The sequence below is a fragment of the Poecilia mexicana genome, unplaced genomic scaffold (genome assembly GCF_051168715.1).
Source record: "Poecilia mexicana isolate PSO_F unplaced genomic scaffold, ASM5116871v1 scaffold_13, whole genome shotgun sequence".
Classification (NCBI taxonomy): Eukaryota; Metazoa; Chordata; class Actinopteri; order Cyprinodontiformes; family Poeciliidae; genus Poecilia; species Poecilia mexicana.
In genome coordinates, this window is record NW_028263382.1 from 10,056,341 (window position 1) to 10,200,519 (window position 144,179).

Below are 144,179 nucleotides of genomic sequence, written 5' to 3' on the forward strand. Positions count from 1 at the left end.
AGGGTCAAAAGTACACATAATCATTCCAACACTACTGACATTAGGTTACATTTCTCCAGTTAAGTTGTTTTTTATACAATTTCTGCAACCATCAATAAGTCAAACATCTGAATGGATATCTGGCCCCTCATTTAAATTGGTTGGTTTGCTACCATTGACCTACCTTTTAAAGGGGAAGTATTAAGTATTTTCCATGCACATAGTGCCAATTTATACCACAGACAAATAACTGTTGCCTTCAGTTATTATAAAACTCCAGGGTATACCAAATATGACTTAAAAGAAATTTGACTTTGGGCCTCTCTGTGTTTAAGAAACTCCTGCTACAGTCTCTGAAAAGCAAGACTGACTGACGAGAATTATGCCAGAAGATTGCTGATATGTTTATCAAAGTGTGCGGTTTACATAATTAGAGATTCATCTCAAAAAGTAAATTTAAACTGAAGCCTCCTAAATTACACATGCTATATGTAAAGTAACCGTTATTTTAAAGTAAGTGAGCAGAACTACCATCCAAATGAAACAGAGGAAATGCTGCTTCTTGTGAGCCATCAAGTTGTTAATGTATTTTCATTTGTGTGTGCTAGTTCTAGTCAAAGCTGCAACATCCATTTCTCTATTGAGACTTTTTTTTCTCTCTCTCTCATGATGACAAAGCCGCTTCCCCGTCCCCTCATTGCTGTAAAGCACCATAAGTCGAAAGAGTCATCCAAAAGACTTAGTGCCATTGGTGACAAAGCCTCTTGTTCATGCTTACACAAATTCTCATTGTAGTGCGACATTATTTCTGGGGCCTGTTCCTGCTGCAACAGGAAGATGTGAAAAATCCAGACTGCAATTATATTCTAGCTTAATTACTTCCATTTACCAAGGTATTAATTCAGATCTCTCTCCTCAAGCCCCTGCTGATTCTAACCTGACAGATTATTGCACACAGCTTCTGCACATAAGCCTACCTGGATTATTAACTGTTCAGGTCTTAAACTGTGGCAATACGATGAAATACAATCAATGAATTAAATGTAGACAAAATAATTTAGCATGTTGAGTTGAAATTTGAGACTGACGGGAATGGAAATTTTGTGCATGTGCTACAAAAATCAACTGCTTGTTCATTCATTTATGCTAGTTTCTTATCCAGCACAGATAGTTCAAACCCTTAGTAACAAAAAATTAAAACCGTCAAGAGTATTTATTTGTCTAAAATGCAGCTTATCTAGTTGGACATAAGTTGGGTTTATTACCACATTGGGAACAACAAAAGCTGAATTTTCTACAACCTATTGTAAGCAACGGTTTTCAAAAGATTTGTGGAAAACTGAGATATGGGATTTGTTTTCTGCTGGAATTTATTTGGTAATCATGTAATGTGCTTATTTTTTATTTTATCAAAGTACTTGAACCCGCACAAAATTGTACATTTTATTCACGTTGATTACATAATGTTCCCAAATTAAATCAGATTAAAGTGTTCCATTCAAGTACGCTGTACTAAAGTCGACATTTTACTAGTTTTTTTACTCTTACTTGAGGAATTGTTTTAATGACAACTTTTTACTTCTTAAGTAAAAGTACACCGAGGTATTACTAAGCTCACTTGAGTACATTGTTTGGCTCCTGTATCCATCTCTCCTTGATGGTCTAAATGCTAAACACAGAGTTATAACTTGCTAAACTGGGAGTGAGATTCATTCAACTCAGGACTTATTCATATTTTATTAAGGACTGTTAGTAGATTAGAACAAACACAGCAAATTGCATATTTATATTATGTGCAGATTATGATTTTATAGCTTTTGTAATGTTTTTATATTCATACAAACTGATCCATTGTATTTTCATTCAAGAAATGTTTAATTAAAACATTAAAAGTCATTTCCCTTTGCAGGCCAAAGTTACCAATAATGAATTTGCTATTAAACTGTTTTTGCCTGGTTAAATAAAGGTCATATATAATTAGTTCTAATTTTTTCTGCATTTATTTATCCTGTAAGAACATTGAAGTTCATAAGATTAGAAGATTATTACCGCATCTTCATTTTTTGAAGAAGCAACAATGACATAGGCAAGCCCGTTCAAACTTTATTGCAGGAAGTGGGCGATCCAGCTGTTGCTAAATATCTAGAACTAACCAGCAGGAGTCATGCGACCACTATTTCTAAGAAAAGGTAGCGGTAAAAAAAAAAAAAAAAAGCTGAGAAAATCCAAAGCGGAAGTAAAGGAAGAAGTGGGGCAGGAAAACCGCTTCGTAGAGAACTCTGAGAAGTTTGCATCCACATCTGAGCTGCGTGATGTGAACGGGGGGGTGGCGGAACTTTTATTCCTCGAGTTAGAAAGTTTGGAAAAGCCGGTGCCGTTACTGTGGGGAACGATGGGACTCCCGGCGCTGGAGTTCAGTGACTCTTTTCTGGACAGCCCGGACTTCAGGGAGCGCCTCAAATACCATGAAATAGAGCTGGAGCGAACCAATAAATTCATCAAGGAGCTCATCAAGGATGGAAATATGCTGATCACTGCCCTCAAGAGTAAGTTGTCCTACACGACATGATTTATTTTCCCTTTGTTTTCTTGAATCCAGAAATAAAGGTGTAACTACCTGAGCCACAGGCGCCTCGCAATCAGGGATGCATTTTCATTACAGCGAAGCCTGACTGGTCGCTCTCTGAAAAAGCTGCGGTCTCCCATTGAAAACAGTAATATTACCACTAAAGAGCTAAGATCAACACAAAACCCGCAAATAATTCATTATGCCAACGTTGTTTGATTCTGACTCTGTCTCCTTTGCATGTGTAAGCTGGATGTTTTTAGATCCTAAAATAAACTCCAGATTCAGAACGGAGTTACTGGTGAGATGAATTAATTTACTTTGCACGTATTTCCAGACAGAAGGCCATGGTCGGATATGGTTAGCACCGAGACAGACTTTTTGTTACATCAGTTTAATAACGGCCTACTTCTCTTTTCAGGGGTCACCCATCAGAGGTGGAGAAATTGCAAGCTTTAATCTGTGCATAAGCCGAAACTGTGAGGATGCTGTCACTTTCTATCACGGGTCATTGTCCTCTCTCTCTCTCTTTCTCTCCAAGCACAGTCCAGAACTCCATCCTACTAATGAGACTGGACTTCCTGTTCTGATGTACACACGTGGGAATCGCTGTCTAGTTTCCTAATATCAGACATGAGTCTGTAAAAGGAGAAGGATTTGAAATGTGGACGGCCTTTAAATATGGAAAACATCCACGTTGGAACTGAATATGTGGGGCACGGATAGGCATTCCCATACCGATAACTTTTTTTTTTTTCATTTCTTTGCAAGTTAACTATCATATTTTAATCCAGAAAAAAATATATATATGCTTTTACACTGTTTTATGAAGTATATGACGTCATCATGTAGCACAATAGCCCCACAACATGATGCTGTCACTCCCATTCTTCACAGTTAGGGTGTGACAAGCATCCCTGTTTTTATTCCAAATGTAATATTTGTGATAAAAGCCAAACAGTTCCACTTTAGTTTCATCCGTATGTTCAAAACGAAGGTCTTTGCTGCCGCAATCTGGCTTTTTATGTTTCTTTTGAAGTAAAGTCGTCTTCCTTGCTGAGTGGTCTTTCAGTAAATATCTCATTTTAAAGACAGTAAATAAATCTAACATTATTTTTCTCATTTAGCAATTTTTGTATATATATATATATAATATATAGTTTGATAAATTCTGACAAAACAAAGGAAATTTGGTCTGCTTTGATGTCACAGTCAGAAATAAAGATGCACTTGAGTTTTAGTCGGTGTTTGTACATATCTGATTTCAACTTTAGTAACTTCTGTAGGGAGTTGGAAAAGTTAGATTGGAGCAAAAACAACTTTGCTGTGAGCTTTACATTCTTTTGAATATTTCAGTATGTTTTTATCGTATGCAAATAGTTCAATGATTACACCTTTTGAAGTATATGTTATAACTGCTGCTAGAGTTTTATGTAAATCTTCAAACACAATGTTGGCCAGATGGATCTTTTGATGGAATTCAAAACATTCATTTTCCAAATGTATAATTTCAGTCTGTATAATCTGGTTGTGAGTTTGTTGTCCTCTGAGCATAATTTTGGTCCTTGGTGTTTTCAGTAAATAGAGATTATTGGAACAGTCAAAGGGAGAAGATTAAACCAATTTTTTGGTGTCTTGATAATCAAGCCAAGACATTGCTTATGTTTGCACATAAACATATAAAAGAAAAACAAAAATAAATCTGTTTCAACAGCTGTAAATACTCCAGAGTGGAACCTGCATGGGGAAAAAAATAAGTATGCTATGGAAAATGTAGTACTTAGTTTGCAGCATGTTGATGATGGCAGGTGAGGCTGTCGGCTTATTAATCACATTGTGTTTGCCTCATTGCTTCTTGTCTTTAAGGTATTACCAATATAACAAAAAAGGTCAACATCTGTCATGACTTTTTTTTAGTTGTGTTTAGGTTGAGTTTTCTGATTGGAACATTGTTTAGCTTATGGCTTAGTTTTAGGGCTGATATGTCATTAATTTGTCCTATTACTCATTTGTTTGTCAATTCACCTCCATTCCTTAGCCACTCTTCATAAATGTACTGTTGGTTTTCTTGTGTTACTTCCTCCATTCAGCTTCCGTCATCTTTGCTTTTACCGCCTATGTTTGCTTGCTTTGCTGCTTCAGGGTTTCGGAGTATGAAATCTTTATCGTCCATTGTCCATTATCCACTTACACTTGTATAGTCACAGCAGAGCTGGTTCCTATTTTCAGAGATCATTTGGAAAGATGTGCATCTTGGTCACCTACTCATTAATTATTTTCAGTTAATTATTAAACATTAAAGTTGGCATACATTCTGTCTACCTACTGTTACTGTGAAATACAAATTAGATAAATGTTCCGACTTTATCTTTCCAATGTCATGCCAGGGAACTGTTCAATCAATTGTTGACAAAATATTATAAAGAAGATTTCAGCACATGTGTCAAAAGCAGCAGCTCAGAAAAAATGTTGCCCAAAGCTGTCTGATAACGCAGCGCCACATGAGCAGAGCTTACACAGTGCTATCATTTTGGATCCATCAGCAAAGTTATTACCACCTTTATTTTTTTTAATGTTGGTCATTTGTCATTTGGGGCGTCTCATTTTTTCAGCATCATTTGCAACTAATGAACAGGAAATTAACACTTGTGCATTTAATCAGCAGAAAAGGTGAATTCTCATGCAGCCTCTTGAAAACCTGCGTGAAAATTCGGCTGAATGTTGCCTAAGTAGAAACTCTTTGAAAATGGCTAACCAGTGAGAGTGGGCGATAAGATGGTATTAGATTGGGAAGGATTAGAACATGTTGAAGAACCGCCAAAGCAAAGAGATTGTGATGCTGTTTGTATAGAAGATTCAGTCCGTTGCCTTTTAATTCTCTTATGCTGATGCATCAGCTTTATTTTCCTCCCTATGCTTTAGCAACATAAGCTCGATCGTACAGAGCAGGAGAGCACTTTGTATGTTGGTGGTGTATAACTTTTAAATGTAACTTCAGTTTTTGAGTTAAGCTGCAGAACTTGCTGGAAAATTTGCACAGATTGGTGAAAAATCTATGTTCCTTGGCATGAATACGTCTTTAATGGGAACATTGTGATCAGATGTTATTTACATTTTTAAAAATGTGAGATATTTCTGCCATAACTCTCACAATATCAGCTGACATTTCACAATATCATATTTTAAGTTTTCACAAAAATGCTCTTCTGATTGCTGCAGGTGATTTACTTACAGGACAGTCAATAGTAAACTTCAGAAATAGCAAATGGAAATTTGCAATTAATACAAAATATTTGTGAATACAATACAGAGACATATATCAGTGTGTAAATAAAGCAAACAAAAAAAAGAAACAGCTGTTCTTTTGTTTATGACACCATGTCTATGATTATATTAAAAAATTCTAACAAAATGCTGATATATAGGTGATAACATCAACAACATCAGCATTAACGACATGCTAAATTTAAAAAAGAGCACTGTGATCATGGCTGTTTAAGTAATTAATGTCTATTCATTGGAAACACTGGCAGATAACTTTTCAGTAATGGAAAAAGAAATCTGAAACTGCACCTATGCAGTCCACATTTCCAGCTAATTAAAGATGCACGTTTATCCATTTTCTACACGTTTCTGCCTGAACCAAATGAAAATATGTTAACTGTAATGAGGAAAATCAGGCTGTATTTCTTTTTTTTTTTTTTTGAAACCTGAAACATTTATTTACATCTCTATAGATTTTAGCAAGTCGATCATATTGCCCAGCAATCTTATTGGTTATATTTATGGAAACAAATCCATTTGTTTTACTCTCTCAACCTTTCCTATTTTTCCTATCTCTGTTGCATATAGCTGTGTGCTTAGGATTTGCATTTTCTGCGTGTCCTCTTGATGACTATTCCCAGATGTATATTGATATTTTTGTCACTGCCATATTGTATGACTGCAGTATTATAAGCTTGTCCCTAGTGTAAACAGAGCAAATGTGTAGTTGCTTGGCAACTGCGCTGGTCTATGATGGCTGAAGTAATAACATTGTTGAAAATAAAAAGGAAAACCAACTGAAGGGATGGCAGCGTTTGAAAAAGCCACCGGCGATTATCCAAACATTAGTTTAAAATGAAGTTGGGAAAAGTTGAAGAAAGAAAAAAAAATTGATTCTATTTAGATTTTTTTTAAATAGTCTTCAAAGAAGCATGTTTTGCTAAATAGTGAGGATAATAATAATATAGTGGAATGTTACTCACCCGCCTAAGGGCCACATCCTGAAAGGCTCTGATCTTTTCTTATCAGTACAGGAAGTAAAAGATATTATGATGTGAGAGAATGAGAAACTAAATGCTGATTTTCAACAGGAAGTCTGTGTACTTAGTGTACTTGGAAAACAGGAGTTATTGAATCATTCTTGCCAGAGACTATTTGTTTCAGACAACTTTTTACAAATGTTCTCAGTAGCAATTCTGAGAACATTTGCAGCAACTTAAAAGCCTCTTGAGCTCAAGCTGCCGAGGGTCCACAAGATTCAGTTAAAAGTTCACATCTTTATATTTCATAAATGTGCAAAACATGCAAGTAAATGAGTAAAGCTACAAAGAAAGACAATTTTCTATTGTGTAATTATCTAATATTGTGAAGCCCCAATACTAGGTTTATTTTGATTGCCACACTGCACAACATACAAAAGAGAATAAAAATAAAAAGAAGCTGCAGTCTAGTTTACCTTCTGGAGCTTTTAACCATTTGGGTCATCACGTCTTACTTCTGTGTGAATGATTTTGTATTTCCCAGGGAAGTATAGGGCCAATCCTATTTTATATCTGTCTAGCAGAGAAGCAGTTCAGGCAGTGAGCATTGCAGCTCTGCTGGACACCAATATCCTCCTAAATGTTTTATTAATGGGTGTGAGGATGGCTAGTATCAGGACATCAATATCCTGTGCAAAAGGTTTAATACCAAAGAGCACCTTAGCATTCAACTTTGTACTAAACTTTTAAACTTTTTTCTTTTAACTTGTGTATTTTTTTATATGCTTGCCAAACTTTGCTTATTTGGAATGTCAATACTGATGTATTCATCATCAGTATTGCCAAATTATTCTAAAAATATGGTAAATTAATTTGCTACATTTGTCAGAAATTATCACCGTGTATGTTTCCTTGTATCAACACTTAAAGCAAAGAAACTTTATTCAATTCTGAGCCATCCTTACAAAAGTTTCTGCAAGAGACCTGACTGGGGTGAAAATTCTTGCAGCATGACAGCAACGCCCAATGTACAGGAACAGTGAAGATGAAATATCTTTAGCCAGGAGCTGAACAAGAGGCAGTGCAACAGATGGCCTGGCTCCCACAGAGTCCTGACCTTAACACTGTGCAGTCACTTTGAGATTAGATGAACAGACAGTGGACACCTAGCAAGAAACACTGAGAGCTTGGAGCACGCTCTCTATGAGCCCCTTTAAAAGCTTCACTAAGAAGCAGGAATAGTTTTAAAGCCACACATTGAATGTATGAATGTATAGGTATGCACATGTTCGCTGTAATCAATGTCTCTTAAATAGTGTTGAAAAAAATTTCAAATCTACTTTATTACACATTCCAAATACAGTGCATTGAAATTATTTGTTGCGGTTTGATCAGGTGCAAGTAAGATCTCGCAGCAGCTGCTGTCATTAGTGGAGCCATGTCTGTGGTTGGCAGCTACTGTTCACACCTGGTGTAGATAACAACTGCTGACTTTTATTAATCCCTCTTGCTTGACTGCTATAATTCAGTACAATAAAGACACTAATTATCCCTTTGTGAGCTGAATGTGAACAGCCGCATAGACAAGGGAAATAATTAGTAGGTAGGCAAGTTTTCAGCTGAGCTCTATGGGCACCAAGCCACAAACCTAATTGTAACCATATGATAAACATAAAATAAATGTGGGAACATTTATAGTCCCTGTATCTGATGGGGGGGGGGGAAATAAAACGTCCTTATGATGATGTTCTTGGTATACATAGATTGTTTGACATTGTTAGTTCATGGAAACATTCAAACTTGGAATGTTTGTGACTTTGCTGATAAACTGGTGTATGTAGAACCAATAGATATTAGGCTTCAATAACAATTTGAGAGGCACATCCATCTGGAGAACTGCTTGGATCCAGCATTTGTTAAACTAAAATAAGTCAAATAGATTAGTGGTGGGCACCGCTAATTAAAAAGTTAGTTGAGCTATAATGCTAAAGCACTAATCGTAAACAGTAGAACTGTATGAGCTAAAGTGCTACATGTTGCTTAGTGGAGTGCTAAAGTGCTAAATTTAGCACTCCACTAATCAACTCTGTTGATTCTGTAGAAAGCACTAAGGACATATTGATTTGCATTCAAATCATATTTTAATACATGCAGATTATACAATATTTATATAGGAGAAACTTGAAAATATGTTCCATTGGTTTCACACAGATATTAGTATAAAAAATGAAAATTCTGGAAGGGCGGCAAATATTCAAAAGATTTTTGTAGACATTTTCCATCCGGCCCTCAGGTAAAATGTCTCGAGTTAGAGTGTGAGAAAATAGCAAACAAATTCTCTTTTTTTGTTTTCTTTGTTCTTCAGATATATTTTTTGCAGGTTCTTGTCCAAATGAATAAGCTGGATAAAAGCTGGTGCTTCACCCTTTATTCTGCTAACTCATATTTCTTTTCCCATTCCTGTTATTGAGGGTTGATAAATGGTTTAACAAATAAAACCAGTTCCATCAGACATCAGTTAGTTTTATCCACACGTTTTCAGTCAAAGATAAGAATTCCCATCAGACACTCTATTTAAATCCTTTTAAGCTATCAAACAGAGGGAAGGTTTTTCCCATGAGGTAAAGTTGGCTCTGTTGTGTAAGATCAGCTTTAAATTAGCTCATTTTTCATACATTTATATAATCCAGAAAAAACTCAAGAAAAGTGGTGTCAGCCCTTTTCATCAAATCTTTAGAAGAAAGAGAATAAACGCGGCTCCTATGACATAATATCCCATTTAACAGATTGACCTATTGGTGTTGCAGCAGATCTCATCATGTTGGATCAATCAAACAGACCACAGTGGTAATCATATTGTAATCTTCTGTGTAATCATTGTTGTAGGCCAATAATTCTTGGCCTATCAAACACAGTTTGGCTGACCTGCTTTCAATCTAAATATTTTATTGCTATTAAATGTGTGACTTTTTTAACAAAGCCTGTTATTTTTGGCTTCTTGTCATTTGGTCACCAAGGAGATCAGGAACGTGTTCAGATTTCATATTTACTGTATCTGCATAAAGTCAGGGTACATATGGGGAGGGGGGGGGGGGGGGCTAGAAATCATAATTGAAGTGATAATTATAACAACTTTTGTAATATTTATTTAAATTTTACCTGAGTTCTTCTTCCCTGGGATGTAAATATGTCAAATAGAGGCCAGTTTCTCCTGCCCACTCCAAAATGGGGAAGAAACAAGAGAGCTTTCTAAAGCAGATCTGTATGGATCATCTGAAGTTTTCAAAGAAAGGGACAATGAAATTAAAATGGAAGCATTTTTTTTTCTTTTTCAATTGCAGTGCAATTTATGGTCATTGTAGCATTTGGAGGAAAAAGAATTGGAGTCTAAGGCAATGAACATTTTGTTGACAACATCTAACCATCAGTTCTGACAGTAAGCTCACCAATAATGTTTTTATTTTTACTTTTGGCATAATAACTATCAGCACATTGCCGGCTAATTTTGTATTTTTCTTATGGGTTCTTTTAGAAAATCTAAATCTCTTGACATTTCTGTGATGTTGGTTTGGCAGAGACCTTACGAGAAATTGTTATTATGCCATCTGACACCGTGTGTCTGCCACCATCCCGGTGCCCACGCCTGTTCACCCCGCTACACATTGATGTTTCCTTCCTGGGACAGATGCAGTAATGAATGGCTGACACGCATGGGGTCGTTAGTGGAAAAACAACAGCGTTTAGCTAATCTGTAAACAGCGTTTCTCCCATTTGAAACGTGTTCTGATGTGGCTGTATAGGTTTGTTCAGCTGTAATTAGCAGCTTTTTAATTAAATAACCAATTAAAAGTGTAGATTTTCTATTTTTGTTTTTTCAACCTTACAAAGTGTTGGGCTTTGGGGACTCTTGTATTTGTTTGTCTGTGGACAGATGATGCTCCCAAGGCACAGCCACAGGAAATGTCCTGTAAACATGCTTGTATAACCATCCCCCATCCTCCCTCTGATAGCATTTGGCCTGACATCATTCTCCTTCCCTGTGTGGGTGTGTGTATGTGTTTTTCTCAGTGTCTGCGCCTGTTGGACTGTGACTAAGACTGAGTTTGTGTTGCAGGATTATAGCATTTATAATGTATTGCTGCAGCTTTGACTACTTATATGAATTTTAACTCGTGTAGTGGAAATGAAATACGGGGTCACATTATGTGACTCGTTTAGCAATAAAGCTGAGTGAGGCAGTAAGCTCGGCGAGGAGCTCGGATATTTTTTTGCGGCTAGATTTTGATAAAGGGATTAAAAGCTGCTTCCCCTCAGACTGGGCAGGAAAATGCGTTCGGATTCAGTCTGAGGTCTGTTTCGGAGAACTCTTTGTTTGCTCTGTCAGTCAGAGTGATTGTCACACTGAGTGGCACACTAGGGAGGATGTACAAAAAGGCACAACAGTTTGCATTTCGGAGGCGTCGAGGAAAAATGAAACATGTTACTTTCAGGCGAGAGACGGAAGTTTGTTTCATGGCGGAATAAAATTGCTGCACTTTAGTTTTACATTTGTAGCTTTCTGTCGCCGTTTACCAAGGGAAAGCGCTGTGTTTAAACAAAAACAGCCTTAGTCATCACCATTGTTTGGTTTGAAATCTAACGTTGGATATCACTGATCACGTTTTATGGAGCAAACAATCTTCGTCAGCAACAACTCATTTGTGTGAGATAGCAAGCCTCAAATTTTAGATTTTCTTTACTTTTGAAGAATAAAATGAACTTTTCATTTTAATTGGAGTGGAAGAATGTCAGTCAACATTTTGCTAAATGTTTTAGTGTTGATACTTTCCTGGTGACACTTCGTACAATACCTTTCTGCATATAGGACGACACAATTCTTGTAAAATTTCTGAAACTTTGAGTATACAGTGAATCCCTTGGTCATCCCTGTTTTTCTTTATGTTGTCCTGAGTCATTTTCAATACTCTCTAAGTTCATCCTATGGCTTTTCTACAGGATTAAGGCCTGGAGACTGAGGTGGTCGTCTGTGTTTATGAGCAAAACCCTAACCAGAAAGTAAGGACAAAAGCAAAGGTCACATTAATTTAAGTTGAAAAGACATTAAATTGGACAGAAGACAACCTCTTGGATGCCTTGTGTAACAAAAGAAAATATGTGAATAAAGTTAAGGACGATGTCCTTTGCTGGCTATTACTGCTAACGTACTGCTCCACTTAGTGTTTAAGTGTTTCTTTCCCCTAGCCATGAATGTCCCTGTCAGAAGTTTTGTTAAATGTGTTGTCTGTGCCTTTTAAAAGGAAATCTCCTAACTCAGTCCAAAGGCTGCACCCCCTGTGATTTATGGTGGAGGCTGGCACGTCTGGCTTTTTTCATTCCGGCAGACTTGCAGGGGTAATAACTCTGATCTTTTCTTTAGAGCTCTAAAATAGGCTGTGGCACTGTATCAGCCTCTTATCAAAGACCCCATGTCAAGAACTTCCAAGTAAACAAGCTGAAAATAATGCACATGTTAAACTATTAACCACCTCATGCCCTTTTTTGGTAAATGGTAACTAGCTTTGGGCTGGCATCAGATTTTCAGGATACAGTGTTACATTGTTATCACTGTGTTTACACAAAACAATGAAAGCAAAAATGCACCAACACAATTTAACTGCTTTAATTTGAACAGGAATTTGATTTCTTCTTGCCGTACTCCTCATTAAAGAGTCACAGAAGGTGCATAAACAGCTGATATTCCCTGGATTGTTCTGATATTATACTCATGGTGCAGTTGGCTGCATAATAGATGTCAGTCATTGCATGCCAACTATAGTTTATCAAATTTGGAAATGGAACTTTCCTTGTAGGGATGAGAAAGCGTACTTCTCGCAGCTAGCAGGCTGACGGGGCACAGCAACAGGTGCAGGAGGGGATGTGCTCTATTAGTCTCATCACTCTGTACAAGACATGGTAAATGTGGCACTTAATTTAAAAAGAATATACATGTCCTGACAATTTGATGGTGAATGTCATCATGCCAGGGCACCATATGCCTGGCATGGTGATTTTAGCATGTTGTCAAAATGCGCATGCTTTTCATCAGCTCCTTTGTTCCATCGGACAATGGAGTTCCTCACGTTATCTTAATGGTTGGGTCACATTACAGAAGAAGCTTATTGGGGGCAGGTTGGGTTTGGGATGATGGTCTTTTGGTCGTGATCGCTGTCTTTATGACCACAGATCAAGATCTGAACATTGACCAGAAAAACAGCAGCTTCACTTTTTGGCTCAGCTATTTCTGTAACAAGACAGACCACCAAGGCAGCTCAGCTGCTTTGCTTGAGGCAGAGACTGACCTCGAGTCAGAGGAAGCAGTTAACCTTTTTCTGGTTGGCAACCATGGGCTTGTATCTGATATTTGCAAAGTAAATTAAATATGTCTTTAATTTGAAGTTTAAAAACATAAGTAGTCTGAGGATTCCTTCTCCAGTAGCTGAAGCGTTTTTCTTGCCTTAAGTGTTTGATAAACTATAAAAAATGTGCTGAAAAATATGGTCAATGTATCTTTGCCACCCCATATTTAAGCATTCCTTTAATTTTTATCAATGCTTAATCTGGTGAAAAGGCTAACTCAGCAAACAGTTTATAGATTGATTAAACGCTTGCAACAAAACGGCAAATAGAGAGACAGAAGCCTTTTGTTTTTATCATTTGCAAGGTTCAGTCTGCAGGCTCCCCTCACACAGCAACACTTCTACCCCTGCTGGGCAGATGACAGGCGATTGTGATCGTACGCAGGTGAAAGAAGGCTTACCTGAAGGGCCGCTCCCCGGTTACAATCCTTCCAAATGGAATCAAAGTGGCACAATGCACCCTACTGTTGCATCAAAGAGATCTCCCCATCTCTCATTAAGCTGGGGGCATAGCAGCACACCCCTTTGAAGACCTTCTCATCTGAAATCACCAGAGTCTCCCTGACAAGATAAAGTAGCTTTAGTGTTCCTTAACACAGTGTTGATGTACAGGCTCACGGCGAGGGGTCTCATCCAAAGAGCCGCACTTTATTTTTTTAAATTCCTCACTAAATAACAAAGACGAATTCAAAGTGCAGGGATACGTTAATGCCGACGGATTCTCTGTGAGTCATCCGAGCAGAGCCCTAAATGTGGTTCACTTTCAAGCTGAAGATGAATCGTCAGAGTGTAACTTTTTAATGGAACACATTTATGCAGGTACACAAAGATGTTAAAATCTTTTGTGCACCAATCTGAGAAGAGAGTTCATTAAACCCGCTGAAAAATATGCAGATGAGTAAAAGCACAACAAATGTGTTGCTTGGTAATTAGTCTGCTGCTGAATTTTGTTAAAAGCGTACAATGGAGTGTTTTAAGGGCAGCAGATTGATTTTTAAGGGTTCCTTGTTAGATAGCTTTGTATGTCTTTTCTGCTTAATACTGGTGGGTGTTACACAAGCCCTTATATTTTAGCAAAAAACATCAAAGATCATTTATTTATTTGATAAAATTATATGCCTGTGTAGAAAAAGTAAAATTGAACTCAGTGGTGTCAGTAAATGGAAGAAATGTAGGTAGATTTATAAAAATGTTTTGTTATCATAGGTCAGAAAATTTCTTAAGGCCACAAACAGTGTCCTGTTGGAAAAAAGGGCTGCATCAGATACCTACAATTTTTCTTTTTTAAATATCTAAGGAATAAATGTTCTCCTGTAGGATGCATGCCGTCTAGTGTGCCTAATGCATTGCATTACTATGAATTTTGATTTCAATTGAGATGTTTTGTACTTGCTTTGTTTAATGCAAACATTAAGCTGCCCTCTTTCTTTCACACCATTTCATTCAGTGTGACAGTTGTGAGCTGCTTTACAATTATTTTGAATTTCATAAGGCATAACACTAACCTTATCTGAAATAAAATGATGTATTTTTTTGGAAAGAAAAACTGTGGTAGTAGGCTAAATGACATTAATGCTGATTTTGTGAATTAATTTAAGAGGAAGTTTGAGGCACGTGATATTAAATGTAACGATATCTCTCTGTCATGTGACAGAATGTCAGTGTGTGTTTTTATAAAGTGATATTATTGAGTTCCACATATTTTGGCATCCATTTTAGGCTTGAAGTCCTGTATTAGATTGAAACTAGAAATCTGATATTTACATACACTGTGTAGAGAATTCATAAAACACAAATCTGACATTAAATCTGACTACATTGTTCTCGTTTTGGACTTGTTAGGGTATCAAAAGTTACTTTTGTTTAGGAAATGCCAGAATACTTAGGAGAGAATAATTTCAACCACATTTTAGTTCTTTCTTGAAAGCTTGAGTAGGTAACTTTTATTTAAAAAAGTGACATCTGACTCTGAAGCTTAAACTAAAGTGGCAAAGTGTTATAATGGACAGAAAATATTCTTTCAACTCAGTAAAGTTAATTTGTCAGCCTAAAGTCATGAGACCTTGATTTAATATAAATGTTGTGGAGGGCCTTGAATCAGACAGTTCTTGTTTGGACACTAAAAAGCCGCCCAGAGATAAAGCTGTAGAGGGAGAGTGGACAAAAGACGAAACATTTTGTTTGATCCTTTCAAGAATAAGGAGTATTCTTATGTTTTCCGACTTTTCGTTCTCATTTTTAGTTTATTTAGAAATATAGAAAAATCTAAATCTCTGTGAACCAATTATTTCTTTATTTTGCATAATGTTGTACTTTGTAAACTTTCCTTCTGTGACATGAACTTTAAAATAATTTCCTTCCGTATGAACTCATGTTAGGAGGATTTAATAGTGTTATGACTTGTGTGCCTGCAATTTGGGTCCAAATGTTTTACTTGCCTTGCAGGCATCTCTCCTGTTACACTGAAACCTGAAGCAATTAAGTGTTACTAAATATAATTCAACTTTGCATAAGCCATCTCTCTATTTGTAGTGCACTTCTAGGATAATGAAACAATAATATTTGATGTACCCCTGGGAACACTTTTCTCTAGCTTTGAAATGGATTTTAAAAAGAACAAGGTTACTTTAGGTCAATGAAAAATACCACAGAAACAAAGTAACACGGAGCACAATGATTATGTTTTTGTCTGCTTCATATTTTTGTGAACAGTGCCAGGTGAAAGCTTGGGTAATCTCTGTTGCTAAGAAATGTTGAGCCAAGAAAATGGCAATCTATTTTTAGCTCCTAATTACCATGAAAAAAAAGGAATATAGAAGGTATGGAAATAAGAATATGGCTCTCATTCATTGGCATTCGTGTAGCTGATATATTTCAAACTCTTGTTTTAATGAAACCTATTTTTGATAGATTTGTACTGACTTTTCTTTTAAAATAATTTTTTTTTTAAATCAGTTTTTAAAGTAATTCATTATTTTGTTAGGTACTGATTTGACTTTCTAAATTCTTTTTGACGTGGATTTAAAACGGTGTTGGAAACATTCAGCTCCATATTGATATAATGGCATCGCGCAGCTTTATCAGCTGCACATCAACGACTCAAATCTCCCGTTCCTCCACAAACCTAAGGTTTTCTTTTAGTTTGAGATCTGGTGAATGTCATTGCCGTTGGAGACACCAGCTTGAGATGATTTGAACTTTGGAACATGGTGCATTGTCCAAATGGCCATCAGAAGGTAGGTACATTGTGGTCAATGTGGTCAAATGGATAACAATACTTACGAATGCTGTGACGTTAAAACAATTCCTGAATTGTACTAAGAGACAGGAAGTGTGCCCAGAAAATATCCACGCTCAACTATGCCAGCTCCACCAACTTGTAGCAAGGCTGTATGGATGTGATATTTATTATGTACTTTCCGGTGCCACATTCTCGTGCTTCACAGTTCCTCAAAATAAGGTTGCATATCAATAAACATGTGTTTGTTTATTTATTTATTTAAGCTGGTAAGTCTGGTAAATCTGGTAAGTTAAGAACAAATTATTATTTAGAAAAATGATCTGGCATTAACATTTTAGCTTTACCCAAGTTTTTGTTGATTGTGTCAGTTGTCGACCTCCATGTCCTGATGCATCAGAAAATAGATTATATCTTCAACCCTTCCAAAGTCAGACCATACCGTCTTAATGTCACAGCTTCCACTGAGGCTCAACGAACCAGGCACAGTTGTTCTGATCTTTTATTGTCCATTTCCTAAGCCTGTCTGAATTGTACCTACAGTTTCCTAATCCTTACTGACAAAGAGAGGCTTCTGGTATGTTCATCTAATGCTTTAGTCTATCAGCTTCAAGGTTCATCGAGTTGTTCGTTCAGAGATGGTATTCTGATACTATTCTGCACTCGTCTCCGGGTTGTGATGAGTGGTTATTTAGCTGCTGCTGCCTTTCTTCCATTTTTCACCTGGAATCAGTTTCCCCATTTTCATCCAACCCCCAACGCCAACAAGTCATCTATTAATGTCCAAACAGAAGGTGTATTTGCTTAAGAAGTCGATGTGGCTGCTTGGCAAAGGTTGTCTCTCACCCTGCATTGTGTCTCTGTGGTAACCAACTGTTATCTGAGGAAAATGTTCAAAGGTAGCCTCTCTACTTTAACCACAGCTTTGGGTTCTAACTCAGATGTGGACAACTTCATCATGATATATTTTTCTGCAGATCCACAACTTTGTCATATTGATCAAAGAGTCTATAGAGGTCCAGGATTTGTGGTTCAGTATTTGTGGATCCACCTATTTATAGATATTTGTGGAAAACTTACCTGTTTTATACGAATGACAGCATATCTAAAAGATTTGATTGAAGATGCAGTTTGGGAAGCTGAATAATCAATAATTTGATTAGACAGTTGAAAGAGAAGCTGGAAGATACTAGTGGTCATGCTATTGCCTGGTGTTTGCAAATCTAGGAGTGACATTTATTCTCAATGGTGCTGATTAGCCCTAGCTCCAACAATGTTGACATTAGCATCTGCTTTAGTGCTAAGACTGTGTGTATCAATACGTCTTTATGTACATTTTGTGTTTGAACTATTAAAATAGGTAATTATAAGTTCTTAGAGTGGGTCTCAAGTATGCATGGATATTTGCGGTGGGCTGTGATCTATAACCCTTGGAAATACAGCGGATCTTCTGTAAGCTGGGTGTTGATTGTAACCCCAGCTGAATTCAGAGATGGTCTCTAATTACTGTATGTGCTGCGTGTCTACTTGCAGCTGTAAATAATCTGTCCTGCTGTCAAAGAGATGAATATTAGTAAGAAAGCACAGTGGTGTAGGTGTTTCATGCTGGTCAGGTCTAAGACATTTCACACATTTCCATGGACACTGTTTTTCAAGCATTCTAGCTTGGTCAGCTGGCCGCCCTCTCAGCAGTTGGCCATGGAGCTACTCTGCCATAAGTAGCCACCTGTTATTTTTCATACATTGCCGAAGGTTATAAAAGTCTCAGTTAAAAGTGAATAAAAAAAAATAGAATCCCATATCGTAGCATATGGAGCATCAGTAGGAACTAAATGCACTCGATGCCGATGTTGAATATCGGCATCAAATATTCGGTTCGCAGTGATAAGGCGAACCGTTGTGAGGTAGAAACCGTGAGTCCTTGAGTTGACATCCCATAAATACATAAATAGTTTAACTTGTTTTGTTCAGAAACATAATTCTACCATTTGCTTTGTAGACTGTGGATATCCTAATGCTTGAATAAATACTTGTTTTTTTGCTTGCTTTTGGCTGACACTGCCCCAAAGCATCATCAATCCACCCCCATGCAGGTAAACAGCTGCAGAGCCGTTCCTGTCAAAAAAGTTTCATACCCTGTTTGTCTCATTGCTGCCAAAAAAGTTGAACCGATCAACCCACAATATCTCTTTGAAAAACATATCAGGGTTACACGGATATTAATTTGCAAACATTACATTTTATAGTGAAAATCCTATGAAAGAAAGTTTTTCTCTTCTATTTTTTTGTCGCTCATTTTTCATTGCAATATTGTCACAAACAGAAGTAGAGAAATTCCCCAATGAAGCAGTAAAAAAATTGTCACCTTGAGAGCTGGTGCCCTCCGGAGATGAGTGAATTAAGTTTCTGTTTGCATGCTCAGTTCGAAGCTTAAGCCTTCCCCCGCTGACGATTTCCCACACAGGGCACAGCAGAGAGGTCACTGATCCATCCAGGGCTAAAACAACATGACTGACAACTCTGTGTGCTCACACATGCTGCCAATTTAAAATCTGTAATTCACACGCTGGACTCTGGAAGTAAAACTGAAGGGAATACATGCACACTCTACACAGGAAGCCCCGCAGAATCCAGGGATCTGCTCTAATGGTGCATTTTACCACGGCTTCACTGTACTGCCTCGGGCAAAATGATGGATATTTTGCTAACTTTGCCCTTGCAAACTGTGGAAATGTATTAATTTGATTGTGTTACGGTGAATAATGCATGCGTCACGCGATATTATTCCAGTAATACGTTGCTGTATGAGAGTGCTAACTACCATCCATGTTACTAAAACTTGCAAGTTGCTGGTGACAGTGAAAGACAACAAAAAGCATTTTTAATGACCTGAAATTCACAGAATGACACCCAGCCGCTCTGTTTCCCCTTTTGTCTCTTTCTATCCTGGAAAGAACACGTTAGCCTTTTATTTACTTTTTAATTCATTTGAATGAATCCACACATATGCGATTATATATCCCACCCTGCCTCCTGTCCATGTCCTGATGTATACTGAAATATGGATGCAACTTATCATCTTGCAAGAAACCTGCAGATTCTTCTGCCGCCTTGTCTCGTGTTATGTCTGGGGCTGTCAGCAGATGGGATTTGGTAGTATGTGGTTGCCTTGGAGATAAGATAAAGGTTGTACCCAGGGGAGTTTGCTGTGTGGTGACTGACAGGTTTAGTCCTTTCTCATATCTCTCTCGCTGGGCACTAAGTGGGGTGGGCCCTCCAACCAGTCATGTGTTTCCTGGATGTTCAGAGCTCAACGCTGTAATGAAAACCTGCACAAAGGAATGGTGGAGCATTCTATAGGTGGTTTAGATACCTGTGACAACAGCCATTACTACGGGGCAAACACAGTAAGACAACATGCATGGTGAGGTGGAGAGTTTTGCTATTTCATTAATTAATGTCTTTTTGAATAATTGCCAAAAGAATGTACAATTATATATATATGATTATAAGAGTAAAAAAAATGGTTTTACCTTATGCAGTACTTTGATTATTTTGCTCTCAGCTAAGCAACGTCTGAAGAGTGAAAGCATCTCGAGCCTGAAGAGTGCCGCTCTTCTTCACACATGCTTCACATATTGAAAGTGATAGGTGCCAAATTCCTTCCCCTGCTGGATCTGAAAAGGCAGGCAACCATGGAGACTCTCATCCCTACGAAAGGCTCTTCTTTCTCTCCATAGTTTTTACCTTATTTTTGTCATTTGTCTTGACTTAAAGCAATTTTTTCATTGCTCTTGCATGTTTTTTTTACAAATTGTTGTCAGTCACTTGGCCTAATGAATATAAAATGTAATGACATAATAAAGAAAGTAGAAAGTACAGTAATTAGTTTTTAAATTCATTTATAGATCTGCTCTTTTTACTACTTGTTTTAATTTGCAATATTGCAGAATTGTTCCCTCATCTTTTCAATCCAAAGTTAAACATTGTTATGTCTAAAACCAGTGCAGTGGCTCTGCCCACGCGCATGATGCACTGTACGTTGGGCACCATAGAAATCTCAATAAGATTTTAAACATAAAAATATAAAAAGCATCGTCATCAATTCAATACAACTTCTGGTATTGAAGAAAACGATGGATTTCTTGTGCAGCCCTATCTCCAGTCTCGTGGTGGTGGCGGTTTCCCCCACCTCTTAGTGAACTTCAGTCTCACGTTTGGTCAGAACCTGAAGCTTCTTGTTCTGAGCGCTGAGAGCAGGAGCGTTGTTTCTGCGCTCTCTGACGGCGCGCAGAGCCAAGTAGGCATCTCAAGTTTGACAGGAGTCTGCCAGAGCAAGAGCACGTGCCAGAACACTATTGAGCAAGCGTGTGTGAGATTTATTGTTCGTTCAGCAATGCGCTGTATGCGCTCTGATCAGTCTCACTGCGTGCACTGGGAGATATTTAAATATTTATACTGAAATGTAATTAGGTATATGCCAAAATGTCAAGGTTATGTTATAACTCAAGGTTGTAAGTTCAGGCAAACTCGGTTAGAAACCACCTAAAAATTGCAATGACATATGATTTATAAGTTCATTTGAATTCATGCTTGACTAACTGCTCCAGTCGTTTTTTATTAAACGGAGGGAGGATAACGGGGCCAAATCGGAGATATTTATTTAGGAAACTGAGAACAGATACCAAAATAGGAACATGAATATCTCATAAAATTATCTTTAGAGCCATCATGATAATCAGAATGTCCTTAAAATTGTTGGAAGGGGAAAATCGGGTCAAAAATCAGCATAATCAATTCGCTGTGCGAATCAGCCATTTATTAGGTAAATAGATTGACCTAATTGTGTGGTTGGTTGCTTGTGATGGATGACCTGAAGACGTATCAGTGTGTACTTCACCTTTTGTCCAGGGACTCCATCTAAAGGCTGCAGCACCTTCAGGACCCTTGATAGGACAATACAAGGAGAGAAATTGGACGCAATTGGCAAAAATAGGAAGATAACCCTGTTTTTAAAGCTGTAACACCCAGTTCTCTTCTTTCAAAAATAAAAATATGCCTTTATTTGACAGGGGCATGAGTTTCTCTTGTGAATGTGCAGCTTGTCAGTACGCCAGAGCTAAAAGATCATCCATTATTGATGGTCCTTGGAGAACAGCCAGACAACTGCATATCTTTATTGATCTAAAATCTGCAGCTTATGATGGAAGCACATCAATGGCACAATACATCTTCTGGAAAAGTTCCTCTCAGTGGCACTCAGAGCAGACTCACTGTGCTACATTTTCCAGTAGCCAGACATAATCAAGAGAATATGTTTGACAAGTACAGTGTAAGTCCCTGGATTTATGTTCTAAGTATAAAGCTCAGTAAAATACATTTCTAAAATACATTCCTGATCTAAATCTGTTCATTTTAGTCAAGGCCTTTTCATACTAGGCAAAGATAAATTTGTTAATGTTGGTATTGAGAAAAAAAAAACAATGTTTGTTCTGAGCAGCACATTTAAAACCCTACGAAAAGATCAAGAGCAGAACTTCTAGAAAGTCTTGATAGGTTCCTCCCATTACATTTTGATCAATCAAAAAACACTGCTGTCAGATATCACACAAAAAGGTTACTCCCAGAGGATATCAAGAACAACCTGTGCAAACTCAGAAACCACAACAGTAAGAGAAATGATACAATGCTTTTTTTTTTATTTTTTCTTTTTTTATTTTTATTTTTTTTTTGCATTTCTGGAACAAAGCAAATTTGTGTTTTTGCATATGTATGGAGTTTGCAGGTGGTTGGAGTCTTTAACCCTAATGAATACCAGGGGTCCACTATAGCTAGAATCATCAATTACTTGAGTCCCCCTCTAACTATACCTATCTGTTTATTTTAATAGTTGAAACAGCAAATGTACCTTAATATCCATTAAAACCCAAAGTGGAATCTTTTGTGGCTCTATCCACTGTCGTCTTCATCTCCACTCTTGGCAGGACAGTCAATCAGCGCCAAGGAAAGTGAGTGGCACTCCTGTACTGACTGTTTTGCAGGAACCACCCAACAGCATATCAAATGGGTATTTCTGCTTTCCGAGCTGAATTTTGTTTCAAATATTTTAGCTATACTCCATGAGAAAATCTGCCAATAGGCAACTTTTTTCAGGAGAAATGATGTTTCAGAGAAAAATCTGTGAGTAGGTGAATTTGTGAAATCTGAACTGTGGATAGATGGGGCTCCACTGACCTTTATTGTTTCTTTATTGTATCTCAATCCTCCTCATAATTAGCAGTGATTCTGTCATCTCTCCACTCTCCTTGTTGTTGTGCCCTTTCACATTTAAGTTGATGAGTCTCACCTGTTCCCACTCCATTAATCACTCCTCCCAGCACATGTGCTCTTTCTACTGTATTAACTTATGTAACTGATGTCTGTTGGTTATGTTTCAGGCACATGAGTGACTCTATGAGTACACCAGGCTAACTCCAGAACTGCTTCTGTTACCTATTTCTATTCATGAAACAGACAGAAAAGACTGTAACACTTAAAGCCCTTATTTTAACATCAACGGCTAATAAGTTTAGTTATTTCACCAGAAAAAGTCACTCTGACACTGAGCATTACTTCATAAGAATTTACTGAGATGAGAAATCTTGTTTTAATATTGCAGTATTTCTGTGCCATGTACTCATTGTACCCCTATTTTTTTACTGTCAAAAGTAATTGCTTAAATTTTTCACTCCAGTTTCTGTTTGCCAACAGCAGATAACATACCCATTTTAACATTAATATTATGCCAATCCATTGTGCTTCATTCTTTTATATAGTATATATATATATATATATATATATATATATATATATATATATATATATATATATATATATTCTGGTAAAGACAGCTAGTGTGAGGCCTTGAAAGAGAGCTCAAGCACAAATTCTTAAGCAGAAACAAGTAGGATGAAAAGCATATAATTACACACATCCACGCTGCGCCAACATCTGTGAAACAACTTTTGCAGGTTTGATTCAGACTTGCAAATCACGAGTTAAAACAACCTCCGCCCCCGTTTTTCATAGATGGTAACTAATTAGTCTTCTGTCACATGAACAGTGACTACAGTTTACTCTGTAACACTGCATGCTTCTCCTACTGTGCAAGAAAGGGGTCTTTTAAGTTCTGCGCTGTTTGAAGTGAAGATATGGCCGCTGATGAGAGGAGAAAGCAGACGAGAAGCAATTAGTGAGTCACCGTGCAAGTGACAAAATGTACATTTAAACTGTGGTGGATGACAACGAAAATGTCAGAGTGTTTTTAGAGCCCCTATCTTGTTTTGCATTTAATTATAATTCTAAATGAATTATGAAATGTTAAAAGCACTTTGTGTGTTGTTCAGGGACTTGGGCTTCTCCTACACCAACAATCTAAACTGTACACTCACTTTATGTAACTGTGGCTTATAGCAATTCAGAATGAGATGTCTAGTGAAAAAAAAATTACAATTAAATGATTAAAACTCTCAGCTAGCATGGTTAATTCTGGGGCCTGCATTAATATAACTACTTTATTATTTTTCTCCTCGGACGTTAGATTTACAACCCATTATGTCTCCATGTGGAGGCGCTTTATCTGTATTTATGCAATGTGGAATACAATGAAATGTTGCAAATAACAAGTTTACAAGTTTAAAACATTACACAATTCTTGGGACTGAAGTACATTGTGGCTTAGATATAAAAAAGAATAATAGTAACTTTAAAAATCATGTAAAATTCAGTAGCTGAACCTGATGCTTGTTTCAGTGCAAATATATCATGTGTTTGGAAAACACTTCTCTAGAGTTTTTGTTAAATTTGCAGAAGGAGAACAGATTTTTGTCCCCTGGGGGAAAAGTTTTGCCAGTGGTCCATCCGGTGTCCTGAAAATTACCCAGTTTTGTCCACAACCTGAGAAACTCGTGTTGCTAGCTTTAGTTACCCTTTGATTTTTGTTTTGCTTCTGACCCCGACCACATCAGTGTGAATGTTTTTCCAAATGCAGATTTTCTATAATAGTTTCACCTCATGTCAACAAACGTTTGAACTGAATTTTTTATGGAGAAGCTGTAAATGTGTTTAGTCAGAGGTTTAAAAAGCACTGAATGTGGTATGTATATGTCAGCTAGACATCCTAAGGTTATCACAAACAATGAGAAAAGGCCAAGATAGGTGACACACATACTGTACATAGACTTAAATAAAAAATACACTTCATTCCCTCATGTTTAGATGCCTGTAGAATAAATGCAAACATACGTGTCAATATAAACAGCCATGTAACATCTTTAGTATTAAATGTATATTTAATGTTTTGTAACATTAAATATCTCTATAATATGGATGTTTATGCAAATATGTGCTGGGTTCTTAAAAGGCACCGTGAGGTGTTTTTCCGTGTCTGAATGAATGCTGTTTTTAATGTCTTGTTTCTTTTCCCACCAGGACTAAAATAAAAACAAAGTGGGAGGTTGTATTTTAGGCAGGCTGTGTGCAGGAAATGATAACCTAGTCATGTCTCTCCCCACAGAATATTAGACCGTTAAAGCTCCTCTAATTCTTAAGTGGTCATGTTGCTCTCCTCCCTCTGCAAACAGTGAAAAGTTGCTCGTGGCCACTGGTGAGTCAGTGCTGATAAGCTAAAGGTGTAAGACTGTGCTTATAAAATGGGCTTATAAGATAATTTGACGGTTTTTCCTGAGGACTTTTGTGCTTTGCAGAAACATAGCTCATGTTGTGTGGTTTTCACAGCAGGCGGAGGGCAAATCTTACTTTTGGAAGTTCTTAAATGAATTCAAATAACGTATTTAACAAGCTTATTTTGTGGTGCTGTGATTTGTTGGAGTAAAATGTTTAAACTTTTTTTTTAAATATTCGTTTAAATAAATGCATGTGGTTCAGTCTGTAATTGGCCAGAGGCAAAATACCCAAAATACTGCTTTTCCCCGTATGTTTTCCGCTGCAATGAGCAGTACTTTATTGATCTCTAATGATCAGCTGCTTATTTCACTTCTTGAAGAAGAGAAGCTGCCAACACCTGTGACCAGTGATGGAAATTGTTTGTTTTAATGGGCAGCCTCTGAATTAAAGCACAGAGAAATTGGCAGGTGTATGGAATCGGTCAATTTCTACGACTAGTTTGTTTCAGGCACTCAGGAAAATAAAATTCTGGCTTCTTTAAAGTCAGTGAACACACCACATGGTTCAATACTTTTTGGTGCATAAGCTGTTGTTGAGGGAAGTAGACTCAAAACAAGATGTTTTAGGGAGTGCAATGTGCTTTAATATGAAGTCTGAGAAAGCACACAAAAAATCGCTAAAATCTATTTAAAAGGTAACAATATTATTTACAACATATCGAAACATGCCTGTGTTTCATTCAGGCTGGGGGAGAGGGCAAGACTTTGTTGAGATAACAGGAAGGCTGAGTGGAGTACTGCAAAGTTGATATATTATCCCTTTGAACTTTCAATCTCAGTTTAGCATGTCATTTGGGATTCTTCTGTAACATTCACTTTTTGGTTTAAGACTTTTATTTTAGTTTTATGAGTTTTCCTTTGTTGGTAGGTCCTATTGTATTTTGGTTAACCTCCTCCTGTTTGTCTTCTCAGCCTTTTACCGTCTCCTCTCCCCACTCAGCTGCCATTAATTTTGTTTATTTGTATGTGCCTGGTTTCCAAGTCACCATCACACTTCCATTGTATGTAAGCTCCCTGGTTTCTTTGCTCATTACTGGATTCTTGTGTTGCTCTCGTCATTGCTCCGTGTTCTTATTTTTCTCATTTCAAGACTGTAAGTTTTTCATTTTATTTATTATACAATCCTCCTAACTGCATCTACCTGCTGATGTCCTGCCTGCATTTGAATGCTGCTAATCCAAAACACTTAATAAGACACCTTTTGGAAATAATAAACTCTGGTGAATGCACACTAATACACACTGCATTTTTAGTAAAATAATGAGTGGCGTGCTTGGGTTCTCTCTGAGTACTCTGGCTTACTCTCCCAATCCAAAGCTGCATATTAAGTCAATGTATCTCTCTAAAATTCTCAAGTGTTGTTATATCCTCACCCAATGAACGCTGAGGATACACACCAGCGCTCTCATGACTTGGCATGGTTAAGCGTGTGTAAATGATGAATAGAAGTTCCCAAATGTTCTCGTCTTATAATGCTTATCATCCTGTCAAAGTTTTACAAAAACCAGAGATGCACTGTGATTTGGACATCTGCATTTTATTTCAAAACCTTGCATATTTCAGCTTTTTTTTATTTAAAAAGTGATCTATCAACCAAAATATGTTGAATTTCTTTACACATGATTTATGTGCTACTTGGTCTTTTTGAAGGCTGTTGTTTATTCTTTAGTAATTTTCTTTTGTAAATACACAGCATGTATACAAACCGGCAGTAAACTCTAAGAAAATGACTAATTTCAAGAATCCCACAAATTACAGTAATTATCAATAAAATGTAGTTTCCCTCTTGAGTCAAGCAAACATTATATGTCTAAATGGCAGATAATATTATTGGTTCTGCTGGAAAAACAGTCTAAAATCTGTACACACATAAATATACACTTTATACCTGCTCTGTTAATAGAGCACTCATGTGTTATATAATTGGGTTTTAAAGAATATTGGAAGGTTTTTCCATTGACATCCCTCACCTAGAATAAAGACATTCCTCTAATGAGTAATGGTTTCTGTCTTTTCTCAGGATGTTTTGAAATATTCCACAGATGCAAAATAGGACATTAAATCACAGCTAAACGCCTGGAATGAAATAAACATCCAAAGTTCTTTGCGAGGAGAGATTTCCAAGATTGATTTCAACTCTAAGTGTTTATCAATTTTAGCACGAAGGTAGGAATTTTCCTTTAGGCCCAAATCTTACGGACAAAAGCAAGAATTCTAATCAATAAACTATCGTTAGTTATTATTCCAGTCACTATCACAGTTGCTGATGTGTGAATGTCAGTGAGCATGGAGTTTGACAGTCGGTCTTAAAAGGATATTATTTTACTCTGTTCCCAGACACTGTCAAGAACAACTTTTGCTTGAAACTATGTGAATTTGTCCCCTGCCTGCATTAAAGACAAGGTCTGGAAGGAAGGTTTTCTTGGCACCAGTCGCCACATGGTTCCCCCCACCCCTCCAAAAACAAAAAAAAACATACAGTTCCTGGCACTTGAGAGAAGAACAGTGAGTGCTCAAAGAGCTGTCACCCCTCACTGTGAATCATCCAGTGCTGCATTAACATATCCTGGGTCCTGAGACTTCTAACTTTTCACATATTTGACATTGGTGAACCGATCCAAGTTTTACTGAGGCCGAATGGTTTCATTGAGTAGGTATGTGGTAGGATTTAACTAGGTATAGAAGTTATACATTCTCATGGAGTTAACACACGACTGAAGGGGCAGTACTATGTGTTTTCCAGGCACGTAGTGGCATTTTAATAGCACAATGAACTGACTGTAACCTCCAGCTATTATAAATATACTGCATATATAAAATACTACTTGAGATATTTAACATTGATGCCTTAAAATTGGGCCTCTCTCTCATCCATGCATCCCCTACCCTCTGTTCCTCATTTCATATTGATTTCCAAAACACTGCATGATTAATATAATATAATATAATATAATATAATAAATTTCAAGGTACAGGTAAATTAATTCATCTGCATCATTTTAATGCAAAAATAAGTATTAATTGTTGGGCTGCTATTGCCTGACAAATAAAAGGGGGAACAAAGCCCCACATAGCCTCTCCAAAAGTGAAAAAAAAAAAATTATTTAACTAATGACACCACTTAAAGTTACCATTAAGTCTTTTACAAACTGCTGGAAGCTGCAGTCATTAAAGGATTCGTCAGGATTACGGAGCTCGGTGGTTGTTGACTCGGCCTGCTTGCGAAGCGTCTCTGTTTACCGTATGACTTTTGGTTCATAGAGAAGGGGCTTTGAGGCTCCCCATATCTGGCCTGAGAGCAGGTGGCAGACCGCTGGAGGACGTTTGTTTGATTTAGTCTGTGAATATAATTTGGCATAATTTTTATTTCCAAGCTTTGAGCCAGTGGCGTTCTCATGTCCCCATGGCTTGTGCTCCAGTTCCAGAAAGCGACACCAGTCCTTTTCATAAATAAAGGGAAAACAATTGGACCACAGTTTTGTTTTGTTTTGTTTTTTTAACGCAGTAGAAAAATAAAGAACATTTCATCTTAATTACTCAATGACTTTTCTGGAGCACAGGTTACTGGAAACAAGTTACAAGTTAAAAACAAATACAGTGGTTGTTTTTATTTAGTGACAGGTTCAGATGTGCTCCACTTTATCTTCTGCTCTGTTTTTTTTCCAGGTCTTTCTGCTGCTGTCCAGAAGTTCTCCCAGTCGTTGCAGGAGTTCCAGTTTGAGTGCATAGGTGATGCTGAGACAGATGATGAGGTCAACATCGGTAAGAGTCATTTGTCATAACTCTGTCGTTTGTCTCAGGTTCATTACTGAAACTTCTGTAAAGTCACTGGAGGGAAAACTGTTGCTTTATTGCAATTTGAAATGCAAATTACACCACTTTTGTAAATTATAAAACATAAAAGAGAGTCATGAGACTCAAATGCATGAGAGGAGGGCCAAGGAACAAACCCTCATGACCGGATATGTTTTTTTAACATTTGGTTTGTGATGCTCATTCTTTGCTTCCTTGAACTTCAAGATCGTCCATTATAGACTGTAATTCCACTTTTCATTATGATATTATGCCTTTCCTGTAATAATCCTGTTTTAATTGGCATTTGCAATTTTTTTCTCTCAAATCAGTTTAACTCTTAGACCCGCACCCTAAAAGCTTTAAACAATAGTTAACAGTTTATTTCCTCCTGCGATTTATGCATCATGCCCAATTCTCTTTCAGTGCCTTGCATTGTAGTCCTGTGACTTCATATCATTTTTAATGGTGTGAAACTAATACAGTATTCCATTTGATGCCCTTTAAAACATCTTCAATCAAACGATTATGTTGTCATTGTGAAGAAATGGATAAAAACCAGCCCCCTTTCCACTCATGGAAACCTCCATTTATTGCTTATTTTGAGCAGTTATTTGCTGCAGCGTCGTCTGGTCTGGTTTTATGTTGGGGCTTTTTCATAAATGTTCTTACTATTTGCAGCTATTTAGTATTTATGGTTATTATGTGCAAATGACCTTTTGCCTATAATTGCAAGCGTCTTTTGACCCTTCTGTTTTGAAAAGCTCTTTACCTTGTTTTTCCTCTTTGACCCATTTGCTCAAACATTCACACACCGGTCCAGCTGAGCTGCCATGCAGAGGTGCCTGTCTGCCACCACAAGCCAACTGTAGATCAGTATATTGCCTGAGGGTACAATAGTTTAAGGTGGGGGCAGGGATACAAATGCCAGCTGTGCTTTTTCAGTGCAATTATGCTTGTCTGCGAAAGGGAGAACACACAACCTTGGCCTTTCTCCAAAACTTGCAACATGCATGCTAATTGGCTGTTGGAATTTACTAAACAGATTAGCACATTTTGCCAGATTGGCATGCACATGCACACAGTCCAAAAAGAAAAAAAAAGAAAAAGAAAGAAGAGTACATGGTTGGAGCTATTGGGCCAGTGCAGATTTTATTCATCTCACAAATGTACTATTCACATTTGTATTGTGTTGCAACTACAAAATCCAGCCTTTTTGTGGTTTTATTTTCAGCAAAACTGTGAAAAAACTGTGTTCTAATTTGTTTTTTACAGTAGTATCTTAAAATGTCTGAGAACCAGTTCTCTAATTGAAAAATAGTATTTGGAAAAGGAATGTCCTATGGCTTAAGTGAACTTTTCAACGAGCTAGGAATAATTAGTTATCAGAATGCTAACTCTTAACTCTGGTTGGGCCAAGGCTCTGAAACCTGTAGCTCCGGCTATTTGGGCCCCCTAAAGAGACTCCTGATGACCTTGAGCAGTAATATTATAAAACCAAGCAGTGTTCTGATATTTAAAGGGAAGATGAAAGCCATTTATGTAAAATCTGCAATAATATGAACAGAATGACAATGATTTTTGTGCATGTCAGTCTACAAACCAATGAGCTCCTTAACTATTCTTTCATTACTATTTTTCTTTACGTAGTGATCATTCTATTATTTTAAATATTTTGTTGTGTGTTTTTTTTTTTATCAGAAAATGTAATAAATTATTTTAAGTGCCAACATTTTTAGATTTTATGTAGTAAAAGCACAATTTATCCTTACTGCATGATTGCAGCATGAAATATCAATACGGCAACAAAAAAAAAACTTCTTTTGTATGAAATAAAATAATGATAATAAAATATATGGATACATATAGATGGATACAACTTAAAAACAAACAAACAAACAAACAAACAAAAAAACAGATTGAGTTGAACATAATCTACTGAATTTATTTTCCAATAGCTGGATAGTCTGTCTGGGTTTTAGTATTAACGCTGTTTAGTTAAGTATTTGTTCACATATCATCATAGCTTTCACCTGATTTAATGCCTCTGGCAAGTTTTTAAAAATATGCAGCAGCCCCAATTAGCTAATACTTTAAAAATATGATAAGCTGATGTTTGTTTAGTTGTTTTTTTTTTTCATTTTGTGAAAGGTTGTGTAGATTTTGCGGTTCCAGGGAAAATTGTTTTTGGAAATCTGAGGGGAAAAATGTCTCTTTGGATTGTAAAGTTTGCAGACCCCTGGGCTTGACGTCTAGGTTTATATATATTTTTAATGCTAACAAATAGCCTATATTGCCTCTTTTTATTTTCACATGGATTCTTGTGCAGCTTCTTGTCAAGCCACCAGGACATCTGAAGGACTAATTGTGATCAGTGTCAGAGATTAATGGAGGTGGATATCGTCCAGCCTCCAACCGGTATATGAAAGCAGATGTGCAGGGGGATGCACCGACTCTAATGGGCAGGACTGTCAGTCTGGCTTCTTCCTTCGCCTCTTGTTTTGTATCCCACTCATTATCCCCAGCTTAAGTCCCCTGCTCCATGCCGTGGTCTGCTGAATTACTGACCATCTGTGAGGGCTGAACAGGATATTGACCTCCTCATCTTGAGACTTTAATGTTCATCAGAATGCTAAATGACCAGTGCCGTACAAAGCTGCGGTAACTGTATGGGGCGCGCTCGCTAATTATGTTAAATGGAAAAATCCACACCCAAAGTGAAGTCTCATTAGAATAAAGCACACTTTAATTTGAGGCAATGCTCACATTGCCAGCCCTGCAATAAGGATCTGTTGATCATAGATGGAGCAATAGCAATCATAATCTCTCACCTATAAATTGATTTTGGTCTTTATTAAGCAAACAATCAGCACACAGAAGTGACTTGACAATATGTCAGGAACAAATTTAAAATATAATATAAACTAGCCTGTGTTTTAATTTCGAATTCAATGCCTAGCCAGTTTCCCATTTCCACTCTTAGCCACACTGCTGTATTCACTCAGTGTCTCAGAGAGAAAAGGCCATGATAACCATTTGAGGGGAAAAATGAAACAGCCTGTTGAAATCAATCTTGTCATCAATGAAACCAAGTTTCTGACTGACATAGCCAGACCCTTGAGTGAATGCCACCAAGGATCTTGATGCAGTATTGGTGCAGTCCACTTTGATGCTCCGAGCCTCCCCGCGAAACATTGGGATGTTGTGTGTGCTGTCAGACGGGTTCACCTGACCTTTTATTGATTTCCCTCGATGACTTCCTGCAGTGACATTCACATGCCAGTCAGTTATCTAGGAATCAATGGGGCCAAGGGATTGATGTGGCCATAGAAATTTAAAATTTTTTCTTAAAAGTTGAAGGACCTTTTCTCAGAAGGTCATTCATTGAGACCTTAAGAGCTGTTAAAATCCTTTTTGGGGTGAAGAGAAATCTGATGTGAACGAGCCTAAATGAGCAATTAGATCTAGCATTAAAGGCCCACCTTATCCACAAAAAAAAAAAAAAAAAAAAAATAGCTGGTTTCCTGGCAGAAGTTATTAAAATGGGGTTAAGATGTAATTTCCAGGCATGTAGTGTGATTTTTATAGCACAGTAAATAAATGTGACTTTGTATCATAGCCATATCTGATGCCTTTAAATTGGCTTGCGTCTCTTTTAGAGGCTCCTGCCCCTTCCAACACTAGAGGCAACGTTGATGGTTGGTTTTGTAACCAGTGGGTTCAAATCCCTTCTCTGTCTGTCTCTGTTTTTGTGTTCTTGGCACTTCACCCACCTTACCTGTTGGTGAACCAGCAAACCAGGTTGTTTTCCTAACTTAAAAAACAAAAAAACTTTACCTCGGTTCTTTTTTAACATACAACTTGTCTTTTTCTCGACTAACAATCTTTTTGTCCTGATTTAAAATTTTTATTTTATGTTAGACTTGAGGCTTCTTGGACTGCGGTTTCTGATAAACAGCCTTTGCCAAAATTGTTTTAATGAAAACAACAAAATGTTATTTTCTTATGTTATGTGTAAATTTGAACCTTTACATATTTCTGTGTAGATGTGAGTTTCACAAACTAAATAACTTCAGATTTTTGCGCCCAGTTATTTTTTTTGGCTTATTTTTGTTATATATTTCCAGCTTGAAATAAGAAACTGGAAAACACAGATTAGTGCATGTCAACTATTCAGCATCGGTGTACAGCATTAATAGTATTATTGAAAAACTCACACAAGAAATTTCTGTTTTTCTAAACAGATCTCTTTTATTCTCCAAGTGATTCTTCACATTTATTGCCTTTCCTCCATTTACAAGTGAATTATATGCAAGCTGTAACCCCACTTTGATTCCCATTTCCTTCCTAATCTTGTCCCATCAGCGGCTCCCGCTGTGGCCTTTACCCCCTCGTAGCCTTGCTCTGTTGATAAAGGAGCTGGTAGCATTCAAAGAAGGCCAGCTGCCTGCAAGATTGTTGGCACAAAATCATTGCTCCCTGGTTTTTGAAAGCTTTAGTGTGCAAATAGACCCGAGTGTCGACAATGATGCATGGGTCCCCTTGCCAGGCTGTCGGGGCTGATAATGATATTACTGTGTTGGCAAGCAGCGCAGCTTGACCACTGCTAAATGCCTGGACATGCAGTGACATAGGGGCTCTCCAGCAGAGTCCAAATTGCATCAGGCCTTCTACTTAATGAAGCCGTGAAGCTATCAAGGCACAATTCTCCAGCAGATAAGGTGGAATACATTGTATTCTGAAATCATCTGGCCATGCAGGATGTAATCTAGGCTGCTGAAGTATATCCCAGATGGTGTGAACACATCGTCACCTCATCACTCTCTTTTACATTGGGGCAGTATATTGTGAAGCCTTGCAGGGGATGAAAGCAAAGAGAAGCGATCAGTGGAATCCATTGAATTGAGGTATTGTTTCTTACTGCTGGGTAAGGCTTGGGTTTAAATTGGACAGCTGCATGCTTTTATTACATTCTGAAATGCACTGCTCTGAAGGGTTTGAAGCTAGAAAGCAAATAAACATTTTGCACGATTCTGTCCTGTGGGAGGTGCCTGAAACATCACATCTTTAACGACTGCAGCACCGTGGTTTTTCTTTATGCTCTCGTCTCATCTTTCTGGTGCAAAGCTGCTGTCTGTTCGAGATATCTTGCATATCAAGACTTAAAACTATCAGTTTTTCCCTATTTGTTGTTTCTCAAGTTGTTTTTTTTCTTTTCTTTTTTGCAGCCCAGTCTTTCAAAGAGTTCTCCCAGCTGCTGAACACTGTTGAAGAGGAAAGAAGGCGCCTGGTAGGAGCACATTAGAAACATGACAGGACTACAACAAAACACTGCTACCCCTTTTACTGTGTCAGTTGATTGACTGTGCTATTTATAACTTGATGTACAGGAAAAATAAAACACACAAAACCCCACTTACAAAAACTACATTACCAGTAAAAAGCTAAATTTTTACTGTGTTTTATTGTCTGCGCTGTGAACAGGGATGCTTTTGAGCATTTTAGTTATTGAATGGAGGTGGAAATAAAGATTGTGTTGACTAGTATGCAACTTTTGAGTAGGAAAAAATTCCCCAAAGTATTAAACAAAACCCAGTTGTATTTTATAAAAATTGATGACTAAAATTATACAATTGTAGGACATTTTAGGGAGAATAAATTATTTTGGCACAGCAGAGCACTGGAAATGCCACACTGTTCATCCCAAAACACATGCACCATTCAAAACAAAAGGTCATGAAAAGCAACATATGCTCTAAAGAAATGAGAGGACTTGATGTGTGATTCGTTTTAACTCATAAATGTATTTATCTTAATAAGAAATTAAACGTGCATGAAAACCTCCATTTCCTCATGCTAAGACACATTATTTTTTTCCTGAAGTGGTACTTTATTTGCAATTCATACAGGAAAAAAAAATTGCTTTCTTCAGAAGGTTAAGAACTGATACTGCAAAGAACATCTATTATGTACATCGATTAAAAAAATGAGGCGTTGCTAATCAAAATATAATAAACACAATCCTCAATTAGAAGAAACATAATACTAAATCCTTAAAAAATACCCAGCTAAAATAACAATTATGTCTGAGTCTGTGTTATTTAGGAAAATCCTTGTTTTGGGCTTTTATTGGGGCGGGGGAGATGGGTGGTTCTGGTTCTGGATGGCTGGTCTAAAGGTCGGAAAACAAGCCTCCAACATGGCTGGATGTCTAAAGACAAACCAGGCATGACGTAAAGGCCAAGGGCAAAGGAGGTGGAGGAGATTTCTCAGTGGGTGTCTTAGTTATGCACAACTGCCCCCCACCCTGCATCAGTCTCCACACAACCCCAGACAATAACAAAATATGCAAACTAAACATGAATTTAGAACACTTATTGTCCTGGGCTTCATAAATGGGTAGCTTAATGAAAATGTTTAACTTTTCCAATAACTTTAAACATATAGTTTTTGCAACATTTTGGTATGTGCTCTAACAATAAGGTTTGCACGGTTTATTCACACCTACACACATGGTCTGAGTTAAACAGACCAGAGTTCTATTGGAGCAAGACCCCACTTTTTGAGGTGGTCTTGGCCCACTTCCAAACGGATTGCTTGGATACAGACTGGTCTCGATCCGAACCAACTGTGGGAAAGCTGCATCTTTCATGAGACACCACTGCAGGGCATCATGGTAAAAATGAGCCCTTCAGTTTTCCCAGCGCTATTACTGTATGTTCTGAAATTGAAACGTGATCCGTCAGTTTTTGCTTAGCAATCCTGTCGGCTTGTTGTGGGTCAGTTGCACAGAGCATCTCATCTCATTCACTTTGCAGCAAACTATGTGCACATGTAAAGAGAACACTGTCTTTGTATGTTACATTGATAACTGTTTCTCGTTATTGTAACTATGTTTGTAAATTCATAACTCTTTAAGAAGACAGTTGGTTGTAAAAGTAATTTGCTCAACCTACGCCTTCTTAAGTTTAGTTGACAAAGAAAAGCTGTGAATCTGATGGACCACATTTTATATTGATGAACTGAAATCATTTTTTACAATGATAATGTAATTTTAGCAATACTAAAACTCCTAAGTGTGAGGGACTGTGTAGACTGGTTCTGACTGGAGTTGCTGACATCTCAGGCCGAGCTTTTGTCTGTCAACATTCAATATTTTATGACGGAAAGCCTTACCCTTTGAAAATGAGGGCCACCTCAGTAAATTCAGTGTAGCTCTTTGCTGTGCAAATGTTGCAAGCAAAAATACTAAAATTTGTATAATCCATTAATCAATATTGTTCATTTTTGTTTCACTAAAAGCTTTGAGGCCGTTTTTACAAGCCACGCTTCACTCAGCCAGAGACTGAGTACTTCTGTCGATGGAGCATGGCCTTTAGCGCTTGTCTGAATCCACTGTATTGTAACCATGATTCAGAGCATCAGTATATTTAAATGGAAGATTACCAAACCACCATGTTACTTAGTTAATAACTGCATTTTTGTATTTATCTAACCCTTACACTTAACCAGAAAAATTATAGAACACTTTGCAGTGACTTTTCATGCATTATAACTACCATTTGCTCGTAGTTAAGTTTAATATTGCTTGGCAAACTGTTGAAAAATCACACTTCTGGGCCTTCAGGTTGGCTACATGGTGGTGCAGATGGTAGTGTTGTTGCCTTGCAGCAAGAAGGTCCTGGGTTTGAATCCTGGCCTAGGATCTTTTTGCATGGAGTTTGCATGCTCTCCCCATTAGGGGATAAATCATCTCTAATTTCCTTTAAATTTTGCCGACCAGTCAATAATGACCGGTCGGCACATACAGGTGTAACTTTCTGGCTTCAGACCTATTCAGACCTGTAATGGGTCCCTGATATTTGCCATCTTCACCCTGAAATTTGTGAATACTTGAGATCGTCTCTGAAAATAGTGAGAACTGCTTTTTTATTTTAATAGTTCAAACAAACTCATCCTAAACTGAGCCTGAATTAATACGCATGATGGGAACTGTCTTAGCATTACAGCAGAAGTTATTATCCTTGGTCCTCCTTCTGGTCACTTTTGGGGCAACAGCCAATTAGCACAAAGGAAAATGAATGACACTCCATGATTTGCTGATTTGATAATGCCTGCAAATCATGTCAAAAAGCACTTTACCTAAATATTTTAACTTCACAAGCTGCATGTTCTTTTGAATATCTTAAATGGGCTCAACGAAAAATTCACAAATTTTTTGCTAGTAATTTGAAGTTACGTTCCACAGAAAGATCTATGAATCTGCCAACACTAAACTGTGACTAGGTGTCACTGTATTTCAAAGTCTGTTCCATTTTTCCAAGACATTTGAGCTTTTTGCATGTTTCCTTTGGAAGATGCTTAGAATAACTTGGAAGTTTATGTAATATTTCTAATATTTGGATAACAAAATGTTTGTCTGCTAATTGGCAGGATTGTGTTTAAAGCCAGAGTCAAAATGTGCCTCTTAGAATTCATTATCAGCGCTTCGACTTCACTTAGTGGGATCTTGAATCAGGTATACAGAGTCGGAGAAAAAGCTTTTTGTTAAAGCTCTTAAGAGCGTTTAATAGATAAAAAATGTTCTGGATGCACTCCATTATTGCAAACAAAGTTATTTTTGTTCCACCGCGTACTCAGTTTGCAGACACTTTGTTATGCGGTGCCTATAAAAAGCTTTCATTTTGCTTTTTGTGTGTCTAATATAAGATCTGCTAAAGAAACAAAGAAGTTGCAAACCATTTGTTTAAATGTTTGCTGTTGTCTGTGCCTCATTTGATGCCTGTCACAAATAATCAGAGGAGATTTTTTTCTTTTGGCACGCCTAGTTTTTCTTGTTGTTGTTTTCATTGCGAGTGCATGTCACAAAGGAGAATTACAAAGCTAAGGCAGAAGTGCGGATGGCAGCAAGAGGCGACGGAGGTTTACAGGTTCATGCGTCTGGAGCTTATGTGTGCACAAGTCGTGGAAACAAAGCGAGAGGAGAGATGCACATTAATGCATTTTTGTGGGTTTTGTTTTTGTTCTAAATCCTCTCATTTCAAAGAGGGCCAGGAATCAAAAAGAAGCCGGTCTGATATGTGGAGAGAGGCTAACCTGAAGAGGATAAATTAAATGAAGCCACACTTGAGCGGGAAGGAGACTGTGTGACAACAAGAAGACTGCCTGATTGTAAAGTAATTGGAAAAAAAAAAGAAACTTAATACATCAAAGCAGCTACAGCTACTCTCAGAAGCTTATATGATGCAGTACTTTATCTGTAATAGATTTAAAAGTGTAAAATTCTATTCATAGCTCTCACTCTCCCCCTCATCTCTTCTGTTTCTTTCTTTAAAAGAATCCTCTTTGCATCATCCCGTTTCTCTCTCGCTTCACCTTGCAGTCTGCATCTCATCAGATGTCTGGAATATATGCAAGGCGCGCGCCTCTGATCTCTGCTCTGTGATCGTAATGTTGGTGACGCTGGGAGAGTTTTTTCTTTTCTCCGCTCGCACGCATTTTAAATCTCTGGGGATGTAAGTGCCAGCAATTTGTCATATGTAAACTTAGTATCTTTTAAATCTCTGTGATATGAAAACATTCATATAGTTCTCAGAGATGGTTATAATAGGAGGCTGCTTCACTTTGAACTGAAAGCAGCCCTATTCTCATCGCTGCCCCTATGCACACTGCGAGAGAATCGCATGTCTTGAGGGTGTTAAACTGTCAGTGATGTTGCTTGATCAGCTGCAGCAGGTCCTGCCCTCATTTTGAAGCTCATTTATACAGATACAAGCCGATGCTACCATCTCATTTATTGTCTGGCGCGTTGCCGGGACCATGAGTAGCAACAAACATCTTTACTGGCTTCTCTTGTCAAAGCAAATCCTTTTCTTCACAGTTTTTACAGCAGTGTCACTTTATCTTTATCTGAAGATATATTATAAATGATTCAAAATACTTACTTGTGTATCCAAAGCAAACATTTTATGGATCAAGGGCTGCTGTTGGGGGTTGCCATAGCAATGAATTCAGCTATCTCTTCTTCTACACTTAAAACTAAGCTGGACTATTTATGTATCTTTCTTCCATCTCCCTGAATGCAGTCAGGTGAACAAATCATCAAAATATAGAATTAGTAGCATTTGCTGTGTCGTCATAGCTGCACGTGAAAATGCCATTTAACTTTTATAGAGAAATGTGTGCATCTGTCCAGGAGTGAATACGTAAAGTTAAGGCGTGTGATTATTTTGAGAAAATAATTAAGACTAGAAATAATTTAACTGGTTTTAACATGATGTTCAGCAGTGATTTATCTGTATCAGGTTTATTTGACTTTAAAATAATAAAAGCATTAATTTATATATTTTAATATATTCATGTTCATATTCATTTTTTTTTCCTGCTTATTAGAAATATTCAAGATAATCACATAGTGCCAGGAGTCGGCATCAGAGACCTAAACACAATTTCCACACTTTATTATTTTCATGTCAATCAAATCCTGTTTGGAAAGGCAGAGTCAGTGTTGGAGAAATCTGCACAAGGTTTTGTAATCTATCTGTGATTCCCAACCTCAAAATAGATCCGGTGTTCCTTCAAAATTTAATATCATGGTTGTCTTCTAAAGACTAAAGATTAAAGTAGTAAAACATTGAAGGTGTTAACAAACCGAAAACCCCTATGACATTCTTAAGAAACATTTTTCAGCACAGTAAAATGAGCTAAATGTTTTCTCTCAAGAAAGAGACACTTGAACTGTTGTTAAACCGACCAGAAATTCAACCTATTCTCTGAAGCTCACAGGCATGGATAATGGCCCATTTGAGGCTGCAAATGATATTTTCTCAGCTGATAAATAATTCATTGCTTTTTATATATAAAAAACACATTGTTAGTAACAGTTTAATCATTTTAGTGCATGAGAAATAATAAAAAAAATAGCATTAATTGGATTACTTTTCACTAACAGCTAAATGGTTCTCCAAAACATTATTATAACATCTGTGTATTTCAAGATTTTATATAAAAAAAAACATATAAGGTTCAAACAGCAATGTATAAACAGAAAGAAAGACAGGGATTTCAATTTTAGTCAGTTTGAAAGCAAAGAGTGAAGTTCAAACAGGCTTTGAATGCTGGTTTCTGACAGGTGTATCACTGCAGCACATTATGACACTTCCAACCATCACGCATGGATTGTGTTGAGCTAAATATGCAAAATCATGGATGGCAGCTTAAAAGCTACAATCCACAGATGAGGCAGCACATATTTCACTTTCTCAAGATGTTGCACATGCATAATGATCCCTCTCAAATTAATCTGATTAATACAGATTAATGCAAAAACGTCACTACACCTGTTCTCAGTGAGCTTTGTCTGCAATGTGGAACAATAAATTGACCAAAATGGTTTCAAAATCCAAATTGTTACAATTTGCGCTGTTTGCATTAAAAATAAATTTGATAGCATTTCATCTTGGTCTGGTTTGTAATTTGACAGCAGGGCTGCAGAACTCAATTAGCGCAGCTCCAATCAACACATGTTTACCTAATCTAAGAAATCTCTCTTAAAGGGGAAGCTTACATGCTCAGAACATGAAATATTGTGAGAAAAACTAGTTGAGACCTGACTTTCTGATATATTTAAGTCATATTTTGCTGCCAGACGGTGTTAAGGATCTTTAATCCTAATGTATAAACACACTAGCTGCGACCACTCTCTGATAAAAGGAAATGTTCAGTCGCAGTGGGTGCAGACGTGCAAAAGCAGTTGCTCAAATAAAAATGCAGATTCTTGCAGTTTACCGTTTCTGGTCTGAATCTATTAAGAAGTTTAGAGGGAAACGCAAAAAAAAGCCGAAAATTACAACATTCCTATGCCTCACAGGAATGTTAATTATCAATTCCACAGTACAATGTGAGAACATAATATGCTGTGCCTTACGACGGTGTTCATACTCCCCACAAGCTTTCAGATTTTGTCATATTGCAAGCACAAAATGGAAAGTATTCTAATTGAACTTTATATAACAAATGCTCATTATGGGAAATGAAAAATGTGCATATTTAATTTTAGAAATATGAAAATCTGAAAGGTGTGGTAGGCATATCACGCCTTTTCAGTTACACCTCAACAACATGCAGTGCAACCATTTTCCCAGTAGGCCTACATTCTAGGTAGGGAGGGAGGGGAGATGAAGATGCTCCTTCCAGCAGAAGAATGCCTGTAAACACACAGCCAGAACTGAAATGTGGATCAAAGCATATTTATATGTTACAGCGGCCCAGTCAAAGTCTTGATCGAAACTGAATTGAGAAAGACTCTTATGCTGCTGCTCACAGATGCTTCATCCAATCAAACCAGGCCAGATTCCAGAAGTGCAGATAATTTATGTCAAAGGTTGTGGTTATAACAAGATAAATCTGCAAAATTCAATACTTCTCCAAGGTACCGGAGGAGAGAATTTTACTTTCAGCCAAATTTCTGCAGGCTTCTTATGCATGAAGTGTTTTGTTGTCTGCCAGCTTGGTGAGTAGCCAGACCTTAAATCTATCCGCAATCTCTTTTTGCTCCCCGGGATTGGCTTGCCAACTACCCAGGTGTGGCATTCCATCTGAAAATTTACAGAAGTTCTATCTTTTTTTAGAAAATGCTTACAATTCCCATGTTGATCACCCCTTCAGCATCATAAAGAGAGTGAAAGTGGTTCAAGTTCTGCATGGTTTGAGAAGGTTCAGCACCACTGAGCGTGGATGGCATTTAGGAATGGAAGGGCAGTGCCCTGATTCTGTGGCTTTTGGAGTGATGATCGTGAGAGAGAGAGAGAGAGAGAGAGAGAGGGGGAGAGAGAGAGAGAGAGAGAGGACCTTTTTATGGCCGCACTGAAAGTCAATTTGTGTTTTCCTGTTTTTGTTTCAAAAAGTAAACAAAAAGCCTGATGGCTCTTTGTATATTCTCTCTTTCAAATAGAAAGCATATAGGTTGGAAATTATTGCGATAAATAGCATTACTTGTTACTGATTATATTTCAAGGGTGATGGACGTACTCAACAACAAAAGGAGGTGGTACACGGCGATAGAAATAAAACTGAAAATATAAGCAAGTTGACTTTCACAGATGCATCATTCAGTACAAATCATCTAATATTTAAGCTGTTTGTTTCACTTTGCTTCTCTCTCAGTTATAAATGTGAACTAAAAGGATCCTACTTATATTTTTATTGCTTAATGTTTTGTTGTGCTCTAAGTGCGACTTAGCGTAATTTTGGGTGTTTGGCTCATGCAAGCAAATGCCTGAAAATTGGACAATATATTCAGGACAAAAGATGGAGCACTGCTTGTTAATGGGATGATGATTTCTGAGGATTTTCCAGCATTTTAGAATTTCACAAATAAAGTAAAGAGCTCAAATGAAAAATGTGTTTCAAAGAATCTGTCATCATTGTCTCTTCGTCTCTTAGATGACCCTAATGCCAAAAAAAGCTTTGTAAATGCAGCCTTTTGTACTTGAGAATTTATGAGGGTTCATTCATCTCAAGGTGTATTTTTAAGGGTTGAAGGCAGAATAATCCAGTTCAGGGTGTATGAGCCTAAGTAATGACATAACCCTCTACAAAATCTCTAATATTAAACTGCAAAAAGGCTGATACCAAGCTTAACATGGAGTGATTTTGTTTTTTTCTACAAGAGAAAAAATGATCTGAACTTTGTGGAACATCATGTTCTGTCCCATTTTTAAGCATGTGCTTTAGTATTAATTACATTTTAACATTTGTCTGAAAGCGGCCGATTAATGCTACAATCAATAAAGTAGTCTGTCTTCAGTTTTCCCTTTAATTTCAAGCATCCAGCATCCTGCAGTGAGTGTAATACCACTTCAGATTATCTACGTAATGTTTTATGATTAAGTAATGTTTTTATTGGGTCATTGCTGTGACACTAGAATACCACTTGTGCATATACTGTATCAGTGGGACACATTTGTGGTATATGTGGCATGTGAGAGCTGTGGTGTGCATGCTAAAAAAATGTTTCACAAGTTCTAAAAATTGTTGGCAGTCTGACTTGGCTGGTGATCAAATTAGAAATGTGTAGGTAGGCAATGCTGGTGTGCCATTTACGTAAGACGGTTTACTTTCTGTATCTTTACAAAACAAGGCAAATACATCGGTTAGACAGTCATGGTATTCTCACTGTTTGTCAGATTCATTTGTTTTTTGGACACCCAGTTGTTTTTTTTCACTATTGATGACCTAAAAGCCTGTCTGATAGATGACTTTGAAATTGGTGGAGGCTTCCTCAATGCGCTTGACGTCTTTGACTAAATTATATCAACACAGTGCAACAGCAAAGAAATACTTTGTAGACTATAGTTACATCCAACTCTTTGTTCCTCAAACATCCATGATAAATCTAACAAAGCAGGTCCAGTTAAATGTTTTTTGCACCTTTTCTTTGGGTTGTATTCCATGTTAAACACATTGTGTTTTCCACATAGCTGACACCAAAAGAGGCTGCGGTGCTCCTGTTTTCTCAGGATTTAATGGTACAGTAACTCCTGCTCTGTCTGTACCATGTGTGCTGCCCTGTGAACTGTGGAATGTCTCGCTGACCCTGAAACAGTTCAGTGAAATAAAGGCCCTCGTTGTTCACTGCCACATCCACGTTGCCTCGTTTAATGAAAGTCTGAGGAGTGTTTGGGCAAACATGATCGGATTTTACCCAAAGCTAAATTAAACTGCAGTTTTCACAAGCCAAGATGTACCAGAGTCTAGCATTACTGGTCAATCATTGATGCAAGTATGTGGTGTTTAAAGATATATAATTAGTCCTCAGACAACTCTTGTCAGCTGAGCCGACTTTGGTACTTTTTTCATAAATCCAATGAGCCCTGCATTGTTTAAACCAAAAATCGTTCTAGGCATAAATAATTTAACAGCTCTATTACAGATTTGCTCTGTTTTTCTTTTGTCACAGTTGCGTGCTTCAGATCATTAACTAGATTTTAATATCAAACAAGGACAACCAGAGAAAAAACATCAGCACGATTATTCTATGTTAAAAATTAATCACTTCTTTTGTTCAATCGCTAACTGTGCTTAACCATTTCACTGGCCACACCTGAACCAACAACTGCATGATTTGTAGAATTAAAAATGCCCTAAACCAACTTCAGGAACTACATGAGTTAGCTTAAACGAGCTCAAAATTAAACACTGTGCCGTCCATTTCAAGAAGTGTAAATATAATTCAAAAGTACCAGATTTTATTCACAAATGAAAACAAAAAACAAACAAACAAAATAAAAAGCATAGCATAATTGGGAACCTTTCGTATGATCGACTGGCCACTCAAAATTAAACCAAGATCTTTTAGCAACTCTTCCAAGAAGTTAGACAAGAATCTGAAACAAACTGCTAACATCATTTGCCTCAGTATAATTCAACTGTAAAAAAAAAACTAGAAAAAAAGACACCAACCAAAAATGGCATCTGTGGGCCAGTTCCAAGGCTTAAACCACTGCTGAACAGAAAAAGACACAAAGTTATCCTAATATTCCCACGGACGTTTTAGACCATATATGCAGTGGACTGACGAGAATAAAGTGAAATGTTTTGGAAGATGCCCTAGATCTTACATTTAGCACGGCATTTCAGAAAAATAACATTATATAACCAAGCATGTTGGTGTTGGTGTGATGGTTTTAGGCCGCTTTGCTTCTTCAGAACCCAAATAACCATGACCTGAACCTTCAAAACTAAATGAAGCCTTTGGAGTTGATGAATCAAAGTCTTTAATCCAGCTGCTGTGAAATGACCTTAAACAGGCTTATTTATGCTGGAAGACTGAATTAAAACACTTCTGCAAAGAAAATGGGCCAAATTTCCTTCACAGTGATGGGAAAGACTTATTGACAGCTACCCACAAACATGGCACACGCTTCTGCCAACTGATAACAAATCCAGTTGTTTTTGTCTACGTTGGTTTGGAAAGCTGTTTGGTTTGTTTTTGATGATGTGAAACAAAAGCAAATGTGACAAAAAGAACAATACTGTATCTACAAAAGAAACCTTTTCATACTAAGAAAAGAAATTGTTACGTTTAATTACCTTCTTGATTTTTGTTTTTAAGAGTCAATAGGAGGCCATTTTATTTTTTCAATTCTAACTGAACATTGATGGAGTTAGTCAGACTTTTACTTTTTAATTAGCTCTCTCAGGGTCATCTCAGAAACAAAAAAAGATCTGCACAATTTCCTCCAAGTACAGGCAATTTTCACTTCCACTTAATTATGTTCACTTTGCCCCCAGTTCTTACTGTGATACACCACTTCTTCTGAGGAAAAAGGAACTGAGCATTTGTACAAACACTACATCGATCGACTAAGTCCAGTTTGGAAATATCTGCTGTGAAACACAATGCAGGCATTGATTTTCCCTCCAAGAGCAAAGTTTATACATTGGATTTATGGATCTAACAGATTGTTTTGCAGACTTTATAAGAAAGTGGTGAAGAGTTTGGGGGAAAAAATCAAAAACATTTTGTGATTCACAGATTTACTTTCAACAAAACAGATGCATGGTCAGATTGCATAGAGGCAAACCTAAAAAAGTGACTTTTTTTTCTTTTTTGGATATAAAAATCCAAAGTAATTCCTCTCCTTGGAGCTGATCTTGATGTCTTAATGCTTTTGTCTTGTAATGTGTCACTTCAGTTAGAAGAGGTCACGTTTAATGGAAAGCTCTCTCACGGGTTTGAAACCTGTTTGTTGATGACGAAGGTGGGATTGAAATGTAGATATATTTATAGTTTGAGTTTAATCCCAATAAATGATGTTTATTCTCACTTTAAAAACCCCATTAGCTCGCTCAGAATTAGCGAAATCTCTCTACCTACAGCCAAGTTTTGTTTTTAATGTAAAAACTATGTAATGAATGTAGGAAAAGTGGGTAAATGCTTTGCTTTCGCTTTTGGGATTAAATTGTCACAAAGACACAAAGTTGTCAGTTTCTTGTAATTGTTTTTTTCCACAGCACTCTCTTATTATTTGCACAGGTGGCAAAATCAAATAGATTGTTTCCACGGACACCTTGTGACCTATAGATGCAAAGAGCAGTTCCAGATACTTTAAACCCTAATTGTTGCTCTGAATGTAGATTTGAGAAACTTTATGTGAGCATCTAATTTCTTGTAGTCATTTGCTGTTAGATCAACACAGAACTAAACGACCTGAATGAAATGTTCCCTTGTCTTTCCAGTTTGAAGAATGGCTAGAAGAAACAGTCCTCTTGTCACACCTTATTTGTACCCCAGAGAAAAAGGAAGTCATTTAAAAGATGTCTCCTTTAAATGCTGTTTTCTCTTGTCTACCCCATTTTGAAGACAGTTTTGTTACATGTATGGCATGTTTTCTTGTCTTTCTCACTTTGAAGAGCAGCTTAGAGAAATGGACCTGTGTCACACACTCAAGAAAACATAAATTCATAGAAGACAAACTGGACTACCCTGACGCTCTGGTAAAACTAAAGTTAGGTAAAAATTGAAGGAAAAAAAATATTCAATTTGTTTCTTTCAATAAAATTAAGATTCTCTTAATTCTTTTTAATATGAGATAATTGTACAACCATAGCCTGGCTACATATCTTCATAAGAGGTGCTGCTACTTTAGAAGGGTGCTTTCAGTCTGTTTTTAAATTATGCAGTTGGCTACTAATTTTGCTTCAGAATAATAGCAGGCACCACTTCCACGCTAAAATGTTAAAACAGATGGCTTTGTTGCACTGGCATGCAAAGCATTATAAAGGATTGCAGTCAATATGTTAGCAAGTTGTTTTTTCTGGGTATTGTGTCACCCTTCCGTTAAAGACTCAAATACAAATAAGACTTATTGTTTCACCACTGTTATAAAGATTATTTTTGGTAACTCCAACTCCTGGTGTGAAAACGCATTCATGCTTTGACTTTTTGCACCTCATTACATTTTATCACAGGTGATGTAACTGTACTTACAACAAACAGAGAAAATCCCCCTGGGATCCATAAACCAGCAACTTTACTCAACACCTTACAGTTTGATAAAACATGAAGGGCAATTATGTCACATCTGCCAACACGCTGTTGTACAATTTCACCTGCAGAAGGTTAGTTTACATTTCATAGGATGACAACTTCTCAGCTTGCTGCAGGTGACAGTTGTGCAGCAGAAACGACTTAGTCTGGGGAATGGGCCGTTACTTTCTGCTTTACACACACACGCACACACACATATGGATTGAATATTTATTGAACACATCAGCATCTTTTTTCATTAAATAGCTCATTAATTTGATTATTAACAGTATATTCACATAAGGTGTCAGTAACAACCCAAGTAATCTACACATGCAAAAAATTACAGGAAAGTCCTTAAAAGAAAAAGTTCATAAATTAGGGTATGTGTGATAAATATGAATAAAATTAGAAATTAACATTAAACACACGGCGGAGATGATGAGCGAAACAAAAAAAAGCTTATTAATGGGATTCATTAATTTAATGGAAATATCTCCTGATTTTTATCAGTATAAATGAATGTTAATTAGTTAAATCCTAGTTGACTGGTTTACAAAAGGGTTTTATAGTAAGAGCAAAATGTTCCCTCAAGATCTTTGGACCTTTTTTCCGGCAAAAAAAAAAAAAGGCACAAGTTACAGACATTTTTCAAAACGGTTGAATGTTCCAGTGAGCATCTTTAGGGCCACATAAATTCCCCATAAATCAGACATGACTCTCCTTGCAACATTCTTGATGGAGTAATAATAAAGAGCAATCAGAATAGTTGTTTTGAAAACCCACTAAGGGTGTGCTTTTGAAAGCCCTGGAAAAGAAGAAAATAAGCAGGAGAAGGAAAGAATCGCCCCAAAAACACCCTGCCAACAGTGAAGTTTGCAGGTGAGAACATCACGGCTTTTCAGCACACACTACTGCTGGACTTTAATTAACTGGACGAATACTGGATGGTGAAATGTACTTGGACACTTTTGATATCTCAGCTGGACATTAATCCCAAAAGCACAGTTAGGAAAACTCTTGGTTTTAGAGAGAGAGAAAAATAAATTAAAAAAAATCTCCTCGGATGGTGCAATCACATGACTTTACTTCAACTGAAAATCAGTGGAGTAAACTGAAGATTGGATCACATAAAGGAGGCAACCAGGACTTTCAAGGTTCAAAGACAGTTTGAGTTGAAAAATGCTTCAGAATCACACATTGGATCACACTTTAGCAGTGCATGAAATAGTTTCCCCAGACAGGAGACATTTTGATGGTATCCTTGCCAGCGAAGGAAAAGTTTTAATACAATTTAATAAGTGTGTTTAATATTTATTACCTGTGCAATTTTACTTTGTTTCACAAAAATGACAGTAAATTATATTAATTTGTGCTGCATTCTTAGTATGTGCTGAATACCAACACGGGCATGTTTAACACGTACTGTCCTTGCTTTACACACACCATAAATTACAATTGATTTAATTCTATCATGAAGCTCAAGACGAGATTTTTTTTTTTTTTTTTTTGCTTAACTCCCTTAGGTCTCGTGGTTTTGCTACCTTCTTTAATGAGTTGGGCTAATTCATTTAGCTTGTTCCGGCCGTTGCCATGGTTATAACTTTGGCTGTTGCTGGTATTTTCATTTGTGGCTCCTGGCTTTTACCAGCTGTTTTACAGCACTAACATAGAAGCTCTGACACCTTGCCCCCACAGCCTTTTTCATGTGAAGAAATGATTTCAATATGTTCTCATTTTCACTCAGAAGGCGTTCCAGCAGCACCTATTAACATTTCTTTAGCAACACTTGAAGAAAAACAGCTGGTGAATTTCACACTTAATAAATTGAAAGAACTGCAAATTTAATTCGGTTTCATTTCAGCCGTATAGGTTCTGCCTGATCATTCAGACATGACAGCTAAACCAGGATGAGGATTTAATGTAGCAAAAAATAATCACTTCTAACAATGGGTGAAACATTAAATTGATATTTATCAACGAGGGACCTCATTAGGCTACGAAACTGAAGCTTCATCTTTTGTAAGACTTTTCAAAACAACTAGAAAAAAAAGTGCAGAGGCTGATTTTCACTGCCCAGTTTGCTGAACATGTGACTCATACTGTTTAGAAGTTTTAGAAGCATCTCTTGTTCACAGTGTTGGAGTTTTGTCACCTCGAAGCTCTTCATCCCTTTATTCTCATCTGCCCTCCTTCTGCTAGACCACCAGACTGAGCAGCAAATCAATACTTGGCCAAAAGCCTATGTATCTTACACATGTTTTCACTGAGCTGACTGCATCCTGCAAACGAGGCAGTATATCTGAAACTGAGTCTCTCCTATAAATCACTTTTAAAATGCTTTTTTAATATTTTTCTCTTAAGGCGTTACGGTTCTGTCAGTTTCATTGTCAGATACAATTACTAAATATTCCTGCTTTGCAGATTTGAACTTGCAAGAGCAGAACAAATAAACGTTTTTTTGTTGTTGTTTTTAATGGTAGGGTGACCAACTTGGCTTTAATGCTGTGTTTCTATAAAGTAAAGCTTTTGTAAAACTGTTTACAGAGACAGGAAAACTTATTGGAAACCTTGGCAAAGATTTATAAAGACCTTTTAAAACTAATCCAACATTTTTTGCACCATCTTAATGCCACACAATTTTAGAAATATCAGTTCTTTAATATCAATGCATTGATTTAGGAGAGAAATATGTCAAGTAATGGTTGTGTTAAGAAAATAACTACTGGTACATTTGTGGGTTCCATCCTATAAAATAAATTCAACAACAACAAAAAAATGTAATATACTATTTAATGTCATGCCTGGGAATTTTTGATTAGTAATTTACACTTCCTGTTATTCAGGGTGCTGAACATCTGGCACATCTGCACAGAAAAATGCACATTACCCAAAAGGTGACTGACACTAATCACAGAATTGAAGCCAGTGAGAAAAACAGCATGACTGATTTTATTTATTTTTTTATTTTTTCTGTACTTATGGCTCAAATCCAACTGCATTTGATATAATCACCTCAAGGCCACTGTCCTTTTACCACTGCTCCAAATCGGGCCAGTAGCATTCCTAAAGTAGTTTTCTAAATTCTAGCTCTCTTTAAGCGTTTTAATATGTTGTGGCCTTGGTGGCTTTTTAATCTTCCTCTGCTAAATTAACCTCAGAGTTACACTTTTGATATTTGGGCTTTGGACAAACGGAAGCAGCGAAAACGTGGCGCGTTGACATCTCTCCCCACCTCCCTCTATCTAGTAATGAAATTGCTTAGTGCTACTGCATCCTTTCAAGCATCACACGGAGCTGGCTCATATGGATTTAATCCTGTTGTGAGGGGTTGTTGCTGAGGGCAGTGGGCGCAGTTCCAGCCTGAAAGTAATCCATTGAGTCTTGAATAAGTCGGCTGCTTTCATGTATAAATATATGTATGTCAAAGTGTGGCGATTACTATCTCAAATTCAAATCTTTCCATACCAATTACTGTTGAACCCACATTATATCATGCGCTGGTTTCTAATAATTATTTTTGAAATGAAATCTTTGTGTCAAAGAAATCCCAAGTCAACATATATTTAGAAACCAATCCTAGTAGAAGACATTTTTATAAACTTTATTAAATGTTAGATTAGAGTGCTTTGTGTATAACAGTTTCGGTGTTTTAATATTGGAAATCTACATTTGAAGCAGGATAATGCACTGTTTCAATTAAACTAAAAGCATTAGAGATAAGACAAAGGAAATAATATAATGGCAGGGTAATATTAAGCATTGCTGTTGACACACCAAATAATACAATTTCTACATGACTGGGGGATTAATATATCTAGATTAGATGACCTCCTCTATGTTTGCGCTGTTGCAGAGTGTCACTTTGCCTTGATTTTACCTTACATGAGCACCGCCTCATTTACTAATGGCTCACACAGGATGGGAGTGGCTGCACGGAAACATCTACTCAAATTTCTTAAAAGCAGCTGATTAGGAGAAAAATGAATTAATAAATTTAAAGAGAAAATCGTATCATGGGTATTTTACTTGTACATCATAAAACCCTCACTAGTTAAACCAAATGTGTGATCTTGTAGTGATTAAATTGTGGGTTTCATCTAAAAATGTAATCTTGTACAGTGGGAGCTGAGAGCGGAGTGTCAATCCAAGTGTGAAATCTGGTGGTTTATAGATTTGTTTTGCAGTTATCTCTCTTTCTGCCTTGGAAAATGTTGTGAATCTTTTCTGGGCAATTCTCCCCATTAGAAACACATTTATTTTGATTATTATTTGATATATAATAAATAATAACAGAATACACTAGTTGCTAAAAGTCTTTTCATCTGATGTTTACATTACGTATTCTTCTGGCAGGATTTCTCTTTTGTTTATGTGAAACATATATAAATATTTATTACGTTAAGGCAAAAACAACCAGTTCCTGGGTCAGATGTGGGCCGTTCCAGTCCTGAGGTAACTTAAAGGGGAGGAGTATTATGCAAAGTCAATTTTATTGAGCTTTATTTCATGTTGGACTGTTGCTTTGATTCTTTCATGCATATCTCCCATCATGGCAGCCATTCGTGATGCCTTAGCACTTGCTCATAAATTGCGGCGCCTATTTACCAACCGCATTGAAGCTTCAGCCCCCAGCTGAGTTTCCGCCCCACAGAGCAACCCTTTGCATGTGCCTCCTTCACTCAGCTCCACCCGACTAGCGGCAGCAGCAATTAGCCAACACCTGGTGGAACTGCAGAGCTGAGAATGGTTGTAAAGTGTATCAACGGACGCCATGGAGAATCATTGTGATTATGTGCTGGAGGGAGGGGTGTCGGAAATGGTGAGCAGAGCCCATTTCAAGGCATCCAATACGGCTGCAAAGTCAAATTTCTTTTAAAATATTTTTCATATATACATAATTTTCATAACAACTGAAGAAAGCACAGTTTCTTGATGGTGATATAAAATGGGTAATATGTAAAACCCTTTATTTAACACAACAGAATCGCTTTAGAGGTTTGAACAAGTAAACGGTGTTAGGTTCACGACCTAGAAATTGGGTTAAGTGACAAGATGTCAAATGTAATGTTCATTTTTGGGTTAAGATCAATTATTTATATACATCCATCCATTTTTCACAGCCCTAAATGATTAAAGTAAAATCAATACTTTAATTTTGCAGTATTGATTATTCAAACAAAACAGGAAAACAATCTGATGTCTAATAACAGTATAGAAATGGCCAATCTATATTGAGTTTGTGAAGAATTTCTCGTCAAAGTCTGAATGCTGAGCATATCTGGTTCTGGGTTATGTTGTCTTGAGTGAAGAAATATTTGTTCTAGTATCAATAAAGTCGTTAATTCTGAAAACTGACATAAACGTTATTTAAACTGGATAATTTCACTGTCCTACCATCACTATCCCACCTTGCTGAAGAGTTTCAGTGAAGTCTGGCAAACTGGGTCTTTATGTTTTGATTCTATGTTTGATTATAACACAATATATTTTTTATGTTTACGATGTTATGAAGAATTTGAGATAAACACATTTTTTCAGCATCGCTCACTTAGTCGCAAACTACTGAAACTTAAACTTAAATTGTTGTAGGCAACATTACACCGGCAAATCTTACTCCACGTTACTTTCTATCATAGAGTAAATTACTTTCTACCTTCCAGTAAAAAATGTCAAATCTCAAGATACTTGACAGGGTTATGCTTTAAGATCATCATGATCCCAGACAGAGCCGCACATATCCATCTTCATCAACAAAATTATCAAGTTCCAGCTTGCTAAGCAACACCAGGAGATTCCAGCACATCCCCCATCCGCCTGCTGCCACTTCATAGTTTGTCCTTGACATTTCTGAGACTCTCCCAGTGGTCTGGCAGTCACAGTTTGACCAGCCTGCCCACCTTTACGACATCCACATAAATCAAATGTTCACCGCTTGTCTGACGTGTCAGAACAGAATCGGTAAGAAGGTGATCCGCACTTGAATTGCGATACAGTGCAACTTACTTAATCTGAGAAAAAAATCCTGAGTAAAGTGCAAAATATGGAACCCTCAATCTGCAGCGTCACAGCAAAGCTAGACATTTACAAGCACAGTGGGATCTTACAGCAGTCCATAAAATCGCATATATTGTTGCAAAAGTCTTCTCATCTTATGAAACTGTTTGCTGTTACAACTATAACTTCAATGTGTTTAACATTTTTGCAATAGACAAACACAATGCAGCTAAAATTCTGTCTAAGCAAAACTAAGTCAAAATACAATTGCAACAAATTAGCCTAATTGTCAAACAGAGTCCACCTGCTAGTAGATCATATTCTGTGGAGAAATCGAGAAACGTGAGTAAGTTTGGTCAACCAACCAAACTTACTCCAGTTAGGCATCCATGATATATGAAGGGGTCAGAAAAGAACCCACACCTGAAGCACTGAAGACCTCACTTGTCTCAGTTAAGTTTAAGCACCCTTGGACTTTTTAAGTGGCATAGACATTAAAGAGTTAGTAATAGAAGTGGGTCTTGAATAATAATTTTTGTCAGATTAACCACATTTTAATTGAAAACTATATATCGACAAAATAAGCAACATCTTCAATCTAAAAACCCTTTTTGCTGCTAAATTATTGAATAAATACACACGTGAGCTCAACAACAAAGACATTTCTTGGTTTTAATCTGTTATGTATTCAACCATCAGACTCGTGCAAAGTTCTATGAAACCCATTCAGCTTTGAAGAGTTTCTGGAACCCCTGGTCATTCATGGAACTTCTTTCAACCTTCTTAGAAACGTTGATGCTGAAATTAACGTTGTGTGTGCTGCAACATGTTTTGCACTGAGATTCCATTTTAGGCTTGAATAACTTCAATTATAGACTAACTCCTGTTTGCATAACTTGCACACAACAATAATATTTTCCAGCGTTCCATCCGAATGATTTTCGAAACAAAAAGTCATCCCCACCAGACCAAGAATAGCAGTTTTGACGTTCATCTCTGTTGCAAATGTCGCTTATGCGTCAGATTTGCAGATGTACGACAAGCATTTTAAAAACAAAGGTTCCAGCCAGAAGACTTGCATGCAAAAACAAGATAGGATTAATTGTGTTCAAATTCTTAACACAATAAAATAATCAGGTAAACTTTAAATATGTAGCACTGTTACAGGTCAGAAACAATAAAGTGCTTTGCGATACAAACTAGCATTAAAAACACAAGGAGATAAAAACATTAAATATAAAACAGCATGAATAATATTTGTCTAAACAAATGAGTATTCAGCTGCCTCTTAAAATAAATGAACATAATCAAGACACTGCAAAGATGGAGGCTATACCCTCTGCAATCTGAGCGGCGCCGCTCTAAAGGATTCATCGCTTCTGGTCTTAAAATGTGTTCCAGGAACCATTAACAACCTTTCAGTGACAAACTGCAAGAAGAGATGTACCAGAAGGTCTAGAGATGTAGGCTGGGGCTTGACCATGCAGGGCTCTAAAACAACAGAGGAAGATTTTAAAATGAATTCTAAAATATGCCAGTAGCCGATGTATAGAGATTAAAACAGGAGTAACATGCCGTCTCTTCTGGGCGTTGTATTTTACAGATTTGTAAAAGACTCATTGCCAGTTATCACAAATGCTTGATTCAGTTGTTGCCACCAAGTGTTGCACAACTAGTTGCTACGTTTATTCAAACTGTTAATATATGACATTTTTGTCTGATACTAGATGTGGTTCATCACCCAAAACATTGAAATGTGACAAAAAAAGCTACAACAGAAGACACATGCGAGGGAAGAATTTTACTTTACATTGTTGTTTGTGGTTGCAACTTGACAAATGTGACAAAATTCAGAGTTTTGTTCAAAGCACTGTAAAAAGAGCAGCAAATAGATTTTGTTTGAGAGATTTTGATCCCATTCTTGAAGCCATCGACTGTATGTGTGAAAGGTCTGTGCATTTAGATTAATGGCTCAAAACAAAAACTCTATCTGCACAACGGTTGTGTCTGGTGGTTTACGGCTCAGGAGCTGATAGCCCATCTGAGCTGACAGCACTAAATTAGTGCTGGTATCATGGATGTATTAGACCTGGGTCTATAGTTTAGAACCACACCTTAAATCACCTTAAGAACCACGTCATTTGTGACAGACCCTGCCGTTGAGCGGCTCCACCAGTCTGATGTCATCCGATCCTGGCGGATGAAAACCCATCCGTAGGAAATTCAGAAGCACCTTAATGGCACCTTTTTGAACCGCTCACCCGCGAGGATTGAGCGTGAACTGTAATTGGCTCAATATATCTCGCCGTATCGCTTTCTGTCTGGGATAAAAAGGGAGAGGGCCACAGGAGAGACCTTTCTCTCTAGTGGTGACACTCCAGAGGTCGCCGACATGTGGAGGCGAGCGCTGCCTCAAAAATTAAAATGCATCGCAGGCTGCGCTTGCCTCATCTGCACAACTGTGTCATATTTCAGCGAGGTTTGACAATCCTGGTGCTTCAGAGCTCATATAAAGATGGTACTTTTTTCATACTTACTAAGGCCATTGTTGAAGGCATTTTTCCCCCCCTCTTATCTCTGCTATACTCATTTTGGTCCCTCACAGTAATACATTGGGTATTGTCGCTTGTTAAAGAGACACTAATGGATCTGATTGCTTACCCTTCGTATGTATTTGAACCTAATGCATCCTCTCAGCGCTTTTGATTTGAGATGGAGGATTCTCATTCGTAATTTCCTCTGTGACAAAACTGAATGACTTCTAAATTGGGTTTTGTGGTATATTTTTCCTAATGTTTTTTTTTTTTTTTTTTTTTTTGAATCAGTCGCAGGGTTGCGATGACTCGGATCCCATCTTTCAGTCAGGATGACACACTCTCTCAGCGTTTTCTTTTATTTTTGTCTGTTTCAGATTCAGAATGCAGATGATGTCTTGATTACTCCCTTGGAAAAATTTCGGAAGGAGCAAATTGGAGCAGCGAAGGTAAGAGACCCCCTACGTGCGCAATTAGCGACGAAGCAGCGCCAGAGATTTCATGCGGCCCGACACCCTCGCCCTTTCCCTTCAACCCCCTTCGTCTCTCCCACCGTCTGTAAATCATTAATTAAAACCAAAGCGTGACACTGCCAAGAAAAATGGCCTTTTCCTAATTAATCTGACTGGTACGGGTTACAGACAAAGATGTCGGTTTGTTATTTTGACATTAGAAGGCATTAACACCTGCTAGTTTTTTAAAGTTAACTTTTTAATGTTTATTAAATTAATAGTGGCATATTGACCCAAGCAATTTTTACTTTTTTTGGCTGCTATAGTCTCTAAGCTGCTGTTCTCTTTGCCAGAAGTTTTATAGTAATCTGTTTAATATTTTCGGACAGGTCACTAGGTAACGATGATTCAACGTTTTAGCGTGAAATATTAATAAGTGGAATTCTGTGCCCATTTGTTAAGGGAGAATAACCCAAACACGTGCAGTAATGTTCGAAATAAATAAATAAATAAATAAAAAGTAATGTCGCACTTATCTTCAATAGAGATGTACATTTTACGGTGTATTTACTGAGAGGAGATCCTGGCGCAGCGCCACAAGTATTTCTGGAGGGACTTAATGTACCTTCTGGCCTTGGAACACCTTGGGATATGAAATGTCCTGAAGGAACGTTCAGTGTCACTGCAGCCCATCCTGTAGTTGGATGGATAACCTTCTTACTAACCGGGGTTAGCAGCTGAAACGTTATGGCAGAGGTTGGCATTTACATATACTGCAACAAGACTCTACACAACTTTAACTAGTTTTACAAATCTACTGCTAACTTGCTTCATTGTCAGCTCTTTCAGGAAGTCAAGAAAACTGGCTTTCAAAATAAAAGCATGGTCTGAAATTGGGGTTTCAAAGTAAAAAAAAAAAAAAACTCTTGATTAGTTGTTATAACATAGAAAAATTTTCATTGATTTTTTTTTTTTTTTTTTTTTTTTTTTTTACTAATAATGAGTATTAAGAGGGAAAATGAACAGAGCTGGAAATGAAAATAAAGCAGAACAACCAATATGAAACAAAAAGTTCTTCCAATATACTTAAACCACAAAATCCAAGTTAGTTTTAGTGATTCTAACTGGCCATCATTATAGTTCAGCTATTTTATGTCAACAAAATTATAAGATGTTGTGAAGATAAGGGGAAGATGTGATTTAGATGCGAATCCCTTTTCCTTTACTGTATTTGATTAATTTTCTATGTATTTTTTTCACCTTAATTGCTTATTTTAGTATCAATAAATATTGCTGAGTCCACTGTTGATCTATTTTAAAGGTTAATTATGTTGTGTGAAATATAACATCTTACACAACTTTTGCATGTGTCCTCACAAATTCAACACTCAAAGTATTGGTGGATGGTCTGAAAGCTTACTTGGCATCTGTTCTTTTATTTCTGGAGTTTGTAAATACAGAATAAGTCAGAAAAATATGCATAACTCCAGATTATCAGGTTTTATTCTATACAGCATTTTACAGCATCATGTAGTATGTCTTGTAAGGTTTTACATGAATAAAGTTTTATATTTTGCTTGGCTAATTTAAAAATGCATTTAGTCCAGTTCATGTCATGTAGGTGCCATGCAGTTCAAAGCATCAGAACTGATGTTTCACAGATTGTGGCATCAGTAGATTTTTTTATTGATAAAATAAATAAATAAATACACTTCCCATTTCTCATTTTCTTAAAATAAAACTGGGCCATGTGAAGACCTCCAAAAATCACCTCTGCAGTATTTCCTTCCTCCTTCAATACACCTGCAGGAAGGACGCATTTAATGCATTTATCCCCTTTTTAATCGGATTGCTGTAATCCTGTTACATGTAGTGCAGTCTTCTCTAACGTATTGGATCTGGATGATTGATATCAGTTGGACTTGTGCACGGTGTTGCTTGAAGGCATCCTGAATTCACAGCGGACATGTTGCTAAGGATGGCGTTGACTCTAAAGAACAGTGTGGGTTTCTTGCTACAAGCCTCGCTTTCATTTCTGGCCAACTCAAAGGCACGATATGAAAGCGCAGCGGCTTGTCTGTGGTCAGTCCCTCGGTGAGTTCACACATGAGCACGATGGAAGAACTGGAGCTTTCATGCCGCTCTCCAACTACTCCACCACTAACTCAATACTGTACTATGAATCATTTGCACATCTTAACATCGCTTTTATCTTTTTGAGGGACTTCTCGGGCTCAAAGTCGGGCCGTCTCCCTCTCCCTTTCTCAGTGTCTCTCATTTTGATTTATTTTACATGCCTTGACAGCCACTGGTCTGCAGATATAGTCATCCTGCTGTACTTCATTGGTCTCTTCACAGGCCAACCTGCAGCATAATGACACCATTTCTCTTCCCTGTACCGAGGTGTGAGCATCATCGCTCTCTCTCTCTGCCCGGTCAGACTGAATAACCAATGCCGCTTCATGCCTCTGCCAAAATGAAACTCCACATTTTGCTGCCATTTGTGTCTCTTTCTCTCCTACATCAACATGCTCAGTGTTATTGCTCTCACTCTCAGTGTTTATAAAATGGTTTCTTAAAAGCCACAACCCCCCTCATTACTCCCACTACCTCTTATTTCCTCCGACCACTTCCTCCTAATGGCTCTGTCCTCCTGCAGTCTTTCCTCCGCTAAACATTAGCCCAACTAGAGTGAGATGAAACGCACACATCACGGGCGGCTGAGTAACTTTCCACGGTTCCGAGAATCTGGAGAGATCCTCGGGCCGTCTGACCCTTCCAGTTATTGCACTTGATGAAGTCCGAGAACATCAGTTGGACAGTCTGGGAGCATTTGCCATATTTGGGCATCCTGCGTGTAATCCCTCTGAGGTTGTATACCAGTGTATTAGCTTCCTAGGCACAAGCACAACACTTCCACAGCTGTGATGTACCAGCAGATTGACTGCAGCTCTGTGAGACATATTAGGGACAGCCTGCTTCACACAAGGCGGTACCAAATGTTTTGGACTTAAGCCCCTCAAACTTAGCAGTCTGCGGCCAACAAACACGGAGAGAAAATATCTGAGAAGGCAAAGATGTGTTGCCATATGTGCTGGAAGCCAAAGTGAGATGTAGGTCTGAAATCAATGTAACACTTCTTTTTTTCAGTTTCAGATACGCTTTTCTGTGATCTGAAATGTGTTCTCGAGCTTGCTGCAAAAGTTTCAAAGTTACGACACAGAATGAGAGGTTGTTCCTGTTTTTAGTTTGCAAGTCCTCCGTGCCAAAGCTGGAACATGTAACCGCCTCTGACAAATGTAAAGAATAACATACAACTTTTAATTTGAGTAAATTTGTTCATACACGGAAAATTATACAATAAATATGAATAGAAGATACATTTATGACACATAACTATTGCAAAATACATGCATCTAAATTAATTAAGCTGTTTAGTTTCTATTTCACACGAAGCAAAGTCCATTTATCTTGGCTACTTTTCAAAATGGAGAAGACAAGAAAACATGCTAAAATAACACAGAAGTGTGTTGAGATTCTTTGGCAGGAAATGGCCAGATGCAAAACAGTAGCTACTTATTTATTCTCCACCATTCAGTCAAGGCAGTAACTGAAGAGTTTGAAACTTGAGCTTAAAAGGTCAAATGAGTGACAGCATTTTGCATTTTAGACTCACAGATTAAATTTTTCTAGATTTCTGGAACTCTTTTTTTTTTTTTTTTTGTCCTGACTTGCGGATACTAATGCTGAACGATTACAATTTCTCTCTTAAAGTATTGTATTGTGATATACTAAATATTTTTTTCAATCTTCTTTTCTAAGTAGGCTTTTTTTTTTTACACACATTCATATCAGGAGGAGAGACTGTTTCATGATTGGATGAAAACCTCGTATAACAGGTTTCATTGTAGTTTTTTTTAAATAGAGGACACATCTTCACAAAGACATTTTCAGCTCTTTGGCTGCATTCTGCATGTGTAGTCATGGAACATGAATAACTTACCTTAACTCTAGGATTTCCAAGATGTCATAATATTTGCAAATACATGAAAGACAGGTTTAAAACTCAAGAGAATAAAACAGAACAATTTTGCTGCATTCTGATTAACCTTCCTCGTCTCTGTTAAAAGTTTCTGTCTCGCTTGTTCTTACTTCTATTGCAACTGTAGACGGATCTTGAAACCCCAAAGAAATTACAGTTTTGCTTTTTTTTTTTTTTTTTTTTTTTTTTGACATAATGTCAAACATCCATTTGGTACAAAAAAAATGTATAACTTAGAATCTCTGTTCTAGTGGTGGGCACAGTTTTGTTAACAACCTAACAGTAGAGCTGAATTTTTTTGTTTAGAGCGCTGGTATTTTTGTTAACTTTGAAACTATTTATGCACTTAGTGTTCCCTTTTCTGAAAAAGGCTAAACAAAACAAACAACTTCCTGAAACCCTGCAAACTATTCTAATACATGTTTAACATTTCAGCTCTTGGCACACAAGATTGCAAAGTCAAATCATCTTTATCTTATTATGCAAGATAAGGTTAAGATATCAAAATTTAAATGTATCAACTTTAATAATTCTTAATTGCTAGGATAATCATAACTATTTATTATTGAACCTAAAATATGACGCATAGTAAAATTAAATTATGCGTAAGTACAGCTAATTAGAGTATTATCATATTAATCACATTTCAAAGCTCCGTACCAAGCAAAAGTTAAACGCAATTAAAATTGTTTTGTAACCACAGTTTACCAGATGATTATTGGAGGACGTGTCTGGTTGTCAGGCAATGTGGTTCCAATTGGCATTACATAAAATAGTAGCAACCATAAATTAATTTAATATAAAACTGAATGTAATTTGAGTCAAGACACATTATACATTATTTTCCAATATAGACTATAGAAAAAAAAATATATTGAGTACATTTGTAATAGAAATATTTAATATTATTGCCATAATGTGTTGATATAAATAAACCTCTCTTTATTATGTTCTCTCATGACTTCCTAGAAATGTCCAACATAGGTTTAGTCTGGTTCATATATATATACCAGGGAAGATGCATAAAAGCAATATTCTCAGTAGAGAACAGCTGAATTGTCCCAGATTTAGCTTCTAACTAATTTCCATCTTCATTCCCTCTGATACAGAGGTGTAATAAAAAAAAAAAAAAAAAAAGTTTTCATGGATTTCTGTTTACCAAACTGAAAATATCATCTGCACAATGACTTCTCAGCATAACTTTGACTTGTAATATTTCCTCCCAGTGTTTTCACTCCACCTTTGACCTGGAAGTGACTCTTGATAAAGAACAGAGTGCTGTTGTTTCCTGTTAGTTCCCCTTGGTTATGAAGTTTTCCTCAAAGCCTCTGGATTTTAATAAAGCCAAATTGCTGTGAAAACACTCCTAATAGCAGAAAAACAAACTCACGGCTCGACAGCAGCCAAAGTTCACCTTATTGTGTTGTCTTTAACCTTCAGAGTTGGACTGAGCCGTCACAATTCAGCTTTAGGACACTGAAATGAAAAGAGGCCATTTTTAATGTCCTATAGAAAAATTGTCGGACTATTGGATGAATAACCTTGTGTTAGATTTGAAGGCAAGCTGGTTGTTCACTTCAGTTTTTCTGATTCTGGGTCTTTGTATTTTTTCCTACATGTTATCTCAAGGTTATGTAGCAAGAGGAATATACAGCCTGATCCTGTCAGGGGAAAGTTAAAGATTCCCTACAGGAGAAGATGTAGACCTACAGGCTAGCAGAGCTCGTCAAAAGGCTTTTTCAGATGCCGTAAGACCAAAAAAGGCTTATGAAGATTGATTTATGTAGTTACAAACAAGCAAATACAATAAGGAACAAATTGTATGTTCTGTTTTGCATTTGAGTGTTATTAAAGTTCGACTTGTTGCAAAAGCTTTTAGTGACAACTGATAAATGTTAAATTTTACCCAGAAGGTTTGCAGCTTGCCTCCTAAATGTGGCCTATTTAGAAGTCTGGATGTTTGTTTTTGAACTCTTCCAAAGCAGATGTTGGTAATTATTTCTTGCTAATTGCTCAGCCTCTTCCTGCCTGTTACAGGAATTAGTCTTTTTTTTATTATTACGTAAAAAGGAAAGCTTTTTTCTTAGCTTTGGCACAAAGTGGCAGAATTCAGCTGAAGGTTTGTGTTCCGTCTGTCTCCTTTGTTCATCTAAGACCAGCTCATGTGTGCAGCTATTGCGGTTTAATCGCCACTTCTGGACCCATGCTCCAATTAGCCAGCTCTAATGAGCTCATAGAGATAGGTTACGCTTTTCCCTTTCATGTCACTGCTCAGAGAATTCATTCAGAATGAAAATATGGTTAAATTTGCTCCAAATGATGCCTGACTGCTCATTGGTGTTTGCATTAGATGTTGACAAACAAATTAGAAATTGTTGTCTGAAAATGTGAACTCCAGTGCCTTTCGAAGGTATTCTTGAACTTTTACATTTTTTTTATGTTAATCCTGAAACTTCAACGTAGTTTATAGATCAGTGCAAAGTAATGCATAACTGTGAAGTACCAAAAATAGTAGCATGCATATTAATGCAGTTCCCTTTACTCCAATATCCCTAAAAATCTAATTCTGCTGCTCTCTAAAGTCCTGAGAGGTTCATTAGTTCACATCAGTGAACTAACAGTGCAATAACTAAAGTCAGATTGGATGATGAGCATCAGTACACGTACATTTTCTAAGCTTGGTGCAGATCCTCAATTGGAACTTATGGTATGCTGGCATGAAAACCATCCCACTTATTAAACAACTCTCTAGGATTTCCTTCTTTTACCTGAGTAATATTGACAAAATTAGAAATATCCTTATGCTGGAAAACTGGTCCATGCATTTGTTACTTTAAGAGTGGACTATTTTAACTCAGGAAATCCAGAAAGTACCGCTGAAAGCCTTCACTGCCGGAGAAGCTCTGATGGAAATTAAAAAGTGAGATCATGTTTCTCCTATTTTATCTTCCTCTCATTGGCTTACTGTTACTTCCACAATAGAATTTTAAATTCTCCTTCTCGCATATGAAGCCTATAATAATCAAGTTCCATTATACATCAGAAATCTGATTGTTCCATTTGTTCCTAACGCAGCACTTCACTCTCAGACTGCAGCTTTACTGGTGGTTCCTAGAATCCTGCCTCTGTCTCAAGTCTTTTGCAGCCTCTAAAAGGTTTTATTCCAAGATTACCCTGTATTTATCTCATCTATCTTCACATCTAATGAGCTTCCTTATCCCTAAATAGAGTCCACCTATAGGGACAGTATCAATCCATCTCTTCTGTTAGGGCCTTAGAGGTTTGTTAGAGAACAGCAGAAAAAAAACTGTAGAAAGATTAGGGATAAAGTTGTAGATAAGTTTAAAGTAGTTACTTTCTAAAACAATAATTATATTCTTTGAACATCAATCAGGACACTGCTCAGTTTATCTGAAAATGGAAGGAATGCAATTTTATGACCAGACAGTTGATTTTGAAAATGAAACATAAAGGAAGAATGTGCTCTGGTCAGATGAAACTAAAGTTGAACTTTTTGATGTTCATGCAAACATTGTGTGTGTGAAAGTTAACACCACCAAGCTGAAAAAAAACAATAAAGCATGGTTTTGACAGTACAATTATTAAAATATACATTAATCGCATTTAAGTCCTGGAAGAAAAGCTGGTGGAAAATACAAAAGACTGGATACTGGAGCAAGAGTCGACTTCCAGGAAGAGAGCACGTCAAACGGACAGCCAGGTCTGTCATAGAGTGGTTTAAACTCATCATGTGTTAGAATGTCCCAGTCAAAGACCAAGCCAAAATCCAATTGTGAATATCAGAAAATAATTTTATACTGTTTCATCCAGTTTAATTTGACTTGAGGTATTTTGTAGAAGTGGGGGAAATGTTTGTCTGGATGTTCAAAGCTCAAAGTTGCCTCTAAAATCTAAGTGCTGACTTAGCAGTGCTAAATGCTAATGCACATCACACTTCAACTTTGATCTACTCTTCATCTGTTTCTTTTTTTCCTTGCAGCATTATCCTTCCACTTTGCATTGTGTTGCTCTGTCTTTTAAAATGCCAAGATAATTCGAAAGAGATTGTTTTGATGTGATCAGTTCTGACAAAGTGAACAAGTTTAAAACCTTTTGTAAGGCGTCTGGTATTATTTTCTCTGTACATCTATACAGACACATTCAGTCTCCTTTACAGCTGACATCTGTTGCCATGGTGAAAGGATAGTCCTGGAGCTTGTTAGGTCACTGTCAAAACTTGCAAAGAACAACCGGTGTCCAAACACCCTCCCTACAGTCTTTCTATGATCTCCTAGTTTCTTGACTTGAAAGAAACTGACAAATAATGACAAGAAGAAATTCTCTCTGCACGCCATATTTTTCTCGCTAATGGTCCTGATTTTAGAAATTAGCAGACTTACTCATGCCGTTGCTGTCAGATCACCCCTGGCAGCAACACGAGGCCTCACCAGTTAGAAATCCCACTACAAAGCTATCTGCATCTGAGCATTTTCCTGTTGCATGTGATTTATTCATGAGTGAGTACAAAGCAATCAGATGAGAAAATCTCCCGAGTGATAGGTTCATGTGCGTTTTGTGCACCGGCAGAGTGTTGCCAAGTGCTTTGACGTTGTTCATTCCATTCAGCTAAATGAGCACTCTCAAACACTGGCATTGGTTTGTGTCAAAAGCCACTTCCTAATGTTCGCTTGAGGGTCTGCATCTCTTCACAGAGATGCCCGCTGTCCCTTCATATTTAGCTTCAGACTTTCCTTTGAGCTGCGCCTCCTTTCGCATCGTTCTCTCGGTCTTGCTTGCGTATATTCTGTGCTGTCTGCTCAAACATACAGTAAATGGAGACGGGGAGATACCATCAACGCACGGACAAGCAACCACACAGCCCCCGTGTTCTCCGAGGCTATGATTACAGGCATGCCGGTTTCTACATGTCCTGCTAGGATCAAAACAAAACATTTTAACACTTCGGATGATTCAATCAAGCTGAATCTGCCTCACATTTTCACTGCGGCTCTGGCTCGCTGCCTGCTGTCTGCGTGTGTGACGGAGTTGCTCCAAACCGTGTTTTCTGGGTATGCTCACACTACTCATCAGTTCTAGGACATTCCTCCTATGACTGTGGGACTCAGCTACAGCTCTTAATTTATTGTGGTCCCTGGTGTGTGTGCCTGTGTGTGTTTATGTTGAGCTATCCAAATTACCTCTTCTCACCAAGAGTCACAATGCCAGAGAAGACCGTAAACGTCCCTGTTCCCAGACAGAAGAGTCCTGGTCAGAAGTTTCCATCCGCTCACTAAGGACATTACTGTCACGTTTATTTTGGGCTTCTAATGATGCATTTGGACCATTCTGGATCCTAATTGATATCTCTATGTAACATCCCACTGGCGAGAAATTGGTGCACCAGTTTGTATTAATTTTTGAGTTTCTATGTTCATACAGCAGACAAACAGCAGAAGACTCAGTGACCTTAGAACATTGTACCAACTGTGAAGTGTGGTGGCGATCTGTGTCCGTTTGGATGTCTGAGACATTGGTTCATGTAAAAAGTGTTTGGAATTTGAAGAACTAGATCAGATTTTCTGAACCCCACCTTATCTTTAGCATCCTGATGATTGAAACTTTGATTTAGGTTCCTGTTGGACAAACTTTCCAGACATGCATCTAATTTGGGTTTACAAAGGATAAAGTTAATGTTCTGACATAGATTAATCCATTTGAAAATTGTTGGGCTATTTTAAAGTATTTGTCTGTTCCATAAAATTATTAAATAAAAAAAATGCACTTGGATGTCATTTCTTAGTGTATGTTCACTGGTGACCAAAACCGTTCAGACATGTTTAAGCATCTATTTATATTTTTGCTCTTTACCTAAATCATTCTCTTTGCTTCAAAAATAAAGGCACACTTTGAATTGATTTTCTCCACGTTGTTGAAAAGATCATTTCTTGGTCCGACATGCAGGACAGATGGAAATAAGATGCTGCTACATGAAATTATCTATTGATTTTCCCACCCCCGCCCTTTTTGCTGCACTACGGATTCTCATGTAGGGACATTTCTGTGTCCTGTGGGTGAATTCCTTCGCTTAGCTGCTTACAGAGTTGTTGAGACAAAACTCTCTTCTAGGTCAAATCAGTAGCTGGCAGATTAGACTTGCTAAATCTCAGGGCCATGGGAATAAAAACAAACAAGGAGGATCTGGCTCTAGTGGCCATTTCCTCACACTTTCTCCATCCTCCCTCCGGAGTGTATAATCTGTCCCCTACATCTGCATGTAGATGTAAGGGGCATTAAATAGGCGTAGCTCGGTTTGGAGGTCGCAGTTGCAGATGAGACACTTGGATGCCTCTCTGCTTGGGCAGAATTTCATTAAGGTTTGCAAGTTTAGTCTGTTTTCCTTTTTTTAAGACTGAGAAGAGAAAAAGTTTCAACCTCCTTGACTATGCGTGCTGAAACATCAAACGTAATAAATAAATCATTGAATATTATTATTTACAGATGAGATGATTGGCATAGAATTCAAAGTAGATATATCTAGTTTTCCCATATTTAAATGTGCCTGTAATTAAATACATGGTTATATAATAAAGTATTCAAATTTTAAGATCATATGCAATTATATCAAGATTTATTCAGTTATGTCAAGCTTTCTTTTCCACAGTGCACAATGGAATAATAAATTAACAAATTTAAGCTGTTGCCATCGATTCATCTCAGAGATTTTCCAAACATCTTGGCTAAAGCAATGTTAGTCACATCCATTGACTGTTTAGAAAAAACTCAGATAAAATAACTGTCCTGTGTCTTGCACTAAAATTAAAACAAAAAATTTATAAAAAGATAAATGGATTTTGTGAATCCAACCCCAAAAGATTATTTGAAATATATTTTTGAAGATGCTATTGGTATTAAATTCACAACAGATTTAAATCCACCACTTAAAAAAAACACGAGTTATTCCATAAAGTAAGAGAATTTCAATAAACTAAAATACCACAGGGAATGTTTATTTAAACGCATTATATAATTTGCACGTAAGCATTTTCAGGTAATGGTGACTTTAACATGTACCTGCATGCAGAAACTAGTCTAATCCATTGCTCGGGTGTCATTTTGACAGATTATCCCATAAAACCCGTCTTAAAATCTTGAGGGAGTCTTTTCTGTGCACTCTGGTTATCTGTTCTGTCCATAGATTTTCAGTCGGATAAAGGCTGGGTGGTTGTATGGGACATTCGATCAGCTTCATTTCCTTAGAAACAGATTCAGAATTTCCTTCGCTGGATTTCAGGGATCATTGTCTTGCTGAAAAAAATCCCCCTTGTTTCATTTTTATATTCTTAAGAAAATCCTTTCATCTTTCCTTTAATCAGTCTGAAGACTGTCGAAAGCCTCAGTGTTTCTGTTTCTGCTCATCACTGACATGTTGTTTTGGGGGTTACATTCAATGCAGTACTTCCTCCAAACATGACATAAGCAGTGAACTGTGAAAAGTTACATTTTGTTCTTCTCTGGCCAAACAATATTCTTTGTGTTTTATTGGCTCCCAACTTTTTCTTTTTTTCATAAAACTAATGTTTTTTTCTCCACCAGTGGAGTCATGTATGCAGAATTCTTCCCCATAATGAGAAACTTCTGTTTCTGTTTTGTTTAGATTTTTCTTAAATGTGTAGATTGTTTAAATTGTTGTGGACATCTAGAGTGAATTTCTTGTTGATATTCATTAGCTGCAACATAAATGCTATAAAATAAACATATTCATGACATTTTATTTATTAGGTATTTTATACATTATTCATTTATCTGTTTGACATTTAAATATTTTTTTTCCTTTATTTGTGGCACATTTGGATCTCTGTAGCAGAGATGAGCATCTGGCATAAAAAGCCTATTTCTTGAACATTTTCCTCAGCGCTGTCTGCATCTGGAGGCTTGTAGCTGTTGAGTTTGACATATCCCTGCAGGCTGGTGGATGGGAAGGAAAATGCAAACAGCTTTCAGCCACTCCTGCGTCTGACTACGCCAGATGCATAATGCTATTTGTGATTTACAGTGCTGTGTGTTTTGGTTTGAACCCCTGTCCCAAGCTGGGGGACTGTATTGATCAAACACAGACATGCTGACATTGTCGACTTGTCATTACATGCGTTTTATGCCACTTTTATGACCTACAATAATCCATTGACGGAATTTTAAATGGCAATTGACAAATAGCCTGTGAAACTGCACTGTAGTTAGACCTCCACCTAGTGGTGATTTTGACTCACAGCTCAGATAAAAGATTATGAAAGTATTTGTTTGTTTATTTATTTATTTTTTATTCCAAGTTGTGTGTAAGCCTTTCATGTGTGTTAGGAGGTAAAGAAGAAATTTGATAAGGAGACGGAAAAATACTACTCCACACTTGAGAGACATCTCAGCCTGTCATCTAAAAAGAAAGAGGCCTATCTACAGGAGGTAAAACCAAAGCAAATGTCATCTTCCTACATTTGAAATAATTCCTGTTTTTTTGTTACGGTCAGCTCGGTGTCCTTTGAAAATCAGAGTTTCAGGTTTGTGTGTGTATATGCATGATTGTTTTGATGTTTAATTCTCTCTGTGCACAGCGTTTCTGTGGAGTAATGAAGCGTTTCTCTATCTTGGCTGAATCGTTTCTGTCTCACGGCTCAAACCTGCTCTGTTTGCTCATTCTCAGGCAGACACGCAGATTGATAAGGAGAGGCAGCTCTTTTATGACACATCCCTTGAGTATGTTTTCAAAATTCAGGAAGTGCAAGAAAAGAAAAAATTTGAGTTTGTTGAGCCGGTAAGTGAAGTATTTAACTTTTTTTTTTTTTTTTTTGTAGTTTTGTTGCTGTCACTTTAGTTTAAGCAGAAAACAGCCTTTTTAAATTATTGTTCTTCTCTCTGAAATTAAGCCAGTTTTACTGCACAAATTTGTCTTCTTTATCTCATTTTTTCCCCTGTACACTCAAGGAGGCACAAGCAGGTAAAATTGAATCAAATTTCAGCTGTTAAATAAGACAAGTGCTTATCAAACTCACTTCACTACAGATGTGGGGAGCGAACTTTGAAAAGATTAAATTCTCTGCATGCAAATCCCTGAAAAAGTGAGTCAGGAATAGGGCTGTGTAATAATATTGATTTTGCGATATATATCGATATTTTCTTTCCTAGAAAATAATCGATATTCATCTGCAAGTATCGTAACATCCAACTGTCACCTTGCTCACTCACTGCTTGCTTCGCCGGGAGAGTGATTAGGTCATCAGGCTTAGAGTGATTCCTTCAGATGTTAAGTGTCAAGGTTAAAAAGGTATCAAACTATTCAGAGCAGGTACTTGGTGCACTTTATTTACTTTACAAATGCATGTAAGCTACAGTTTGTACTGCTTCAATTAAAAGAAACATGTTTTCTCACCACTTTGATTCATTTTGTCCAGCTGTCGACTTTAAGTCTGTGTCCATGTCCAACCAGAGCCAGGTATTGTGTAGTTGGTCCTTTTAATCAGTTTTCAGTTAAATTAATTCAATCCAACTCTGTAACAGTCACAAAATGTCACCAAAATCACTCTGTCCCTCTAAAATGTTTCAGAAAATCGCAAAAGTGTATTGAATTGTATTGTTTGCTTAATATTGCAATATATATTGTATCGTGAGCAGAATATTGTGTATCATATCGTGAGATTATTGTATCACTACAGCCCTAGTCAGAAGCAAACTTTTTTTTTTTGTTGTTGAAAAGCTTATTTTCCATTTATTTACATCCTCTGGCATCAGCCCATATCCCATGCCAGGAATGCAAATCTGCAGATAGTTGGTGAGGGGGGGAAAATGACAGGGCTCAACCTCAGCTGTGATGAATCCAGGCGCAGATAAGGTGCTTCATCCTTGTTCATTTGATATACAAAACCTCAGCCTAGAAATCAAATCAGCGGTTGTGTCTGAGGATTTGACTGAGTGCAGCTCCATGTTTGTGGGATCCTCTGTGCTCAAGATGAGATCTTTTTTTTTTTTTCACTCCTGCTACACTACTGAAGTATTTTTTTTTCCCTACAGTGGTCAAGGATGGTTGTGTGTAAAACAGAAACCAAGATCAATATCTGTCTGCTATAAAAAGCAAAAACTTTCAGAAACTTTTTTTTCTCCACCGTCATCTTACATGGAGTGTTTTAAATACGTAACTTTATGTAATATAATCATTTAGTAGCAGCAGTCCAGTTTTTGTCCAGTTCTTTAATGTTGTCAGCTTTATATTTAAAGGTTCCCTGACACATAATGAAGGTCCATAATGTTTATTACCAAAAACTAAACCATGTTTCCTTTTTCCAGCTCTTGGCCTTTCTTCAGGGTTTGTTTACATTTTACCATGAAGGATATGAGTTGGCTCATGAATTTGAGCCGTACAAACAGCAGCTCCAGTTCAACCTACAGAACGTAAGTCTCCGCACCTCAAAGGGTTATACACAAAGGCAACCAGCCACATAATCAGACTCTGCGGCTTATCTTACCCAGATATAACAAGCAGAGCGCTTTTTCTCTCCCCACTGTGTGATGGCATGGAGGACAGATATTTGCAGGGCAGCGTTGCAGGCAGTTACAGCGGACCATTTAATGGTGCTGTGTCAAAAAACACTTAGGAGTTGAAAATAAAACTGCAGCCCCTGCCACCATTCCTCCTTCCATCACTGCGACCTCGATGCTTTCAGCCCGAGGGTCCAAATTTTATTTCTGACCCAAAATGTCAGAGGCATTGCTCTGACAATTTTCACTCTATAACCCTCTCTCCATGTCTTCAGATGCGGAGAGCACTAATAGGAACTGGCAAAGGTGAGGCTGTCGCAGCATTCTGCTCTGAGATGTGAAACAGCCTCGCCTTCACCTTTTTAACTCCATAAAAATAGAAAAGAAAGGAAAGCAGAATCTTTTTCCTAAGTTTAAATCAACTCAAGCATATTTTTGAATATATTAATGAAATATATTTCAACATGCTGTTAATTATTCTTCCCATGGGTGTCTTCATGCAGCTGCGCAAATTGGAGACATTTGTCACACTGCTTTAATTTAGGCACAGTGAGGGAATTCTTCATGCCAATAAAGTGCCTTGCAACAATCTTCAAACCCCTTGATCCTTTTCTTTTTTTACTTTTGTCACATTACAGCCACAGCCTTAAATTTATTATTTTTTTTCTTGTGAAGGACATGCACATTATAGTACATCAGTGTAAAGTGGATGGAAAATAGGAAATGGTTTTTGGAACATTTTACAAATAAAAAATCTGAAAATATTTGCTGTGCACTTGCAGAGAGAGGTCAGGGATGAAGTTGTGGAGACGTTTACATCAGGATTCAGTTATAAAGCAATTTCACAAGGTTCTTCATTTTTATGTTTTTATTTAAAAACATAAAAATATGAAATTTGAAAAAAATGAAAACAATGTGTAAGTTTGATTACATTTTACAATTATGCAACAACGTGTGTTTGTTTATCCAACAAAATCCCAATGACGGAGTGTCTGTGATTGCAAATGCCGTGTGTTGCAACATTGCATAATCTTGTATTTTTCCCACATAGACAAGAAACAACTTTGTGAGCACCAAGCAGGAAGTGGAGAAGCTGATGAACAGGATAAGGTCTGCAGATCAGGACTACAAACCGCCCGGCCAGTGGACGATGGAAGGCTTCCTGTACGTCCAGGAGAAGCGTGAGTCCTCCCATCAGTCCACTCGGACTCTCTCACTCCCTGCTTCAGTTAGAAGTGCGTCGTTTTAAATCCATCACCATAAACATGTCTCCAGCGTTCCCAGGCCGCCGCAGAAGTGATCGTTTCACACGAGGCTCTATAAGTCATCCTGTTTACGGATTCACTTTGATGCACTCTCAAAAGTGGATGCGTGTTGGGGGAGTTACCACAAATAATAGATTTTTATCAGCAGGAATAAACAAATTTGGATTCATCACAACTTAATTGAATTTCTTTTGAAATCCCTTCAAGAAGCCTGTGTTTGAGAGCAAAACAGTTTGCTACTTTGTCTCTCATCTCTCCGTCCCCAGGTCCTCTGGGATGCGCCTGGACGCGTCACTACTGCACGTATGACAAAGGAAGCAAGACCTTCACCATGAGCAACACGGAAAACAAGTCAGCCGGGAAACAGGTAGTTCAGCTTAGTTCAGTTTGCTTTCCTTGGGTTGTAGATGAGCCTGATAAAAGCAGAGAAAAAGGGGGAAAAAAAACAAAAAACCAGAGCAAGCGTAATCTGTGTGGGTGAAACAAAGAGCCTGCTTGTTTCTCCCCCAAGGGAGGAAAAAAGGAAGCTGTCAAAGTTACTTAATTGACTTAGAAAACAAAAGACTTGTTAACTGAAGGAGACAGATACCAAAACCTAAAAGGAAAAGGAAACTCAAGAAGCAAAAATAATCGTTAAACAATTAACTTTTGCTGGGGTTTTTTGTGTTCAGGATGTACTTAAAATGTGTTTTGATATTTCAGGCAAAATAACCGACTGTTCTTCCACGTTTGATTAGACAGTTTACTATTTCCATTATTTTAGTGATGTAATATGTACGTGGAAAAAAGTAGCTTTTTTCACACATATTGTGAAAGAAGAGTTATCCTATACATTCAACTGAAAAACAAATCTGTTTAAAACACAAACAATGTGAAAAAACTATAGAGTAACCTGACTGTATATGTCAAAACTAATCCTTTGTTCAAGTTTCTGTGATTTATTTTCAGCATTAGTAGCAGTCTATCAGCGTCCCACATCATCCCCTGTCAATATTTTCCCACTTTGCCTTGCAGAAATTCTGCAAATGTATTAGAGTATGAGGAGTTCCCTCATCCACAGGTTGTCCCAAAGATTTCCTGTCGGATTTAATTTTAGACTTTTGTTGCAATGTTTCGAGACATTTTTCACTCGTAAGTCTATTTTCCTGTGACTGAGAAACAGAAAAATAAAATCCACCTTTGTCTCCAGCTTCCTGTCAGAGACCTGATGGTATTAATTCAACACTGACTAATTTATAAAAGGGTTTTATGTTTTGATCAACCTTGATAGAAACTTGAATTTTATCTGCAAAAAAAAAATAAAATAAAATAAAATAGAGCTGCCACAACCATGTTTCACTGAAGGCATGGTGTGCTTTCATGAAAGTTTCATGAAACCTACCATTTGAAATTCTTGATCCAAATCTTAATCTTACTCTCATCAGACAGTAGTACATACTTAGGTTTTAGGAGATCTTAGCCAAGACTTATAATTTTCTTTGGAAGAAATAACTTGTCTTTTCCAGTCCTGCTCTTTAGTCCAGGAATGAGAAGAATGCAGGAGATTGTTGTCACACGTAGAGCATAAATAGTCGTCGGAAATTCCTTCTCTGAATCTGTTTGGAACTTCTATTTAAACTAAACTTTAGAAAAAGGGTGCGTTCTCACTGATCGCCTTGTCGTCGCCTCTTTCATCCCTTCTTTTAAAGGACTATATTAGATTGCCAGAGGACAAACTGACAACTTTTCCTCACTTTCTTCTTCTACTACTCTCCAGTTTGCACCCTAGTAGCTCCGTGTCATGTCAGAAAACATTCAGTGCGAAAAGGGCTTTACTATTTTAAAATAGTGAGAAAAGTGCATTTTAAACTGCCTTTATTATGTTATCTCTCTGCATTCCTTGGAGAATGTAGGCCCCACATTTAAAGGGTGAGGTTCTGCAAAAAGGTTATAAGCAGTTAATATCTAACCTGCTGTAGATAACTTTGGTTTACTTTAAGACAGTCGTAGTGTGCTTTTGGCCTCTGTCAGACTGGCTGTCAGCTGCAGCCTCTGAAAGGGACCTGCTAATCAGTATTTACACAACATGAAAGTTGCCTTCCACAGGTAAGATATTCATTTTTTATAACCTTTCAGCCAGACCCAGCTTTAAAAATCCTGAGTTCTCCATTCCAATAAGATTTCCAAAACATCTCCCACCATTTCCAAATCCAACATGCTCTGTAACGGACAGAAGTTGAAAGCACAGAAAGAAGAAAGCAGAGCAAGTAAAGCATTCAGACTTCCTGTCGTCTGCTGGAGTTGGCACTCAACTTTTTTCTGCTCTGAAACAAGTAAAGCTGCAAAAGTACATATTGATGGAAAATACAATGAACACTCCACACCAAAGTCTAGTTCTCTGCTCTTGTAGTTTTAATGAATTACAGTGGAGCCCCAAGTTAGCAGAATTAGTGTAAGAATAGCTGCCCAAAAATAGCAACAATCTATAAATACTTGAGAATCCCTCTAAAAAGTTTCTATTTTGATAATTCACACACCAAATATACCTTACTGTGCCTTAATACCCAGTGTATTAACTTGATGGTTCGCAAAGGCCAGGCAATATCGTGTCGAGAAGCATTGTGCCTACGCGTTTCAGCTTCCCAAATTGCATTTTCCTTTGAATATTTTAGATATTTTCTACGAAGAAAGTCACAAATACTTTGAATTCCGCAAGTAATTTGGACTTTCTCAGCCCAGAAAGACTGTGAATAGGCGAATCCATGAAAACTGAAGGCGAACATCTATCTCGTTTGTGGTCATCAGTCAATTTGCCGTTGCCTCTCTATTGTTTCCTATTTGTGGTGATGAAAGATCAATGAGTTTTGTGGTGTTGTTTTCTTTTCTCTTTGTGTGGATCTGTTTGTATCGTTCCTGTTAGAATGGCCTCGTCTTGAATCAGCCAGAGACTTTCAAGCTCAAGTCCTGCATTCGGAGGAAAACAGACTCCATCGACAAGCGCTTCTGCTTTGATATCGAAGTGGTGGAGAGGTCCGTGAGACATATCCATGAATTTTTGTTGCTTGCATAGTCTCGGGGCATAAACAAACTGTGATATTTAATGCTCTTTGCATCACCAAGTCCGTATGGTATTTGTTTTTAATATGTTGAGCGAAATGTTGCCTAACATACTGAAATACCAGAGGATTTATGTAAGACGCACTGGCAAAGCACCTTTTTTTTCTTTCTTTTTTTCAGTTACACTTGAATTCCTAAGATCCTGAAGCTGCATGTGGAATGTTACGTTCTCATTATGTGTTGTCTTGAATCTAATGTATGTTACATTTTGAATGCTCTGAGTCGATTAACATCTTCAGAGAGTCAGAGATCTTCAGCACTGTTACCGTCCTGCATGTTCCCCATGTTCTCCCCGCCCTCTGCAGCTCCTGTTTGCCTGTATGTCTGCGACATCAGTAGCTGTAGCGTTTTTGAACCCGTTCCATCTTTTGTCTGTGTCCGTGTCACTGTAGAAATGACATCTGTCGAGGAACTCTTTTCAGACCACTTCAGTTTTTCTGTAAAGTCCGGTATGTGAACTGATCGGAAAAGATGCATGAGCTGCATGTGTGCATGTTCATTTAAAACAAATTACCGCTGTTGATCACTTGCCCTTAAAAACATTAGAAATAATTATAAACTACATACTGCATAAAAATATAAATATATTTTCTTCTTACTGCCTAACATTAAGTCAGACTAAACTACTTGTTTGAGATCAAGTATATTTACTATAACTGTTTTTGTTTGCTAAATGCCAGAATTGTGAGAGAGTTCGGTAACACTTTATTTGAAGGGGTGTGCATAAGACTGACATCATACTGTCATAAACATGACATAACGTCTGTCATGAACATGAAGGAGTCTTTATGACTGTCTATTACAGTTGTCATGAAGTGTCATTCGGTAAATCATGACACTTTTAATGCAAAGTTGCTTTAAAAGTTCCATTAAAAGTCCATTAAAAGTGCCAACTTTGCATGATTTTGTAAATTATGATAATGTAATGCAAAGTGGACATTTTTAATGGACTTTCAAAGCAACTTTTAGAGCAACTTTGCATTAAAAGTGTCATTATTTACCGAATGACACTTCATGACAACTGTCATAAACATTCATAAAGACTCCATGTTCATGACGGGTGTTATGTCATGTCAGTCTTATGCACACCCCTTCAAATAAAGTGTTACCGAGAGATCATTTAAGTGTCGTTAAAAGTCTTCCTTCATTTTCTTAAAATTTGTTTCCAAGTTATAACTTCCTTTTCACTGATATCTTGAGATGTTGCTTCAGTATTTCTACACAACACTCCCTCAACTTGGTGCTACATTCATACTTCACAGTTGGGATGTTCTCAGGTTGCAGATTCTCCTCCCCCTTTTTAATCCAAATGTTTAATCCAAAACAATCCCAGCTGACCACAGGAAACGTCTTCAAAAATCAAGGTATTTGATTGACAAATATTACATTTGACAAGTGGCATCATCAAGATAATCCCATGTTACTCCAAAAGGTGTTCATATCAGAGAAATGGAACCCGTCTCCTTCCTGAATAAAACGATAGAAGGACATTCCTATGGCACTCATTTAAACAGGTGAATGTGAAAATTACACCCAAGAATAAATCAGATTGTTGAGATCCACAGTTGGGGTTCCTGATATTTTAAAATACTTAAAATACATATGTATGTTATGGTTTAACCTATCAGCAGCTTGCAAAGCCGTGATACCATCTTGGCTTCCCCAAAGGCATTTTGATATTTTGAATTTGAAGTCTGTAATCAAAGATTCTCTATTAAATCTTTTCTCTCGTTATTCTGGCGTTTAGCAATTATAAATTTTTTTGTAATCCTAACTAATATGAATTAGAAGCATTTTTTTGTGGAGAAAAGTTTGTGTTTCCATACATATATTTACCTACAATGCATAATACAGTAATAATACAGCTTATGTAAATGTATTACATTTCTAATTATCACTGTTGCTCTTTCACCACTTAAAACATAATTGGAACAAATAGAAACGTTAATCGCTGATAAAAAAAATAATAAAAAAGAGATTTATGTTGCCCCTCTGGGAAGAATTGCTATTGATTCGTATTTATTAGGCTAATTGCTAATCCCATTTCTCATTAAGACCTACTGTAGAGGAGAATAAGCCTTACTGAGAAGCTTCTCTGCTTAATAACACACCCCTAAATGACTAAGATGTCTGTTATGAAGGCTTGAAATGAACTAATCATGGAGATCCACACTTCAGATAATAGAATTTGCCCATCTTTTCTCTGTGTGTAAATGTGCAGCAGCTGCTTGCCCAGCACTGCTCACCCTTGGTGAGTGTTGCTGAGCAGTTTATTTGCAGGACAACTCATTTATCTTACACTTCGATGCACCAAGGTGCCGGCCCCAGGCATAAGGACAATGCAGGCCAAGTTCCAGTCAGATTTTAGCTCATCCATTTATTCTCGTTATATCCCAAACACTCTGTCACACCTATGGCCCGGCCGTAATCAAGCCGGCCGTCTGATTCTGGAAGGGTTTATTTGTCCAAATTACTGGGGATTGATAGGGATTTTCACAGCAGGAAAATACTTTCCCAGATGTTCAGATAGGAACAAAAATATATTATCTTCATGAAATCTTGTGCAATTATTAATAGCCAAAAGATTTACAAATAAATTTAGTTTGTAACACAAACCTTTTCAGAAGCTCAGCCAGTTTGATTCTAAAATCCCACCGCTTGTTTTTTATAAAAGAAAAATAAAAAAAAGTTTCAATGCAGTCACAAATATGAATGTTTCCTTTCTTGCACCAATGCAAATCCAAATCTGTCTGCTTAGTAATGACTGACCTCCTCACTGTAGTACAGTAGATTTGTCTCCATGCTGGTACTAATCGTCACTACTGGGTGGGTTTTTTCCAGCGTCATTTGATTATGCCACTGCTACAGTTCAAATTGAGAGCAAACAATGCTTGCATGAGTTTTAGATTGGCAGCAGCACATATTGTGGTTGTAGATTTTAATAGTATAGACAGAGACAAATTTATTGGCACCCCTGTTAAGATGTGTAAAACAGCCTCAAAACCAACTCGCCTTTTGTTGCTGCAACATCATTTCTCACGTTTATTTGAGTGCATTTAATCTTTGGAAGAAAAAACATTCAGATTATCTAATATACGTTACAGCAGGCAGGTTTTTGTTTTTCATTATTTGCTTCCTGTTAAATCTACCCAAAGTAGTTTTGACAGGCTACAGAGGAAGTTCTTGGTAAATATCAGCAAAGTCGAAATGTTTACCTTTGTGACAGTAGGAGAAAAAGATTCATTTTATTTTACAGCAGCATGTACGATGTGGCATGTGTGGCGACATGATGAGTCCAAGATGCCATTCTGTGCTGCAGTTCTATAATTTGTAGTCTTCATCCTTTTTCACAGCTCCATGCAGTTGTTTTATACTTTTTAATTAAAGCCATGTCTTTTCCATACACAGTAGAAGACACATACACATATTCCAGGGAAAGATAAACTATTGAGTTACATATAAACTCATATGAAGTATAACTTAAAATAAATATTTAGAAAATTGCCTGAAATATTTTTTAAAAATTATTTCTTACTGACTGGATGTACTCAAGTATAGGTTTACTGGACAGTTGCTCATTTTTTACGTATCTTTCCCAGGGGTGCCAACAGTGTTTTGCACATGCATGTTAGGTGCAAAATGTGCATCACTCTAACTTAAAGACATGCGGCTTTTAGCTGGGATTGGGTTGTGAAGCACAGAGCCAAGTGAGGACACAGTTTGAAGTCAAGCATTCGCACACGAGCTATTTTAGTAACAGTAGTCCTTTTATAGATGAATCAGGCAGTGTAAACACGGTCCGTCCAAGGGCCCCACAGCAATGAGATCATACTGAGACCAGCTTTTCTCCTAAAACCTTCCAGGCATGGTGTAATGACGCTGCAGGCCCTGTCAGAGTCCAACAGAAGACTGTGGCTGGAGGCCATGGATGGCAAGGAGCCGGTGAGGATCTCTGTCAGTTCATCTGTAAAATATTTATTCTGTTCATGGTATTTTTGGGGGGGTTTTTGGCTTCGGTGTTTAATTGTTTTGTCTGATCAGGCAGTTGTGTTACCGACTGATTTGTCTGCAGCGCCCTCTTCTGGTGACTTGAAATGCAAAAGAATTTCACAGAGAGCTTATAAGCTTTGGGGCACTGGAACATATCTGGGTCATTTTTTTTTGTACATGTAAAAGTAGTGAAGTAATGACTTTCTTCCAAACTTTCTGCAGATTTACAACCTGCCAGCCATACTAAGCAAAAAAGAGGAAAGTAAGTGTTTTTTTTTTAATCTTTCCAAACCCTTTTCATCATTAAACTACATATATTCATGCTTGATAATAAGTTAATAGTCACCACGCATAAATAAACAAGTAGGTTTCTTTCTTACTTATAGCTATATCTGCTCATTAACACAGTTATTCGGTATTCGCCCACTCAGCTGACACAGCAGAGCCTTCCAGCACAGAAGCTGTATCTTATTAATCGTGTTAGTTTGAGCCAAGGCATAAGGGAAGGCTGATTATTCCTATGTGATATGTAGTTAACCCAGCCACTAATTGACATGTCAAACCCCCTTTTTGTGTTATGTTTCAGCGTATCTTAACGAGGCAGGTTTTAACTTCGTAAGGAAATGCGTTGACCTGGTCGAGACGAGAGGTGAGGCATTTAAATCCCCCCGGCTTTCATGTGTCGAATTACTCGAACGCTGCCTGATTAATTGACTTTCTTCATTAATATTCCTTCTAACACAGTGGAATGGCATGCCATCCACAATTACAATTAGCATGTTTTCATATTTTGTAATGTTACAACCATATTACCTTTATGACAGAAGCCAACACAACATAGTATATTTTCTCCATGTTATTCATTCATAAATGTTCCCAACTTAATATTTAAGAAGGAAAGTAAATATTTAGTTTCTAAGCTAACTTTCCAAGTCTTACTTGGAAAACTAAATATTTAATTCACAAGCTAAACATTAATTGCCAAGCTAAATGTTTAGTTAGCAAGCTAAATACTTAGACTTGAGCTAAATATTTTGTTAGCAAACTAAATATTTAGCTAGGATGCTAAATGTTTAGTGAGAAGCTAAATGTTTAGTTGGAGACTAAAATAAGACTAAATGTTTAGCTTGATAAATAAGTATTTAATTTGAGTCTAAACATTTAACTGGCATATATACTGAATATTCAGCTCTGAGCTAGATATTTAGTTTGCTAGCTAGATATTTATTTTTAGACTCAATATTTAGCTTGCTAATTATTAAATATCTATTTAGAAACTGTGACATTTATAAATGAATCAATAACTCAAATGTATACTGTTACTTTTTGACTTTACAAAAGACACCCCTTATTGCACTGACCATCATACAGAACATCCAAAAATAGAAACATTACAACCCAAAGGCAGGCTTATAAAGACATGGTTCTCCAGTCAAACTGAGAAGAGCATTAATCATAAACGTCGATGGTAACTGGACAAGCTGCAGAGAGCCACAGCTGGTGGTGAGGGAATTCTTCTAACAGTATAACTTTTAGTTGTGCAATCCACAATCTGTTTGTTATGGAAGACTTGCAAGAAGGAAACTATTGCTAAACGAAACCAATAAGATGTCTCATTTTCTCCAAAGACTTGGAGGACCCATCAGAGGGGGTTTCCTCTACCAGGCTTATGGAATAAAGTGCCTTTGGGGAGACAGAGCAAAATGTAACTTTTTGGCCAAATCTGGAGAAGAACTCTGATTTTACATCACCCCTGAACACACCTTCCCTACAGTTCCACATAGTGATGGAAACATCAAGCTGTGGGGATTATTTTCTTCCACAGAGAGAGGGCAGATGGTCATAGTTGATGGGGGCGAAATACACGGCAGCACTGTTGGAGGCTGCAAAAGACTTGAGTTCGAAGCAGAGGTTCACTGTCCACCAGAACAACAGTAAACATAAAGCCATGCATACAACAGAATGGTTTATATCCAAGAATATTCATGTGAGAGAATGAATCATGTCCAGAAAAATTGTGAATAAGTCATGAAGTTTGAAACTTGATTGTCATAGATGTTCTCATCTGCATCCAGCCTCAGCTAGTCTGCGAATAAGAATGAAACAAAATGTACAAATACACTCACTAGATGTGGTTTTACATCTAGGGGAGGTCAATGCAAATGCGCACCACACTTTTCAGATTTTTATATTTTGGAAAAGAATATTATTTTACATACACATCACATACACTTACACATACTACAATATTGGTTTATCACATTAAAGCCCAATTAAACAGATTTGACGTTTAACCAAATGAATACTTTTACAAAGAACTGAACTTACAATCTGTTTTATTTCAGTGAATTAATCATTTCTTTTTTTTTCCATTTCCTCCGAGGCATCCATACAATGGGGCTGTACAGAATTGGAGGGGTAAACTCCAAAGTACAGAGGCTGATGAGCACAGTCTTTTGTAAGTCGTTTCATTTTTTTCGTTAAAACTGTAAATTAATCACGGTGAGTTTAGAGCCTTTTCAAACATGATGCAGTCGTCCAGAGTGAGGAAAGAGCTCCTCTCTGTGGTCAGACTGTGTAACCGCCATCTGGGCTCATTTTATCTCACCCTTACCTCATTAAATTACCCGAGGTAATCCTGTTTACACACATTCTACACACTTGAACAGAAAATGTCACCAAAATCCCTCTAAAGCTCGAGCTCCATCTCAGTAGGGTTGCACATGTGTGCTTTAGGTTTTCCTCTCGCATCTCTTCATCCAAGGAGACAGTCGCTATTTTTAATACCCTCTTTAAACATCAGACTCAAACGTCAGATCCTGTTGGTTTCATGCTGGCAGATTGGAAAGTAATCACTGTGTTGGAGCTATAAAAAATAAATAAAAAAATAAAGCTCGTTTTCATCAGCTTCCAAGGCACCTGTGGATATGGAGCTGGATCCTGAGATGTGGGACAACAAAACCATCACCAGTGGTCTGAAGAATTACCTCAGGTCAGCTCGCCTCACCAGCTGCATGTCCCTAACTGTCAAAAGTGATCACCGCCTCCATTATGACTCTGAGAGCACCCTGCTGTTAGCCATGCATTCAGAGCTATCACTGCCTCACACAGGAAGGTGCTGCATTCACAGGTCCAGTCTCACCAAATAACAGTAAATTATAACTGGATTTTGTTTTCCTCCCCCATCAGGTGCCTCTCTGAGCCTCTCATGACTTTCAAGCTGCACAAAGATTTCATCATGGCTGTCAGTAAGTTCCCAACAGGTTGGGTTATGAGCACCGCTGAAGGTCATTTCTTGTTTTATTACATTAGCATATTCGCACACAGACAGATTTTAGGAAAATCCAGCTTAGTGGTTCTTAGTATTCGTGTTTAAAGATCTGATGTCTGTTGTAGAAAAAAATGAAAGGTGTTGAAAAACTGAGAAACAAATCCTTTTTTTTAATCTAATTTGTTTACAATTGACAAGCAACTTTGGCTGTTTTTTTGTAAAGCAACATGAACTTTCTGAAATTTTGTCAACGCAATAATAATTTGACCCCTTAACAAATAAAGGCCCTTCTTTACTGTACTTCACAGCTTTTTTCATCCCATACTGTAGGCATTCCTCAATCTCTTGCATGTTGTTTACAGAAATAAAAATGTTTAGGGAGGAATTCAAGCTTTTAGCATTTATGCCTATAAATATTCCATTTGGACTCATATTAATATTGCATATGTCATAAAAGACGGAGCAGAAAAAGTTCCCCTCCCAGGCATCACTTTAATGTTCTGATTTTGGCAAGAATCAAACGAAGAAAAACTTAAACATTTAAACCTCCCCCCCTTTTTTTTTAGCTCAGAGGCAGTTCCACGCTGTGATTTTCATCTCTCTGCAAGTCCGAATGATCAAAAAAAGATATTTAAAGTATAGAAGAATGCTTAACTTGATCAATGAGATCAAATACAAGGAAAAATAAGTAATAGCCAAAAATTAATAAGGGAAATACGGATAACTGACAGAGCTTTGGGAAAGTTTCTGATCTTATTGTGTGCTGAGTCCACACATTTTTTATTTTTATTTTTTTGCTCTTTCTCAGAGTCTGATGATCAAAACTACAGAGTGTGCGCTGTTCATGCTTTGGTTCATAAGCTGCCGGAGAGGAACAGGGAAATGCTGGAGTTACTGATAAAACACCTTGTCATGTAGGTGTTTCTGTAATGAAGCAATTACACAAAAATGTGACCTTTTGAGAGGAGAAATGAAGACATAAAGCTAATTAAACCCTCTTCACATTGGCATGCAGAGTTTCTGCACAGAACCAGTCCAACCTGATGACGGTGTCCAACCTGGGTGTTATATTCGGGCCGACGCTGATGCGGTCGCAGGAGGAGACGGTGGCTGCCATGATGAACATCAAGTTTCAGAACATCGTGGTGGAAATACTGATCGAGAACTTCAACAAGGTGAGAGATTAATTTTTAACTTCCAACAGAAACCCACCTTATTAATAATTTAAAAGCAATAGTTGAGAAAAATGTTTTTTTTTTTCATATATATGCAATTAAGACATCTTATTTAATATATACCTTACATAGCACCCTTCCCAATCACTGAGGCTCTCTGGTAACAGTTGCTATGGAGACATGGTGACTCCAAGATGCCACTCAATGCTACAGTTTGGTGGCATCTTGGAATCATCATGTCTTACTCAGATATTTCCTGATTTACAGTTTACTTGACTGGCATGTACTTTTGTCTTTTGCATTTTGAACCCTGCTAAAAGTATTGATCCTTCCTGTCATGTTAAATACATCTGTCACGGAAACAGGAAGTTATTTCCTCACTAACGAAGATCAACATTTACATTTTTCAGTGGGAAATGATGTTCCTCCGATAAAATATGAAACTTTTTTGTCCACTTTTACCGGGGATGCTAATAATGTCACGTATTTGAAGTTTGCTTTTCACCTGTTAATCAATGTAAATGTTGTGTAGCTTTTTTTTCTTTTTTTACGAGTCAGTGCTCTGCTCTGGATCTTCAGATCTTTCACCAGCCTCCGGATCCCAATGTGCCTCTGCCGCAGCCGCAGAGCCGGACCGGCTCCCGCAGGAGCAGAGCCATCTGTCTGTCCAAGGGGCCCCGCAAGCCGCGCAGTCTTTACGCCCCGACACTGTGCCTGGCAGATGCAGAAAGTGAGTACCATCGAGGTGATTACTTATCACCGCAGGTTCTCACACAGCACGTCAGGCCAAAACCTGTCAGTGGGCTTTAATTTCCCTCAAACATATGCACGAGTTTTCAATAATTACTTTAGGAATTAATTATGTGGAATTAAAGTGTTCCTTATGATCAAATTTATCTGGCTCTTAAATCAAAAGTGGAGTATTAGATCGTAGTATCGCAGCAGGTTTTTTATGAGGGCCCTGTTTGCCTGCTTTCTGGCCCCTGCATAGGTGACACCTTGAGCAGCAGTCCAAGCAGCACCCCTACAGGCAGCATGGAGTCTCTGTCGTCCCACTCCTCAGAGCAGAACACCTCCTCCAAAACCGCTTCCTCCGGAGCAGGACGGTGCCTCAGCAGGTCGGACCTCCTCCGCCGGACCCCGTCGCAGCTCTCGAACGGCCCCAGGAGCGCGGCGTGCGTCAGCAGCCCTGAGTCCAGCTCCAGGGAGGAGGGAGGTCGAACGGATGGGGAGTCTGAGGACACTTTCAGCCTGTCCTCAGTCAACACAACACCTCGACTGTCTCCCGCACCCAAAAAAGCCCCACACTGCCGCTCTGACCTCAAGCCGGCGCTGCCGAGTCGCTCCGTTTCTCCCTCACTGAAATCACTGCTAGGATCTGATGGTAGGATAATTATGGGACGGCAGGGTTAGTGTGACAGAGCGGATCAAAAAGATGTTTACATACACCTTGCATAGCTTTCTTCTTATTGTTTGACATTAATTTTCTGAAAAGGCTAGAGCAAATAGTTTATTCTTACGGGATATTGTAATGCTTCTGTTAAACTCAGAAATGTAAAAGTGTTTTTTTTTAGAGATGAACTTTGTTTTTCAACTGCACATTTAAAATGCATGTGTCTGGTGGAAGTTATGGACCTTTACAAATATTATTTTATGGTATTGTGATAAAAGTGATGACAGCTATTTGTTACTTTTGTTGGTAACTGTATGGTTGTGACTGCATGGCCTCATAAAAACGGATCGTAAAAAAATAGAAAACCTTCCCATTTGCACTGTGCCTGTTTAGGACACCAATCATATCAGGAAATGTGATATTATGTCACTAAGACAAACTGCAATTAATCCAATTTATTGATGCTCTCATTGAACAAACAGTGGAGAAAATAGTAACACCAACAATCCCAACAATATAGATAGATTTGGAGTTTTTGACATCATTAACTGGAAATGATTATGACAATAACTAATCAAAATTGTCATAAGAAATTCATGATGATAAATGATAAACAATGCAATAAATGCTCACTCCTGGTTGTATGAGCCCAATAATAAAAGCAGTAGATGTTGTTACACACAGTGAAAGAAGTTCTGTATCAACTTTGTCTGAAAAGATCAATCATGTTGGAAGAAGCCATTATTCAAAAAGGAACTTAGAAAAACATGGGTTACACTTTTCAAATGCATTCTTGAACAAATACCTTAATTTTTAGAGAGATATTCTGATCTCTGATAATATTTGAATTTAGGTTTTTGGCTATTATTTCAAGTCTACCAAGATATTTGCATTAAGAACTAGACCAAAAATATGTTTGTGTTTTTGTAGCGTAAATGAGGTCTGACAGGAGGAATGGCCAAAGTTATACAGTATAAAGGCAAAAAAAAAAAAAAAACTTTAACTCTATTCTGGTTTGAATAAAGCTAAAAATAAAATATTTTTTTCACAAATATGCACCTCTTGACATAAACTTGGCAAATTAAATTGTAGAATTAAAAGCGTCTCATTTCCTGAGTTATTGCTCCCGGCTGCTTTATCGTCACATTTTCTGTCTTTGAGTCAATTACAATCTGTTATTGTGTGTCTCTGACTGTGAAGGCCAGCGGAGCTGTTCTGGTTCTGTCCAAAGTTTATCCACACTGGAGACCAAAGAGAGCTTAAAGCCCGGTGATCACCCCACCCTTCCACCGAAGCAAGTCATCCGCCGCAGGGCAGACGCGTCGGTGAACAACGGCTACCAGAGGCCAGGCTCAGTGTAATGAGATTTTATTTATTTTTTAATATTTGATTAACAGGTTCTGTGAAAAATAGCTTTACCCATGAAATCTTATCTGTCTTATCTATTCCTGTGCGCTGAAATGATAAACTAGCTGGAACAGTTCAGTACTTTGATTTATTTAATTGTTTTGGTTGTGTGTCTAGTTTCTTGGTGTTCTTCTGAGTTGGCAAGTGATTTAAAACTTTTATCTGAGCTTCAACAGATATTCAACGGACAAAATATTTGATCAGTTATCCAACAGAACACAAACAGTAATACCTTATTTCTGAAATCAATATTATTATACTGGATGCATATATTATTTTGCAAAAGTCTTCATAACCCTTGAACCTTTTTCACATATTATTACGTTATACTGACAAGCTTCATTTTTATGCAGAAGGGAGTAAATTATGAAGGGTTTTTAAAGTTTTAGCAGAAGAATTCACACCAGATCAGTAAGTGTTAAAATCTTAAAAATGTCCTCTTTACTCTGTTACCCCTAAATAAATCTAATACAATCGTTTGCCCCTGGAAGTCATTTACTTAATAAACAGTCCCTCTTTTTGATTTAATCTCAGCTGTTCTGCGAAGGTCTCATTTTTTTAGAACATTAGTGAAGAAACAACAAAATGAAGAACAAGAAACACAGCAGATAAGTTAGAGATAAAGTGGTGAAGAAGTTTAAATTAGGACTTATTTACAAAACAATATTGCGAGCTTTGAACATTTCCTGCTCAATCTGTTATTATGGCACGACTGAAAACTAAGGCTTGGAGATATGATGATAGTTTGTGGTTTTCATTATGACGTCTGCACACAGTCAGAGCCCCACAAACACAAATGCTGCTCTGCAAAATAACACTCATCTGTTATCAAATAGGCCACTTCCGCACAGTTACATTAACTGTACAGCTAAACAACATGCAGTAACTGCTGCTAATAATAGTTTTGTAGTTTTCCAAGGACCTGTGAAATCAACAGTGGATATTATAACCAGAACAGCAAAAGTAACAATCTTATGTCTTTGAGGACATCATCAATTAATTTATAAATCACACATTTTATCATGATGATATAACTATAAGCAAAATTAATCAGAGAAGCAACGAAGAGGCTAATTGGAAATTTGATAGGAGGTGCACAGATCCACAATTCAGATGGGAGAATCTTTTCTGTTACTGTTTGTCTTTTTGAAAAGTCAGCAGTAACAGGTGAGTGGCACAACTGAGACGGGGTAACACAGCTGAGTTCAGTGGGCTTGATGTTAAGGAAATGGAAATTGAACTGAGACTAGATAGGAACTGAAGCCAAAAGGATAAATGGCCCTAAAAGTAAAAGAAGAAAATTAACACAAATACACAAGAAGTGTAGCAAACATAAAGGAAATGTGTAACACCTACTGGACAGTAAAATGAACAGCAAATCTAAATAGCAGTAATGAAACTAATGAGAATGGAAAAATAAAACCATAACACCAGAGCAACATGAGAGAAGTAATGTAAAAAGGAAGAAAAAAATCAAGATGTTAGAATAAATTATGAAACTAGACAAAAATTGACATGACTGAATCTGACTGGTAAGGAGTGAAAGGAACTGAACAGAATGTACTAACACTTGCCTAAATAAAACACAAAGGGAATAATCTAACACACTAACAGGAATAATCTAGAGAAACTATTCAGAAAGGGAAACACATGAGTAAACTATGAAAACAGACATACCAGGAAGAGCTAATATCACTAAAACTATTTTAACCCATAACAAAAATCACAAATCATGAACCCAAAGAAGGATGCCAGAAAGAGGCCGTAAAGGACTGAGACCAGGATGAACTTTTTGGCATGTCAACAATCATAAACATGCAGCAGATTTATAGTGGAATGGCTCACATTGAAACAAACTGCAGACCTGAATCCAGCCGATACCCTGTGGCATTCATTCAGACTCAGAGTTAAGGTTAGCAATTTTGCCCCCAAGAAATTATTCGGCAAAAGTTTCAGTCACTAGATGCATCCCACACTATTCAGATTTTTATAAAAAAAATTAAAAAATCCGAATCATATTTTTTAAAAATTCATAATTATGCACAATTTTGTGCAGCCCTGGTTACATGAAAAATGTGCATTGAAGTTAAAGTTTGCATCGTGACGTAATGCAAAAAAAAGTTCTAGAGCTGTCATCACTTTTTCGGGGCTCTGAATGTTTGTAGGGAGAAACGGCACCACAAATCCACAGTAACCCGGTAAGACTGGAGCACAATAGCTTAGCAGCAATTCTTTCCGCCCTCTTTCCTTCCTCCCTCTCTCCCTCTGAGTTGTCTGCCTACTCCCTCCTCGGTTTACGAGCATTGAGAGGTTTCTAAAATCAAATGAGTGCATGTTTGGAGATTTATGTCTTCTGTGCTCTGGTGGGAGGGCTGCCTTTAATTGCGTTCTGCCTGCTCTAGGGTTGATGTGACCCAGCAGCAATTTGTTCTCGTTCTCCTGGGACAAACAGATTGTTTGACTTGTCGTGTCTGAGGAGCCAGTCACACGGTCTCGAGAGTAGTCCTTCCCTGTCCAGCACCCACCCAGACGGCCCCTCAAGCTCTGCAGATGACCTTGACTCCTACGACTGGCGTGCTCTTGGTTCATGTGCGTCTGCGTTGCGTGTTTCACCTCGACTCTGCGCCGTGACGAAGCTCAGTCTGCCTGGAGGAAGGAAGCCTCCCCTTATATGTCGTTTTTGCCTTTCGCGTCGCTCTGAACAATGCGAAATGCTGGTCAAACCAACCGAACAGATGTGATTTGGCCAAAAGTAAAAATTGTCAATCTTTCTTTTATGGTTGTGTCTCATTTCTATTCCTTTTTAGGGTTGCTGCCAGAGCGCTGCTTTTTGAAAAAACCCCTTCTTCACAATCTGTCCCTATAGGAAGGTAAAACATAACACGATCTGTGACATGTAGGCCTTATTATTAACTCTGACACTCGTTCAGATTCACTGCAACATTATGTATTTTTTGTTTTTATTTTTTACTTTATAGAGATGCCAAGGCCATGTATTCCTGTGAGGCAGAGCACAGCAATGAGCTCAGCTTTCCTCAGGGGGCGCACTTCTCAAATGGTATGAAAACAGTCAAACAGTCACACTCACACAGAGATATTTATTTCTGCTTATATTGATGGCTGTATGTCAGAAAAGTCAAGCCAACTTTATTTAAAAGCACTTTTAAGACAAGAAAACTGACAAAAGTGCTGAACAGACATCACATAAAAAACATCAACATAAACCAAGCAAACACATAAAAGATTTTATAAAAAATAAAAGTAGAATACTTCACCAAACCAAAGAAAATAAATAAAATCATCATTTTTAATACAGAAATTTTGTGCTATGACCACATGTTGGCCTTAACAATCTATACTGATGGTTCCATTCCTTTTGTTAAGCCACTCCCGCACCAAAGATGACTTTAGGAGATGCTAAGGAGAAAGACGATTGGACTGCACTGTAAAACCGCAAAATGTTACAAAGTATTTATTTTGTCTAGTTTCTGATGCAAATATCTTAGTACAGTTGAAACAAGACAAAACTAACTAACTTTTCAGCAAAATATAGGAGATTGTTTTAGCTGAATAATTCCATATTTATTTTTTTATTTTTTTTAAGTCCTAGCTCCAGTCTCAGATCATTTCACTTATAATAAGACATTTTCCCATATTATAAGTGAAAAGATCTGCTAGTGAAACTAGGGCTGTTTTTAATTGATAAGACATAAAAAATAGTTTCTTGTAAGTCATTATAAGTGTACTATTATATTTGTACTAGAAGCTTGACAAAAATACTTTGTAAGATTGTATGATTCTGCAGTGTATTATTTGATGGTATAAAGTCCACCATAAAAATTTTGCATCTCCTCCAAGAATAAAGCTCCCTGTCCCTGAGAAGAGTGCACTGCAAAAACACAAAGTGGCAATTTTTGTCTAGTTTTCAGTGCAAATATCTTTGTACATTTTAAATACGACACAACTTGCAAGTATCTTTTCAGCATGACATGGGAGCTTATTTTAACTCAATCCTTCTTGAATATCGGTTAAAAAGTGTTACCGGCATTTCTTTCACTTATAACAACATGGGAAATTTCTTGTTATAATTGCAAAAATCTGCCACAGTATTAAGGAATAACATACTTAAAACCAGTTCTTATATATTGCTGAAAAGTTTCTTGTAAGATATTTTCAAGTGTTTGCAGATATTTGCATTAGGAAAGATTTTAAGATTGTATGGGTTCATTTGCTGTGTGGGATGGTTCATAATATGACATACAGGAGATCCAGCGTGAGATTTCCACAGTTGACGATAATTTGGCGAGACATGCTGTAAGCCGTAATCATCTAAATAAATTAAAACTAAACGTTCACTTTTGGTGAACATTTAGTTCAAAAGTGAACTAAATATGCCTCAGTACACAGGCATACTGAGATATGACTGTATATTAGGTAGAGGTTTGAAGAAAGGCTTCATATAACAACAACCCCACAACCCACTATGCATGCAGAAAATCTTAATAACCACGTTATTTTTATTACCGCTTCATGTTTTTCTCCAATAAAGAGATGGCTTGACCCATAAGCAGGGCAGTTGGGTCACTGTAACCTAATGATTGAAGGCTCTGGTGCCTGTTCCCTGTTAACACAGCCAGCAGAGTCTGCAGCCAGAGGCAAAAAACATCAACAGATGCTCCCCATCATTTACAAGCAAGCTTAATGCTTTTAATTACTCTCCACGGTAAATACCTTCCTGGTGCTGTTGATTTGAGGCTTTGAGTTTAAATTGTAAAACACACCCCAACAGCTGACTGAAAATAGCAGGCTGACCCAGAATAATCTTCACTGTCCTTTTCACTACATTTTGTTGTAGAACTGGTACAACTGAAAATACAACAACCTGTTCTTTCTCTGAGACTTACAAGTGTTTTTTCTCTCTCTCTCTCTCTCTTATGTCCTTTAGTCTACCCCTCCGTCGAACCAGGCTGGCTCCAAGCAACATACGAGAGCAAAACAGGTTTAATCCCAGAGAATTATGTTGTTTACCTGTGAAAGGAGCTAACCCTGCCATATTTTTATGATAGCAATGGAAAAAGAGCTCTGTGCTCACTGTTAAGTTCCCAATATCCAGTTCGCTGACAGAGAATTATATACAATTATATACACTCATCATTTGAATCTCTTATTGATTTTGGATTTGGAGTGAGATATTTGAATTGTTTTTGGGGGGGTTTCCAGAGTGAAATGGTAATGCAATAAAGGGAGAATTAAGACGCGTTTGGACAGGATAAGAAAAAAGATATTTTACATTTGCCTTCAAACTTATAAAGCAGAGCTGAGAGTGCTAAAGCACTACTTTGGAAGTATCTCCAAAATTGCTACCTGTAAACTTCAAGGCAACAATAAAATACCCTTTTCCTTAGATTGTCCCAGATTCCTCAATACGTCCCAATAAACCTGAATCCATCCTACTAATTTGATTAATTTTGAAAACAAGAACTGAGTGCGCAAGTTTGGCTTTATTGTGGATTTTCTTTAACCCATATAGTCAAAGTTGTACATATAATGCACTAATATTGAATATAGTTACAGTCGAGGTCCAGGAGCTGAATATTAGATTTCTTCATCTATCCCCATTTAAGCATTTAAAGAGTGAAATTTGCAGATGCCTACATTGAAAAGCCAAATGCCTTCAGGAGAAATGTCTCATGACCAGATGCGGCAAAGACTGAGCTCCTTACCTGCAATGGCAGGAACAACTGGAGGAGCTGGAGTGAGACTGGATTTATGAAAGGTCCTTCAAAGCCAGAAAAAGTTTTACATGTAACCATCTCAATTTAAGACCTTAAAAATCCTTAAATGTGCCCAGATTTTTAATGTGAGGTTCTGAATTATATTTAGTTTAAATTGTAGCTCTTTTTTTTATTATACTTCTCTTTTTTGAGAAATATAAGGGAGGCATTAGGCAAACGTTAAGCTTTTAGAGCAGTCTTCCCAAGAAAACCAAATTAAATCAACACAAAAAAATTTGTTGTATCTTTCTGGAAAAAAATGTTAAATTCACCTCTAATATCTAATTTGAACTATTTTATTGTTCTAATGATAATGTTTTAGACATGTTTTTGTTTGTGACTTTAACGCCTGCTGTTTTTTTTTAAGTTTACTTTGATTAAAAACGAAAAATTATTAAGATATTCTTGCAGATGTGGCTAATCTGTTGATTATTCTTTGCCAACATTGTTTGCATTTTTAGCAGATATTATTGTCGAGGCTTTCGCAAACTAATGACCAATTCTATACCTCTCTTTGCGAGATTTTGATGCATTTGTTTCCTCCGCAGGGCAATTCAGCCTAGCATTAAAGTCAGATGTAAATATAATACAACATGATGGCACTGATCTCTAGTATTCGCCTACAGAATCACAGAACAATCAATTTCCTTTTTAATTATTTTATTCTCAGAAATGTATCCTATATATGAACCCATTTCACCACACTTCATCACAAATCGGTCACAAACATTTTGATTGATCAAGCTGTGTTTTCAAATAGTAAAATAATCTATTCTGTTAGAATATAGTAGAGAAACCAATAACGGTTTTGCACCTTAATATCTCTGGACTACTGTTTACCCACTGAAACTGTTCCTGGCTGTTGCCTCGTCAGTTAAATGCTACTGTACACCTGCTCATGTTTTGTTTTTTTTCTTTAAAATTATATTAAATATTTACTTCTTGTAACTGTCTGTTACAGAATATTGGCACATCAAATATACGTTGTATGTAAAAGTTATTTTATCAAATGTACGTTGTGTGGTCAGTGGTACACTGGTGTACAAGTAATGACAACAACACAAGTATGACGTTGTTATGTGTGAAAGAAGACATTTAATACATATTTACTCTTGTCAACATCCACGCACTAAAAATCAAAAATTGTCTACAAAGTTAACTTTAGTGATACAGTTTCAGAAAAAAAGATAGAAAAAAAAACAAAGAAAGACACAATCATTTTTGCAAACTTAAAAAAAAAACGCCAAAGTTAAACTTTCTTTGGTTTCCCAAAATGTATTTGGGAGAATATTTGACATTTAGCTCCTGCCAGGATCAGGCTGTTCTTTTCCATTTACATTTCGAAGAATGCGAGGTGGCCTTGAACACTTGATGCTGAACTACTACTCCCTTACGGTAAATGAATTTGCCGGGGCATGCCACGGAAATTATACTGATTTCCTGAATATGTCCAAATTGGCACGCTGTTTCACCCAGTTATTAGGATTTTTTTCAAACATTTAATTTATCCTAACAAAATAGGTCAGCAAATACAGAGTGAATGATCAAACCATCTGTCCAGATACATGTGGTTTATATTTCACTGAGGGATAAAAAAAAAGTAGAGTACTGCAAGTATTTGCCCCTCACAAATTTCTTCTGCTTTTTGGCTTTTTGTCACTCATAAAAGTTTGACGTCAGATAAAGATAACAGTATTTTTTTTTTAATTAAGAAAAAAGAAAAGAAACGGGTGAAAATCAGTCCCTTGCCAACTGCTTATGAAAGTTGTAAAACAACTGCCTTCAAGAATCAGGTAATCATTCTATTTTATTGCTTTGGAGCATCGTGACCCCCTTCTTTGTAGAATTGTCTTAGTTTGAATACATTCAGTGTTTTCTGCGATAGAGCAGATTATTTGTGGTTAAGCCACCAAGTCCTGAGGCAGACAGTAGTGTGAAATGTTTAGCTCCTGATCATCACACTACCACCACCATGTTTGGCCGGTGGGGGCATTGCCTGTTTTCACATAGGAGTATATAAGTCTCGATAGCTTTTTCCCCTTAAAACCAATGAGGCTGTTGTAAAATACAGCTTTTTAATGTTTTTCCAGGTTGATCTGAAATTACATTAATATTAGTTTGATCATCTGAAGCTTTTACGTCTGGCAAATAGCAAAATCAGAAGAAATCTATGAGGAGAAAATAAATTTTCATTGCTACTGAGATCTACATGTTGGATAGAGAACCTAAACCTGTTCAACCACCGAAATCTAAATGCTGTGTTAATATGGGATTATGTGTCAAGGTTTGATTGATTAGTTACATTTTTAATGTGAAAAGATTTGATGAAACATTTTTAACTAATGTTACCTTTTCAAGAACTTCACTGGCTTGAGTAAACTATAAATATTCATCATTCTTTAAATGATAAATATGATTAATTGTGCTCTGTTCTGAAAATAAAAATGGCTGTTATTTGTGCACATATGCAAGTTGTTTTAGTTTTATTTTTCCGTGCAAATATTTGACAAAGGGTAAGATATCTCTCCACTTTTCTCTGCCTGCCCACTTTGAATTTGCACATGTCCATAAGCTATGCAGTTGTTCTGCACAATGAAGGCAAGATTTTGTTCTATTTTTTGCAGCTTCAGTACAAAAATATCAGTATCTCAGATATTTCTTTTGTTTATAATCTAATGTGTTGCTGCAATTGGATAAAACACAAGTGACAGAATGGAAAATGTTTGATACACAGCAACACACAAAAGATTTAATGACGGATGCTTAACAGGACCTAACACAATTATTGTCACCTTGGTGGAGATGTGTAAAAAGTCTTTAAAATGTATCTATTGTAGCACTAAAATATCACACAGATTTTTTTTTTATCTATTTAATTTGAGCACATTGATTAAATTGATTAAAAAAATCTTAATACATCATGTATTAAAATGATGTATTTTACATTAGAGGCCCACCTGTGTTCCTGGGTACTAAATATGAAATGACCAACAGGCTTATTTTTTGTGGTTGTTCGAAAAACAAGAGAGCAGATAAAGTAAGGCAAATGCTTGTTGATCAAGATATTGCTTAAAGAAAATAGCAACATGACTGAACATGTCAGAGGACTAACTAAAAATAAAAAAAATAATTTTTACACATCTTTACCAAAAAAAAACAATACTTGTGGAAGGAAGACACTGTATTGAGTTTATGATACAGTGCCTTGCAAAAATGGTCATGCCCTTTTCAGATTTCGCTATGCAACAACCACAACCTTTAATACATTTTATTATGATCTTATGTCATAGACCAACTCAAAGTGGCATCTAACAGTTGATGAAAAATAGATGGTTTGTGTTTAATTTTTATTTCATTATTAATACAGATATTATGTTGTTCAGGAAACAACGAGACTATTGGACATTCAGTTCACTTTAACTAATATTCAACTTGAATAAGAGAATCCATATCGTTCCATCATTTATCAAGCAGATGGATGCATCCACTGTGACACAAACCCCTGACTTCTGGGACCAATATGTAAAAACAATAAAATTATGGCTCTTAAATTACAAACGATGCATCTGCTCTAGCCTGAACTTAAAGTCCTGGAAGGACCGGAATCGCTTCCTCACTTGTCCGTAGTCAAATGTTTCAAGGAGAGTTGCTGCTGACTCTATTGTCACGTTTACCTCAAACAGATGACTTCTCATGGGAATTTTGATGTTGATCTGGAAACTGAATCTGTTTTCTGCTGCTAAACTAGAGACTGGAATTACAAGCTACTTCTGCCAGTGTTTTGAAATTAGGGAACATTTCTCCAACTGAAGTGATCAAATGTTGACAAACCCTCTAAATGAGGAGAATGAGCATGATACATTTTTGGAAATACTTAAAAAAAAAAAAAATAAAAGTGGGCCGACATGACAGGACACCACAAAAATATATGTAATAGGTATGCCGGGCCAATCGGTGGCGCTGTAGTACTACCACAGAACGACACAAAAACACCAAACCAAACAAATGGAGCTTCAACGTCACCAAAAATCATAGTTTGGTCTCACAAGACCCTGAATCCATGTGAACGCACTGCCTAAACAACAAAAATCTTTTGCAGATACACTGAAAATCGTCTCAGTTTGGACACGGCCTTAATTAGCTGAACTTTGCGCGTAAAGTTAAACACGTCTACTACTGCACGACTTGATCAGGAGTGTGAATTTTAATCTGACAAAATGACGGATGGCCCTCAGATTTTTCTGTCACTGTTTCAAATAATAAAAAAAGCAATCAAAGATGGAAAACATCTGGCTAACATGACCCCTACTTTAGATATTGACATGCAGCAAAATATTATTTTATGTTGGTCTGTTACAGAAAAGCCAAATAAAATATATTTAAGTTTGTTTTTGTAACATGATTAAAAACTGAAAATTAAACATTCAAATATATTCATGCTTTTGTAGGCATTTTACATTCATGTCAATCCATTTTTTTATTTTATTTTTTTTTAGTTTTTGCCTTCCCTGGAGGCATTTATCATAGTTTACACTACAGCAGAATGCAGGGTCTGAAGAATTAAGTATTCTGCAGCAGTAATCCAGTCAAAGGCCACCACCATAATGATGTTTGCATTACTGCTTCGTGTGGAACAACAGGGGTTTCACCATCCCAGCCAGCACCTTGGGAAGTTGAGAGGCGATGACTTCTGACATCATCTCTGGAAACTCCACTTTCATGCCGTCGGCCTGGATGAAGGTGCTCAGACAGAACAGGTTGACCTTCTTCACTATCTGTCAGACAGGAGATGACAGGAGACATTTCTTTTCATTTTTGGTGCTCAATACGAATGCAGACACTGGAGGTGTACCTTCTGAAAGAGCCTTACATCATGCATGGCGTCCATCAGTTTGGTAAGGTGGTAGAACCGCTGGGAGCTGGCCACCATACCCTTCTCCTTCATGTGAATGGCTCTGGACAGCTCTCGTATGTAGCTTTGTCTCATTTCCTCAAATGCGGCCTGACTTTTCAGACCTTCAAGAGGCACTGAGAGTGCATAAGACAAGCAAGAAGTCAAATTTAAATGCAAATTGTAAATCGCAACCATCTGTTGTAAAAAATGCTTCAGGAAAAGGAAATATATGTGCTTGAATAACATGTTTTTGTTTGATAAGGAAAAATAACTTGACAATAGTTGCTACATTAATCTATTCAAGGTCTAATCTTGTTAAACACTCCTGTTTTTGTTCAGCTCTGCAGTAGTTGGTCTTCAAAGCTTCACATTTCTGAGATTGTAACATTGTGTAGTGGTTGTGTTCAATTGTAAGGGTCCCACCTGTGGTGAGTAATATTATAGCTTTCATGCAGAGGAATTCCTCACGGGTCACTTGTAGGTTGGCAAACTCCTGAGGAATGAACTGGATCGCCAGGCAGAGGTCATATATTGGGGATCTCCTCATTTGCTCCCTAAAAATTAAAGAAAAACATTAATATAGTTTAAAGTAAGTGTATATTTTTCAAAATTAAATTGATTCTTTTTTCTCTGTTTTTTTTCTGTTTCTTTTTTCTCTTGACTTAATACTAACAACTTTTGGCAAGTTACAAACACCAACTTTTATGCGTCTTTTTGCCGTTTTAAATTCTTTGTAAATAGCTCCGATTCAGTCAAACTGGAAATGGGTAGAACGAAGACAAATTTTTAAATCTTCTCAAAGATTGTTGCTTTGTTTTTGATCTGGACCTCAATTAGACCATTCTTCATAGTCTCTCTGAACCAATTTCAAATGTTTTTCTACTTTTGCAAGGTTTTCTTCCAGAACTACATTGTATTCAGCTCTGTTCATCTTTCCAATTACTCTGGGCAGATTTGTTGTCCTTGCTGAAGAAAAGCATATGTCCGCCACGATGATGCCACCACTATGTTTCACCATGGTTATAGTGTGATTCATGTGATATGAGCTGTAGATATTCTGCCCCATATAACATCTTTCTTAATGGCCAAAAGGTTGAATTTTTATCTTATCATTTGGTTTGTTGTCTTCTACGCTGACAATCTTCAAACAGGACGTCTGGTCACTTTCTTTTAACTTGTGGCTTTCTTCTGGATTTTCTGCCATAAAAGTCAGATATTTTTCAGATGCTTGACTAATACGTTTCCTATCCAGTTTCTCTCCACTGAGTAGAAGATCTCTAGCCTAGTAAAAACCATTCCATGCTTCTTCTATGCTTTGCTTCATACAAAGGGTCTGGATCTTTGGCTACTGAGAATTGCTAACATTTGGCCGTGATGTAATGAGCCAGTTCAGCACTATATTGGAAATGAGCTGTGTTGTAAACAACCACCGAAGAGAGAAGTTTAGAGCCAAATAAGATGGCTGTTAATATTAATTCAATATCTGGGAGTGTGGCCAACACGGACTCCATTCACTTCCTCCATTGCCAAACTACAACCATAGACAGACTAGAATTCTAAAACAGAACAGGAAATTGGCTTCATCGTCCACAAATCCTCTTTTTGTTCACCGTTTGGCCTGGTTAAAATTCAGAGAAATCCAGCTCAATGGGAGAAAACCCAGGTGTAAAACTGAAGGTAGATGGGAATCAACTGGAATTAGGTAGGAAGACAATGGCCTGGCTAGCGGATCTCTGCAGATCCACCATAGTTACCATCTGCCTCTTAGCTGCAGCTCCGATACCCTAAATAGCCATCTGTTTTTTTGCTATGTCTCTTCCTGGGCCTTTTTTTTAATAATGTTCTTTGACAAACCTCTGAGACTTTTACAGAAAGGATATATTTACACTCCAAATAAATCATAAATTGGTGGATTTACTTACAAGCTGACTTCTGATAGCATTTAGTTTCACTGCAGTTTGTTCATATAAAATCTAAAATGTCAGACATTTTCAAGACACTAAGATATTTACTTACTGGCTAAGAATCAGGTCAGGCGCAAAGTATAAATATTCGCTGGTGACATTCTGAAAAGAGCGCCACCCGAGAGAGAACACCATCAGGTTCATCCACGAGTACTGAATTAGAGTCATCTGATCGTTGATGTGAAGATTCCGAAAACCTTAGAAAAGACAGTAGAACACAGAGTCAAAAAACATTAAAATACCTCATTTTGACAACTTTTCTCCTACCTCTTAATTTGATGCAACATGATTCATAAGTGAATCATCACTGCAGGGCATTGGTTTTCATGTTTTGTTGTTCTCTCTGAGATTAGAGTTGAACACTTCGTGTGACTAATGGGGATCACTTAAGGTTGAGACCTTTAGCAAGGCCTCCCAGAGCGATCCCTATGACAACAAAAGTGGCAACCCTGACATGCAGAGAGCTGTTACCTGGCAGGGACTTGGACCACTTGACAATCCACAGCAGCTGTTTCTCGCACAGCCTGTTGAGACTGTTGAGGAGAAGATGGGGAACTTCGGGTTGTAAGTTGTCGTAACCAGAGTACACAATCTCAGGCTCGATGTTTTCCAGGATGTTAATGATTTGTTGGGAAAGCTGAAGCTCATGGATGCTTGGTACACAAGACATGGAGGTCAAGGCCTGGCCATCTCCGGACATGGCCAAATGGGACTGGAACATCAGGGACGGAGCCAAGCCTAAGGCCTTCAAGGCTCCAAAGCGCTTCAGTTTCCTGCCTGTGACACAAATATAAAGCTTTATCAAATCTAAAAAGGAAGTACCCCAAGTAAAAATCAGACAAATTAATTTGTAAAATACTTGGGTATGAAAAATGTAATCCAGTACAATATTAGAAAAATGATGCAGTGGTGATATTATTTGTAAATATTGTGATAATGATATTATTTGGCGTAAATCTACATGGAATCTGTCAAGTACTGCTGCAGGGAGATTCCGTCCAACAGGCTGAACATCAGATTAGAATGCAAAGTTTAAACTTGTGACTCTTGGATTATGTTATACTAGAAAAAAGTTCAATATTTTAAGCAGCCCTTTGTGATAATCATAATACTGTGAATACTAATATTGAGATGACTATACTTTTGACATAATGTACCATGACTACAGTGAAGGATGATGGTGGTAACATTATGATCTGGGGTTAATTTTTGTCAGATGAAAGTAGGTCTTCTAGAAGATGAAGAGTGATTCAGTTTTCAGCATCACCGTAATCAGAGATGCATCACCAAATAATGGCTTCATCTTAAGAAAATTAGTTTTGGAACTACATCTGGAGAACCATTGGTAGGGAACCCAAAGATGGCTTTGGACAAGAGATTTCGAGAACTTTGCCAGGTGGAAGGCTAATGGAGTCCCAAAGACTAAACTTTGAAATTGAACCAAAAAAATTGTCAATCTAGTTTTAACATAATTGATCTTACTCTCAATTTTTTAAGACTCAGAATCTTGGGATTTTAACAGGGGTGTGTACACTTCTGAGTTCTAATGCAGGTGTTGCCATAAACCTAAAGCTTTACAATAGATTTGGTCTTTTGTGAAGAATCAACCTTGAACAAAAGATTGAGACATGGTGCTTGCTACTCGAAGAAATGACTCATATGGAGGTGTGGTAACGGTTCGATAACAAATCAAATGAAATCCTACCTCCGAGCATCATTCCTGCTTGGTAACACTTTCTGAGGCGACATGCAGGGCAATTTTTTCTCCGAATTTTGTCCACAATGCAGTCATTTCGCCCAGCGCAGAGATAGCTGTGATGGCCTGTTGAGGGGAATGGGCACAGACAAACAATACAACCAATTTTAACAGTGCTTGGTTTCTAAATATATGGGGAACCGCGGGTGGTAAATGATGGATGAGAGGGGGGGCAGTATTGAACTGACTCTTGACTAACCACTCCAAACTCAGGCAGGATTCTAAAAGAACTAACGAGGCAAATTAGATAGAGGCAAGGCTGTGAGGACAGAGTGACATGGCCATGGTGAGACATAGTGGCTCTCACTATATCTTGCACTGCAAGATAACAAAAAAAGTCCAAAATGAAGAACATGGTGTACACTGTTCGAAGTGATACTGTTTCTAATAACCTTTAACAACTACCACAGAAGGTTGCAAAGTGTTTGTGAATGACTGGGTTTTCCATTTGAGTCAAAATCTGAGTTTCAAGTTGTTTAGACCACAAGATAATCAAATAAATAAACTTATTACATGTAGCTGTGTGTAATTAAACAACCTGGGTAGCATAAAAGGGGTATGGCTCAAAGACCATTAGAGGTTAAAAAGCACCCAACAGGCCCCAAGTAAAGATATGTTGGAACATTGTTACAATAATTTTCTTTGAAAACTTTTACTGTTGTAGCATTTCAAATTTTAAATCTTCTCAGATATGGAACATGATGAAGGCTCTTAAAGCATTTATCACTTACCAAAAGATGCTTGGTTTATGCTGTCCGAATAGCAGTTGGGTAGCTTAAAACAAACATTAGATCAATGATAGTGAACCAGTTTGTTGTGTTTTAGAAAAGGCTAATGGTAGCGTCATCATTGCCACTTTGAATTCTTACCACAAGAAGTGGTAAGTGAAATGAAATGCAGTGTAATATGTAACAGTCGGTAGTTTTATGTTTTTTACTCTAGTTCACATTGGAGAACAAATTAATACAAGCATAAGCCAGTTTTAGCTGGTTAGCATACCCATCTATTTAGCTAGCACAAGCTATGGCTAGGTACAAAGTTAACATTCACACTGACTAAATAACATGCTATTCCGTTATTATTAATATGCACTATTTCGTTGTTTTTAATTAAAAGACTTATTAGAAAATGTAACATTCTTCTTTGAATGTTTCAGATTCAGAACATTTTTAAAGCAGAATTAAGCTAAAACAGAAAATCATTCATTTTAACCCAAATATTTACCTGGTCAGTAATCTCTTCTAACGGTGGTGTGGCTTTATCAGCATGACATTTGTGACTTTATCCCATTTTTGGGTTGAAAAGCAAACCCAGTATGATGGCTCAAAACCATAACCAAAACATTTGTGCTAAAGCAACCCAGAGCAAGATTGTTTAACTGATTTAGAACTGGGTTAGTGAAACAATCAAAATTAGTTTTTTTTTTTTTTTTTATGTGTGGCTACTAAATCAAGTTGCCATTAAGTTAATGTTGCATAAATTTATTAAAAACTAATTGAAGAACAAATGATTGCAATTTTTTTCTAAATATAGATGTGAAGAAATAAAATTGGTTCACCTATCTCAAGTTTTTAGGCTATATGTAGTAACTTTATTTTGTGTCCGTCCTTGTTATGAATTTCAGCCTGGAACAACTTTGAGCATTTATGTTTATAGTATGTGTTCTTATAGTCTGATCAGTGCCAAACTTATGACAAGAGATTTAGATAACACTCAAAGAACACAGACATTTCTCACAAAGTAAAATGAATTGCTAATCTTTTAATGAGGTTATTTTAGATTGTGTCATGTGTTTGGCATCATTCCAAGAGTACTATATAGCCAAAGCAGTTTCACTTGCTGAATATACAGTAGCCTTCAAAGATACCAGTGTATCATTTTCTAGATATGGTTAAAAATAGGTCAAGAAATCTAAGAAGTAATGGTGGGAAAAACAACAATCTGAAAGGTAATCTGTATGGGAGATTATAGTAAACTGTGTTTTATATGTTAGGAATAGCAGTAACTAGCATATTACTTCCTGGTTGATTTTAATTTAAAAACATTCACATAATGGTTTTTACTGAATTACTTCCATATGTTTTTCTAATTTTTTTTTAACATGTGCATATTGAGATCAGTATATTAGAGTTATAGTATCACATTAGTCTCAATTAATGTGAAAATCTCACAGAAATACCATTTAACCACAGTATCACATCAACATTTATAGATCATTTTTGTAGTTTTTCAATGTTGGTGACTACTAAAAGCATTTGGTTTTCAAACACTTAAAGGGCACTTTCTGAATTAAGGGAACATTCTGAAGCAATTAAACTGTTCAACATTTTGCAGCCCACCGTTTTCCCTTTTAAGATAATCCCAATACAACTATGTAAGAGTGTGATGTCTGGAGGGATCAACATTTTAGAGAATGGAAAAAAAATTAAATATGCAAAACTTAAATCATGCACTTAGATCTGGCAGACAGACATTTGGATTTGTTGCTCACCTTCCACTGCCCTTTTGAAAAATACTTTACAACTCCCACACGTTAGGACTCCATAGTGGCAGCCAGATGCTTCATCACCACAGATAACACACATTCTCTGAGGCTGCAACCTAGAAAATAGACCAAATAAGATTTTTGATGGAGGTTTGCATATATCAAGGGCCAAAACTGCTACAAGCAAGGAACAAAATTTATGTATGTGATAATTTCAAAAAATAATTCTCAATATATACAATTTATTAAAAACAATTTAAATGGCTAGATAATGTAATAAAGTCTGAAAATCATTGAGCATTTTTATTCATTGTTAAAAACATATGTAACTATTTAAGTATTTATTTCTTCATCCTTCCTGCCTTATCCTGCAAAGTCAGTAGGTGGAGTAAATATGACTAAGATGATTTGACAGCCAAGTTGCTGGGCAAATTAACCAATTAGATGTTAGTCGTTTTTACTAATAGTTTATTTATTCAAGTTAAGTCAAAATGGAAATTGTATGCAATAAAATGAATTGGTTTTAATATTTAAATGTTTACTATTGATACTTTACATGTCAACACGTTTAAAAATATTGACAATATGTATTTAATATATGCAACATATCGCTAACTGTAAATAAAACAGATAATTACATGAATTGATAGTAGCATTTTTGCTAATTCTTTAAAAACATTACTAAATACTTAAACATGAAACGAAATCAGTGTGTTCATGTTTTTCTATAAGTTCAAATACATTTTTGGTATTAATTTTATTTAATTAAGTTGCAACATCATCGACTTGTCTGTCGGTATTTTGAATCAAAGTCAGTGGGCGGGACTAATATTCTTAACGTTAAGATGATTGGACGTTACAGAGCAAGTTTACCAATCAAGTGTCCGGGTGTGTTTGATAAGTAATTCTAAATCAGCACAGAAATAGAAAATAAATAAATGAATACAGAAATAAATACACTTGGATTCCATATAAAACGTATTCAAAACTTAATATTTTGAATCTTTCAAAAGCATATTTTAAGTGTTTCTTAACTTATGTAAAAAAAAAAAAAAGTTTGAAAAAAAATTCTTATTGTATTTTTGACTTCAGATATGAAAGAATTTTTATTCTAAATAAAAATAAAGTTTGTCACACTAAACTATTTATCACTGAATATAAAAATAAACAAACAAACAAAAACAGTAACGCTAAATTAGAAAACGCGTCGAAAATATATTACCCTGGAAAGGTGGAGAAAGGTGAAGGGTTCCTCTGGGTCTGGGTGTGATTCTGAATCCCTTCGTAGCTGCTGGTTGGAAAGGCGTCCGTCTCGGTCATAGCTGCGGTGTGGAGCCAGTATGGAGGCTCAGAAGTAGGGGTTTGGATCTGCCAACGTGAAGTGGCGTGAGGCGCGGGGGAATGGGAATGGGTGGACACAGCACACCTGGAGTCGGTTCTTCCGGAGTTCCCCAGCTGCTCTGGCTTGGTCAGCTCTATAAGAAAGTTAGGAGAGCCCTCCATCCGTGGCCGGGGAATTACTTCCAGCCCCAGGTGTTGCTTGCTGTCGGTTTCGCAGCAGGTGTCGAGAGTACGGATCTCAGGTGATGTGTCAAACTTCGGACAGGGGGTGTCCATAATCACAGCGGGCTCCTTTTCGTCTTTAATGAACTTACAAGCCCCGGATGTGGATGACAGGCTTAGATTTGCGGCAGACAAACTTTCCGACAGAGATGCGCTGGTCCTCTGATGTTTAACAAATTCTTCCCAGGGAACACCAGCAGACTTTAAATAGTCACTGTTGCTGTCATAAGACTGTTTTGCAGAAACTGACGCCTCAATAGAATTGCAGTCCTTATAAACCGAGCAGTCCCCACTCGAATTTAAGCCATGAATTAAAGGATCTAGACTTCCCAAATTACGCGCGACCACTTTGACAGACCTGCTGTATCCAACATCAATCAAGTTGCTTACTTTCGAATCAGTTGAATCAGCGATCGACGTGGTGCTGATGGCGCTCATCTTTCCGTGCATTTTGTTTTCCATGAGTTTTCCTTTCTTCCCTTTGAAGCTCGGAGAAGCGTCTTGAGTGCGCCCGCAGGCTGGATGTTACAGCGTGATAAGGAGCAACTCGGAGACCTTCCTATAATCCTCCTCCCTGTCTGTGACTTTGCCTTTCACATGAACCAAAGGCTCTCTAATACTTTATAAGTTTCTTTCACTTGTTTGTAAGATAAAAAAAACAAAAAAAAACATGCACTGGTGTACTGTGTAAATTAGATCGCGTTTATGTTCTGTTCACAAAAATGAACCACAGTAGATTGACTAAAACGACATATCCTTCTTCTTGACGTTGGTGTCATTTCTAATATTTTCCTATAGTGATCCAGCTGTCCACAGGACTTACCAAATTGGGAAAAAAGATCCAAAGGTTTGTATAGAGTACAGTCCTCGTACCTTAACAGCAGAGCTAAAAAGTGGCATTTCTTTCAGGAGACTTTCAATGTCAAGGGCCATTAGTCTCCGCCCTACAGATCAGGAGAAAGTGTAACAGGATGCAAAGAGGTGTTACATGATTATAAATAAAAACAGTCACAGTATCTGGGTGAGAAAAAAAAATCCTCAGGATAATGTTTAAATAGATAATCCTACCCTTTTTAGAGGGGATAATTTTCCAACTTAAAGGATTTTTATGTAAAAAAAAAATATTCACAATTTCAAATTTATCATGAATTTTCAGCAATGCTCAGTGGCTCAAAAATGATCCACAAAGGATAAATAAACATCTCAAAGTATCATTTGGCTGAATTTCCCTTTACAAGTTGCAGAGAGAGTTTATATTTTATTTAGGATTAAGGTGAAAGCCATTCCAAAGGTTTACTTTCAGCCTGATTTATCTGTTTGGAACTGAGTTTTTACTAGCAAGGACCACACCACATGAATGTAAAGACTTAATAAAAGAAGGAGTCTGATGGATGGACGAGCGAGGATATGAGTCATATGGGAGCTAAATGAATGGAGTCTTGGGTGAAAACTCAGTGTGGGAGTCCGGTCTCCAGGAAATAACTTTTCTGAAGTCTGATTAGTATCCGCCATCCCTCCGAGATGAACAATGAGGAGTTGACGGGAGGTGAGAACAAGGTAGGGCTGAAGAGACGGGTGCTGGAGGGGCTGCAGTATGTAACTTTTAGAAAAAACAAATGCTTTTTACATATTTGATAAAAATATCATTATATACTTAAAGAATAATATAAGACAGATCACCTGTGAAAAAATTGAGCTTCTCTGCCTTCTCCCAGTGTTCCCAGTACTAACTGCAGAAATACCACTTAGTCAGAAACAAGCCAGGAGGCGGGTCTTAGCGCTGTCAGTCACTCTCATGTTCATCTCTTCCCCCTTCCTCTCTGCTATGCAACAGCTGGTTCACCACAACATAGCCACAAATGCTAAAGGTCGTTAGCATGGTCACCGATGACGACGGATAAACAGTTTTCCTGCAACAGTAGGTTTTTCATCTGCTATTAGCACATTGAGCAGCATTGATTGATAGCACTCACACTCTCCTCCTGGCCCTGATTGGTTGTTTTTGAGTGGTAAATTTCTGTAGAGGGCAATAGTAGTAGCTCAGTGAGGAGTTGGAGAAGCTCAATCTTTTCACAAATTACGTCTTATACTGTCATGACATGGCGAAAGTGTAAACAGATTTGGAAAAGACATTTTTTTGTAAAATTTACAAACTGCAGCTTTAAGAAGTCAGAATTTCAACATGGCAACGCCCACAGACATTGTTTGCAGTTCCTTTTGCAAATATCATTTTAAGCTTTACTGTCCACAAACAAGCACTACTTTCAATTTGTTGAGTTTGTAGCTGCATGTGCTGCATGTAACATTGGTTTTAGACATCCTCATATACATGTCTTGTAAAGTAAACATGACCACATCTGACTACTGCTGGGCCGAGGAGCAGAAATATAAAAAAGCTAATTCGGCATTTCAAGTTGTAACTGGGGGTAGTTTGAGTTATTCCTAGTTTCCCAGGGGAAATCCAACTTCAACAGGAAGAGCGTTCCAGTTTATTTTTCTGACTGGGGGATCAAAACCAGTTCCTAATACAACCGGAACGTAGCATTAGAGTGGCAGAGGGGTTGGCCTGCTCCTGAACCTAATTTAACGTGTTAATGCCCTCTCTTGATCAGTGGTGTCCAAAACTCAGCCTTTTCACTTCAGACATAAGGTAATGTTGAAAAAGATGTATTACTACAGGTACTTTTTATGATGGCTCTGGTTCCTGGTAGCTAGGAAGATCCATTTGCATAATGCCACCACAACAACTTGATAGCTGATGGCCCAGAGTTTTCGTATAGTGGCAAGCCTAATGTTAAATGTTAAATCTGACTATGAAACCTTTTCAGGAAGACATTTGGCATATCACACAGCCAGACTCCTTTAGCCATAACCAGTTTTGTTGCTTGAGATTATTGTTTGGTTGAAACCTCAAATTGCTTCTAATGGGCCTTTTCCACTTGCTCAACTTGGCTCTATGAGTTTATGTGGGTTTTCCACTCATCACAGTTACATAGAACCAGTCACTTTTATAAAACCTACTTTCCTAGGGTTCCAAGTTCATGGAGTCGGGCTGAAAACTCAGAAGACTAACTAGGGGATGGAATCGCTGGTTTCATCAGAAGAGCAGTTCCCTCACAATAATTTGTAAAAACTCACAACAGCGACTGATTGTATTTGGAATTTGTAAGGACAATGGAAGACTGAGACATGGCTTCCTGCCCCCCATTGTTATGCAGTGTTCGTGTCCCAAACAGATCATGTCGTACTACTTTGTGGACTCTGGAAACCCAACTACATGACTACTCCCCTCATTAAAGATATTATCAACTGTAACAACTATGTAGAGTAGAGTTGAGCCAAGTTGAGCGATGGTGTTGGATGCTAGTAGGAAAGGGCTACATGTTTCAATCATCAGAGCCAAACTATTACCTTTGATGAGATTAAATTGGTTAGGATGTTCAATGACAACACAAGAACTCAAATCAATAGAGAATCAATAGAGAGGGTGATGACCAAGGAAGAAGTGCCTGCTCCAAAGAAACACCTTCAGGCTCAAATGACATATTGGTCTGCCCTCCAGGACAAGGCAAATGTCTTCTAAAGAGATGTGTCACAGTCTAATGACTACAAGAATTTTTAGAGAACTCAAGGTGAGGCTTTGAAACTGAAAAACAGTGTATCTAATTAGCACAATGGTGAGGAAAGGTTGTGCTGTCAGAGGTTCTTACACAATATGTACGGATTAATGAAGAAGGAGGACTACCTTTATAAACGTCATGTCAAATCAATCCCTATATGATCAATAAGTGGTCACAATCAGGTGTTATTACAGTGTTTCGCAATCAAAACTGGTTTTAAAGCTAATAATACAGGCATTAATATTCTGCCTGTGCTGGACCTGCACCTTGTTTAAATTGTAAGCTGTTTCCTTAAAAGCATAAATTTTTAAGGAAACGGGAAATCTACCAGTACTCTTACATTTCTGATTAGAAAGCTTAAGTATCCAGTCAGAAGTTTCTGATGGTCACAGTTAGCCAAAACATGCATCTTGTGCATTAAATTTCTATCCTGATTGTACCAATTTGAATAAAAGGTTCCAATACATAATCAAAATCCCAAATTTTCAATTATGATTATGATGTAGAAATGCAAACTCCTGATTTGCATTACTTTTAAAATTATATACACTTACCGGGGCATTTGTTCATTTAAAACTGTAAAACTCACTCTTCAGTTTGTCATTACATGCTTCCCTCTTGCACTTACATTTCTTCAATGTTGCTTAAAGCAAAATATGTTTAACTGATTTTAAAATTAGAAACATATTGAGGATGTTTTTTTTCTTTCTGTTTGTCACATAATTCTTAGGGGAAATGTATTCTAGTCCTTCTTTACCTCATTCCACTCCTCTAATGTACTTTTCGGTTACCCTAGTTAGATAGCAGAACAGGGTTTTACTATTAAAGTTAATCAGTCCAGTCTGACTGTTGCTGATGCATGTGCTCATGATGTACACGCAGTCCTTGGCCCTATCTCCTGCGTCATGTTTTAGACGACATCCGAGGGGATTCTCATGCAGTGGCCTACATAATTCTTGGATAACAATGACACATTCATATCTGCAACATGCACTCTTCGGATGTTGTGATGGCCTAGATTTTCTTATCAGACTTTCTTCTCAAAATGTCTCATTTTGGATTAACTTCTGCCTCTAATATAGGTCAGTTATGTACTTTTTTTTACCTTTACAATTCACAACATTATTGCTAATCATTTTTATCTTTTGCTTTTATTAAAAAAATCATTTAAGTTTTTCTCTGTATTGCCTCGTTTTATAGCTTTGAAGCTAAACTACGCTTGAAGTTTGCATTCTTGTAAAAGAAGCAGCCTGTTGTCTGCTGTTCTTGCTTGTAGCAAAAAACAAAAATCTATATTGGAAAACAGCAGGTTTCAATAAAACAAAAATAAAAATTCCATGAAGCGAAGGTAACCAACATTGATGATTATGACATTCATTAAACAGCATGCTCAGGTAAACCTTCACTTTATTACAGTACAATTTTAAAATGTAATGACTCCTCTACACATTGAGCCAAAGCTCATTAACTTTACAGTTACACTAAATATAAAAATTAAAGAGTAATTATTACCAAAAAACTTTGTTCTTACTTCTGGATTGCATGAATTGCAGCCCAAACAGACATAATCAAACTAATTTCCTTGTTTTATACAAACATCTCACTTCTCTACAAGACTTTATCAAAAATTGCATCTGTAAAGTCATTATTTGCTAATAGCCACACACCCAAAACCAACAAAGGGAAAATATACTACCTTACTGCCACCATGTGGTTAACTGAACAGATACAGCTGAAGAAGATGAAGTTTCCTACTAAAATGGTCATATTTAAGCCAAACAGTAATTCATAGGCCTCTTTAGAAAACCGAACTGAATACTGTAGTTTTAAAAACTTACCTGTGCAACAAATATATGAGACTGCATAATGTACAACTTATCTGTTTCTATTATATACATGTTTTTAAGAAATGACATCCCCTCTCCGCTCTTCTTTCTGCACAACCTCTCCCAGCTGCCTGACGAGATCGGCCAGTCTGTTTAAATCATGGTTCCCTCTTTCCAGCAGCTCGTAGCGAAGGCTCGAGATGTCCTGTTTGATCTCTCTCAGTTCACCTTTGGGTCAAGGAAGTTATATATTTATTCACTTTTTGGCAATTCCATGATCTAGAGATTTAAAAAAAAAAACAAAAAAAAAAACTGTTTCCAGGAAACATACCTTCGTTCACTTCGTCATTATCTTTATCTCTCTGTGCTTTAAATATGTATCTTTTGATGAGGCAGTTCATTACTTTCTGCAAAAATAAAAAATAAAAAAATGATTCAAGTGTTACACACTGATTAATGACCCATCAGCTTGTTTAAACAGAATGATGGTTGGGGTAAAAACATGTAATTTTCCAATTTTCCATATGACTTACTGTTTAAAAGTTGCCAGGTACTTTGATAGCCTAAAAATGTAAAATATATATTCCAAAACTGCTTCTGTTATATTTATTTTGGAATAATTGTTAAGGGAGCCAGCTGAATTTATTGAAATCACATTTTTAGTTTATACTACTACAGTAAAATGTTATACTTTTGAGACTTTCTACACATCTTTCTACCAAGAAATGTGGATGCTGTTTTATGATGTTTGCTAGGAAACACACTAGTATTCAGAAAATTCAATGCTGGGCTAATTCTTCATGTATGTGTACAAAATATCAAATGTGTAGTTAAGAAATGACCATCTGCAGTCAGGCAATGAGAAAAGCTTTACTTGATGACGTGTAGGTTGAACAGATGAGTCCTCCTTCAGTCCTCCGTGTTCCCTTAACTGTAGTTTCAGAAAGAATGAAAAGCAGAAAATAAGACTTTTATTGCACTTTAATTGCATTTACAGAACATTGTAGCATCTATAAACCCAGAGCAAAGCCAGGGTACTATTTGACATTAGGCAAATTTTGATTTGTATGTCATTTTGCAGAAGATGTCTTACATTTTTACGATCCATGTCACTGTTTGAATTCTTTTTGCTTTTTCTAGAAGATCCGATCAATGTTTTTATCCCGAGTAGGAAGGACACCACAGATTTGGGGCTTGGTACGAGGTTGAAGGGTACAGGTAGAGTGCTGCCACGCTCAAAGTAGGAAAACCACAGCTTGGCTCGAGCAAATTTCCACTCCACGTCAGCATCATCCTGAAGTATCATATAAGAGAGGGCACTCAGAGGTGAGAAATAAAAAACCATGAAAGACAGATGAATATTTAAGAAAGTTATGGATTGTATTCCACGATAACTCATGAAAAACAAAATCAAGCAGTAATTAAAACATGTTTGGGGTCGTGTGGTGTCATATGGGGGAAGCACAACCAGAGTATGGAGGACTTAGTCCTCGACGCCACCTTCACAGGTTCAAGCCCGTCCTGTTGACCTTTACCACATGCTTTCCCCCTCTCTCATAACCTACTTTCCTCTCTAGCCACTTTCAAATAACGGCTGTTAGAGCCAATAAAACCTTAAAAAAACATGTTGTGTTTGAGTCATACCTCGATTTCCTGGAAGGAGCTGTTGAACATGGCTATGAGCATGTTCAGCAGAACAATCACCATGATGATGTTGTACACCCCGTACAGAACATAGCCTATGTTCTCAATGAACTTATGGTTGATGTTTAGCACCACAGATTTTACTTCTGACAGTCCGAAGATGGCCCAGAATAATGTTTTAAAACTTTCCTCAACCCTGGAGGAAGAGAGAAATCAATAATAACATTCAAACTATTGTTGCAGCCCGTATGTGTGTGGCACTTACGTTGTAAAGGCAACGTTGTGTTTGGCTCCAAGGTAGTACGAGTACAGATCGAACATTCCCACCATGAAAGCGACAAACACCGTTATGAAAATCACCATGAACTGAAAAATGTCTTTCATCGTTCTTCCCAGAGAGATCTGTAGCGGCCCAAACCTCTCGTTGGCAGGCAGGATGTACGCAATGCGGGAAAAACTCAGAACGATGGCAATCGCATAGAGACCTTCGGCGATAAGCTGAGGGTCTGAAGGCATCCAGTGAATTCTTGCTGAAAATACATAAAGATGGTGTTGCCTAGAACAGCTTAGGTGATGTAAACATTCATCCTGTCTATTTAACTATATGTGTAAGAAAAGGAAACTAATGAAAGCCATTGTAGCCCCCAAGAATTCAATATAAAAATAAAATGAAAACAGAATATCTAAATGTATATAATTTTGGATGTATACTTACCCAGTTGAAAATATTGTACCTCAGAAGGCAAGGTCATGTTGGATGGATGCTTGTCAATGTAGCACTGTGCAGAATGTGCATGCCAGAAAGCCATTAATCTTGCGATGAAAGAGGTAATAAAAATGGCCAAAATACTAAAATCCAGAAGGTTCCATGGTTCTGAGATGTACTCCTGGATGTCCTGTGACCAAATATCTTTACATTCTTCCCATATCTTACCTGTAGGGGGGGGGGAGACACATGATTTGTTGTGCTGAGAGTCACATACTTCCTCTTTTAATTTAAATACTACATACCATGACAATGAGCAAAACAATAAAGCACAATTGGGAATTCGTCCCGAAACGTAGAATGTATGCCATTAAAACATTTAGTCAAAATAAGCCATATGGCAGCAAAAAACAGTTTTTGTGGTTATTTTATAATAACCACACAATAAGTTTTTTAGACAATATGCTGAAACAACTTACAATTATAACAAATTTGGAAGTGAAGGATTTTGTGCGAAAAATTAATCTAATTAAACGCAGTTCTAATAGATGCATACACCACAACGCATATTTCGTTTCTTTAGCAAGATGCAGAGAACTGTTGAGCCCATCTGTATATTTTGGTGGAGATACAACTAGTATTAGATTTGAACTTGTACGCTAATCTATTGTTTTTAATTCTGATAGGCAGTTACTGCATACCAATAATCTTAAAAACATTTTGTCAGGTAAAATGTGTCTAAACAATACCTATAACCCAGAAAATGATAAGAATCTCCATCCAGGTGAAACGGGTGGTCTTCATCCGGAAAACCTGTGAGGGGTAATCGTGGGTGGTCATGTTCGGCAGCAGTGCTGTTCCTGCGAAGCGGTCCGCTGCGTTTAGAACCAGCAGACAGAGGAATATGACGAAGGAAGCGGCATGAGCCACAAACTTCAGGAAGGGTCCACGCATGAGTTTCCCCAACTGTGATAAAAATGTCATTTTGAGAAGGATCAATTTGCAACAAAACTGTAAATATTTCTTATTTAAAAAAAACACATTCTCCTACTTATAATACTGTGTAATAGGGTTAGAAACTAACCTTACTTGATGGTGCTATCCAGTAAATAAAAGCTAGGACGGGTAACCCAACAGCTACACCGAAGACAAAAAGAACTTTAACTGCAACTGTTTGCTGATGCAGTCCAGTCAGGTTCTCATACCAGATTGATCGAAGATGCTGCTGACAGTTTGGATGGGCCACAAACTGCAAAAAATGAAACAAATGTTCATGCTGATCCATGCATTTCCTAGAAGTTTTATGAGGTAAAAGAAATTAGCACAAAAAAGCACAACAGTACTGTGATTTGCACTTTCTGACTGAATATGAGTTATTGTGTGAGAAAGAATAGGGAAGGCTCAATCTCTAGATGTGAAAAGCACCCAAAGTACAGTTTTGATGTAGGGTGGCTAAAAATATGCACACCACACTTTTCAGATTTTTATTTGTAAAAAATGTTGAAAACCTTATCACATTTCCTCACACTTCACAATTATGCATGTCAACAAGACAAAATGAAATTTGAAGACACTATGTCAATTAGTTCATGAGGTTGAAAATAGAAGTGAAAAATAAATTGCAAGCTTGAAAAGTATTTACCTTTTTAACTTCATATTTTATTGCCAGCTTTAACCTAATCAGGTTCGGTTTGGCAGAGGTTTCCATGTTAGCAAAGGATTCCATGTCACCATTAAGGACGGCCTCCACTTCCTCCGTGTTCCGACACAAATCCAAGAGTCCCACCACAAAGTCCTTACACTGCATGGACAATTTCTTGTAGTCATTCTGAAACAGACAAATTACATTTTCATTTCAGACGTAGTATGTGGAAATTATATTTTGGACGAAACAAGAAGTCTATTTTTGTACCTTGAACTCTTTCTCAGTGTTGGCCAGAACTGCGAGCTCATTGCTCAGCTCCAAAGCTGCCATCACAGGATCCTGACTCGAAAGGCAAAGATACGCTGGGCTTGCGAGGCCTTTGTAAGCGCTGATACGAGACTGAGAGTGGCAGAAGGTGTCAAGCCTCTGCTGCTCAGTGCAGGCCCTGCACTGACAGAAGTAGTCATGGGGACGCTCTATATGGGCCCCCCTCAAAAGCAGCATGTGTACTATCTCGTACTCGTGACACTGAGAAGCCAGGATAATGGGAGTGATGTCATGAGAGAAGCGCGTGCCATCCTCATCGTAGGAGAAAAAGTCGTCCCGTGTCTCGTCATGACTGGGGTTGTTCGTCAGCCTCTGACCATCTGCAAAGGCCTCGTGGCTTAGAATGGCTTCCACTATGCGGATGTACCCTTTACTGATGGCTAACAGCAAAGCATCCCCCACTTTTGCAAGTTCTTTCCTCTTCAGCAAAAGCTTGACGACTTCTAAGTGCTCACTTGTGACTGCCAGCTGCAGTGCGTTCTGCCCCATGTAGTTGACGCAGTTGATGTTGAGGTGTGGAAGTTCCTCCAGCATCCGCCTCACTTCGGGAATGTTGCCGTATTCCGCAGCTTCTAGGAACACCTCCTCAGTAATGGAGAGGCATGAGGAAGGGTGAGCTTGGAACAGGTAACCAGCTCCCCGAGCTGTTTGTCTCCGATGTTTGGCTCCAACAAGCCCCGTCATCATCAAGGCTCTGCTTTCGCCGATCCATCTGAAGACGGATGAACACGTTGTGGGCATGTGATGTTTGAGTAAGAAAGATGCTAACAGAGATTGCAACTTGCCTTGTCAAAGTCTTCATACCTACTGAGCATTTTGTCATTTCGCCACTTCACACAAACATGTTGTTGTATGTGTACTTTACATAATAGAGTAACACATATTTGAAAACAGAAGCAAGTCAATGCATGGCTTTTAACATTTCTTGGATGGGACAACAAAACAGGGACATATACTGCCTAAACTGATGCTAATACCAATACTTATTATTTAAGTATCATCAAATTTCTGATCTTTAAGCATTTTTGTGGTTTTTCTTTTGAATTATTTAGTTAAAACCTAGGTCAGACTTTAGAAAAAGTTTATACGTATCTACAAAATACTCTAGACCTGAAATGATTCATTCTATTAATCGGAATCAATTTTTGAAATAACCACCAACTAATTTAGTGATTGGTTATTCTTTAACTGTAATATACAGACTCCAGAAAGGCAATTTTCTGAAAGAAAAGCATATTCATTGCAATAATTAAGGGGAAACTTAAAAAAAAAGAAATCAATTATGTACAAATTTTGCATTTAAGATTTTTAAAAAGCCTTTGTCTCTGTCATACTCTTTCCATCTCTGCAAGATGAATCAAACAAAACCCTGTTAGATACTCATTGGTAAAAAAAAAAAAAATCACCATCACAAGAACAAAGGTACACATCAGACAGGTCAGCAACAAAGCAGGGCAAGATTATGAAACAACATCCCAACATCTAACCAAATCAGTTGTTTATACTGTAGGCTATTTGCTAATTAGATCTACAGGAAAGGCCCATTTTTAGACACAATTCTTTACATTAGTATAACACATGAAAATCTCAAGATTGTGGTTACAATTCCATAATTAAAGGATAAAATATTTGTTTCATCTCAGCCATCGTTTGTGGGAAGGCTGAGATGGCTTATACCTCAGTTCAGTCTTGTTATAACTCACACCAGGTTTACATGTGTGATGCCACCCACAGATTCATCATCTGCTCTTTCATCTGACGGGATATTATTACAATCCCCTCCAAGTGAAGAGACATTTATTTGTTTTAGATTTATTTGATCTGGGACAAATCATAAAACATTGTTACCTTTAAAAGAATTGTCCTGACTCTAGGCCAGGGGTGTCAAACTCAATTACACCCAGGGGCACTTCAGCATATTGGCCACCCTCAACGGGCCACATTGACGGTACAAATCAGGAGTGCATCCCTGCTAAAACACCCAGACAAAAGGTTGACTTCCCTCATTCAGTTCTGTAGAGGCTTATAATGAGTCAATGGTCCAGGTGTGTTAGAGAAGGAATCCATCTAAAGTTGCAGATGGTAGCTCTGGAAAACTAGACTTGGGCCCCCCTAGCATAAATGTATAAAAATACAATGTTAAAAATAAATTAAACACCACCTCATGTTGTTAAATAACTGATTTTATGTATTAAAGTTTTAAATATTACATTTGAGTTTCAATGGATGTAAAATTACTGCTCAGTTTAAAAATTATAATATTTAAATCAGTGTTCAAAGGTGAGCAAACAAATAATAAAAACAAGTCACATGGGCAGACATTATAGACTTTACACAGAGATTTAGTCTCAGAGGCAACTGAAATCACTTAATTAAAAAAATCCTTTCTGAATATTATCTCACGGTCTCTGAACTAAATGCGTCTTTCTGACCGGGACTGACAGCGTGTTGAAGAGTTATGGACCGGACGCTTTGGAGCGTCTGGTTAGGAAGTGCATTACAAACCTTTGGTTGAAATGTAGTTTGTAGTCAATTCGTGCTCAAAACCTATTTTAAGTCAATCATCGGCCTATAAAATGCTGGGGGGCCACATGTGGCCCGCGGGCCTCAAGTTTGACACATGTGCATTACGCCATAGAACTGCCAATTGGCAATTGAAGTAAAGTAGCTTTGATTTCAAAGAAGCCGACACTGAAGTCAATTGGCAAATGAACCATCACGAAAAATGAAGGCTCTTGTTGTCTCACTGGTTTTGTAGATGCATAACCTACAAAAACCATTTCTGTCTGGTTTTGAACCAGAGACCTTTTGCGTGTAAAGCAAACGTGATAACCACTACACTACAGGAACTGAACTTCTCTGCTTTGTTTCAGTTTGAGGTTCCAAAGTTGATGATGTGAGACGCAACATGAAAATTTCAACTGAGGCTTTCACTGAGATGCCTGGATTCATGACACCACAGAACCCTTGTTGACCTTTAGTAAACACCTGTGATGAATAGAACATGCAAAATCTGTTTCTGTCTGGTTTCAAACCAGAGACCTTTTGCATGTAAAGCAAACATGATAACCACTACACTACAGAAACTCATGCTCTCTGCACTGTTCCTGGTAGATGATCCACATTTTGTTAGAGACTAATGTCAACAATGAGCATGGAACAATGTCAAATACTTACAGATCCTCTCAGAGCACAGTAACTTGGTGAACAAACTGTCAGACTTATACTTGTGCCTAATTTCACATTACAGTCCATAAACTAAGCCTGGGATCAAAAAATTGTATTGAAAATGTCATTAGCAGAGACAAATGGTTCTACAGAGACTTGGCTAAATGGCTAAAAAATAAAATCAATACTTACAAATAAAAGATGGTTCAAAAATAAAATTAACACATTAAAATAAAAAAAAAATATCTCTGAAATACAATCAACACTTGAAAATTAAAAATGGTTCAAAAATAATATCAACACTTCAAAATACAAAATCTCTGGAAAATAAAATATTATGTATGTTATTTTGAAAAACATTGGAATATAAGCACTTTTATCAAATTTTCAGTGGTAAGATCATGTCAGTTCTTCTTAAATCCATGGAAACTCAACACTCTGTAAGGTAGGTGAGTTAGCTCAGCAGGTTAGAGCACCGTGCTGGTAATGCTGAAGTCGTCGGTTCAAACCCCGTATGGGGCAATTCATGTGTAAGGTCTTACAGACAATCAACACTTCAAAATACATAAGGGTTCAAAAATAAAATCAATACAAAAATAAAATCAACAATTTACAATAAATAAGGGCTCAAAAATAAAATCAACACTTTACAATAACTAAGGGTTCAAAAATAAAATCAACACTTCAAAATAAATAAGGGTTCAAAAATAAAATCAACACTTAAAAATGGTTCATTTATGTTTTCGCATCCACCTGAATAATATGTAGTTGCGCCCCTGGTTGTTAATCTGTGATGGGATCTGGATTCACGGTGAATATTAACTAAACCGCATAAAATGCGACTAAATAGCCGATGTTAATATGATTGTAATTTCACGGATAAAAATAGTACATGACCGATTTTTTTTTTTTTTTTATGTTGTCGGTCAAGATAAGGATAACAAAAAAAGTCTAGCGCCACCTGCCGCCCTGACTCCAACTCACACACATCTTCATTCACAGTCTTACTTGTAAATCGATGTTTCTTTTCTTGGACGTTTTGATGTTAGCTTGTCGATGTCTCAGTTTTATTCGCTGGGAAAATCAATAAGCAGCATGAGGTGACTCTGCTGCTCTCTAGTGGCGAGAAGCCGCAATGTTGGCTGGTAACAATCGGAATGCATTGTGGGAGATGTAGTTTGTAATCAATTCATGCTCAAAACCAATTTTAAGTCAATCATTAGCCTATAAAATGCTGGGGGGCCACATAAAATGACATGGCGGGCCACATGTGGCCCGCGGGCCTTGAGTTTGACATATGTGCTCTAGGCCTTCCAGCTGGAGGCTAATTTGGAAACCCAGTCTCTTGTTAGGTATTTAGAGGTCAACATTTAAAACAAATAAAATATAGAAACCTATTTAAAACTAACAGACAAAAAATAACAACAGATAAAAAGCGTATTTATGGTTACATATTTGTCTCTCTTTGAGGCTTTTTTTCCCACAAGAAATGTAAAGGTTCTACAACTTAGAATAATTTTATTACCATTTACTTTTCTATAATACAAAAGAGAAATTACGTTGTTGTTTTTTTTGACATGCCAGATTTTTTTTTATTATTTTATAAAGGAATCATACATCAGTGGCTATTTTCAACACTAATCCTATCTTCTGCTACTGTCAGACGACTAAAATGACCCTGTTCAGTAAATTGCATTTAAATAACATGGTTATCTCTGGAGCTAATTGCTTCAGCACAATTGCTGCAGATGACAAACGAGAACAGCGCCTCTTTATTTAGTAATAATTAGTGTTAACTTTATTCTGTGCCGTTAAGCAACATCATGTGCATGCAAGAAATACATATTAATCATTTTATTGTACTGCAAAATATGTTTCTTCTTGTGTGGTTTTAGGTACATCCATGAGAAAAATCTAAGTTAAAAATGCTGCCCATTATTCAGGTAAGGTAGTCCTAAACCCTAAAATTAAATAAAATCTTTATAATGAAATAGAAAAAATCTGATAAGAATGGATGAAAATCTCTTTTGATTCTTAAACAGAGAAAGGTACTTGCCTGGATTTTTGAGACTGCCTCAAAGTGAGAGTCCTGCTGCGTTTTATCATGATGACAGGGATCCAGAGACGCTCATCAGGACATGAAGACTCTGAATGTAAAAGGTAATAAAACTAAATATATGCACAGTTGGATTTAATATAAGTGCATTAATATTGTGCTAGATTAACAAGATTGCTTTGTGGAGGAAAAAAAAGAAAAGTGAAGGATTAACCTGTTGAAATAATCCAACAGGATGTTCCACTCACCTTGGAAAAGCCTGGTCCACTAAATAACCTTCACATCATTTATATATTAAATCATATAAGAGCAAAATTGTATCCAAACATGGCCAGCTGGACCTCGAGGAGGAACTGCCTCAGGTTTGCTTCAGTACCACCTGTCAGACTGTCACAGTGTTCCAACCACCTATGGTTCTCATGGTGCTTGTCTTTGTGAGCCTAGTGGGCGGGTTTTGAGCAGATTTATAGGTGTGTCCTACATCAGGATTATTCCCTGTCCTTTATTTTCAATACATGTCCCTTTAAGCCTCTGCAAAGTAAAATAGGGCAGTGGGTTTTTGAAGTAAAAGAGGATTCTAGCAAAACTGAAGTAAAATTATGCACTGTCTATGCATTTAATGCATTTAACTAGCCAGATTTTGTCCACCTCTGGTTTGAGACGGAAGTCTGCCTGACTGCATGAATACAGCTGGTGCAATGTCCTAAAATGCTACCCCATGTTCTGAGGACAGCAAACGAATGGAAAAGCGGATTTTCCCAAATCCTCTTAACTCATGATGCACTCAAAAATAAAAGGTAAAAAGCTACCGACACACCTAAGCTTTCACCCTAAGCAATGAAAGCAATCAGCTCCACCAGTATATATAGACTGGCAGAAACGACTTGGAAACATTAATTTAAATCAAAGCTCCTCAATAGGGATCAACAAGTGTGTTTATTAATTTAGAAATCAATATTTATGGCTTAAAGCTAATGAAAAAACACAAAATTTAGGAAAATGTAAGAAATGTCATGATCCACACCAGACCCAACCATATAGTCTCACAGACTGATCATCTCCATACAACACTGCAAGATAATGCAGCCAGAGTAGGATGACGTTTCTGTCTCAAAAATGCTTGTAATTTCATTATTTGTCTTGTAAGTTTCTGAAAAAAACTGAATGTGATGTTTTTATTACCTGTAGGGCTTAATAATTGAAATAAAAAAATAACTGCTTGAAATATTTCACCGTGGTAGCAATAAATCCATGATTCACTTTCTTAGTTGCATTGCTGACAAACTCCGTCAGCTGTTAAACGGCACCTTTAAAGTTTAAAGTTTACGTGTGGTTGAAACTTATTTTATTAAAATTCACAGGTAAGAATTGAGGGGATACGTGTTTTTATCTTTTTAATACCTTTTTGTTTCCAGGTTTCTTGTGCTAAATGACGTTTTGTCTTCTTTTAAGTGTATTTCCGACACTTTCTGGTGTACGTAAAGGCATCACGTGGTTGTTAAGGAACTGCGTCCCCCGGTTGCTATCATGGAGGGACTATACACAGAGCGCAAGCGGAAACTCACAGCTATCTCTACCAAGTTACTTTTTTCGTGTAGTTTTAAACGAACTCTGGAGACTCGGTTGTGGTTTAAGGGAGAACATATCGCTAGTTGGATTTGAAAATTGTAATCTCGCCGTGAAAACGGATGAGTGAATTAAAATTTAACGGCGTGACGTAGTGAAAAAAGACAGCGGCACACTTTTGCTCAGAGCTGAACCTGGAGCTGGAGCATCAAAAACCAAGATTCTGGGAGGATGCAGACTCTACAAGCAAACTTCTCCTATCTACTGTATCCTCAAATTACTTATTTTATTAATCTTGTAAATATTGGGAACTCTGTGTCGCACAGCACCAGACGTGTTGAGGTGAAGCTTGCAATTAGTATAAGGGTTATGTGAACAGTTTGTTTAATTCATGAGATTTTTCATGATGTTCTCTAGTCACAAGTATAGGAAATACAGTTTACAAAGTTAAACAGTAAAACATTAACAGCAATATTTTTGGTTTATTTTGCCTGTCGTAGAGAAAACAAAAACGGGTGTTTATTTTTCAAAGACATATTTTCACAATGTCATTCACATTTTTAAATGTAATTGTTCCAAACTAAATATTTAATTTAATTTTAATATTGTAAACTAAATAACTATACTTATACTAATCCTTTAGGTGAAAACTAAATATTTATCTTGTGAATTAATAGTCTGGAACTATGACGTTTATAAATAACATGGTGAAAATATGTCTTTGAAAAATTAACACCCATTTTTTTCTCTCTCTTTAAATAAAGCTACTTGTTAATCTTTTACTTTGTAACTTTACAAACAGAAACCGACACACATGTTGTCACACCTTTCTCCTTAGCATGGTACTTCTCCTCTAGAAAATCCAAGTTTGGATATACCGGAAATCTCGAAAATGAGCGGCAACATTTGATCCAGCAGCAGAAGTTGTGCAAAGCCCGAGCTCGGAAATATTTGCAGGAGACCAATCGACGGAGAAAGTCAGTCCCCCTCTTTGATTCATTTTGTTTTCTCTTTTCCTTTGTTCTGACAAGATGTTTGCAGGTTGCAACCCAAATCTTTCCGGAGAGACTCAGATTACAGCACCAAGCCCAGCCTCTCACCCTGGAAGATGTCACTTTTGCACTACACAACCTATCAGTCATTAGAGCAAGATCTGGATGGTGTTGACTGACAGCTTCTGGTGACCTGATTTTGAGTTTGCCAGCTGTAGAGTTAGATCTTTCACTTTTCTGAGGGCTGAAGCTGAGGTCATTCAACATGAGTCTAAGTCCTTTAAACACTAATAGGTTTCCTTATCAGCAAAAAGTAAATGTGTGAGGTTTTGTTTTTAAACCAATAAGCAATGCTTTTTTAGTTATAAATATTTTTTCTTCTTTCCCTATGAGTTATAGCAAAAGAAAAATAGTGCTGAATTTATATTGTTTCCTTTTGCTTTTGAATTCAATACATTTTAAAGTTGTAACTTACAGCTCCTGAGAAGTCCATTAATTTACATTGCCTTACAAAAGAGGACACTTTAATTTTTTTTGTCATATTACAACCATAACCTTTGGTATTTTATGACACAAATAATTGGGAAGTTCATGGAAAATTGTACATGATTTTAAAAGAATGCAAAAGGGAATAAAATCTTTTGCAATGTTTAAAATCTCAAAATATTGAATTATTTTGAAATATTCCAGCTATTTTTTTTTCCAGTAAATAAACTGATATCTTTTGAGTTTGCGTTCAATTAATATTCTGTTGTTTTTTTATCATCATCATCATATCATTATTGGCTTCCTAAGCTAATCCTTATTATTTATTAATGACTATCATGAAACATATCTGAAGGAACAGACTCAGGTTTCTGTTTCCAAAATGTGTCTGCAGCCAATTGAACATGTGAGAATGTTCCTCACTCGGATTCTCTGCTGCTGCTCAGGGCTCTGGAGGAGCGGAGGAAACGATGGGACACTCAGGAGCAGCTCCTGAGGGACAAAATCCTGCAACAACGCAGGGAGCAGGTAGAGGAGGCAACCCAGCGCTTCCAGAGAGCCCATCTGCCTCCTTCTCAGAGATACAGGCCACGTTGGTGTCGTGTTTCACCCACATGTAAATTTTGAGATCATTTATTGACAAACTTCACACCATGTTTTGTTTTTATCGTAGTTATGAAAAGAAGAAACAGAAATATGGAGGAGGCACTTGGCCAAATCCAAGGCACGTGGGATTGGTGTACCCAGACCTCCTCAGTGGTGTCACCCACTGACTCTCCCAGGTAAAAAGGCTGATTGTAAATTTCTCATACTTTCTACACATAATAAAGCGATGTTGGTAGGAGTTTGTCCCACAGTCGGTGGGTTGACATAATACCATACGTTTGATGTTACTCTTTTTAAATACATTTTTGCATGTTTATCACCTTTTTACCAGCTAAAAGGGTAATATTCTTTTTTTTTTTCTACTTGGAAAAAGTCGCCCTCCTTCTACAAAGCCTCCCACATCTTCTAAATCCTCTCCCCGCCAAACGCTCACTGCTGAGGAGGCCTACACTAAACTGCTTCACGAGCACCGCATCAGGAAGGATGTGGAGATTCACAGTTTTGAGGTACTTATGTCATTTTATTTCAACAGCTTAGGAGTGGGAGCTCTTACAGAGCTGTTTTACTTTTGGGGTCAAAGTATTTCTGTGCTGTTTATTTATATATTGTAGTTCAGTTTTATAAGTTTGCATCTTGTTTCCGAGCGCTTGAATTCACTTATTCTGCGTGTCGGCACAGATTGCATTAAAAGCCAGGCTGTTTTAGGTTGTTGAAGAAAGTGAAGGGGGAGGGAGACAAAAATGCTTCTCTCTAAAATGCATCAATTCTGTAATGTTTAATCAAATAGATTTTCTTTCAGTCATCAAAATTGTTTAAATAGTCATATTTGTTTCAGTCTATTTATTAGTTTGCTGTGTGAATTTTCCACGATAGTTTCATTCTCAGCAAATTTAACTAATTTGAATAATGTTTTAAGTTGAGACTGAGTTAATTTCAATTAATTAATGACATAAATATTAATGCATTAGTAGTGTGTATTCTGACATGCCCATTGACCTGACACCCAAATGTCATCCGCAACAAAAAGTCTTGTTTATTTTGTCAATATACTGTTTTTGATTAAAATGTGATTAGTTTACTATAGACCCTGCAATTAACTAGATTAAAAAATTTGATTGAGTCCCACCACTTCTCTTAATATAATAAAAACAATTTTCTTTGAGGTCATTGAATCATCTCTATTTGAATTTAAAGACATCTTGTTAAATTTAAATGAGTTAAAAAATATACTGGGAATTTGAATGTTCCATTTAGTATTAATAGTGTACATATGCAGCACCACTAGGGGGAGCTTAAGTGCAGCTTTGTATCATTCACACTCTTGGATGCGAACAACCTTCTACTAATTATGATTAAAAAAAATTCCTGGAAATGTGTTCAATTTGCTTTGTCTCATATTTTCTGGCAGCAAAATTCTGTAAGATTTTTTTTTTTTTTTTACTTTTTCTAAATATAAAAAGTGAAAAGGTGTTATGTGCTTTGGTAGGATTCCCCAATGTCATTGAGCAGGAGGCTTGGTACAACACAAGACAAAACATAAATATAAAGAACAAACAATCATGGACACACACACTCTGAACCAATTAACCTGAACTTTTGTAACCAGAGAGAACCCTCATGTAGCAGAAATATGCAAACCCTATGCAGGAAAAAAAATCCCAGACCTGTTCTCGAATCCTGTACCTCCTTTCTGCAAGGCAACAGAAGTGATCTCTAATAATTATAATAATCAGTTTGATTTATAATGCCTTTATATCTCCAATTAAAATCTCAAATGGCACAAACTCCTGAAGTTTGTGCCACTGGAACTGGAGTTTATTTTGAGGGGGTTGGAATAAAGGTATAATTCAAATATGTAATGTAGTGCTTTATATAACCACTAGGATCAGCACTCTGACCTTGGCTCAGGGTATTTTGTAGTATAAGTTGTTTATGTAACTTTTTTTGATCTGTTTATGAAGCACAATTAGTATTTAAGAAATCTGAAACAAGAAATCTGAAGATTGTCTTGATCAAAATGTTTATTTTATAGATTTTTTATTTTTCAGTTATTCTGTTCTGCACTTCTATCTGCTTTTCTTGTTTACACACTTGAAAATATATATTTTTTAATAATTCTTCTATTTTACTTTCTTTCACTGAATCGAAAGATCACTGAATACTTTTCACCACAGATAGACTGACTATATGTAGCTCTAAATACAATTTAGTTCATATGATTAGAACATTTTTGTAACATTTTGAACTGTTGTTTCTTTTTTACTCAATGCTTCCTTTTTGCCTCTGTATTGCAGACAAACCAGCTGTCTGATATCAGTATTTCTGAAAGCCTTTTAAGCAAGGACAGCTTGGAGAATGAAAACTCAAACCAAAGCACATTTAGTCCACGGAGTCTGTATTCATCATATTTTCTCGACTTCGAGAAACTAGAGAAGCGGCATGATTTAACCCCAAAATCAGCCCCGACTTCAGTCTCGGCAGTGACGCTTCAGGAGCAAAATCCAGCCCTTCTTAGAAAATTTGACAAACACAAACAAGAAAGACGGGCAGATTCTAAGTGGTCTCATAATAATGTAGATGTTTTTCTAACTTCCCCAAGGGTCACATCTGAGGAACAAACACCTGACTCATTATCTCTTTCTACACTTCCTAATGAAGACTCAAAGCACTTTGTGGCAAAATCCATGATAAACAGTCAAACCCACCTCATTCTGGACACAGATGAAGTTGATGCTGATGATGCTAAAGTGGAAGATTTAGATGCCACAGAAGACGATTTGTTACTCTGTAGATCTCAAATTATTAGTGATGACAGTCAGTTGACTTATCCATCAGCTAAAAACATTCCTTTCTCTTCTGAAAATGGCATTTTATTGGAGACGCCAATGAAAAAAAGTGTTGCCAATAATTACTTAAATGATGAAGTCCTTTTGCATACAGTAAAAGAAAACCTCCAGCGGTTATCTGAGAAAGTAGCCTCTATTTCCATAAATAACCTCAACAAAGTCTCAAACCTAATGTACCAAACAGAGAAACCCATAAATGCAGCATCAACATCAGCTACATGTTTATCTAATAATCGATCAGAGACGATGAGAGAGATCAAAGAAGAAGAAGAAGAAACACCCTATCCAATGATCTCCTCTTATTCAGTATGCAACACCAGCTTACTTAAAGGAATCCTCAAAAAAAAGTCCAAGTATTCTTCAGAAGAGTTGTGTTTGTATGACTCAGGGCGTTTAATTTTGTCAAAACAAGTTGCGTTAGCAATACGAGACAGTATTGAATTGACCAGAGCAAAAACAAAAGATGTGGTGGTCAATAGCAGGACGAAAAAAAAGCTTCGCTGGTTTGATGAAGTACATCCGGAAAAGGAGTCCAAAGAGCAAGACATAGCAAACCAGGAGAAACCTGTGTCCCACCCAACAAACGTATCCAAGGACCACCATCCAAGGCTCACTATAGAGAATGAGTCTTCAAAGCCTGGACCCAGAATCCCCTCAGCAACCTCTGTTGGTTATCATTTTACAAAAGAAGCGTGGGCAGATGTTGGGATTCAAGTTAGCTTGGCCCAGAAGCGAGCAGACAAGGTCAAGGCGCTGCGTACCAGCATCAGGACCGGTGGGTCAAAGGTCCCTCGGAGAGATTGCAATGCCAGACTCGGTGGGGGTCCTGTTTCCTCAAGGGTAAGAAAGGGCACCGTCATACGACCTCAATCTGCCACCGAGGTGATTCAGATTGTCAAAACCCAGGGGAAGATCATGGTGCCCCGCCCACCTCCTCGGACAGAGCCGACGGAAGAAAATAACGCTAAACAAGCCCCCGCCACAGAGGAGGCTCCGTCCAGGAACAACTCGGCAGAGACGTACCCCTGCCCCATCTGCCTGTTTTTAGACTGCAATGTGAATGGCGCATCCAGTTCAGGACCTCAAGAGATTCACAACAACATCAATGGAAGCAGGAAGACGAATGAGAAAGGCCTCTGTTTACACATCACACCCACAGATGAAGAGATCGCACAGCTCTGGGATGGAGTCCGCAGTGCCTTAAACACAAAGGATGGTAATGTATGTTTTATCATGTGGTCATGTCATGTTACAGCTACAAACATCAGTGTGCTTTTTAATGGATTATTCTGATAGACTGTTGCAAAGTGGTACAAATGAAAGGAAAATGATAACTGGTTACTGTACTCAGTCTTCCTGAGTCTATACTTTGTAGAACCACCCTTCACTGCTATTATAGACGTGTCTTTTGGAGTATGAATTTGCCAGTTTAGTACGACAGAGTGCTAGGTTCATACTAAGAAAACATGAAAAATTTAAAACATTTATTTTTTGCTTTAAGGATCTCCACAGTTTTATCCCTGAGCTATCTGGTGTTTTTCACCGTCTTCATGATGCTTGTTTGTTCACCAATGTGCCAAACCTCTGAGGTCTTTACAGAACAGTGCTATAAAATATCCAAGCAGGACCAAAAATATTTCTAAGAGACTATGTATCTACTGTTCAATCAAGTTTTTATCAGACTCGTTTCTTTCTAAACAGTAGATTTAAATGTCACATAAATATACGCACAAATAGAAAATATATTTAAACTGGTCATCTATTTCTGCACAGTATTATACCATATGTTTTTAGACATTCAGCTATAAGAGATGCATCTATTTAAAAGACTTACAAAGAATGTTTAAGTCATGAAGAATCAAGTAAAATATGCTTACTTTAAAACAGAACTCTTCTGAATGTGTACAGTATGAACCTACATCTATTTAACTTTCATGTGTATGCGACTCAGCTTTGCTGTGGGCATGGACATACTTTTGTAATTTCAAAGATGCTGGCTTCTGTTATTTTTGTTAACAACATGCATAGTTTAATAAATATTTGATATATAGAACAAAACACAGTTTATGCTTTTGCTTCCTGCAAGAAGGAAGTCAAAAGGTTAACTTGCCACTTGTCACGGTGGCATGTGCAACATTCTTAGACAACTCTGATGTATTATAGCCACCAATTCTTTCATTTCTTTATTGATGCTGAATTTATTAACTTTGTTACATTTAACGACTGAAAGTTATTTCATCTGCCTTTGTGTCTGTTAAATAAAGCTAAGTAGACTCGTGCAGCGCACCTGAGTAAATCAATGTGTTCCTGAACAATAGATGCGATACTTTGTCCTTTTAGTGTTGTTTAAATAAGTTCAATATCTTCTGTTAGCCAAACCTGTCCTTCAAAAGCAAGCCCTGGAGAGCAGGCATGTCTACAGGAAACCCTTTGCTGAGCACAGCAGACAACCTCCTGTCGCAGGAAGCAGGAGATTTCTTCAGAGCTCTCAGGTGAGCCTTTGCGCAGGTCTGCAGTTGCCCTGTGGGGAGGGAAAGTGAGCATAATTATTAAAGATCAGACAGTTGGTAGGTTTAAACTTGTTTTGCTGTCTCTTTAATGACACACATTGTCTAAGAGAAGTTGATTAACAGACACTTCTTGTTAGTCAAGACATTCCTGTTGATCTTGAGTTGTACTAAAAAAAAATAAGCACAGACATATACCTGCTGGTTTTACCTCTGCTGATCCCTAGAATCCAAAAGTCACAATGTAAAGCTTATCTGGAACATGATGATGTAACACAAAGTCTTTTTTGTTTTTTTTTGTAGCCTACAAAGCAGAACACGGAGCTAAACAGACCAGGTCCAAGGAATAGGAATACAGTCTCTCGAAATGAAGGTACAACTTTCTCTATTTGAAGTGTTTTTTTTGTTTTTTTAAGAGTATTTATGCTTAATTTAGTTCCTAATTAGGGTACATATTTCATGACTTGATAAAGTAACATCTGTTTACATATTCATATACTTCTACTGTATAAACCCTACATGTCTTGTGACAAACACCACATGAGAGTTCTTATCACTATCTCCAACCAATTGCTTCCTTCTACAGAGCTTTGACTTTCTGTAACCCCTGTGAAGTTACGCAAGGCATATTGGTCTTGATTATTTTTCTTTTGTTCTATTAAGTTAGATCAATTTTTGGTCAATTATTCCCCATAGTTTTGGATACTGTGCATCTGGGAGGACTTTTGCTCATTTTTACTTTTGAACAGTTGTTTTGATGACTAACCATAGCAGCAAGGTAGCATTTTTACAACTTTGAGTAGCTGATTGGCATTTTGAAAGCTCAACTAATAATGTACTATGGTCCCAAATCCCAGTGGAGTTAAAAACGAGGCTTCATTAATGCAGAGCAGGACAAAAAAAGCAGAGAGACAAAGAGGAAGTTTTAACCATCTCATCCAAAGATCATAATGTGCGAGGATCATGTCCCCTACTCCAACGTCTCTCTGACCAGCTTTCTAACCATATGGTCAGACAGAGATTTAAAGAGTAGCAGGGAAAGCAAATGATGTGGATTAGCAGAGCTTGTCACAAAACATTGTGTCATCCAGGATATGTGTTTTGAACATTTTTTTCAGTTTCAGAACATTTTTACTATTATTGGGCCCAAAAGGTTGTTTTTTTTTACTAACTTTTTGGGCCCAATATAGCTCCATAGATATCACTTTTATGCCTGGAATAAAATTTTATGAGTTACAACAAAATTTACTTCCCTCCAGGATCAATAAAATATTTTAATTTAATATTCCACACTCTTAGCTGAGGTGGGTATGATGTCTTTGCTGTGGCACAGTACTCTTTCCTTCTGTGAGTGATGAGCTGAACAGTTCAAATATCTCCTCAACTTTCTCCCAGACCTGTTTGTTATGTTCCCTGGTCTTTACGGCACTGTTTGTTTACTAATGTTCTCTAAGAAACCCCCGAAGCCTTCACTGAACAGCTGCATTTATACTGAGATTAAATTACATACAGGCACACTAAGTAATTAGGACACTTCTGAAAGCAATTGGTTGCAGTGGAACAACAAACTAAATTCATGTGCACCACCACATTTTTCAGGTGTTTACTTGTTAAATATTGTAGAAACCATGCATCCTGTTCCCTCAGCTTCACAATTTGTTGAATCAACTTTGTTTGTCAAATAAAATCCCATCAAAACTACATTTAGGTTTTAATGTTAGAAAATGTGAATGAGCTATGAATGCTTTTGCAAAGTGCTGTAGGTGGAAACCTATGACTCAATAAAACTGTTGTGCCTTGGTTTGCAGGTTTTGAGCGTGCGGCCCAGTTTCCCGTAGCTGAAGTGTATCCTAACGACTTTTTAAAGCAGAATCAGCCCATGGCCCAAATACAGATGCCTGAAAGAGTGCAGGAAGGGATCAACAATCTTTCTTTAGAAGAGAATAAAATCATGCTCTCTCTGGACAGGCTCAACCACCAGCTGCATTGTGAGCAATATGGAGGCTATTTGCATGAGACTTTCACATTTTGAGTACAATTTGACATTGGCATACATCTCATGATACCCTTTGCTGTTACACGTGTAGGTTTGAAGACACAGCGGCGAGGCAAAACTGACAACAATGGTCATACAACTGTTTGTACACCCCTTGTAAGTATATTTAAATGTTTTGTTTTTTTTTATTTGCCTCAGCGCCAAAATTGAGTTTGTTGGAAGTGTTTATGTCTTACTTTGTTGCTCTGTTTTCAGACCACAGAGTCAAATAATCACAAGCAACAAGCATCGTCTGCAAACCTGCTTCATTACCAGAAGAAAACTTAGCATGTTTTATTCTTCAGACTCACCATTGTTTGCACAAAACTTCTTATTACCGAAAAATGTATTTTACCAAAGGTGCTTAGTGGAGTTTCTCAAAATAAAAAAAAAAAAGAAAGAAATGATGAAGCAACATTAACTAAACGTGACTAATCTGAACCCTGAATTTAGTTTTGGGTAAAACAGCACTGTCAAAAAAGCCTTGTTTTTTGTTATTCTACAATCAGGGAGTGAAAGTTGATGCCTATATGGATTCATTTCTAAACATCCAAATACCATATGCACCCATACCTTCCAAATGTAAGGTATTACTTTCTAAAAAAAAAAAATACATACAACTTACTGCATTTCTATGTATTTCCAAAAACTCTTGTGTTTTAAAGTATAATTTGTAGTCAACGCGCAGTTAACTGACTGGGTTAAGTCTGTTTGGCACTATCCTTAACTACTTAAAGGGCAGTTAATAAATCGACTGTGCCCTGGTAAGGATGTTTAAATAAAGCGTTGCAGTGATGAAGGTGTGTTTGTCTTTGTTTTATAGCTCTGGAATAGATAATTGTGTTTTCCTGGCCTACTCGCTCAGCAAGAAGAGCCTCCTTATGTTTTCAAAGTGCACTGAACTCTACTTTTAGTTTAAAACGACATCAAAAGATGACACACTGTATCTATTTCATTTAGCTTGTGGGGCGGCGCATTTCTTTGCTTTTAATTACAAGCTTTTCTGCCCTCCTCGTTCAACAATGGGTGCACCAGGGGGGAAGAAGCTGCAGGGATTATTGATGTGTGGTAGCTGCCCCTCCTTCAGTAGCATGTCTGGGTTTGCCCCTTATTGAGCCTGCTAGGACTTGCTCCAAGAAGTGTTAAAAAGTTCTTTTCGACATGGGTGCAACTTTTTTTTTTTCCCCTCTTTGGTTTAACTGCAGGTTCTTTGAGTAATCCGAGAAGAAGCTATGAATGACAACATGACAGCTGTCTCTCACCGCCATATAAAGTCATTCATATTCCCCCTTTCTTTAATCATAAACCAGAACTGAGAACAGTTCTAAAAACACTTTAAATCACAAGTAGTGTTCAAAGAGATCAGTATCAGATCTACTGTTTTTTTTTTTAAATCAGAGAATGACACTGATGTAACTTAATTATGAAGAATAAACTTGTTGAATAGGTAAGTATTGAAATTTAACACTTTTCTAATAGTGAAAATATTCAACTAAATTTTTGAATTTGAATTGCTGTTAATGTTTACTTCGGTTGTTTTAAGTTCATTACAATACGTCCACATCATTTCTGCTATTTTTACTGGGTAGTTTAAGTGTAAATGAAGACATACAGAGCTAATATGTTCAAAGAATTAAAATAAATAGCATTTACTGAAAGTTTGATCTGTTCTGTGACAGATCTGACCTGAAGTTGGTTGGGTTGTTTCCATTAATGTGAATCTTAGCCAGTCCAACTGTCAGAAACTTGACAAGGGAGCGTACGAAGAATAGATTGTTATAGGTTCAGGTAGAAGCCTGTGCAGTGGTTTGCTGTGAGGCCTACTCCCTGAATAATGCAATTTTAGTCAGATCTGGCCTTTCCTTTCAATGTTATTCATAAATTTGTGTTGATCTGTCACATAAAATCAATATAAAAAGGCATATTGTGAACAAACTGAAGTGGCTTAGATGCTTTTGGAAGGCATTGTACGTCAATGTTTTTTATATGTCATAATTAAGAGCATGCTGCAAATTGATCCAAATATGCTACTGTGAAGGTTAAGTCAGGTGTTTTATGTAAAACAGCCAGGAGGAGGCGCCCTAATTCATATCTACTGATGTCGTAACTTTCTTCCGACTCCAACCAGGCGAAAGTATTTGCATATTCCGGCGGACAAATATAGTGAAATATCCCAGATAAATTATGATTCTAATAAATACATACCAATCACGAAAACCTTTCCACTGATATCCTGCAACACTGATAATCACAGAGAGGTGGGGTCCGGGCGAGGGGGTGGATGTTGACCGCAAGTGGGCAAACTCTTCTAAGTGGGTGGTCTCTTTAGAGCTACGCTGACTGTTCTCGACTATCTCTTAATGTGTCTGAGAGTGGTACAATGACATGAAATGACCACTTTCAACCATACCGTGGGGAATTTATAGACTGGTCGCAACTGGGCACAAAATGTTTAGTTAAAAATGAATACTGTACAGTCATTACTGCACTAACCTTCAAGGTAATTTTGGAATATGCTTTATATAATCATATAAGATCTACTAATAACCATGCTGCTGTTCAATATGTTTCAGAGTTCAACTTTAATTAAAAATACTGAAGTAAAACATTTTATGTATTAGTCCTTAGAGACAGTGTTTGGGTAAATTAAGAATTTAAATCTGAGATTTACATCAGTTCACAGACATGCTAATATAGCTAAAAATATACAAGCAACTCTCAGGCTCTTTGCATTTGTTAGGAGCTTTACTGTGTCTGTTGATATTTAATAGGGCTTCATAATCATTTATTCAGTGGATGTATGGGAAAAGATGAAACGGAGCCTCGACATTCAAAGAGGGAGGATCTTGACAGAATGATTTCTCAATGAAAGGGAGGCCTCATTAGCATGACAATTGTGGGAACTGAAAAGGTCTACTTTCCATGAACACTGTAAAAAAAATAATAATAAAAGGGATTGAGAGCGAGAGAATAAATAGTTCTATTACCCACTGATGAGTGACGATGCCTTGCATTTATTGTTAAAGTTCTTGGGAAAATGTGTCATCAACCTCATTAGATGGACACATGAGTGTGTGTGCGTGTGTGTGTGTATGTGTGTGTGTGCGTGTGTGTGTGTGTGTGTGTGTGTGTGTGTGTGTGTGCACTGAGCTGTGTAAAAAGTTGCTTTACGAATGAAGTTTTATTGACTGACTTTAATCATGAATCAAAATATTTAATTACTGATAACACTAATCTGATGCTGGGCAGTATAAATTAAATAATCAATAATAACCAAGCAACAAAATCATATCATATGGTAGACTGAACATTTGCACTTTTATCTTCAGTTTCAATGAAGATTATTAGCAGACTTGGGTTCATAAATACACCATCAACACCCAAGAATCAAAACGTACCTGAAACCTAATATAATAATTAAAAATAGCTAAATATATGTAAAAGCAGTCAGGGCAAAATAGAAACAAGTTGTTCAAGATACAGACTGTAGCCAATGCCAGGGCTGGATTAAAGTGGGGGGTGGGCCCCAGGGAGGGAGGTAGTTGGTGCCCCACCCACACAAGTTTCTTTCAGGCATGCAAATCACAATTGAGCAATAGTCATTTAAAGATATTTAGACCTTATTTACATGGAAATAAATGTATCAAAATGTCAACAGACTTTTAAAAAAATTCTCCTGATAAAACAAACAAACAAAAAGATTATATCACAATACTTCACTTTGCATGGGCTTTTAATTTTTCTTTGGAAATTTGTGGAACTATACATCTAAAACCATCTGTCGGTACTCTACCCTGTTTTAAAATACATACAGTATAAACTTCATTCTGCAAGTATTAATTTTTTTTTGCTTAGTATTTTATAGATATGCTATTTATTTGTGTACATGTTTAAATGTTCTTTTCTTTAAAATACCAAAATGTACACATCACTTGGTGTTTTTTGTTTGTTCGATAACGTCGTTGTAAAATGTTATGGAATAAAACAATTCTTAAGATATTGGGATATTATTTGAATAAATAAATAAATAAATAAATAAATAAATAAATAAATAAATAAATAAATAAATACTGCAACAAGGACTAACTTTTCAGGTTTCTTGCAGTCAAACTGTACCTTTAAAGCGTCCTGTCCCATTAGGAAGTCGGCCCCGCCTCTGACGCCCCATGGGCCATAAAGTTTGATCCTGCCCAAAGTTTAGACTCAACAGGATGAAACTTTTTTCCCCCTCCCGAACCAGTGAGGAGCGGTGATTTGCTCAACATTACTATGGTTTTTACTGAAAGATAACCGAGGATAGTTCGGATTTAACCGTGTGAAGAACCGCGGGGTCCTGTCAGCCAAAAGTTCGTATTGTTTTGTTTTTTTTCGGTGTTTTGCGGTTTGCCTCTGCGGTTTTTACTTTTAACTTCCATGAGCGGGGGCGACAACGAGATTCCAGAGTGGAGTAGATATGCGCTTTGTTACATTAACAAGAATGCCAGCAGGAAACAACGGGGAAACGCTGCTTTTTACTGCAGATTCTGACAGCTAACACACTTTGTAGCAAAGTGACAAACTTTTTTTTGTGTGTGTGTTTGAAGTAAACTTTTAGAATGACGCTGGATACGCTTTACTGAGACGCGTCGAGATTTTCCAGATTTCCTGCTGCGTGTCAAAGATTTGGGGATTGGCTCAAGTTTCTCTTTGCCGACTTTCTGCGCTATAACTTTTTGGGACACTTGGGGGGAGGGGGGGGAAAAGTTTCTCCGACAGTTGCATCTTTTTTCTTTTCCTTTTTTAAAATTTTATTTGGTGGGGGAACATGGATCCGAACCAGCACAACCCTCCAGCCGGACACCAGATCGTCCACGTACGGGGCGACTCGCAGACTGACCTGGAGCTACTTTTTAATAGTGTGATGAACCCGAAAAGCTCCAACGTTCCCGCTTCACTGCCTATGAGGATGAGGAATCTGCCGGACTCCTTCTTCAAGCCCCCAGAGCCCAAGTCCCACTCCAGACAAGTAAGCCCTCCCTGCTTCTCTCTGCTTAGAAATCCCGATTAAAGCTGGGGCCTTCCCGTGGGCCTTCATTACGTGACTCATCCACTTCATTTCATGTAATTTACTTATTCTCACACTTTGTTGTCATTTTCAGGCGTGCATACTTTTTTTTAAATCTAAATGTTCGTGTGTAACAAAACGAAAACATATTAGTACATCTAACAAACGGCGCATTTAACGGAATATGTATACATTTTTGAAGACATGGGTCTAATTAAAGTTGGACGATGTTGTTTTCCTTTTAAAAATAAATGAATTATAAGAGATTGCGTGAACTTAGACGTCTGTTTGTGAAAGATCAATAATATTTATACTTTTTTGCGATTTTTTTTTCTCCAATTCCTTCCCATCTCTTCCCCCATCCCCCCGCCGAACTCCCTCCTTGAAACTTAAGTTTTATAATTAGTGCGCATGCGCAACAGTCCCTGACTCCATTCTCCAGGTCAGTAGTTCTGAAACTTCAAAACAAATTCCAATCGAGTAAATGCTAAGTTTTCTAAGTAGCAGAACCGCACTGACAGACAAATAGAAGTGGAATAGACTTGATCGGTCTATTGTGGGATTTTATAAAAGCAAATCAAAGTAGAAACAGTTGGGACTGCAAACGGACAGCTACTGTTGTAGCAGACTGTTTTTACATTTTAGGTTTCATTTTAAGGGGAAAAACTTGCTCATAAGTCCTCAGTCTCAACCACAACCTTGCACAGATAATCACTGAGCATGGACGGGTGTTGATGTCAGTGTTGTCTCTGAGGACTACACCAGTGGCATCCTCTGCACAATTTTGAGAATTGTAGAATCTTGGATGCTTGTTTACATGTGTAAAAATAGAAGTTTCTCTTATATCATACTGAGAAAGAAGCAAAATTTTTCATTGCATTTTATCGTTTCACTTATAAGATGGCAAATCTTAACTAGAAAATATTTGAGTAGAAATACTACATTCAGCAGCCAACACATCCTTAACTTTTAAAACACTCTTAATTGGATATTTTTACACCATCACTGGACTCTTGACATTAACTAGTAACTAATTGTGAATGTGACTTTGCTCATCTGGTTTGTCCTTCTAAGTTAAAAAGAAACGACGCATAAGAACTGGTTTGTGATTAATTCTATCCTAACAAGGTGGCCTGTAAATCTTTACGCTGACAACCACAGCTAAGGTGCGCCATTCATTGGCAACAACTGCCTCGGGCTTCAGATGCTCCACTTGATAGCAAGTTGCTGCTGTTGCTTAACTAGTTGGAGCATAAATTTTGACCAAAATGCCTTAAAAACCTGTTTGAAGAAGATGGCATGTTGATGAGGGGGGTTATAGCTCCAACAGACAAATTTTCAGCCAAAAGTCTATTGAAACTAAATTTTATTCAGACTGTATAATTTCTGTTCTCATTTGACACCTAATTCAACGAATGACTCAACCAACATCGTCGGTTATATTCCAATCAAAACGTTTTGGTAAGACGATCAAACCAAGGCTGTGAATGTCAGAACTCAACCATTATTGAAAATTGCATTCCCACTTAATAAGCTTCCTGATTTTTAAAGCCGTCTAAAGTCTCATTTTCATAGTGCTGTGTACATGTAAACAAAACGTCCTGAGACAAATTCTAAGCTAAAAGACAGACTTGTTGAATGGTTGTCGACTTTCCTAACCTCTCCACAGGCCAGCACCGATGCTGGAAGTGGCGGGGTGCTCACCCCCCACCATGTCCGAGCACACTCTTCCCCGGCCTCCCTGCAGCTGGGAGCCGTTTCTGGTGGCTCGCTCTCTGGAATGGCCTCCGCGGGCGCCTCTCCTCAGCATCTCCGTCAATCTTCTTATGAGATTCCCGACGACGTGCCCCTGCCAGCAGGGTGGGAGATGGCCAAGACTACCTCAGGACAGAGATACTTTCTTAAGTAAGTGTACTTGCAGCGAGTTTCTTTTCTGTTTCTGTTTTTTTTTTTTTTTTTTTGCAATCTTCAAAGACAATAAAAAAGAAGGAATTGACAATTTTGTAGCTCGATTTGCACATCCTTATTGAAAACTCTATAGTTTAAAAGTGGAATAAGACCAGAGTAAATTTTAGAAAAGGAGGTTCAGTTTCACCCTCCCTTTTTTTTGACACTGACAAATGTTTTATCTTAGCTGGGGTTTCTACACAATAATGCTTCACCAGCATATTATCCAAAATGTACATAAATGTATCATTTGTTTCTAAATATATATTTCATGTGACACAACTTGCATCTGTAGTCTTAAACTCCATATGGTGCTGTTAACAATTTATTTAATTTAAAGCAGTTTTCTTACAGTCTAGGCTAACGATGGCACTAACATGCAGCGATAAACCTGACCTGCTGACTCTGGTTTTGGCCAATAAAGAAAAAAAAAGTTGCTTTGCTTTTAATGTCATAAAATCTATTGATTAGTGTTTCAGCCCCAAAGCTGTTTCTTATTATCAAAGCCCAGAGCACAGCGAAAGCCAATGTATTCTTTATTTAACTGGAGACTTTATTATAAAGGGTAAATAGCACATAGTAAAAATACAAATTTATTAGATGAACAAAATGGTATACATGGATTTTAATGTATTTTTGCAACAAATATTTTGTAATTGTGTAGAATTTGCTGTACAAAACATAGCTTGTTTAAACCGTAGCAGTCATTTAAATAATGCAGTGATCAGATCAGGACATCCTAACATAATAGTTGGCAATAATTTGATGATGTTATGCCATGTTGGTAAATTTTATATTGCATCCATTTCAGGTCAGGTACACAATATTTGATTCACAAGAAAAGATAAGATGTTAGTAGTTTTTGTTTGTTTATAGACTATTTCAGAGCAGGTTTCACTCATTTACATATTATGGTTTGTCTAATTTGTGAAAAGTAAAAAGCATTGAACATTCTCCTTTTTGTTTTCATTAAGGCTAGCGACTTTAATGCGCAAATGTTGATCAATTATTACATAGATTTTAATGTTGAAAATTTTAGCACAATTAATCCCATTTCTGTTTTGTAACATGCAAAAGTCCTGAGCCGGAACCTTTCTGTTCACGTTTCTGGTACAGCAGCAATACTGGTGCACAAGCCACATCCGCAAACGGAGGCGGAGGACCAAACCGCTCAAGTCCCACCACTTTTCTTGACTGATGGAGATTTCCTAAATCTTGAACTGTTCATTTTTAAAATCTTTTTTTAATGTTAAGATTTTATCACTCTGAAGTATTATAGATTTTGAACTAAATATGATTATATAGTTCCAGTTCATTCAATGGGATAAAAACAGACCTGTAAATTAGCGCAATGACGAGCTCTGAAGCTGATGTTAACTTTTGCATGTATAGAAGCTAACGGTTAGCTAGCTTTGGTATTTTTGTAACGCTTAGAAGAAAATTTGATTATTTTGTTTTTCTGGAAAAACAAACACAAAGTTGAGCCTAAGCGTAATACCTCAGTAGCTTGTTAAGGTTAGAAACTTGTCATGACAACCGGGCATTTAAATTCCTCACATTTGTTACAGGTCTAAACATTTTTACCTCTCAGTAAAGGTCTCCTTCTCATACTGCAGTTCTCTTCCATGCATTGTGCTGACAATAACATTCAAATTATCTACAGTGCACAATAGTGGCCAGTGTGCTCAGAGACAATTGCAAAAGTTAGATTGTAGGTTATTAAATTTGGTGGCGTCTGCATACGAGAGAAGCCTTCAGGGACCCTGCTGTATGTGGAGTTCCTTTTCTTGGTCTCAGGTTTCAGTAGAAACAATGGACCACTGTAGTTGCCCCAGACAGCAAAAGTACAGACAGTCCCGCTATGCTCGTCTCCTAACCCGCAGATCTTCTCCACATGCAAAGTAAGCTGGTAGGTAGCTAGCAAGTTCACAAGAACATTTTATTTTGCCACAAAGCTGAAATGTAGAAACGGAGTGGGCCATTTTTTCTCTCTCCCTTTAGCACTCTCCATATTTATAAGTTGTTTGAATGATTTGCTGTGTGTACGGATCATTTGAATTATTCATAAAGAAATGATGTAATGTCAACAATTTATGTTAATATAAACCAGCCTTTGTGAAATGTTCCAGACCTTTGTGTAAGCGCTGGAGCTTATGTTTGGAGACGATTTGAGCTCAGTAGATATTATTCCTGCCCCTTTTAAAGGCAAAATGTTATGGGTTCTTAGAAATGTTATCCAGCAACACAGGAGTCTGGTGGAAAAAAAAAAAGAAAAGAAAAACACGACGGCTTCAAATTTAGTCAGATCAGGAAAAATCGTTCATTTCCAGATGTTTTAAGGTCATACATCTGGCGAACATCTGGTATTTCTTTTAATGCCGTTCTTCTAAAACTGTAAAATCACAAAAAGAAGAGAAAGAACAAAGCAAGAGTAGCTGAAAGGAGGCATCGCCCTTAAACGCATAATATACACAGTTTACCAATATTTGATTCACTAATTAGGCTTTGCACATGTTTTACAGAAATGTATATATTTTTGCTGCATAAAGTTTTGGTTCACCGGGGTGTAAAGTGTAAATAATTCCCCAAGTTGACCTAATCATTCATACATGCCTTGAGTATTGATCTGCTCTTTACAAATGTGGTGAAAGAGAGTCGCTGTCATTGGAAGGGGTTGCTGTGGCCTGGTGACATCAACACTCAACATTTTGGCCTGCCACCAAAATGGCATATGTGGTGGAAAACTACGCAATGCCATCCTTAGTGCACAATTCGAAACTGTGAAATATGGTGGTGGCAGCATCATGCTGTAGGCATCTGCACCGGTACAGGAGAACTGGTCAGAGCTGAAGATGAATGGAGCTATAATACAGAGGATGCTGGACGACCACTGTAAATATGGAGATTGAGAAACTGTAGGAAGACTTGGGAAATTGATGTTCAGAAATGTTCTCCATTCAAACAGACTTGGCTTGAGCAGTTCCCCATCTTTTTCATAGAAAAAAGATGTGTAAGGGAACATGGTTGTGGATATTTTCATACCATCTCTAGATGTAGGCCCTCCTATGCAGCTGCGACATTCATATAAAACATTGGACCAGTTGGAGTACTTCTCTATGATGCCCACAGTTGATTCAGATTTCAGTGAAAGTGTGGTAAAGTTCAGACTGTGTACTTTGAGATGATGGAAAAAGTGAACTAGGAGACAAAATGGGGGTTTAAAAGAACTGACATCATCAGTGCAATATTTGGAAATGTTATCACGATTGGGCTTTCCCTAAAATCAAATTATGATCACATCGCCGATGATCTTTAGCTGCCTGCATCTATTCTAGAAAACTGTTCTAGAATACAGTGTTGCGAAATCATACGTTGTGATATCGGTCAACAAAACATTTTTATTTTTTTCCACAGTACATATCCAGGTTACTGTTCTTTTTTTTTTTTTCTTTTTCACTCGACAGCCTGACTGCACCTTAACCCTTTGTTTTGGAACTGGGCGGTTGACAGTCAGCTCTGCTGCTGGATTATGTGGAAGGATAGTCCTAAACTGTATTGTCTTTTTTTTAATTATTATTATTGTTATGCATTAAGGAGGGTCAGAGAGCAAATCTGTGAGTCAGCGTTTGCCACTGGACTGTAGGGCTGAAAATGAATACACTTACTAAGACAGGATTTAAATGTATTGTGATGCACATTGTTCAATAAATAAAAGGTCATAGTATTGGTTCTACATTATATTTCGACACCAAAACAATATTGGAGGTCTCCCGATTTTCAACTAGGTGACTGGTGACGCATGGTTAAATCTGTTGCTTTAATAAAATCTGATAAATTATCATTTCACCCCTTCCCCAATTCATTCCCTCTGCTTCACACACGCCTTGGCATTCTGTCTCGGCATATTGAAGTCATTTGGAAAATTTTGTAGCTTGCCACATTTCCTTTCTTTATTTGAGACACTCAACATACAGGGAATATACCAAAATATGATGGGTTAGAACCCTTTAAACACACCATAATAACTGAGGTACCTCCAGATGTTAGGCATGAATTATTGCCATTGCATAACCCAATTTTCTTACAGCAGACTGTTGTGAAAGCTCATTACCCTAAATCATCATCTGTCAAAGCAGATGTGAAATATTTAAAGTGAGTACAAATTGAATCTTTGGCAGAGATGTACTCATCTGAATTTTGTGGCTGATTGTCGGTTAAGTTTTATTGTAAAGTTGTGACCTTCCAATATTTTTTTTTTCTGATTCTGATTCAAGTATCAGCAATAAGAACAGCATTCTGAATATTTTACTTCCCTAAGCAGTGATTGATTAAAATATAAGCTCTAGTCATTTTGTCTTTGTTTTGCAATGATTATAAACTGTTTTTTTTATCATTTTACATCAACAATTAGTGATGTTTACACAACTCCCATCGCAAAAACGTCAGTCTCCATGTGTTGCGTGAAGCGCTTTACCTTAACTGCCAACATTTTCAAACCCAGCTTGTTGAATGACAGACATGCTAAAAATCATCTTATTACAGACGACGATTTATTTCTCTGGGCTTCTCTAACATGGTGGATACAAACTGCATCATAGCAGAAGACTATATGAAACGAGCGTACGGCCAATAGTGTGAGATGACACGGTATTGTACTTGCTGGACAGTGCGTTGACAGAACTTTAGAAAACTGAAAATTTACACTCATGTTTTAATAAAGAATTTATCCTCGTCAGAAAAGAGGCCCGACTATTCTAACTGCACAGAAAGTTTTCTGGACTGCCGGATTTCAGAAAAGCTGAGTTAAGATCTCTTGTTTCAGCTGGCGTGTTATGCAACCGCAGTGATTGTTCCACTGAAGATTTGTGTTTGAGCGCAGAAAACGCCAGAAGACGTCCTCCAAACAGCACACATCAAAGAGCAGATACTCGATCTGAAGTAAAGGTGGCCTGGCCTCGGCGGAGCTGCTGGAAAAGACACTCTCCTATTTATAAACAGCCTGTGCCTGACTAAGACGCATTGCACAGGGAGTGAATCAGGAGTGTTTGTGTGGGTGGGCCAAGGATGGATGAACTGGTGGGGGTGGGGAGTTGGAGCATCTAGGAGAGCCGAGCAGCGGGCTCACATTTCACTCCTCTGACTGCTGTTGTCCAACGAGATAAATCAACTATGGGTGAAAGTTTTTTTTTTTTTTTTTTAAAGACGCGGCGTCTCTTTCTTTCTCGGCTGTTTATTGGTACACTGCGGGTACTGATTTCCTTCCCGAGAGTCTCCACAGCCCCACGGAGATTCCTCCGTCCCTCTTCCCTTTTAAAAGTCCGCCTCAGTTTTGGGGTGAATGGAGCCGTGGCTCTGCTGTGATGCCTCCTTTGTGTCGGCGGAGTTAAATGGCAGCCATGTGGCGATGACTAGACGACGGTCCAGGAGAAACTCTGGCCCTGTCTTTGTCCCAGCAGTGTAACAGTGATCTTTATTCAGACCACAGGCCTGTTGAGACTCATGTGAGCCTTCCCGAAATAGACAAATGGCTGACATGCAGCTTAAAGATGGCGGAGGAAGAGCAGCAGCTGTAAGATGTTTCACCATTTCTCTATACCTGAACGTTTCCGATCCGCCAGCCTTTTTTTTTTAAATAGAGTAGCATTAGCATGATCAGACCACTGAAATGTTTCTCAGTGAAACAAAATTCAACAGCTGATTGGAAAAAAACTTCATCAAGAAAAATAGTCAAAATCACAACGTCATTGCCAGGAAAAGGTAGCCACAGTCTTCATGGAAAAAAGGATCTAAGCATGAGCTAATCTACTAAAACATTTTCTTTGTCTCGTCTGTTAAATAAAAACAAAGACTGGAAGACTGTCAACAAAGTCTGTTGACCTTTCTTCCAGCAGTTTACTCCGGCCTTTGATTTGTGGCTGCGGGGGCACCGAGGTTGGGTCACCTTGCTCGGTGCTGGGACAGCGAGGCGGGGGCGGTGGGGCTGGGGAGCCCCACTCTTCAGGGCCGGGTCATAAACTAATGAAGGTTTCTAATTTAGACACACCGGTGAACTTAGCGGGGTAATCACCGTTTCCGGGGCTTATTAAATGCAGCTTTGAAAGGGCCTTTTAGTCCGTGGGAAGTCGGCCCTAAGCAGAGGAAAGCTTTGAGGGAGAGGCTATTGTGTGCCCTCAGGGGCAGGTAGAGCTCTGTGTTGATGGACACTTTTGTCTTTTCACACTTGGATTTCTAAATGTTTTTATGGGCCTGGTTTCCCACAATTGGGGGGGGACTTACCGTCTTTTCTATTTGTTTAAACAGTGACAAAGACTGATCAAATAAATTACTGTAGTGTGGTTTGATGAATGCATTCTTTCACCACAGTTTTTTTATGGGGTTTTTCACACCTTGGTGGAGAAACAGTTTACCTTTGAGGAGAAAAAATAATTTAGGATTCGATGAAGCTGAAAAGCGGCTAATTACTCAGTGAACGTCTACCTGTAAACTTTCATAGAGATAATTTACTAATAATTCTTTTACATAAGTGAAATTAACCATTTATGATGTTATAAATGAAAGTCTATTGGATGTTATTTCCTATGTGAAAATGATCAAAATGATTAAGCATA

At 37.4% G+C, this 144,179-nt stretch overlaps 5 protein-coding genes across 8 annotated transcripts in view; 3 read left to right on the plus strand and 2 right to left on the minus strand.

Moving 5' to 3' along the window:
- Nucleotides 1-1,850: 1,850 nt before the first annotated feature.
- arhgap42b (Rho GTPase activating protein 42b) lies at nt 1,851-94,354 on the plus strand. Of its 4 annotated transcripts, none has more exons than XM_014989123.2 (25): nt 1,851-2,525; nt 28,812-28,907; nt 34,166-34,227; nt 55,877-55,948; nt 68,349-68,450; nt 68,689-68,799; nt 70,326-70,430; nt 71,569-71,698; nt 72,049-72,149; nt 74,682-74,791; nt 75,271-75,327; nt 78,742-78,820; nt 79,091-79,130; nt 79,455-79,517; nt 81,252-81,326; nt 81,776-81,860; nt 82,058-82,116; nt 82,948-83,053; nt 83,155-83,314; nt 83,894-84,044; nt 84,294-84,698; nt 85,908-86,064; nt 88,922-88,984; nt 89,093-89,172; nt 91,060-94,354. In XM_014989123.2, the coding sequence occupies exons 1-25, from the start codon at nt 2,144-2,146 to the stop codon at nt 91,146-91,148; spliced, it is 2,940 nt and encodes a 979-aa protein (XP_014844609.2). In that variant the 5' UTR covers nt 1,851-2,143; the 3' UTR covers nt 91,149-94,354. The 4 variants fall into 4 exon arrangements, with proteins under 4 accessions (XP_014844609.2, XP_014844610.2, XP_014844611.2 ...); XM_014989124.2 differs by having other exon boundaries at nt 84,306-84,698; XM_014989125.2 differs by lacking the exon at nt 75,271-75,327 and having other exon boundaries at nt 1,852-2,525.
- Nucleotides 94,355-96,504: 2,150 nt separating this feature from the next.
- On the minus strand, nt 96,505-105,480 carry pgr (progesterone receptor). Its single transcript, XM_014989128.2, has 8 exons — nt 104,210-105,480; nt 102,994-103,103; nt 100,452-100,568; nt 99,218-99,523; nt 98,799-98,943; nt 97,206-97,336; nt 96,759-96,916; nt 96,505-96,663 (listed from the first exon to the last, which is right to left on the minus strand). The coding sequence occupies exons 1-8, from the start codon at nt 105,010-105,012 to the stop codon at nt 96,505-96,507; spliced, it is 1,929 nt and encodes a 642-aa protein (XP_014844614.2). The 5' UTR covers nt 105,013-105,480.
- Nucleotides 105,481-109,560: 4,080 nt separating this feature from the next.
- Nucleotides 109,561-119,592, minus strand: trpc6b (transient receptor potential cation channel, subfamily C, member 6b). The gene is made up of 12 exons (XM_014989127.2): nt 119,543-119,592; nt 114,259-115,030; nt 113,989-114,174; nt 113,431-113,595; nt 113,096-113,312; nt 112,356-112,574; nt 111,906-112,170; nt 111,641-111,836; nt 111,090-111,290; nt 110,871-110,927; nt 110,328-110,403; nt 109,561-110,224 (listed from the first exon to the last, which is right to left on the minus strand). The coding sequence occupies exons 1-12, from the start codon at nt 119,590-119,592 to the stop codon at nt 110,073-110,075; spliced, it is 2,556 nt and encodes an 851-aa protein (XP_014844613.2). The 3' UTR covers nt 109,561-110,072.
- Nucleotides 119,593-121,085: 1,493 nt separating this feature from the next.
- Nucleotides 121,086-131,375, plus strand: cep126 (centrosomal protein 126). The gene is made up of 11 exons (XM_014989120.2): nt 121,086-121,374; nt 121,966-122,085; nt 123,033-123,178; nt 123,260-123,368; nt 123,566-123,698; nt 125,487-127,254; nt 128,412-128,530; nt 128,849-128,918; nt 130,354-130,533; nt 130,633-130,697; nt 130,797-131,375. The coding sequence occupies exons 1-11, from the start codon at nt 121,340-121,342 to the stop codon at nt 130,866-130,868; spliced, it is 2,817 nt and encodes a 938-aa protein (XP_014844606.2). The 5' UTR covers nt 121,086-121,339; the 3' UTR covers nt 130,869-131,375.
- Nucleotides 131,376-134,769: 3,394 nt separating this feature from the next.
- Nucleotides 134,770-144,179, plus strand: part of yap1 (Yes1 associated transcriptional regulator) — a 31,009-nt gene continuing 21,599 nt past the window's right edge. Inside the window, exons 1-2 of the mRNA XM_088011650.1 lie at nt 134,770-135,585; nt 137,294-137,529. Of these exons, the coding sequence (XP_087867776.1) occupies nt 135,385-135,585; nt 137,294-137,529 (437 nt within the window). The 5' untranslated portion in view covers nt 134,770-135,384. The remainder of the gene's footprint in view (nt 135,586-137,293; nt 137,530-144,179) is intronic.

What these genes read in the sequence shown, in the direction of transcription:
- arhgap42b (XM_014989123.2), top strand. Translation starts at nt 2,144, where the DNA reads ATGCGACCACTATTTCTAAGAAAAGGTAGCGGTAAAAAAAAAAAAAAA. An exon ending in TGACCTGGTCGAGACGAGAG is followed by an intron (nt 79,518 to 81,251) that starts GTGAGGCATTTA and finishes ATTTCCTCCGAG; the next exon opens with GCATCCATACAATGGGGCTG. An exon ending in GTGCCTGGCAGATGCAGAAA is followed by an intron (nt 84,045 to 84,293) that starts GTGAGTACCATC and finishes GCCTGCTTTCTG; the next exon opens with GCCCCTGCATAGGTGACACC.
- pgr (XM_014989128.2), bottom strand. Translation starts at nt 105,012, where the DNA reads ATGGAAAACAAAATGCACGGAAAGATGAGCGCCATCAGCACCACGTCG. An exon ending in TTTCAAAAGGGCAGTGGAAG is followed by an intron (nt 100,569 to 102,993) that starts GTGAGCAACAAA and finishes TCCCCTCAACAG; the next exon opens with GCCATCACAGCTATCTCTGC. An exon ending in TATAATATTACTCACCACAG is followed by an intron (nt 96,917 to 97,205) that starts GTGGGACCCTTA and finishes ATGCACTCTCAG; the next exon opens with TGCCTCTTGAAGGTCTGAAA.
- trpc6b (XM_014989127.2), bottom strand. Translation starts at nt 119,592, where the DNA reads ATGATAAAACGCAGCAGGACTCTCACTTTGAGGCAGTCTCAAAAATCC. An exon ending in AGGCAGTCTCAAAAATCCAG is followed by an intron (nt 115,031 to 119,542) that starts GCAAGTACCTTT and finishes ATCCGTCTTCAG; the next exon opens with ATGGATCGGCGAAAGCAGAG. An exon ending in CACAACGTTGCCTTTACAAC is followed by an intron (nt 111,837 to 111,905) that starts GTAAGTGCCACA and finishes CTCTTCCTCCAG; the next exon opens with GGTTGAGGAAAGTTTTAAAA.
- cep126 (XM_014989120.2), top strand. Translation starts at nt 121,340, where the DNA reads ATGCAGACTCTACAAGCAAACTTCTCCTATCTACT. An exon ending in GATTTCTTCAGAGCTCTCAG is followed by an intron (nt 128,531 to 128,848) that starts GTGAGCCTTTGC and finishes TTTTTTTTGTAG; the next exon opens with CCTACAAAGCAGAACACGGA. An exon ending in CAACTGTTTGTACACCCCTT is followed by an intron (nt 130,698 to 130,796) that starts GTAAGTATATTT and finishes CTCTGTTTTCAG; the next exon opens with ACCACAGAGTCAAATAATCA.